The 118,439-nt window shown below is 41.5% G+C and overlaps 5 protein-coding genes across 7 annotated transcripts; all 5 read right to left on the minus strand.

The window, feature by feature from the left end:
* Nucleotides 1-4,141: 4,141 nt before the first annotated feature.
* FMR1NB (FMR1 neighbor) lies at nucleotides 4,142-13,679 on the minus strand. Its single transcript, XM_088527626.1, has 6 exons — nucleotides 13,604-13,679; nucleotides 10,280-10,393; nucleotides 9,682-9,819; nucleotides 7,486-7,582; nucleotides 4,512-4,651; nucleotides 4,142-4,200 (listed from the first exon to the last, which is right to left on the minus strand). Exons 1-6 carry the CDS (start codon nucleotides 13,677-13,679, stop codon nucleotides 4,142-4,144), a joined length of 624 nt encoding a protein of 207 aa, XP_088383752.1.
* A 3,869-nt stretch (nucleotides 13,680-17,548) lies between these two features.
* On the minus strand, nucleotides 17,549-44,902 carry FMR1 (fragile X messenger ribonucleoprotein 1). 3 transcript variants are annotated; one of them, XM_088527460.1, is made up of 15 exons: nucleotides 44,717-44,902; nucleotides 36,757-36,809; nucleotides 35,851-35,944; nucleotides 34,885-34,956; nucleotides 34,459-34,607; nucleotides 33,278-33,371; nucleotides 33,071-33,187; nucleotides 29,920-30,090; nucleotides 29,743-29,821; nucleotides 28,987-29,096; nucleotides 26,319-26,405; nucleotides 24,788-24,983; nucleotides 23,307-23,486; nucleotides 21,434-21,516; nucleotides 17,549-19,452 (listed from the first exon to the last, which is right to left on the minus strand). In XM_088527460.1, exons 1-15 carry the CDS (start codon nucleotides 44,765-44,767, stop codon nucleotides 19,342-19,344), a joined length of 1,647 nt encoding a protein of 548 aa, XP_088383586.1. In that variant the 5' UTR covers nucleotides 44,768-44,902; the 3' UTR covers nucleotides 17,549-19,341. The 3 variants fall into 3 exon arrangements, with proteins under 3 accessions (XP_088383586.1, XP_088383585.1, XP_088383587.1); XM_088527459.1 differs by having other exon boundaries at nucleotides 17,549-19,503; nucleotides 44,717-44,901; XM_088527461.1 differs by having other exon boundaries at nucleotides 19,295-19,498; nucleotides 44,717-44,901.
* An 8,920-nt stretch (nucleotides 44,903-53,822) lies between these two features.
* On the minus strand, nucleotides 53,823-68,878 carry ARHGAP36 (Rho GTPase activating protein 36). Its single transcript, XM_088527455.1, has 11 exons — nucleotides 68,787-68,878; nucleotides 66,091-66,247; nucleotides 63,288-63,350; nucleotides 62,465-62,721; nucleotides 61,392-61,584; nucleotides 60,818-60,873; nucleotides 60,186-60,336; nucleotides 57,701-57,849; nucleotides 56,398-56,568; nucleotides 54,813-54,910; nucleotides 53,823-54,338 (listed from the first exon to the last, which is right to left on the minus strand). Exons 2-11 carry the CDS (start codon nucleotides 66,203-66,205, stop codon nucleotides 54,326-54,328), a joined length of 1,266 nt encoding a protein of 421 aa, XP_088383581.1. The 5' UTR covers nucleotides 66,206-66,247; nucleotides 68,787-68,878; the 3' UTR covers nucleotides 53,823-54,325.
* A 2,595-nt stretch (nucleotides 68,879-71,473) lies between these two features.
* On the minus strand, nucleotides 71,474-103,210 carry ENOX2 (ecto-NOX disulfide-thiol exchanger 2). Its single transcript, XM_010225669.2, has 14 exons — nucleotides 103,060-103,210; nucleotides 99,418-99,549; nucleotides 94,728-94,883; nucleotides 88,787-88,993; nucleotides 87,618-87,851; nucleotides 87,160-87,372; nucleotides 85,566-85,672; nucleotides 80,449-80,563; nucleotides 78,243-78,424; nucleotides 77,203-77,310; nucleotides 76,612-76,668; nucleotides 75,339-75,447; nucleotides 74,552-74,637; nucleotides 71,474-72,546 (listed from the first exon to the last, which is right to left on the minus strand). Exons 2-14 carry the CDS (start codon nucleotides 99,512-99,514, stop codon nucleotides 72,415-72,417), a joined length of 1,803 nt encoding a protein of 600 aa, XP_010223971.1. The 5' UTR covers nucleotides 99,515-99,549; nucleotides 103,060-103,210; the 3' UTR covers nucleotides 71,474-72,414.
* A 10,997-nt stretch (nucleotides 103,211-114,207) lies between these two features.
* Nucleotides 114,208-115,236, minus strand: GPR119 (G protein-coupled receptor 119). Its single transcript, XM_010225678.2, has one exon. The coding sequence runs from the start codon at nucleotides 115,234-115,236 to the stop codon at nucleotides 114,208-114,210; it is 1,029 nt and encodes a 342-aa protein (XP_010223980.1).
* Between the last annotated feature and the right edge of the window lie 3,203 nt (nucleotides 115,237-118,439).

Below are 118,439 nucleotides of genomic sequence, written 5' to 3' on the forward strand. Positions count from 1 at the left end.
TTCTGCCTTTTTTTTTTTTTTAAAGCAGCCCATTGATGATAAAAAAAAAAAAAAAACAAGATTAATGTTTATAGCAGTTGATGTGACAGCCTTTTATATACGACCATACTAACAAAAATAAATTGCAAAAGCCAAATGGGAATGAGATTCTGCCTCATTCTGGTAAAACGTTCAAGGTCATTTTTCTTAAGATCATTTTCCCCATGATCTTTTTCATCCTTTCCTGCTCCACAGTCCAGACTTTAGCTAGTATGACCCCACCCAAAAGCTTCATAGTTCAATGGTAGTCATTTTCTAGCATTCTAGGAGTGTGCTGGATGAGGGAGACCATAACAGGAATTTGCCATATTCATTGGTCAAGAGTTAGATCTCAGTCAATCACTGAATTATCAAAATCTTGTCCACACCAATCCAGCAGCTGCTTTTTTCACCAGACTCTGGTTTCTTTGCTTCTGATATTTTTTTTAAAAAAAATGTCTTTGATAAGAACTCCCTCTCCTCAAACTGATGCCTGACTTACTGAGGCCTAGTAGATCCTCCACCCCTGGTTTGAATCTTTTATTTTAGTGCTGGATCAAGCACCTTAGATAAGTAAATGGTAAAAGCTCAGAGTCAATAAAAATTGTAACAGAAGCCTAGGCAAGGATGCAGTGCTAAATGGCATGCCAAGCAAATGCATCAGAAAAAAATTCCTTTTCTAAAGGAAAATTGTTTTATTCATTGCACTTTATCTCAGCTAATGATCAACAGTAGGTAGAATATTGAACAGCTCTAGACTTATAGACTGAAAATCAGATACTTGGAATTCAGGGAGAGAGGATGCAGCAGGGCTCTGTAAAAGACACAGCCAATCTCTTTTTTAGGGGGCAGCTTTTTGTAGAATTGCTGTCATGTTCCCCACATTGCCTGATTGTCAGCTGACACTGCCAAAACATACAGTGCTGCAACAAGGTCAGCAAAGCTACCAGGACAGTGCTGATGGCTGATAATACAGGGAGGGGGAAGAAAAAAAAACCCACACTATTGAAAAATGAAGTTCTATTCCTCTTACCTACACACAGGTGAACAAACTTACACAATTTGTCAAGATTTTGTCAAGGTTGGATGGTAGAAATACACAGGACTTTTTTTCTGAGGAATCAGTGCAATGAGAAATGTTCCTTTATGAAATGAGTTGGAAATAGTGCAATGAACCGCATAACTGTGGACAGTTTTTTTTTTCCTTTCATCTAGATTAACTTTTTTATTATTATTGTTATTATAATGCTTTGTGAGAACAAAAACAGTCTTGGGGCAGAAAGACCAGGAGCAAAGCAGGCTTGGACAGAGTGACACACACTACTGGCATTGTGCAGAAGAACACGAAACACTTTCCAGGGGACCTTCGCACTTATGCTGTATTATGTTGTCTTATTTTACCTGTGCATCCACGCCTAGTGGGTGATAAAGGATCAAAACCCCCATAACACTTGAAATTTGCATTCCTTATGCAAAGATAACCTAGAAAAAAACATTTATTGAGCAAGGAAGTACATTCTCCTGCTTTATCTACCCTACTTGACCTTGCATGAAGCTCAGCTAGATCAAAATTATTTCTGAACATCAAGACTTCAAAAATGAGATTTGTCCCCCAAACAAAAGGATTTTTGCTTAAATACGAATTTGTATTTGACATTGAATTTTTGATCTTTAGGGTTCAAATCTGGTCTCTTACCATAACTCTGAGAAGCCTGGGTTTAATTCCATTGTATTTACTTTTAGGTGCAATATTGCTGATTTTGAAAGCTTTCTGAAAGACAAGTGGAAAAAGTAGTACCAGATATTGCTGCAGTTGCCTGTGGTGTCATGTAGCCATTTCATGTTACTTTAATGCTTTAAAAAATATCTTCTCAATGCTCTCTCATTACAGAATGCAGTTACAGGTGTGGATTTCAGAGGGAACAGGAGGTGAGACCCACCCTCTGCCATCAGATATAGTGCAAGCTCTGGGTGAGATGAGATGAAAGTGTCCTCATGCTCAAGCTCTCTCAGATGACTGAATCCAGGCTTGGACACAGCTACAACGAGGCAGACTGCTTAGTTTTGTATTTGTTTAACCTTTGTGAAGATAAGAGGTTCTACTGAGAGTTCTTTTGTTTCATTCTGTATCAGTTCAATAGAAGGAGCAGACAGAAGGAGCAATGGTTTGTATATCTTGTAAGTCTTCTAAAGCCTTGTCATCATATGCTGTATTATGTCATCTTTTTTTAGAGTGACCACTGCTCTGCTGTACAGTATCTGCCTTCTTGTGCCTTGATGAACCACATTGTAAAAGGTAAAAATCAATGAAGTTCTCCAGAAACCAAAACCACTTAGGGAAAAATGTTTTCCTGCAGCACCATCTTGTGGTCCCTGATGTTAGTACTGAAGGTCTCTGGGACTGGGAGGTTCAAGTTCTCTTCTGCTGGCCTGCCCCACAAACAGAGGTGAGAAACAGCACACACTACAAGACAGCTTCACTCGCTAGCACAGAGGCTCTGGGGACCTTGTAAGGGATGCTCTTAGGGAACCTGGTCCCTAATCCAGTTCTCTGAGGGGACAGAATTAACAAAGGGAAACTGAGTTTAGCTCAGAAACATGCAGGTTGATACACAACAAATACACGAGCAGTTTAGACGCTTTGGAAAGCGTATGTTCCAGGTGGGTCTGAAATAATCCCACATTGAAATTGTGCAATCAAAACCAATAAAATCATTTGCTCAGTGGGGTACAATTAGCCTTGGTGTGTCTTTTTTTTTTTACCTTCCCCTCTCCTCTTGCAGTGCTTGTATTTTGCTTATGCTCATTTTTGTCTGATGCTGCCACTCTTACTGCAGATGCATTGATTTCTTACTGTTAAATACAGTAGTTGTTTCATCAGCATGTCTCCCTTTGTCAGAATGTTAAGCAATACTGAAAACAGTTGTGCTGTCAGTGACATGTGAAGAAAAGGAATTTACTACCTTTCAATCAAAATCATGAAGTACCATATGAACGCCTAACTTTCCCCAGAACAAAACTCTCTCTCTATAATCGCCATCAGCCATGAGGATCTATGTGGTTTGTCACATGCACATTTCAGCTGTGACAGGGCCCCCAAATTCATGTAGCAGGAAATTGTTTTCATCTTTGTCAAAATGGCTACAGACACACTTCACAAATCATAAAAATAACATCAAGCACCAGCAAACACACGTCAGACTTGGACGGCAAACAGCCTTATTCAGTCTCCATCATTCTGCTCATCCGCATCAAAAACGTCACAGATTCCTTTGCTTTTACAATTAACACCTAAATCATCTCTTAAATGATGGTATTGGCAATGTTTGCAGTGTTGCGCTCTAAGCTTCTACACATAGTTATATTTGACCACCAGTAACAATTTTCTGAGACATACTCCACCCCTATCACACTTGGGTTTTTAGGGATACCTATTTTAAGACTAATGCAATTAGGACAAAACTATATTAAATGGGAAATCCTGTAAGTACAAAGTTTCCAGGAATCACTCATAATATTTATCCTCTAGGTTAGCAGCAAAGCTCCATTTCTCCCAGTTCTAATCTTTGAAAATTTTGCTACTTGGATTTCACAGACCCAGAGAAACAGTGACTGCATCATCATGTGTGATACTGATTTCTACTGACATTCTCTAAGTACAACTCTAAAACAACTGCCCAACAGATTGTCTAAACCCTCTGCAGCTGGCAAAGGATTAGCCATTCACCTCATTAGCAATTATAACACTCTGCTATGGTGGCATCCAACACTGAAGCCAAACTAAGCTTGCCACTCGCTACTGATTTAATGAACGTCAACTACCTTTTCTTATGCCAAACAATAGTCTAAGACTGGCCTATTAATTGGGACAGTGACTTAACGGGTATCTTTATTTGCCCTCTGCTGGGATGCTATATTAATAATAGAAGGCAGACTTCAGTATTCAGGAATTGCCAAAAGCAATTTCTGCCTTTAAGTATTACCAGTCTTCCACAGAAGATATGGTGCGAGTATAAAGACCTGAGAATGAAGATCTTAGTACCAAAATCAATAGCATTATCAGAGGATGACAATGTTATATTCATTTGACACTAGAGAAAACACCTCATTTTCTAGAGCATACTCAAGCAAGCCTGGTGTCCTTGTCCTGCTTGAGGTCTTCAAGATCAGCTGGATGATCCTCTACACCAAAAAGAAGAAAAGAAATCTAAATATGAGTCTAATTAGTTTTGAGGACCTGTTTACACTTTCACCAAATTGATACTGGCCATAGCTTGTTCTGATGCCATTCAGCATCTCAGTACAAGAATCAAGTTCTTGCAGACTCACTGTTTCCCATAACTGAAACTGAGTGCGATCCCTGATGAATAGTACCTTTTGTCAGAAGGTCTAGGGCCAGATACTAGGTGTATACAGTACTAAGTATGTCATGTAGGATTGCCAGTAAAACAATAACACTGAAAGGACAAAAGAATACTTCAAAAACAGCTTACCTTTTTTCATGCTCTCATGGTCCTTGGCATTTTTCTTAAGTAAACTCAATATAAAGCCATGGTTTTTACTATGCTCTTTCTTCTTCTGCACAATTTGTTCTACTTCTTTCCTTTTACTTCGTAAAGGATTGAAACACTGACTGCAAAATATTAAAACAACAATTGAAATTGATTTCCAAGGGAAGAATTTTCACCTACACTTTAGCTATGAAATCCTAGCTTCAGTGAAAAGGGCAAAGCTACATCACAAGATTTCATCACTAGAATATAGATTGAGGCTACAAAAAGTATTTGCATACGCATTTCCCATCTCTTATATATTTTTTTTGAGTTTTAGCAGACCCAGTGATTCAGAGCAATACAGCTGTGACCACAAAATTCCCTAGGATGTGGCCTGCTTCTCACAGCTGTACTTGAAATTCAACAGGCTGAAAAGAAGGCTTTTCTGGTTTATATTTTATCTAAAATCTACAAAATGCTTTTTAAACAGCACTAGTTATGTGTACCCTCTCTGTTTTTCTAGCCATTTGTGTTTTGTTCTACTCATCCTGGCATGGGGTGATTAATCGAGAAAAGACATGGCAAAATTGCGCAAGAAAAAGTAAGATAAGATAGTGATGCATATAAAAATCAAAGGACAAGAATGCTCAAGAGAGATGTTATAGTGACAGCACACCAAAAAAGCTGATGATTTGCAGGAATAGGTACAATTAAGGCATACAGATTCTGATTCCTGCATGAAAAATTCCATGGAGAGAAACAAAACACGGAGTTCCTCAGTGAGGAGGCAAAGTAACACAAAGCCTCACTAACTTTAATCAGTACTAGTAACAGTCAAGTGTGGCAGAAGGAAGAGTACTCACACTAAGGTTAAGCTGCTGTAACTCAACCTGTGGAGAGGAAGTAAACAGCTCCCTCATCAATTTTGCAGGATTTCCAGGCTCATACATATATTAACTGCAGCCAGCTAAGTGCTGAAAGTAGCCAATAACGAAGGACAGCAGCAATCCTTACAGTTTGGCCATACTATGGAATTACTTTTTCTATTTCAGTCATGGCATCTTGAAGAGATAGTCACTCAGCTCTAGCTACATGGTACAAATGTCTGCAAAGCCCTTCCATGGCTAATAGTCTGGCTTTGAGCTGGTTCTTTATAGACCGTTACGGAACATCTTGGAATTTGCACAGCACACATGAGTTGTCCCAAATTCCATCAGCAGAAACTGTCATCCTGATAGGTCTACAAAATGATTCTTACTTTAGGGCGTGTTCTGTGCAGTAAAGTTTTGACATCACATATAAGTTTACCACACCATATTACAATATATAAATACAATCCATATAATGCTACTACACACGTACAATATTACTAATTAAAGCAACAGAATTTCCTCCTAGACAGAGGATCTCAGGCTCATTAAACGGAATGCTTTTCAAAGCCATATCCTCTATCAACAGTCTCTAAATAAAACTGGTAAAACTCAATTGAAGTTACTATGTTATAGCATTGCTTTTTTCCTAGAACACAAATATACGATGGTGGAAGTTAAAACCATTTAGCATCTGGTTAATCACTGCACTAAACAAAAAAAAACAAAACAAAAAAGTCATAGCAGAACAGCAATATTCCTGGTTTCCCAAGCTAGGAAAAGAAAAAATCATTTAAACATTAATATGTACTTATTTGGAGAGAATTTGCATTGATTCATTTTTTATAAAATTTATGATAACTCCATGCTAATTCTTTGCCTCCTGTTTTTGGAGTCACTGATGACTCGGTGAGGCTATCTGTATGCTGAACATCAGCTGCTGAGCACAGTGTAAGATGCAATGTGGAGATCTGCACAGCAGGTTTTGTCTAAGTGTGGAACTCCATAGCAAGTGGCCATCTGCTAAGCAGCCACATCAGTAAAACGCACGGGTGTGTGCATGCACATGTACATGATCCCACACAGCTAGTACCTTAGTACAGCAAAAGCTTAACACTTGGAGAAATGCAAAACCGTTAGGAAAAAAAAGAGTATCATATTAACCAAGTTATAGCATTAGCTGGTAATTCCTTAAAAATGAAGTACAATTACGCCAATATGTTTTATCTTAGTTTAATTATTTTGATATTGCGGACCTCACATTTTTCTCCATTATCATATAAGAGTATATACATATGCTGAAACTTAGTAATGTCAAACACTACACTGCTTTCATTGTATTCACAACTCACTGCACATTAGCAGCACTACAGATAATTCATTTACTTTTCTCCGTATACTCCTAGGCTGTCTCTCACTCTTCTCAGGCCTACTACTTTTCTGGCCAGTGCTTTATCTTTCTGCATAATTTCATGTATGTCCCACAGAGAAACACATTTTACTTGCTCTCTTTAAACACATTTTCCTCATTCATTTGTTCCTTGTTGTATTTCAGGTAATTCCTGGTTCATATCATTTCTCGTGCAGCAGTGAGGACTGTTTACCCTAAGTAATGGCTTCCAAGCCATTGGAAGTCTCAAAGAACAGACTTTGCCTCTTCTCTCTGTGATTTTGAGAGATAAGGCAAATGGCAGAAAGTTTTTCTCATTTGTTTCTGTTTAGCCTTACGTTACAAAGTAAAATGAACTTTTCCCCAAATTGCTTCTTTACTACTTTACTGATATTCTGGATTTTCTTTGAACTCAAGTTAGTGTCCTAAAACTCTACTCCAGAAACCTTTTCTAAAAACCTATTCAAGTTCCTTACAGCTGAATGAATACTGCGGTATTGAATATACATATATTTTTAAACTCAAATCATATTGGCTCTACATTTTTGCAGCTTCAAAATGAAAAGACTCATTTTTAACCTTTGCATAATATTTTTTTTTCTATTTTTTCCATCTTTTTCCCCCCTCACTAATTTTAAACATGTCAATTATCTAAATTTTCTATGTTTAGAAAGAGTGCATCATGAATTTGATCTGATCATATACTAATTCTTACCTCCTCTGCAAACAGGCACAGCAACAAAATGGGAGACCCGCCAAAATAAAAAGTACTCCTGCTCCAAGCACAAACAATCGAAAGGTCAGCTGCAGATCTGTAGAATCAGTAGAAGCTTGTGTTAGATATGAAAGATCCTCAGGTATACACTGAGATACAGATATCAGAGACCTGTCTTAAGTTTGACCTGAGTTCAAGCAGCCCATGTATTTGATTAGTTTCAGAAGTAACTGATGTTCAGTTAAGCCCAGGGCAGGAAAAATCAGCCCCTTTTAAAAGCCTCTTTAAAAATGGAGACAAAAATCATGCAAGTGAAAACTACTCATTTATTTCAGTTTGCAACTTCAGCAGGATTCTCTTAAAATCTCATCTTATTCCTACTAAAGTCAAAGACAAAACTCCCAGATCAAAGACCAGCATGCAGCCTAGGACCATTTTATGGAAATCCAAGTGCCATGAGTCTCATATGTTTAAGTGCTTCTATTTTGTCAACAGATTGCTACAAGGCAAACAGCATGTGCTTTCAGGGCAATAAGTGTGTTTATTTTCTTTGGACATATGTTATACATCCTGGACCATTAAAGCAGGTAATTAATCCATGAACAGATAATTTGGTAAAATAGTTGGCCTTGATGTTTATTCCAAACAATAAAGGCTTAACTGAAATGAGAAATCAAACAATTTCAGCTGAATAAGCATATTTAACATTTTCTTGAGTATATGTCCTCAAATGAGTGAAACAGCTGCAATCTTCACTGCAAAGCTTTTCTTACACATAATGAAAGTCCAGTCGTGGGGTAAATATTACTAAAACACTTTATTCTATGGTATCCCTAACTAATGGATAGATTCTGATAGCCTCATACTGAATGAAGCTTCCTTCTATCAAAACTAATCTAAAAATAATCCCTGCCCTAGAATTAAAATGTAGTTTGGAAATAAGGAAAAAAGAGAAAATTTAAAAGATTGGTCTTGACTAGACCTTGCTTGATAGCAAGTGCAAATAAGTGGAAAGTGAATAATAGATGTTAGGTTACAAATATTCCCTTTGGATTTCATGTTAGTATTAAGTCAGTTTTTCCTGAAAATTGGATATAATCTCTGAAGCCCACAGAGGTACACTGAATTGTACCAGGTGAAAATGCCAACCACCAGGTTACATTTATGGTTTCTTTTTTGTAAACGTCCATATTAGACAAAATGACCTTTTTCTGGGAAAACTCAACTGCTGGTGAAAACTATGTAATAAGAATTGCTATACTGGAAAGAAAAAAAAGAATATATTCAGTGCTACAACAAATCTCCCAGAATCATTCTGATATTTTGACACTGAAGACGATAGAGAACCATGAGATGCATCTAATAAAAGCCTCTAACTTTCTGCATTTTTCAGTATGTTGGAAGACCTTCTCAGTGAAAAACAAAGTTGTAAAAACATAAAAAGATCACAACAACAAAAAAATCATCCCTTTTAGGAAAGCAGAATTTAGGACAATGTTTAGAAAGGTGGGTGTATCAATGTTTGCATTGTTCCATATGTGAAATAGAAAATTAAACCACAATAAGAATGCTCAAAGAGGAAAGAAAAATATAATGCTAAGACTAGAATTTAAGGACATAATCGTACAGATTTTAGTTGTAAGGGACACCTGCAGGTCAGGTGGTCCAACTTCCTGCCTGAGGCAGAACTACCACCAACACTAGGTCAAGTGAACAAATGTCTTTTCCTAGCCAAGCCCTGAATATCTCCAAGAATGGAGTCTCCATCGCCCCTCTGATGACTTGGTCTGGAGTTGTACCACCCGCTAAAGCCCTGCCCTCCCCAAGCACCTGCGATCAGCCATTCCCCTTTACACTATCTGTCACTACCGAGAAAAGCTTATTTTCTTAATCTTTAAACAACTTTAAGTATTTATTAGATGATCATTTAGCTGCTTCTTCAGCCACTGAGTTGAACTTCTCTTCACCGCACTCAGACTTACTACTTCCTTCGATTAAAACCCCCATCCCACAGATCAAGCCTTTACTACTTTCTTTGTACTCACATACGCAGCTATAGTTAGTTCTGTGGCTTATACTGTGGTTCACAAGCTAAACGCATTTTGCATTAATTAACTGTTTTCATTTTTAATGTTAAAAATCATTCTGACCAGAAGCATTTCGCTAGGAGGCATCAATTTACAGAGTTATACTTACTGTCTTTAAATGGGGCATAGCATTTCAGTTCATGGCTGGTTTTTGAAGGACAACATTTATTTTCCAAGCATTTGGTTTTATTAATGCTCCCTCCTATACGACAAGGAATTAAGACTTCATTGTCTTTGTGGCGACACGCTTTAAGAAAAGAAATAAAATGTAAAACTTCCATTCTAAAGACCAATGTTCAAACAAAGAAGTTATTAAATCCTTCTTCCATTTAAGATGTGCTCAATTGCTCTTCCTTTCTTGTGCTTATAGAGGTAAACTAAAAAACTATTTCAGAACAGACACGGCAAAAGCAAACAAGGTTATTCCTACCCTAAAGTGTCCAGCATTTCTAGCCAAGCACCTCACTCAAGATAAAAGCTTTTGTAGGGCAGCAGTAATGCAAGGGAAAATTTGCAAACCTGATTTTTTCTAAATGGGTATTTAACAAAGCCACTTTTCCGAAATCCAGCAAGTTTTACAGCACTAGATGGAGGGTTTTCATGCACTAAGTATTGACAGGTATGAGCAGAAATATAGGCTAGAGGTGAAGCAGACGAAAGGAAGAGAGGAGGGGAAAGAATGCTGCAGTGATAAAAATGACACTTACTTACTGGACTGAAGAAGCTCACAAGAGCTTCTGATGCATCTTTCAGTCTCACTTGAACTTCGCTGGGCGCCACTTCTCTTTTTTCTAAAACATGCTGAGTTGGTGATGTAAAACCTGAAAGCTCATAATGATTAGCTCATTACCATCAAAATATCCATAATTAATTAAATGCAATGACATTTTCATGCTGATTATCTTTCATTATGAAGGCATTTATAGTCATTATGAATTGTGACTAGTGATGGCTAGCAAGGTTAAACATAAATGTCTTCCTGTTATATTCAATTATATTACTTCAAATTGCTTCATGAACCAAATGACTAAAGAACTAAAGCTGTGAAATTTAAATTATATTAAAGAAACCTTTCAGCTGGAAATTGTCAAGACAAAAAGCAAAATTGTTCACATGCCAGATACAGATTACATTTAAACTACTCTATAGACTTTTTCTCTCCCCTCTCTCCTTTATAGTGCATGAGAACAGAACTTTGTTAGTTCAGGATCAGACCAGAATGAAAAACACAAACAAAAAAAAGAGGAAATTTAAGAAATAGTTTTGTTAGATGCAACAAATAGTGCATCTAGCCCAGCACCCTGTTTCAGACAGCGCTCACTAACAAATGTCTAGTAAAGAGCAGAAAAAAGAGATACTGGGATATTTTCCTAAATTCTGAGTGTTTGTGGCCCTGGGACTTCTTGATCATCTTTCATTTTTTACTTCTTCCCCCCAAAATTAGCAACAAGTAGTTTTTGTTGCTTCACTCTCCATCTCTTTTCATCTTTGGGAGAGGTGCCTGAGGAAAGCAAGAGAACAAACATCAGTCCAGTCTTGAAAAACAGCAGGAAGAAGGAAACAGGAGACTACAGGCCAGTCAGCATCACCTTGACCCCTGGCAAGGTGGCACAGCAGCTCAGCCTGGGTATCATCTCTGTGATTGTGAAGGAGAAGGTGATCAGCAGTTGTCAGCACAGACGCACAAAGGGGAATTCATGTTTAATGAATCTATGACTAGAGCAGGGGATGTTGTCTACCTTGACTTTACTAAAGCTTTTGACAGTTTCCCGTAACGTCATTGCAGACAAGCTGAGTAAGCGTGGGCTAGACAAGCAGGCAGTGAGGTGGATTGAGAACTGGCCAAACAGCAGAGCACAGTCTAGTTGGAGGCCTGGAGCTAGCAGTGTCCCCATCTGAGTCAGTTCTGTGCCCAGCCTTGTTCAACATATTCATCACTGATGTGGATGAAGGGACAGGGTGCCCCTTCAGCAAGGTTGCTGATGATACAAAATTGGGAAGAGTGGCTGATACCCCAAATGGCTGTGCTGCCATTCAGAGGGACCTCAACAGGCTGGAGAGATGGATAGAGAGGAATTTCATGAAGTTCAACAAAGGCAAGTGCAGGGTCCTGCCCCTAAGCAAGAATAACCCCATGCACCAGTACAAGGTTGGGTGTTGACCTACTGGAAAGCAGCTCTGTAGCAAAAGATCTGGATGTCCTGGTGGACAAATATACCATGAGTTAACAACATGTCCTGGCAGCAAAGGAGGCCAAATGTATCCTGAGATGCATTAGGAAGAGTGTTGCCAGCAGGTCAAGAGAAGTGACCCTTTCCATCTCCTCAGTCCCGGTGAGGCCACATCTTACGGACTGGGCTCCCCGCTAGGAGGCATGAAGGTAATGCAGCAAATCCAGCAAAAGACTACTAAGATGACTGACTGGAACACCTGATGATGAAAGGCTGAGAGTTCTGGCCCTGTTCAGCCTGGAACAGGAAAGACAAGTGGGAAGAAAATCTTATCATGCATATAAGCATCTGAAATGTGAGAAGGCTGGGGCCAGCCTCTTCTCAGGGGTGCCCACTGATAGGTTGGGAGGCAAATGGAAACACAGCAGGTTCCTCCTGAACATGAGGAAAGGCTTCTTTACTGTGAGGGCAACAGTGCACTGGAACAGGTTGTCCAGAGAGGCTGTGGGTTCTTCATCCTTGGAGATATTCAAAAGCCATCTGGATGCAATCCTGGGCAATATGCTTTACGCAACCCTTATTGAGACGGGGCATTTGGACTGGATGGCCTCTAGAAGTCCCTTCCGACCTCAACCATTCTGTGACTGAAGCAAAGGTGCAAGTCACCATGGGACTCCCATTAGCCACAATCAACCACGCCACAATGAAGAAAAAAAGAAAAAAAAATAAAAATAAAAAAAACCACCTCACTGTGTGTTAAATTCCTACTTACTGTTTCTTGCCTTCCCACCCCCCATATCCTCCCCAGTGTAAGAAGCTTGACCCATCACAGCTTATTTAACAGCTTTCAGTGATGGAGTTTACTGAAAGCCTCTTCAGAGCTTTATAGTTCTTTGTGAATAGGACAGATCATGGCCTAACAAGAAACTAAGACATTGAACAACTTGATACTACTAGCTGAAGGATCACCTAAAAGACCATCAAGAGCCCGAGGCATATAAACCCACTATTCATCTTGGTGCACAACTTGTTTTTTTATGTGCCATATAGGTTTCCCTTAAGGAAAGGTAGTATCTGAGCAGGGAAAACTGAACGTACGTCAAAATACATAATGTGAAACCACACTAACAGAAATGCAGCCTCAACGGTTCACATTAACAGTTTTGCTACGGTCCCTGGTTGAAGGAGACACATACTGTATACACAGCTATAATAGCACACAAACATACCCTGAAAGCAGCATGACCTGTTCATCTAGATATTGCAGAAAATTTACAAATAACTGTTGAACCAACTGACAGCCTTTTGGCAGGATCTGAAAATGTTTCTTCTGAAATACTGCCTTCTCAAGGCATAGAGTAAATACAAGCAGAGTATGCAGGCGGATCCTTTATGCACAATTTCAGATGACCGAAATAAATTTCTGATAGGAATGCACTTATGAGCCTGACAAATCTCTGTCAACTACTTTAGTCTACCTGTCAAATCTCTACAGTTCTTAGGTACACTTTTAACTGCAGACTTGGGGGTTGGGGACAAGAATGAAGAGGAGAACAGAAAGTTTTCCAAAGAGGGAAGAAAAAAAAAAAAATCTATAACCAAATCAAAAAGGAGATACAATATCAAGGCTGGAATAAGCGGCATGCCTTTCTCACACAGATGTAGGTAAACAGGGCTATGCTTTTAGGAAAAATGTAACTTACCCATATCTTTCAGGACTACTACCAATCCCATTTGGTATACTTCTTTTTTAATAAGGTTTTTCATTTTTTTCAATCATTGCCAAGATAAAACTGCAACCTTAATTTCCTCCTAGTAAAATTATTTCCTTCCTCGGTATTTTCTTCTTGCAATACTCACTTGATCCGATGCTATGAAACATCATCACAATCACACAGTTCCATAACAGATGAGTGCCAGTTACTCCCTGCAGCATTACTGCAATAAAATCAGTAGCAACAATGAACAGGTAGTTAGGTATAAGTAATTTTACTTAGTATTTACTATTTGTAAAAAACAACACAAGAGGACTGCTGCACAGAGCAGGACTGCTTGCCTTCTTGCATTAAAAAGGAAGCCAAACGCAGTAAAAAAAAAATGGGGCAATAATTACTGACTTTGAAGAAATTAACCACTTAAGAGAACTTAGTGGGAGGCACCTTGAACAGTGACTACCCAAAATAAGGCTTTCTTTAAACCACCCCAGAGCTAGTTACTTGACATGATTAAGATTAACCACTTTCTGTTAAGTATTTTAAATCCAGGCTTAAGGGCAGAATCAGGATTTAAGCAGCAACAATCTTTGGAAAATTATGACCAATAACTAACTTAGCTTACCCAGTGATTCAGTGAGAGATGCTTTGGAAACATAAAATTTGTAAAAGAGGCCCAAAAGGATAATTTAGAAAAGAGTATTAAAATCCCAAGTCACTCACAGTAACTTATCGGCAGGTGTTGAGATAGGCTGTGCGAACACTGCTTTGTCAGTGGCTGTGTATTTGATTTTTCTTATCTGTTACTCATTATCTTCAAAAGGTCTTTTCCAATTACAATCATATACATATTGAGGAGTTAAGGCAACTTAACCATAGCAATTACTTATTATCAGTATTGGCAAGAAAACATAAACCCATTTTCCTAAGCACCATGTGGAAATGGGTAAGACACACACTGCCCTTTGAAGGGGCTGCTCTCTCGCACTCTCGCTAAATGTAGAGCATTTTCCTGAAGTTGAAGCTGACCTGTTCTGTAGAATTATTTCTTAACCAGACAGGTCAGAAGCAGCAAAGCTGAAACCTATTATAACGCAATGCCCTCCAGGAGAAAAGGGAAGGGTGGAAACACTCCCTGGGAGTAGAGAAACATGACGTATTTAAAGGTTTTGGCTTGCCCCTTACATACTCCTCCTTCGACCATCTTCTCTGCTACTGCTGGAAGTGGAAAATTAGAGCTATCCAGAGCGCAGCAAGTAGAGACTTCTGGGCAAGACAGAAACGGGAAAGCCTGTCACAATGGCTGCCTGTGACCCACATCTCCATGCACAGCGAGCCGATGTGTCACCAAAACCAACCCTGTAAGTGACATTAACTCCTGAGCAAAGACAAAGTTATACATCTTTTTTTTTTTTTTGGTACCAAACATCACCCAGCAAAAAATTGTGGAGATCAGATAATAAAAATTGCAGTCCATTAATATATTCCTCAAAGATTAAGCACATAGAACTTCCCATGACTCATATGGGAACTTGCATTTAATTCTATCGCATGTCAACTGACAGACAATGTTTCATTGAGGTCTCAAGAAAGTGGCTTATACATGCAAAGTGCAACGTTACTCTTGACTAAGGGTCACTTCAGCAGTTGCTGAGACAGGTCTCCTCACCAGAAGCAAAGGGGTAAGGGGTAGTCACATTAAGTCTTTCCGTTAAGAAACGGAATGAAAATGTTTAAGAATTAAAGTTCTATGGATGCATTAGCAACTGCTAGACATGCCAACCTCCCCCAAAACCCCTAAAATAAATTAATACCCACCACTTCCAGAAACCTAAAGCAAAGCAGGCACAAAAAAAGGTGGTTTGAAAAACAACCTAGCTCCCTAAAGCAGTCTACCATGTTCATAAAAAAAATAAGCATACAACAGCTGTCTGAACATAAAAGTCTTTTTGAAAAAGATCACATATACGCACATGTATTCCCCCCCACTTCCTTCTTAGTTGACTAAGAAATTTTGAGTTAAGATGGGTGTTCTCTTTTAAACTACATTGGGTAGGTAGCATTAGTTTGCTAGGATAGTCAGGTGGCCTCAATTTTAGTTGTTTCTCAGCAAACAATATGCCCTCAATAATACCAATGAGGAGGTAGGAGACACCTAAAGGTGAACATTCGTCATTTTACAAACATTAACTTCACATGCAATTAGAATTTTTTGTTCTCATATCTGTCATGGAACACTGCACATGATTTGATACATTCCTGGGACTTACAAGTATGGGATTTACCCAATATTAGAAAATTGCCCACACTTTTGGTTTATTACTTTGCTGTCTTTGTAGTTTAAGACTAATGACTATCCTCTTTTTAATCCATTCCTGAAGCCTAAGACTAATGTGCAAGGCTCAGACTCCCTAACAGAGCACTGCAGTAGTTGTGAACCTAACCCTTTCAATGGTGCTAACAGTTTAAGAGCTGCCCCAGGCTTAGCTGCGGTGTAACTCTAGCAAGGGGAATAACCTTGCAGATAAAATGGGATCTGTCCAGAATACTTGACTTACGTGTGATGAAAACTGCAGCCAGTCCTAAAGAAGTTGTCTTCCACTATTAACACGCCTACGTTCTCCCAATCATCTTGATTTTAATAGCTGCAAATGGAGCTGAAGACTGATGGTTCTGCTAAGTGAAAGCATTTGGCTGGGGAATCAACTTATTACACACTGCTACAAAAAACTATTACTAGAATGGGCTATCCTTGTTATTTCAAGTACCCAACAGAATAAATACCAACTTCTTTATTTTAAATATAGGTACTCCATAATAAACCACAGTGTTTCTGCATATGGACAAAATCTTTAACAAAAATATACAATAAAATGTTAAAGACCCACCTTTACTCTTGCAGACTAGTACAGAATACACTCATAGAGCAGGGTTCCTGAAGTGACTGAGGAATACCTATTCAGAAGCTAATTAATGTATTTCTTTGAATATTCAATTACTGAAGAAAGGTGCTGCAGTTCAGGAAAATCAGTTATCTTGCACAGTGAGCACTCTTATGAAGGATGTGGAGTCTATACTCAGTATCATAATTACAGTACTTAATTTTGTTTCTGACTTGTTCAAAGGAAAACCAAACAGCATGCAAAATTATGACTGAAATTAGGCAGAAACTCCAGAGAATGCTCATGTGCAACTAAGTCATTTAAGGAATTTCAGTACTCAAGAAACTGATTTGCTTCTTAAATTCATTCTCATGAACAGAAAAGATTTTCATCCATTCGAAACAAACTATTTAAAATTTTAACAGAATTTTATACCAGCTCTAAAAATCTTGACTTCCTACCATCATTAACTTCCCATAGTTAATAAAAACATGTTTACTAAAGAAAAGCAACACTTTCTCTCTAGTTCCATAAGCACTTGTTAATTTATAGGCTTTGTGCCTAACCTTATTGAATTAGAAGTTTGGCATTATTCACAAATACCTCTCGCTCTTTAAAAAGGACTTTATTTTTAAAATAAACTTAATTCATTAGACCATACTTGATAAATTACCAGGAAAATCAGGACCCAAGCATCAGACATTTGTTGCACTTTCAAGTTTTGTAACAACACATGATTTTTTCAAAATAAAATTGTACATTTAGATTTACAGTTTAATTTGTGGAAATATACTAACACTTAAAAACACTGGAATTTAGATTCAAAAGGATACATATTAAGCACACAGAAATACTGAAAAAGGTCATAGCCCCAAGATGCATTTGAAAATGGAATGAAATTAATATGGTAAATTGCAGTTTAGTAATTTCACATTTAACCTAGTTAGCACCTTAGTGAACTCTATTTCTGAATGACAAAAGTTTAATGAATATAATACCACAACTCAACTAAGGTTGTGCCTTTCATCAGAAGATTCATTTTTTGTGTGTATTATGTGCCTTAATTTTGAAAATTGGTAGCATCTCAGAAGTCGTTTAAAACTGAAAGTAAACAATGGCTTCAGTTAAAAGTTTAAATGGGAAATACTTTCTTTATACTTGTTATAAATTGATTTTAAAGCAATCATTTATAAGGATTGCATCAACATCAGTTAGCAGAGGAAGATCAAACTTTATTGAAACTGCTTGCATACAAAATATATTGCACTATAACCAAACAAATGTCAACATAAAATCCAATCTGTTGTAGCTAATATGTACAGAGAATATTGCCCAAGAGCAGTTACATTACAAGGTCAGTCTACCTTGGTTAATTATCTACAGTATTTTAAACCAAACAGCTTACAGATGATGTGTGCAAGGTACCAATTTCTGTTTTCAAATACTATACATTCCCAAAATAAATAACTAGAAATCAACATTAATGTTTGGCAATACTTTTTAAGACGTTTTCATATTTGTTAAATCATGTGCAGTTTGTTGCCATTTTTAATATGCTCACCTGTATGCAAGGAAAAAACAGAATGAAAAAGCAAAGAAACAAAACTCACAAAATACATCAGAGGCAAGGTCAAGTTTGTACAATACTGTACATAATCAGTGGCTCCTTTCTGGAATAATCTGAATAAAAATGGAATAAAATGAAGGTCCTTACACAGTTTTGCCCAGTAAATTTATTCCATGATCAGAAATAAAAGAAAGCAAAATTCCTCCCACCAGTTCCCACCCTTCCCTTGTGTATGATCATACTTTGCATGGAATCCTGCAATAGCTTCCAATTGGATGACAATTCACACCTTGTGCCTCAAAATACTGTGAATTTGTTCTGCCTTCAACATACCCAGCTGCTATACCTGAATTTCCAGGGCGTTACACATGGTGATTTTCTTTTTACCTCCCCTGAGATCATCCCCAAATTAAAATAAAAAATTCAAAAAAAAAATTAGGAGGATGAAAAGCGCTTTAAACTGGTCATCTGGCCAAATAGCAGGCACACACTACTGGCTTGTGAACAAGTTACATTTGTTCCCTCAGTAACAATGAGTTTTTAGTTTTCCACAATGGAAAGGTTTATTTTCTTTTTTTGTTTGTTTTTTAAAAAAAACTTCTGTACTGCCTACAAAGAAAAAAATTACACCCTTCTCTCAATAACACTATTTTTCCAAATCTTCAGTGCAAAATAAATTTCCTATTCTTATAACTGCCTAACCCAATGTTTATGTAAGGAAAAAATTATGGAAAGCATGCACTTGTCTATAAAGTACTAATGTCTGACAAGGATTGCTACATATATTTTACATTTAGTGTTACCAACTCATCTTCCCTGATTTCTGCATCCAAATATAATATTCCTACCTGCCAAGATATAAAAAAGGCACAGATCATACAACTTTTTTTTGCTAATGAAAATGACAATTGTTACATCACACATATTTCAGGGTCCACTAAAATACTGAAAAAGGTGGACCAGAATGTGAACTGACACAGGACATAAAACGACATAGCATTTCATGAAGAACTTGTAAGTTAGATTGAAAACAGAAGCCAATTTGATTACTGCAAACACTATTTATTCTGAAAATTGAAGTTGAGCAGTGATTTTGACCCGATGCGTTAAAATGGTACAACTGAACAGAAAGTTTACCAATGCACAGCTCAGTATTTTTAAAACAAACAAAAAAGAATCTTTCATTGTTTGAAGTGCAATATGTACTTGAAAGCGATTTTCGGAAATTCAGGTATTTTTATGCAAATATTTGAATAACTTCTTATTCTGAAAACAACTGCTTACTGTCGATGTTAAAAAAGGCTAACAGAGAACATATGTTCATTTCATGCCCTGCGCCATCTTGCCTACTATTTGTCTTTGGCCTAACAAGTTTCTCTAATGTGGAATAGGAATTACTGAAACAGTATAGGAAATATGACTTTAGAATTATGCAGTTTAGGGTACTCCATTCACCAATGGCTGTTGACCATCTGCGCTGTCCGCTTTCTCTTTCTTCTGATTACGTTCTTTACCCGTGCGCAGCCGACTACCTTCATTGGAGGTATTCTGTAATGTTTTAGTGTGGACACTCCTTTCATTATTGCAGTCAATTCTGATCTGGAACAAGTCAGAGTTATATAAAGCATTCTCTTTCTTATATCCACCCCTTCAGCATTCCCTACGTGAGCAGCCCAGGAGGGGCGATATTTATTAAGTGGTCAGGGGACAATTAAGTAGTCCTGCACTCTCATGGTTTTATTAAATAGACCTAGCTGAAGTGGAAAAGTGTGCAAATATATTTCTGATTGAAAATGCCACACACTTGTAACTTAAAAAAAAAAAAAATCCAGTGTAGCCTTGAAAGCTAAAATAAATTTTACAAGTTCTTGAGAAGCAAAAAATAGTAAGTATGTGCAAGAATTTACAATATATAGGACTTTGAAACATCTTTGACTTTTAGTAATTCACATTTCTACTTGTTACATAGAAATGCTTGGGACAAAAATGAACATAGGAAAAATTGTAATTAAGTGATACTAACACTCAAAAAAAACGCATTCAGCCTCCCCTTTGCCAAGACTGCATTTAATCTAACCAAGATGAATAAATGGCTTTTCTAAATGGTCATTAAGAATTTCACAAAAGCATTTTAAAAGTAAGATCTTCCCGCTCACAGGGTGAAAATTTAACCCCATTTCCAGCTTATTTCTTGAAACATTATAAAACTTTCTATACCCTGGCCAGACTCAAGCATACGCAAGATCTTAATTTAAAAAAAAAAAAAAAAAAAATCATGGTCTCACACAAATTGCAGAGTGACAGAAAAAAATCATGGCATTGATAAACCTCTTTTCTTCCTAAGGAAGATACTTCTCCAATACCTGCTTCACAAGGTCTTATACATAATCAAGGACGTACTCGCAAAAAAATATGGCTACGCAACTTATATGTAAATTCCATGTATTTGTAATGTACATTCAGGTATTACACTTCCAACTTCAGCAATTCCATGTAGGAAATTGAGCATCTGCTCATTTACTCCATATTTCTCCCCTCTCTATCCCCCCTTTCACAAACTAAATCAAGAATTATCCTCAGTCTTCCTGCAGTGTCATAACTCCCAGTAACACTATGCACAAGAAAGTATCTGTAGTTGCTCATTATTTTTCTCTCCCAACATAACTCACCTTTCAAGGTAAAAGGCTGTCTACATGTTATCATTTGAAGTAAGAGGAGGAAAAGGGGGAAACTTAACATACACATGTAAATTACCAGCCTGAAAAACTTCACTCAATAAAACATACTGGAAAAAAATGTACAAATGCTGTTGCTTTTATAAGAGTAAAATATTTGACTATCTAATTTGAAATGTTTCTTCATGGGATGTTGAATTTATTTTGTAATTGGCCACTACTTGACTAACAGCATTAAATTGTTCCATTTAATGCTGAAGGTACAGTTTAAAGGGCTGCTTCTCAAAAGATTCTGTCTACAACACACTCCCATTTTTCAATCATTATATATTCTCTTTCCTTTCTTTTAGGTTTCTTGTGTAAAAACATAAGAACAGACAACGTAACAAGAAAAAGGTGAGAACAAAAAAAAAACAAAAACAAAACAAAAAAATGAAAGAATGAAACGCAGCTATTTTAGCAGGATCTTAGGATTCATGATCAACACTAAGTAATGGGAAAGTCAAACACACAGTTAAGCTATGAACCACCATCACACTTTTGGGCCAATCTGAGTCATGTTGAAAAAACAGGTTTGACCTCTTAATTTTATAAATTAAATTTGGTGCAACTCAAGAGTTTTCAGAAACTGACAAAGATGTGTAGCTTCACAGCTTTACAAAACCTGACATATCAGGATTCCTGTGTATAAGATAAAAGATGGCACAGAACTCTGCTCATCTTGTAAATGTGGGTATGCAATAAAGAAAACACAAAGGTTACTGTATTGCTTGCAGTTTTGAAGAGTCTTATGTTAGTACCTCATACTTCTGCAATTTTCAACAGTGCAGAGTTTTAACAAGAGGAAAAATTACCTGAAGAGATCCATCTGCTGTTCTCCCTTTTGTATCTCTTGAGTTACGCTGACGGTTATCTGATCGTGACTGTTCATCATTTCCTGTAAGAAGAGTTAACCAAGTTGTTTAACAATGATGTGTAAGTTCCTTTTACTGAAAATGTATAAGCGTAAAAGGGAACAACACTTTCATATTAAAGAGCATTAAGAAAAATATTCTTAACAGCAGTTCCTGAACAACAATACTTTTTTCAGGAAAGAAAACACTCCACAAAATCCCAGATGGTAGTCACAGTGAATCAAGCTCACATTTAAAACCAAGAAAGGTTAAAAGAAATAGTCTCCTGAGAGCAACTGAAGAAACACCTCATTAAATTATCACAGGAAAGAAGTGCATATTAATTTTAAGAAGTTTTAATAAGTTTATATTACTTCTAATGGCCTATTAAGTTCTTAAGATGACTTTTTTGGCAAAAGTAACTTGAGCAATGCTCATATGTTGAAAAAAATCTTTCAATGGACAAGCAAAATTTTATGAAAAAATAATTTAGGATCATGAAATAACACATTATTAAAAAGTATATATTTAACTAAGTTCACTTTTTTTTCTCCCCTGATTCTTCCCTTATCCTTCTCACTGAATACATTAAATGAAAGAAAAGATGGGAATACAGACAGCTGAGTAAGACAAATTCTAGAAGACTGTTCTATGTCTACTAATAAATTAAATTGTTTTGTTTACCTTCCTGTTTGATAGGATAGCCTACGAACTGGAGTCAGAACCCTATGTTAGGAGAGCAATTGATATGAAATGCAATTTTAACTAATGGTCATAGGAAATAGAGGCCCTTTAGAATGTATGAAAAATGCCAGGATGGAAGGAATCCTCAACAAGTCTGCAACCAACACCAGGCTGCAGCTGACACACTGGAGCTCAGGGCTGTCACCTCCAAGAACCTTTATGAGCTGGAGGAAGTTGGCTGAAAGAAACCTCATTAACTGTACAGACAGATCCTAAGTCCCACCACTGCAGCACAGTAACACCATGAGACAGCACAAAGTGCCCCAAGGTAGCAGCTCCACAGAAAATGCTGAGGGGGACCGGTTACAAATTGACTGTAAGACACCAGGGCGCGCTTGCAACGATGAAAGTTAACTGAGTAACTGTTTGCATTAGTCAGCATGCAGCTAGAACATCCTAACAAGGGACTGTTCACCTCTACTCAATGCTGAAATAAAATGCTCAATTTAAGAGAGACTGACAGAGCAGAGAGAGTTCAGAGGAGGGCTACCCAATGGCCGGGAGGCTGGAGCATATGACATGCAAGATGATTTTACTGAGCCAGAATAAGACCCAGCTGTAGTCTCCAACTACTTAAAAGGGGATTATAGAGAAGATGAAGTTACTCTTGCCACAGATACATAGTACAAAGACAAGAGACAAGGGTCACCAGTGGCACAACGGAAAACTCCAAGCAGATGCAACACAAAAAAAGTTCGTAAGAAAGCTTTAAACACTGACACAGGTTGCCCAGAGACTGGGGAATCTCCCTCCTTTAACTTAACAAGATCCTGAATCACCTGATTTACTTTTAGCTTTAGCTTTGCTCTGAGAAGGAAGCAGAACTTCTAAACTTTCTAAACTTCAGAACTTTCTAAACTTTTAATAACTAAGGATGTAACAAAGTGCCAACAAATTGTCAAGATAGAAACTCCAAAATACGTAACTTGAATTACTAAAAAACACATTTAGAAGGCTAAACTTAAATGTTTTTGTGCAACGGAAAAAAACAAAACATACAAGATATTCCTTAATACGAAGCCAACATAAAAACATTTTTCATTAATAACTCCATCACTGACCTCTTTTTCAAGATCAAACCTGCACTTACCTTTGAATCCTCCGCGACCCCTCCCTCCTTGCCCTCTTGCACCACCTCCACGTCTTCGCCCATCTCCCCTACGAAGGTAGTTGTCTCGCTCTTCTTCAGCTGGGGCTAATGACCAATCGCTAAGTTCATCTCTGTGATCAGACTCTGTTTCGGAAGCATTTGATGCTTCAGAATTAGTTCCTATCAAAAGGATAAAAAATCCAAACATGCCACTATATTTCATCATGAAAATACTACAGTAGAACAAAAAACACTAAAAACATTACCCTTTAAAACAAGATAATTAAGGACTCTTACCTCCCATCCTCTAACACATTGGAAACACCGAAATATGTATAATACATATTTCTTCTTCAAAAGGTAAAACGATAAAAACTAAAAGTTAGGACTGTGTTTAAGATTCAAGTCAGACATCCGTACCACATTATATAGCATGTTCTAATTGGTGTTATCAACCTATGAATATATTGTCTAATCTACCTGAATTTTGGTACATTTGTGTAAAGTAGATTATTTTCTTAATTCTAGAACTAAAAGAATTAAACCTGTCCTATCTCCCTCATCATCACCACTCAGCCATCTATTAAAACAAACAAAACAAAAACAAAACAAACACACACACATACACAACAGAGAGAACAAATTTTCCTTATTTTTAAATATTGGAAGTGCAATTTCAAAATAACTGGCTATAAAGCTATGTTTTCCAATTAACACACCACCTCTGCCGAAGGCCTGATTTTTTTCCCCCGGTTTGTTTCTTTTGCTATCACCCATACTAACAAGATGAGCTCATATATTCTAATGACAGTATAAAAAAAGTCTGAGTGAAAATACTCTTTATTATGCTGTACATATACTAACCATGTTCATATTTCAGGTCTTCAGTCACAGCAAGCACCAGCTGAACTACAATTTGGGTATTGAAGTAAAAAAATTGGTCTCAAAGAACACGATTTTGAAAACTATTCAATTAATGAATGATGAAGGCTTTAAAAGAATAACACTTTTCAACAATTGCTCCTCCAATGAAAACACACAAGCTCACCTCAATATGAGGAAATGTTTTTTCTGCAGACTAATTTACACTATTTTCAGCTACAAACATTCACATTAAGACACCCTCTCACCCGCAAAAAATGAAGACTGAAGTGTTGTTATATTAAGAATTGTTAAAATATGAGTAAAATAATCCCAGCCTTCAAGAGTTTTTAAATTAAAAGCCATGCTGTAAGGGTCAGTATATGAAAGTTACATAAAAACGCTATATTTTACCTCTCTATAGTCTAAATTTATAAATAATCTTCAGATACTAGTATTTAACAATAATTGAACTTCTGTTAAACAGTTCCATTTTTAAATCCCTACAACAGCCAATATTCAAGAGTTAACTATTAATAGAAGGGAATTCAAGAAGTCAAGACCAAAGCAATATCCAATAGCCAAGTCTTAAAATTGCAAATATGGTTCTAGTTACCCACCCGAAGCGTAACCTGGGCCACGTCTGCTATGTCCTCTATTTCGATAGGGTCGACTGCCACGTCCAAGTCCTGGGCCATCATCAGTCATGTATCCCTTCTCTTTATCTGTACGGTTTGGTGGTGGCCGAGAAGTAGCTCCAATCTGTCGAAGCTGCTCATCAATTTGCAATCTTTCCAAACGCAGTTGGTCCACTTCCTACAAAAATGAAAGCAGAACAAGTCGCATGTAAAAACTGTTTCATCATCCACATGCAGAAACAGTTTAGACAAGCATAATTTTCAAAGAAAAGGGAACCTAAGTACAGCTGTTGATAATCTATTTAGTATTGTCCATGTCTTTCTTAAACTGGAGAGCCTAGACCCAAATCCTCTTCCTTGACCTTCCCGAAGACAGAAGTGACATTTGCCTTTTATTGAAGTCCTCAGGAAACTCCCACTCATCATGACCTTTCGAAAATGATTGAGAGCAGCCTCACAATATCCATGTTATTCAAGTGCTCCCTAACTTGATAGCCCCCCACTGAACCCCTGCCCTCATGGCTCTAGACTTTTGTACTCACTTGAGGGATATGTTATTTGCAAGGGCAAATCTTACCAGTACAAAGCAAGGTGAAGAATGTATTCAGTACCTCAGCCTTGTTTTTTTTTGTTACCAGGTCCCCTGTCCCACACAGGAATGGGCTTTCATTTGCCCTCACTTTCCTTTTGCTGCTGATAGACTTCCAGTCCAGCTCCAGACAGACTTTGGCTTCCTTACTCCTATTTGTGAGCTTTCCAGCACTGTCCTTGTATTTTCTTGGTCACCTGTCCTTGCCTCCACATCTTGTACACTTCCTTTTTATATAAGAGTTTTGTCAGAAGCAACTTGTTCTTCCATACACACCTCCTGCCACTTTTGCTTGTCTATGTACATATCATGACGGACTATTCTTGAGCTCAGAGGAGTTAATCCTTCAAGCGGGGGGAAGAGCCTGAGCGGGTGTACATTATCTCTTTCACTTGTCACTGGCCTTTTAAATGCTAGTAGAGTTAAGGTAGGAGTATCTTCTGAAATAACAGCCATTATGCAAAAGATATACTCTACCCTGTAACCCTCCTCTGCCTCAGATACCTGAAGGCTGCTGTCTCTGCACTAAACCACTAACAAATCCAGGAGCACTACAAGCAACTCTGAAGAGTATTGTTATTGGGTATGCAAGGGAACAGAAGTGACTTCCTCTCAATCACCTTAATACCTTCTTTTTACCTTTGTGTAGAAATGTTAGCATTCTAGAAAAAAGATCCAGTGATAGCCTCTGAACAGGCAAGACACCTGCCAAGTCACAAATGGTATGGAGATTATAAAGATGCTGCTATCTTCTTGCAAAAGAAGACTAAGTATTTAAGTCTTAAAATTAAACTGGATAAGCCTCTACTGTTAAACCCTGGTCCTACCACCCAGTGACTGAACATATAGCCAGATTAAGTGAAGAGGCATGGCCAAGCAAACTGTTGAAAAGCTTCAGTGGTAAAACAGCACAGTTTTCCTCACCTTTAAATAATTAAGATGATAATCCAGCAGAACAGTTGCATTAGTGATGCTATCCTTGGTTCCCACAAACACAAATGGTACCATTCCCTAAAACACAATGATATATTTTGAAAATCTCATAGTTATTAAATATCAGATACTATAGAGAATGAAGTGTATTACTATGATTAAAAAAAAAGTCTAGGCAGGAAATAATACACAAGATAAATTTATTTTTACACTGTATGTATTGCAATGGCACCATTCTCCTAACAGCAATAAAAACAAAAGTTTAAAATGCTTCAGATTTCCTCCCTTCCTTTAAAATTAACATCGCTTTGATGAACACAATTCATGAAGGTAAACTTAGTGGTCCAGACAACCACCAAAAAGTTATGTGCCTATTACCTTTCAAACATGTTTGTTATTTGATTAAATACCCTGAAAATGGACCACTAAGCAAGCTTAGCAGGTAAGGATAATTTCCACACCAAAACACTGAAACACAGAAGTCAAAAGTCTGGAAGTGCTCAAAAATGCTTTAGACATAGCCATGGCTGACAAATATTTTATCATCTGAGTTATTTTAAATTTTATATAAATTTAACTTAATCAGTGGTAATGAAATCTTTACTGACCTGACCTTAACTCGTACAGTATGAAGATCACAAGACAACTGACTTAAAATGACAGTTAAGGCAAAGGTGAGCACTACTTGCAGCTTTCATCAGGGGGTTGCACTACATAAGCTAAGTTCGCTAGGCAAAAAATTCCAACTCTTAAGTGACAAAATTAGAAAACAAGTAGTGATCAGATTAACCAGTGAATGCCAAACAAATTTAGTCTCAAACTTCAAAGTGCTTATTTACTGAACTTCATTTCTCTCTTAAAAGCAAAAGTATCTCCGTCTTCAACTTAGTTTCAGTGATGAATACTGAGCAGATTCATCCACGTAAGTAATTTAGAGCTAAAATTAAATACCACACATACTACTATATACATTGTATATACAACAACCCTAACATATCATTTTAAAAGATTAAAAGATATAATGTATAACAGGAGCTTTAGGCTCCTGTTACGAAACTGTGGGAGTCATGAAATAGTACCCAACAGTGACCTAAAATTTACAAGTGAACTATTGGTTTTTACAAATAGAAAGGATGCAATGCTCAAGTCCAGATGTGAAAAGATTAATGCACATTCACCTCAAATATGACAAAACCATAAAAAAAGCTTAAAAACTCACTCTAACCTGCCAAGGTTCAACTTCAGGTTTCTCAGTTTCTCCTGGTATAACAGATGACAAAACTAACATCTAAATCGGCATAAGTTGTTAGTGATGTCATTAATGGGAAAAACACAGAAGCAGCTAAAAAGGCTTTCAACTCACCCCTATTTTATTGTATTGAAGAACAAACTAAGAAGCTTTTCCAAGGAGAAAAAAAAAAAAAAAAAAAACACACACACACACCCCCTGCTAACCTACTTGCAGCAATGGCTACATGCTCTTCTACATTATCTCCGTTCTGTAGACTGACAAATTAAAAATATCAAAGTCTTTAGTCTGCAGCAAAGCAGCATCCTTTTGCCTATTAAGATGGTTGAGAATTTTAAGCTGTAAGCATTTATCACTAGAATTAAAATGTGACAGAAGTGAATCCTTTAACTCTAAGCACAAGGTCAACTATCTTACCTTTACAGACAGAAAACTAGTAATAAAGTGGAAAAAAACTTACATAATTGATTAGCCATCATTTACAGAGAGATGGAAATTGGACTGTGGGTCTTCTGTAATAAATTTACTGTGATGATACCAAAGATGCAATAACTATTCAAGGAAGAATATAGAAGTTCTAAAAAATATATTTCGTGCCTTATTTGACGTAATAAAAAGGTTCCCCACCTAGTACATATTTAGACTTCCAGATCAATAAGAGACAGGTTACTTTTAAAAAAGCATATTTCACATTTAAAAAAATTGAACAGAATCTCTTTTCACAGAGATGCTGGAATTCTTGTACTTCACCTTTTCTTTACAAACCTACAACCTCTCCTCCCCAACACAGGCCCACACAAAAGCACCTCAGATTCTCAAATTACACAGGTCAAGACTCAACTAAAACCATCTACGAGGTCAGCAGGCCAAAAAACGCATGATTTCGTGTATTGTACTTTAACAAACCTGGCACTTAACATCACATCTCTTTATGATAATTTTCTCTTTAAGTCTCAGTTTATACCCTAAAGCAAACTCAAATAATGTTTGAGAGGATTATATAAGAAGGCACGGGCTTTCATCATGATAACAAAAATAACTAGTAAATATCAAGAGACCAAACTGAAAGGAAGTTAACGAATGAAAACAGTTAAATTTTGCATATATCAATTTACATCTTAACCAGTGTCTAGAAATACTATTAACACTTCTAACTGGAATAAATATTGAAGCTTTCAGAAGCTGCATCACAGAAAAATTTCACATAGACTTTTTGAAAACAGCGATGACAAGCCAATTCTATATATAATGCCCTTAGTATTAACAGGGAAATACAATTTTATCAGAAAAATTGCACATTAGTCAAATTGCATTTAACTACTAGTAAGACACAAGAAAGTTTATTTTACTAGTGGGTAAAATTATAACCCCCATTTAGCACACAAAAAGTCACATTAACTGAAGACCTACCTCTTCTTGTGGAATATTTTTATCATTTTCAGCCTCAATTCTCACTCTTACAACACCCGATTTGTCCACTATTTCCTGAATCAGTTTTCCATTTTTTCCTATTACTTTTCCTATGTAAAGAACATACAAACATTCCATTGTTAGGGCTTTCCCCCAAATCTCAGTGTTACTTCACTAATTTAAAACGATTGTTTTTCAGTTCAAGAACTTGTCCAAATCGACTTAATAGTTCAAATACAAAGACTTAGTTATCTTTTTTTTAAAAAAAAAATAGTAAACGAGGTTCTCCAATATTACAGAGAGCATTGCTGAAGCAAGATGGGTAAAAATCTCAAGCATAACAATCAAAAAAAACCAAGTACTAGTCCAGAAGATGCGAGACAGCAGATTCCATTGTCGCACAGCTGAACATTTCTTATAGATCTTTGGAAGAAGCTACTTAGCTCTTTGGCTCAAGGAAGAAGCTATTCTACTTTGCTTTTAAATATAAAATTTAACAGTTCCAATCCAAGGCAACTCTGAGATGCAAATCAGGAGGCAATCTATCATTATGAATGTACTGTAGGTTACCACATCTACAAATATATCTGTAAAGAGCCATAAAAAGAGAGAAATCCAAAAAGTTGCACTGCCTAAAACTCATTCAGACAGATGTTTGAATATTTATACTACTCTCCCCTTCTAAAAGGGAAAAAAAAAAAGTCGCCAGCAGACATTCTTCTTTAATGTTTCAGTTATGTTCCAGAATTGACATACCTACTAAGTTTCTTGGGACCTGGATGACATCTTCAGCAAATTCAAGATAGCTTCTTGCCTTTTTCACCGCATCTTGGTCCTGAAACAGATAAATGTAGAAGAGAACCCTCTCAGTTTTACCAAGTTTTTTGTTTTGATTTTTTTAAATTAAATAAATTTGTGAAGGAAGGAACTTACCTCTCCATAAATATGGAATGTGCAGGTATCTTCATCAAGATCAATAGCAGTTACGCCAGGGACTTTTCTAGCTTGCTGAATATTAGCCCCGTGAGTGCCAATGGCCAAACCCATTAGATCTTCACGTACAACAAACTGTTCATGAAATCGTGATGCAAGTTGTCTAGAACTCTGAAGAAAAAAAAGATAATGCTAGTTTGTTTAGATTTTTAGTACATTCAGAGGCAGGAGAAATCGACATTTAATCAGATACTTGGCCTATTTTCATTTTAAACATCACTTTTAAGGCATTTATTTTCACTTTGATAAAACAAGACTATTGTAATACTCAAAAAGGTAGTATGTTAGGACTTCCTTTTAAAGGAAGTTAATTACTACTTGTCTTGACACCTCTGTTTTAAACTACAGAATACCTACAGCTATCACAAGTGTTAGTAGGCAAGATAGTGTCCATGTAAGACCACAAAATTAGAATACTAAAAAAAAGGGTTACTAAAGCAAACCCTGTGATCTCTGGGAAAAAGATACATCTATTTCAATAGCTATGGGAAAAAAGCAATAACTCAGTCACTGGTAACAAGGCTTGTAGAGAAAACAGAGTTACTATATAAAATAGAGTAACTACCTAGAGCACATTAATAAAATGAAGAATCTTTATAAAGGAATCAGATACTTCTACCAACACAGAAGGGTCAGTCAGACTCTGAAACAGTCATATGCTGTTAAAAGGCAAAATTCCCTGCTTCAACAGGGCAGCAATAATGCCCAGAGACTATACATGTACCCTCAAAATAAACACTGGCTTTGTGTCTCTGATCACCTTCGCATAAACACACTAACAGCTACCAAAAATACAACATGACTTGCAAGATTGCAATGATGAATAAGATACCAAGCAAAAAGCCTTTCTGATCTGATCTTCCACATCTATTTCTAAAATCCTCTGAGGAAAAAAAAAGAAAAAAAAAAAGCATGCATAAGGCAGAAGACAGCCAGGAATAGAAGGATGTTTTTGAGAAATATCTTACAAAAACATTCTGGAGCTGGACAGTGCAGAAAGGCAAGTAATAAACCTGCATTCATATGAAAAGCCTCTGAATTCTATATGGCTCAGATTACTAGTGTGAACAGACCTCATAAGCACAAGGAAAAATACAATATATTAATGCATAATAGGCAGAGGCCATGATTTAATTATTTTCAGACAGAATAAAAGAATACAAAATAAATATTTGTAAATGTGGGCACTTAATGTCAAGCTAACAACCAATTCACCTACTGGAAAAAGCAGGCAAACCAAATAACCGTTTATTTGGGTTGATGCTGTCAAAGCTACACTAAGATGGCTGTGCATGTCAAGAAGCCAGTACGTAGTAAAGAAAGAAGACACAAGATACATAAAAAACGGAACTTAAAAGAAGCTGGTGTAGTGATTATAGTTGCAAAAACAGGAAAGGAAAAACTAACAGAATAATGAAGTGTTACAGACATGCCTAGTTAGGAGTTTACTGATGGAAAAAATGAACTGTTAATAATAATATATTAAAACCCAATGCATTAACTAAATATATTGCTCAACAAATATACATTTGAAAGTGTCTATTAAACACATTCAACAGGAAGCACAAATATGAATTCTACTATATGAAATCTATTTTGTTACCAGTTTGGGTGAAATTAGCAGATTTAATTCAAAGACCAACAACAACAAAAAAAATCATTATCTGCCAACTTTCATCATTATAACCTTATTATATATATATATATATATATATAAAAAATATGAAAATTATAACCTTATACATTTATCTCACAATAACCTTATCTTTTAGCTACACCTGAAGTTCAATAATTTTTTTTCTAGGCAGAATCTGTAGCAAGAAGCTTCAGGCTTAGGATGGGAGCAAAAATCCAAGATGAGTTTGGGGTGGGGGGTGGAAATCAAACTGCTGGCGTATGCATTTGTGGGGGCAGGTAAAGTGAATTAGTTCTTAAAAAGTTGTTGTTGTTCTCACCTCCAAAATAATACATTGCACTTCAAGAGGTAAACTGCCCACACAACTGTCAGCTCTTGAGGAAGATAAAGAATAATGAATAACCCTAGAGCTACAATGGGGTGCTCAAGAAAGAGCACTAATTAAAGAAACTGGTCCTTTCTCCGTCTTGAAAAGAAAATATGACCTAAAGAAATTTGGATTGCACCTCAGAAATTCAAAAATCAAGATGCTAGAAAAAGAAACTTCTTGTAATCATTTGTGAGTGCACCTACTACTACTTTAAATAGCTACTACATTATATACCATTGGACAAAGGAGGAAGAGAAAAAAGAGCTGAAGCTGATATAGGTTAATATAAAATCTTGGATTACAGTACTTCTAGCAGTACCTCTAGTTCTTGTCACTGAATCCACAAAGACGACTGCAAGTATATTGATATTTTTCCTTATTTGTAGATAAAGAAATAATAATTCTACTGTATAAAGATAAGAGTTATTTCCTAGCCTACTCTTTTTTTCCATGTAGAAGCATGAGTCAAGCTTCTTCCTAGTCAACACCTACTCTTCAATCACAGGAATATCAGAAGAATTTCAGAACAGTTTATCTACAAATATACTACTCCCTCCATATTATCCTACCAATAATCTCACCCCTTCCTGTATTTCTACTGATAATGTACACTGTTTTTACATTATCTTATGCATTACTTTCATATTTTACTTTTTTTTTTTTTAATGGTTCCATGTGGGTACAGACTTCCATTTCTTTTTCAGAGCCAATTCTAGTCTACATCATGATATAGCCAATCCTAATTACATTCAAAACCAAGATTTTGAATGTATCAGATACATGTCACCGTCAGTACTATAGTTTTTCAAACTATGAAATAAGTATGAACTGAGAGTGTGTATACCTCTTCGGTATTTAATTGTCCACTAAATCCTTCTGACTAATACAAGGTTGAATAGAAGTGAATCTTTAAGAACAGGCCCTTCAATAGTGAAATCCTTTGTTAGAGCTATGGCTCCATCTGTCTTACTAACAGAAAAAATAGTATCATTACATAATGATTTTCCTCCCAATATAAGTCCTACTAACTAACAAATGCCCAAGAGTTTTTGCATTCTTTTTTTCAGGGAAAACAAACAACATACCTCCAGCTGTTTGCTAGCTTCTTCATTTCTCAAAATCAGGGATAACTTGGTACGAAGGCTTCGAAAGTGCATATCAATCAGCATATTTGCCCGCTTTGTTGTTACATCATTGATTGACTAAATTATTAATAAAGAAAACACAGTATTTTACAAATGAATGTTTTAAACAAACTAGTACAATTGGTATAGCTAAACATGTGTACTTACCAAAATAATAAGCTGGTGGTTTTCAGAATCAAATGTTACAGAAAATGCTCCCACTGCCTTTTTGAAGTCCTTATGTGCAGATTCTTTGGCACACCTGAGAATAAAAATTCTATGAAGTTAAAAATATTTGCTACATTAATGGATCACATCCAAAAAAAGATTACTTTAAGGGAAAAAAAGGAAAATTATTTTCAATTCTCTGTTATCACTGCTTAATTTATCTTGATTTTTTTCACACAGGATATTTTTAGAAATTTATCTACATGTGTATCTATGAATAATACTCCAGTGGAGCAAAATTTTAAATAAAAGGCTACAATCATAACATCCATCCAAACATCGAGCACACCAAGAACTAGTCCTACATATCTTCACTGTAACGCCTGCAGCATTCCAATGATTTTGTGTTCATCTCATGCACTCTGCTTCCACAGGCTTATCCCACATAGTGAATTTATGTACTACAGTATTAAATTCAGAAGTCCTTATCTTTATTCTACATTGGGTCAATAATATGCATCTCAAGAAGGCATTAGAAAACCAGAATTGTTATTTGGAACTGGCTGGAAATCATTATGGTTGGTCCAACCGTAAACCCATCAACAGCACACCTGTTAAATCAGGTCCCTAAGTGCTGCATCCACATGTATTGAATCATCATCTAAACCTAAATGATCTGAACCTAAAAAAGGATAGTACAGCCTGTGTGTAAAAGCTGTATTTAACACATCAGTGTTGTAGAAAAAATTCTTCAAGTAGTTGTTCCTTGATCATACTTTCACGTTTGGCTAATGTCACAACTATTTCCATAATTATCTTTAAAAGACCTCATAAACTACAATATATGGCAGTGTTTTCTTTTGCCTTTAAATAAACTTGGCAAAAAAATGGATGCAGGTAAACTTATTCTCAGTCATAAGAATAAAAACGTTCACCTAACCACACAGCAAGCTTTAATCTGTGGAACAAGTATTTTTTCCTGCAGGACTGTAAAGCATTTCAAGCATCATCGTGGCCATTTCTGAACTGTCATCATGTCAGCATTCGTATTTTACACATTCATATAAATTCTTAAAAATTCATTTCAAGTAGCAAAAAGCTTTTTATTCCTTATCGTCTCAAGTTTAAGTTGTTATCTATATTTTAGAAACAAATTATGAACAAGAAATGCTTGTACTTACATTTGCCTTAAATCTTCTGGAACTTCCAGTTTGATTTTATGAAAAGTATCTTTTGTTGCAGGTTTGTTGGGGTTCACAGATCTCAAACGCTCAATTGTGACAATTTCATTGTATGTAGCATCACAGGCTGCATATTCTATTACGTAAAACTGATATAAAAATAATAAAATCATCCAAGCTACATATTTTATGACAAGAGTATGAATTATGCAGCGAAGCAAAATGCATTTCTGTTAATTGTAAAAGCCAAATTTGATTTTTTTTTCAGTTGAGGTTAACACTAATTAAGGCAGTACTAATCAATAAACTATTTTAAAGTGAAGGGAGACAGCTTAAAGAGTCACTGCATAACACAGAAAACTATGTATAGAAGTTCTATATGTATAGAAATTATGTATATAGATATAGATATATGTATATTCCTACCTCACCCTTTATCATTCTCACTTTAGCCAACCACCAGCAGCAGGGTTCTTTTTCATTTGCCCTGGAATAAACCTAAACAAAACACATGTATTATGTATCAGTAGTATCTTGTAAGACACAAGGGCTGTAACAACTTCATACAATCACTAAGTCTGCCAAAAGGAACAGTATGCAGTACTTAAACTGGAGATTTTATGTACTAATAAGAGCCATGAAACAGCTGAAGTGTATATCCTATAGATAGGATATACAATTACATATGCAAGACTATATAAGTAATAATCCACCCAAGTGGAAGTCTACTTTATAGACAAAAAAGTTAATTTCAATTTTACAGCTGTTAATACTTAATTACCAACTCTTCTAATTGTGTGCAACCCTCAAGAGGTTTTGTCAGCAGAAGAAGATAACCAGTTATACCTCTATAACACGGACATAACATTGGGCATGCCTTAACTAAAATGATTTCTCATGGTTTCATTTGACAAAACAAAAACTCAAACAGTGTGCAACCTAAACATTTACAGGTCATTCCCTCCTTTCAGAGTACATCCACACTACTATTGTACAAACAAAAACAATGTGAACCTACTCATCCAACATGAAGTTTTGTTAACATATAAGCATTATTAAGTTACAGCTAAAGAGCTACAGTCCAGGCTAACTTTGCACCCATTTTCATATTAATTCAGTTTGTTGAAACTGTAATTAGGTTATCAGATGATTTGAAAACACAATTGTGACATTTTGGAGATCATATCCTAACTGGAACTTCAAAATAGCTCTATAGTTTGTAACTGTTGAAACCTCTTAGATGATATGTTCACATTATATTTTATGAAATGCTCGGAATCAAAAGGTGGCAGCATATAACATACAGGGAAACCTCCAGCTGATTTAGTTGACATTTTCCACCTTGAATTCTCTCATTTTCTAAAATAAACACTGTCAGTGTAACATACATACCTCTACCTCATCACTTTCATTTATATCTTTATTATAGCCTGCAGGTGGTGGAAACCTCACATCATGGAATGGTATTTGCCTCTCTGGTTGCCAGCTAAAAAAATAAATCAAAAAAAATACACTTAATGACCTAAACATTTTCACTTTCCATTAAAAAAATAGAAGTTAGAAGTGTTTTCAGTAAGTTAATTTTATATTTAAGTTTTGTAGAGCTTCTGTGTCTATTCATTAAAAGGTAAATCAACGCAATTCAATGTATATTTAATATTTTTAAAAAATCATTACGCATCTTAAATGAATCCCTGACATCACTTGCACTATCTTAAAGAACCCAGCTAAGATATTTTTAAAGAAATGAGCGATCAAATTCCAAAACAAAAGCGATGATGCTGCAACCATACAGATACATAGGAAAAAATATACATTTAATGGTGTATTGTTTCCTTCCTGAGGGAAACATAGCCATGAAACACAGTATAATGGAAAGTTAAATTTTATGCTGCTAAACAATGGTAAAAGATTAATAGTCCATTTCTACCTTAGAACTCTTCTATTTATACTTTCCTATACAACAAACTTTGTGAGACAGAAGGTTACTTCATCTTATCTTTAAACTCTTGACTTGTGGAAACAACTTATGTTCAATAACAACATCCTCATCTTCCCAGGAACAAATGAAATTGTTACTTTCAATTTCAAAAAACAAACAAACAACTCAAAAGCATTTATTCAGAAGTTTGACAACTTCACAAATATCTTCAGCGTAATTCTAAAACAAGGCCAGCAACAAGACTGGAGTATCTAAAAGACACTATTGCCCATGATCTCCAAGTCACATTTAGGCAAATCATACGCAACGTTGTATGGTTAAACCATTTTCAGATATAACATCAGCAATATACTTACTTGTTTTCAAAGGAAACGGTTATAGAATCTTCATGCACATCCTTTACAAACGCCTGTGTAAAAAGAAAAAAGTGTTATGGTCTACCTGCAGATATTTTGAAAAATAATTTTCAGCTAATACAACTCCTTTCACAGAGATGATGAAACAAAATTTAAGTATGGTTGCAAATCAGCCTTTTCAATTTTGCAGTAGTCTTATATAAAATGCGTACGAGAGAAAACTGATAACCTTCTTGAATACGGGACTGCCGGCATAGCAATACACATACAAAACACTGGAGCCACGCACGCCTTCTTTCTATTTTTAAGGTAATAAATAAGACATAAAGGACAAGTAACAAGTAACAAAATTATTCTGATGAATTCTACAACTTCAGTTCAAAATGTTGGAACATGTAGAGTTTATCCAGGATTTTGAAGGAAACATAGTATAGAAATTTAACCATCTCAGGATTTCCTTTTTTCTTCTTTTGAAAAAGAAAGATCTTTTATCTCAATAAAAGTTTGAATATCAGATCAGTAAAATTCATCTGTATCAATTTCAGCACAACTCTCCCACATTTTCTTCACACACTTCATTCCCTCTTCCTTCACACACTTCATTCCCTCTTCCTTAAATGAAATGCACTGCAGCCTTTCTTTAGTTTTCTCCTAGGGAATGGACGGCTGTTGTGCCAAGTCTCCCAAGCACACGTGAAACACAGCGTAGCACGAAGATTCAACAGCCCTGGGGAAGCTTTTCCCCCACTTATGCTACTCAAGTTCAAATACTTTCAATGAACCTTAAGCTTTATACCTTAACTTCTCCATATAAAAACAGCAACAAACTCAAACTCTTTTTAAACAACATAGTGATTTACTGAATTTTCATATTAATGAAAGTATTTTTCATGGCTCAGATGAGATCATGCGGCAATCAGGGAAGATTTTTTTTAAGCAGTTTTCTAAACTGCTAAAGCAGATATGAACATCAGAAGAAGTTCTGAAAAAACCTTTGTATTCCACTAACATTTGTGTGTGTATGTATCTCATATTCTTGCCATGTAGATATAGGTAAAAGCTCATGAATGACAGATTATAGAAGCTTGTTCTACCAAAGGAGATAACTCTTAGTAGACCAAGAAACTCAGTAAGTTGAAAATAATTTTGCTAACGCTTCTGAAGAATAGATACTGAACTGTGAAACATTTAATTCTACTCCCATTTCAAGACTCCTAGAAGACACACAAGAACTTAAGAATTTCTGCTATATAAGTCTAAACAGTAAAAACACAAATTCATCCTACATTTTTCCTTTAGTAAATACTTGGGAATACTTCCTGAGTTATAGCAGTATCTCAGTATCAATCAAGAGCACTACCTGATGACAGAGACTGAGCACAGTTGATTCTAATAAAATTAACCCATATAGACACATGTGTATTTATTACCTGGAGACATCCAATACCAGAAAGAAATTGAATGCTAGTTAATAATCTGAAGATAACTAGCACTACCTTGAAGAGAAGTCACAACTACAATGGCAAAGAATTATTTTACAGTTTGCTCATCTCTCACAGTACTGTATGAACAAGTAAAAAGTTACTAGATCTTATTAAGAAGTTTCTCTGCACAGCATGAATATGTTCAAAACATTCTCTGGTAGCACTTACACTCTTACATATTCTTAAATTCCAATATAGCCTTTCCAAGCAGATTACAAGCACAGGTGATATTTTTCACGACATGGCACAAAACAGATATAAAACTGCACCATATTATGCTGATATCAGTTCAGAAATGCTATTTTTTAAGTACTACTGGTATAAAAAGGCAGAGGATCATTCTGAATACTGAGGGATTTATCTAAGGTTTTATATTGTTCATTGTTCCACAGGAAAACTCCAGAATAGGATATGTGCTTGACAGATACTGTGGTAGTCCTGACTCATTTTGCAAAATTACACACATCACCTTCAAAGGCTCTTCCCACATTTCTTCCAATGTTTGTCATGTGCAGTTCTGAAGAACCTATTCTTATAGATGTAGCAGAAATGGATCCCTTTAAAACCTGAAAAATACTGTAATCACTATCAAATACTTGGCACGACTCCTTCACACTACAGAATGGAAAAGGATAGAATTTAGTATTATTAGTAACACTTAGGTAGGCAAAAGCTGAGGTTATTTTACAAAGCAAATCCAACAGAAATGACAAGGAGCACTGAACAGCCTTAAGGAAAAGAGGTACAAGTCAAAAAAAACTGTCCTCAAAAATTTGCCAACATTTAATTTTCTCACATTCACAGTTTAGCAACAATCTCTTCTTCCTCTATGAAAGATTCTTGGAGAAGAAGCCCCTGTATAATGAACATGACAAGGCACTAAATAGCATTCCTTAAAAATCATGAATTGACAGAAAAAATAGATTAGGAAGCAGCAAAGAGAAAGACTGTATCTCTTATCTAGATCTGATAGCTCCTAACATATCATGACTGTAAACTCCCTGAATCATTGTAAACCTATAATCACAGAAGTTTGCATCAGGGTTATTTTGAGCAGAGTCCTACTGACTACAACAATCTAAGCAGTGAGTACTATTAATGCCAACACCTTCCATTCACAAACTAGGAGGCATGACAAACCCACCCAAGTTATCAAGCTGAAGACTATCCCAAGACCCTTAAACGGCCTAGTGCTCATGTTATCTGGAAAAGTAAAACTTGGACACACAACTAACAAGGAATATTTGACTATGGACAATCTTATCTCCGACTTAAAAGAAATCTGAAGCAGAATTGTTGACCTCAACACAGATGGTACTACTGAAAATAATGAAACTGACACCATTTCTTTAGTTTGCACTGAGTTCTGAAGAGTCAAAGACGGAATTGGATACAAGAGGTGTTTTTTTTTTTTTTTACTCCAGTCTGACTAAAAAAATTATTTGTTCTTTATTTTCTAGTCTTGATGATCTTACAAAGAGAATGATGCCTTAAAAAATTAGAAGTTTATGCAAAATATAACACTTCTGCCTACCTCCATGATGAAATACATGTTTAAAAACAACTTATCAAAAAAACAGTAATTTAAATACTTGGTTGACTAATCACCGCTATACAGAGAAAGCTGTGGGGGGCTTGTTTATTTTGCCTTTTTCCCCCCCACTCTTTCTTTAGTGACGTAACACTGGAAATAAATGAAGTGCAAGACACCTAGATAATATCAGTTTTTACAATATATATTGTTATGGCAATTTCCCTCAACTGAGAGTATTTAAGTATGTAGTAGGTAGTGCTTTACAGTCCAAATACATTCAGCATACTATGCACTTGTAAAAAGATTTTTAATAATTATTAATGCCTTTGGAGAGGCAAAATTAAATCTAAACTCTTTCCTGATATTCCACAACACATGTGGAAGTATACACAATGCTAACAAGAAGACAGACCTTTAGCAGTGTAAACCAAATTCACTGAAATACAATCTCAGATGTCAGTAAGGGTAGAGAAGTGGTACTGATTTTGCACTGAGTGCTTAAGGGTATTGTAAGAATTCATCAGTCTTTTGGGAAACAAAGTGTACAAACTCGGTATGAAAATTAAAACATAAAGATGCACAGCTCTAGGTTTGAAATAGACACCCAAGAATGGACAGCACATAGGCAATCATGAACATGATCGCGCATGTGAAAAACAAAGATTTGACAAGAAGGAAAAATAACGTAAGAAACCTTTTCTTTTTAAATAGCAACAACACTGATAAATCAAAATAAAATAATGAAGAAAATTTTGCTTTTGCTTCTGTGAACATAAGAGCATTCTGTAATGACTAGAGTTGCTTGCCCTTTACTAATGTGAAACATTCAGGTGGTGATAAAATTCAACACAGATTTTGACTTTCCATCACACAAATCATTAGCATCTAACTCCATGCTTCAGACATAATTAGTTAAAAGAAGACATTAAAGACAAGTTAAAAGAAGGCACTTAAATATTTGTATTTTAAAAACAGTTTAGATTCTAAAGATATTTAGTCTAAACCTCATGAATTATTAGATAAAAAAGACTGGGAACAGTAATATACTCTTTATTTGTGTTTAATGAAACAGCAGACTCTTCAGAGGAACAAATAAAGACACCATGAGCCATGAATATTTTAAGTCTTAAATCAGATGTGAGCACTGTCAACCATTTTAATAACGGATAATGAACCATAAGAAGTGAAAATGGAGGAAAAATACTCTTTAAGATGGAAAATGCTAGATATATAAATGTGCATTTACCGACTACATAATATTTTATATTTGTTGAAAGGGCAGGGAATAAAATAAAAAAGGCACTTACTTAGCTAACTCAATCCATGAAAGGCAAACCAAACAAAAAAACAGAACAGGGCAAGAACAGTCACAGAAGGAACAACTGAATAAACAAAAAAGGTAGCAGCTATCATCCTCAGGACGGAGACAGGGTTGTGAATGCAGAGATGGGTGATATTTGCTGAGGTAACTCAGTGTGGAACAGTGGAAGCAAAGAAATAAATTGATATGGAATGCAACAAGAGGCCAAGGGAACAGCTGTTAGCAGGAAGACTTAAAGAACTAAAGAATTAAGAAAGAGAAATGACTGTTAATTAGAAATTCAATAAAAATATTTATCAAAAAAATCAAGGAAAAAATGGCAAAATACTGAATCTACTGGGATTAGGAAGAAAAAGTCATGATAGAGTTTAACAAGACTGTAGAGCAAGAAGCGACAATATTTGATTACAGACAACATAGAGATGTTTTATTATGTGCCTCTAACAAGATGCTTTCTATCTTTAGCAAAGCATAGATGGTAGGAATCACTCCCAAACCATGTCTACCATTAACAAGATAACATCTAAAGATAATGCTGTAGGCAGAGGACTGTCTACATAACTTCTGGTAATGAAATAAGAATTTCAAAATCCAACTTACTACATCTATACTTATCAACAAGAGAAAATGCAGAAAAATAGACAGTAATAGCTACAATTGAGCTACATGCCCGGATCTTCAAGATTTAGTTTTCTAACTGTGACCTCAAAAAAAGAGGTTTCTTCCCCTAAGGATTCACAGCTCTGCTTGCTGCACTCTTTTTCCTAAAAGAAAAGACAAAATGTGATTTCATCTTTTCGTTCAAAGGATTGTCAACCAAGCACATGCATTACCAAGGCCTGAGAGAGCATCCCGAGGCACTAGATTATTAACCACCTCAAGGTTACCATGAATCATGCTCATTGACTGTGCTACACTTTCCATGAAATGAATCATATTGACCAAGGAGAAAAACTTCATGAAAATAAAAAGCATTCATCAAGTAGTACTCCAAATCCATTAAGAAAGAACTAGTCTACTAGAGTGATCAAAGCAACAGACTCCAGAATTCTTTCAAACTCAGAGAATTCAAATTTAATGATGGCCAAGTGCACCTGAATGTTTGCTAAAGCTACTGAGATATTAAAATTACCTCTGATTTTTTGTGTAGAATATGATCCCTTAAGATGCTTCTCAAAAAAATGTACACATCAAAAAATGAGCTGTTCAGGGATCTGAACTTACAGAGGTCCTCAAAGACAGAGAAGGTATGACAACCTGAACTATGTACCTGCTTATACCACTTAGAACCTTCCTGAGTATAGCCTCATAGTTCTCCTTTCCATGTTTTAATAATCAAGATAAGGCTTTCAAAGCACATTTACACATCCTAATGAAGAACTCCAGAATTATTCAAAGCCAAAAAAGTTATCACTGTTACTATCAGTAAACCATGAGATATCATCTTGCAATTAAAATCTGTGCTTGGCACTGTAACACAGTTCACATTATGCTGGGTCAACCAAATCATTTTACAAATCAAATCTTCCTTCTGCAAGATGAGCACAAAACTCACAAGAAAACATAGATTTATTATGTAATAGCAGAGTAATACCCAAACATTACCATAAAAAGGAAAAAATGAAAAAGAAAAAAAAGCAGGTAATTCAGGGAAGATTATTGATTTTCATTAAATAATATTCTGTGACACTAACTTTTTTCTTTAAGTGTAAAAATTGTTTCTGCATTTATGTCAAGTGCGATACTCCATGTAGACAGGTAACAGCTGAATACCAGTAGTCCGTGTGCCATATTTGAGTCTCCTTGATTAAATTCTTAAGAGTTAAACCTTAAGAGAGATCCCAACAGAAGTCCTATGTTTGAATTTCTAAAAAGCTAAAAGGCAAATGTAAACAAAACAGATTTTTTTTTTGTTATTGTTGTTATAACTTGGATACACTAAGCTGTGCTTAATAAATAATCTCCCATCAATGTATATGCTCATCTGAAATCTACAACCAGAAAGAAAAAGGGCACCCTATGGAGGAAGGGGAACAGGACAGCATACCATGAAAAACTGAATGTGACCAAAAAAATAATAATTAAAAAAAACACATCAGCTTTCAGCTCTCCCAGGTGTCTAATGTCACTAGAGAATGTACAATATCATTTTCAACATCATCTATTTTTCATGATGTGTGTAAATACTAGCATTAATTTGATAAAAAAAGCTTCAGTAAGTTATTTCCTGTGCAACATATTTATGCCTTATATTCCTTTCAGAACAAACACAATACAGTTAAAAAATGATTTTTGGAAGCGCTAAATAAATTAATTCCAGGAAGCTGTATACAGATTCTGCTTGCAACACTGAACAGACACTGGATGATCTGTTTACCATATTTATAAACTTGTTTCATACACACTTCTCTTATTTTTAGAGAAAGACAAAGATATTATTACATATTTTAAAATAAGCCTTTAAGGAATCTTTAAGTTAAAAGCACGCAAAGCTGTCAGAACTGTATTACCTGGACACCAACCTGCCCTACCACACTAACATCAGACTGAAATTCTATCTGTTCCTTCATTGATAACATAAATATTGGATGTCGCATGATAGCTAGGCCCAATTTTTAAAGTACTAGGAGCATGCGATCAATAACAGACTTTCTGTATTTTGAAAATAGGTGTAAATGCCCATTGCTTTAATGACTGTGGGCCACAACCTGCTTTGTGTGCATTTTTCAGTAAATAGAGCAGAACCACAAAGCAAACCCTATTCGGACACTGATTAGTAAACCCCATCTCATGCAAAGCAATAGTGATACTACATGGTATTAATAAAGACATTAAATACTCAGATATGTGTTCAAGGCTCAATGATGGCTTTATTCAACACCAGCACGAGGGCTTGGAAACCAACACAGAACAGTATTAAGTAGTTTCAGTAAGAAGTATATTTTGTAATTATATGTATTTTAAAAATGCAGCACATGTGGTTTTGGTCAAGCGATGCCTTCTTTAATGTCAGCAGCCAGCACCCCAGACAGGGCATTAAGAGCAGCAATTCACAGCAGCATTTCATCGCCAAGGTGCATTAACGAGCGGCCCTTCTGCCCTCCCTCCCCCGACTTAAAGGTTCTCTGCTGGCAGGGCCGCTCTCCGGGAAGCCTGGAGAGCGAAGGAGACTTTCCTTAAGCGGCGACGAAAGCCGAGGATTTAACAATTAAAGCCCGTCGGCGGCTCTGATCCCCGCCGCGGCGCCGAGCAGAGCGAGGCCCGGGCCCTGCTCGCCGCCGCCAGCGCCGGGCCTCCCCTTCCCACAATAGGCGAAGGCCCGCGGCCTCCGCGGCGCCGGGGCCTCCGTCGCCTTTCCTCCTCCTCGCCCAGGCCCGGGTTCCCTGGGCCTGTCGGCCGCCGAGGGCCCCGCACCCCCTACCCCGAGGCCCGGGCCCGCTCCCCGGGCGCGGCGAAGGCGCCGCGGCCTCCGGGCCTACCCCCTCTCCCTCCTCCTCCTGCCCCGGGGCCCCCGCTTTCCCTCGGAGCGGGGAGGAGGAGCCGCCACCGCCTCCTCCTCCCGTCGCAGGCCCCACTCCCTCCCCCGAGGCCCGGCCCGACCCGGCCGCGAGCGCCCGGTACCTTGTAGAAGGCCCCGTTGGAGCCCCGCACCTCCACCACCAGCTCCTCCATGTTGTGCGGCGGCGGCGGCTCGGCGCGGGAGACCCAGGCCCGGCGCCTCCTCCCTTCCCTTTCTCTGGCTCCGGGCGCAGGAGGGGGAAGCGCGGGAGGTGGATGCGCGCCGGGAGGGGGCGGGGAGGGGGGGAACCTCAGTTCACTCCGTGCCCGCGGGGGGTGGGGCTGCGCGAGGGGCGGACGGCGGCGGCGGCGAAGGGAGGGAGGGAGCGGGGGGGGGGGGCGTCGCGCCGGGGCCGCCTGACGCCTCCGCTCCGCCCGGAAATGAAAGCGAAACGGTCACCGCGGGGCGGCGCGCGCGGGCGGGCGGCGGCGGCGGCGGGGGGGGCGAGGGCGCCGCTTCGAATGTAAACAGTGGCGGCGCGTCACGTGACAGGCCGCAACCGGCGCGCGCGCCCCCGCTCGCCTAACGGGCGGGCCGCGCGCCCCCGCCCGCCAGCGCCGCGCCCCTGCCGCGCGTGCGCGCAGCCGCAGCGACGTCACCCGACAGCTGCGCCGCACGGCCCGCCTGAGTGACTGCGCGCGCGGCCAATGAGACGGCGGGCTGGGCATCGCCCACCAGCCAATCAGAAGGCTTGGGGGCGGGCCAGCTTGGCCAGGGCCTTGTGACTCGGGGCGGCGAAGGGAGGGCGCGGGGTGTGAGGGGAGAGGCGGGAGTGTGGCCGGGAAGGGACAGGGCTTCCTGCATGAAATAAAGAACGAACGAAGCAGGGCTGAATGGTGGCTCTCTGGAGCTGGGCTGCTGTAGGGAGAATGGTGGGCTGAGGGCAGGACGAAGGGAGGAGGAGGCCTGTGGTGCCCGCCTCCATGGGTGGCCTGCGGGAGGAGCAGGGAGACGTGGGCGAAGCTGGCAACTGGCCTGGGGTCGCCTCATGTGGAGCCTCCGTTGTGCTGCTCCTGGCACTGCACTTGTGATTACGCACCCGGGAACAAAATCCGAAGCTCTGTGACACTCATCTAAGGTGGATTTTGTGCTTCGCGGTGGTGCGGCTGTTGAGGTGTCCTGCAACATAGCGGGATGGCCTCGTAGGCTGGGAAAGCTGCTGCCGTTCGCTTGACCTCCCTGGGAGAGCTGAGCTTTGCTTCAACAAACTCAGTTTGCAAAAAAACAAGTTGCTCTATGAGCTATTAGTTTATTTATAGGTAAAAATAAATAAATATTTTTTAAAAAGCTTACTCCATTTTGTCTCTTTTGTCCCAACTGTCTTGAAGAGCTGCTGTAACTGTGACGCTGCAGTCACAGCTGGAAGTACCTTGGAACCAAGGCCGCTTGTTCAGTCTGTCATTAGACCTGCACAAACATTAGCAATTCTTTTTTTTTTTTTTTGTATGTATTATAAATACCGAGAGACGCAAAAAAGGTTCTGTTGCGATCCATCCCATCAAAAATCACAATGTATTATCATAGCTGTACTTTCTCTGAAAGAAATGTGTGATGTAAATATGTAAGTAATGGGGCAAAATCGTGCACTTGATGAATTTTCAAATCCTTAAAATCAGTAAACCTGTGATTTCATACCCCCTATTGATTCTTAGTTTCAAACCCTGCTAATACAAGTTCCTGTTTGCTGCATGACAAGCTCTTATGTGCTCTTACACTATAAAAGGGTATGCAATATTTCTTGTAAATTACTAGAAAATTACTTTTTTTTTTAGTATGAAGGATTTAGAATTGCTTACTTCTATATTACATGTTCACCAGTTCAGTGTGGTGTTTACTGTATGCAGATATAGTACAGAAGTAAATTCAATAGTGTGATTGCTAGGCAATGTATCTTGAAGAGGAGGAGTTTGATTCTCTTTTCAGCAGATTTGGATTCTCTTTTCAGCAAATTCTTGAGGACAATGAGGGATCAATTCAATCGAATGACTTAGCTTGACAACCTGCTGTTCGCATTAAACAGGCTGTCCCAGGACTGACTTGCTTGCTCTTGGCACAGTGTCCAGCAGAACTGAAAGAGGACAAGGGAGCAATGACACCAAATCTGTGTATAAATTAAAGTACTTGAGAGATTAGAACATAGGGAGTCCTAAGTCATCATGAAGAAATTTAAGTAAATTAGACATCTCCTCCTTAAATTGTTCATTTTATGAGTACTTTTGCTAACCAGGAGTGCTTTGTTTTTATAAGGTTGTTTGGGAAAATAATTCCGCTAAGTTGGAAAACACTTTCTTTGGACTTCCCTGTCGGCTATTACTACCCAAAGTATTTCTATTTTTATTATGATTGGCACAAATAATGCTATTATTTTCTTTAAGTATCCTATACAGCCTACTATGATTACAGGAGAAAACATACATCTATGTCACTTTTTAAATAGCATTTTTTTCCCTGTAGCTTCATTGTCAGTGATGTTTGGCTTACACTTGTTTTTCATGTTTTTCTTCACCAATATGAAAAATAGAAGCCTTCTAAAGGACGAGAAAAGGAGATTTCGCTGGAACCATTTAAATGCTTCAAGTCAAAGTAATACATCAATCAGCCTAGGGAGATTGTGCCCAGCTCTAAAACAAAGCAGTCTGAAGTTTTTGGCATTCATTACAGGTCATAATTATTTTCTTGTTAATACATTAGGTTGCTGTCATGCAGGCAAACTACTGAGCAGACAGAACGGAAGGGTTTGCTCTGACTTCCAGTGATGATTTCAAATACCTAGACTAAGAACTGCCATACTGTATAATCTTCCATAATGCTTAACTTAAATTTTCCTTGTCATCGCTTAAATTCAGCATTTTTTACTTTATCCTGCCTAGGGAATGTTTTAATCCTTGTCTACTTAATGTGACATATTTACAAATTTTTAGAGATCTGCTTATTTTTTTTTCCTGCTGACCGATTCTTAACCTTTCCTCTTATTTTCCGGATTTCTTAGTTTTCACTATTTTACTTTGAAGTGCTTCCAAATAATAACCCTTCTGAAATGGGATGTTCACAAATTCAGTTAGTTTTTATGTAGACTTATTTCAAAAATAGTAACACGATGAAAACAGATCTCTAATTCTGTACCACTCTTTTATATGTAAAATATTATTTCTTCTTTGTTTCCTATATGTAACAGTGGTAATCATTTACACGACACAATGGTAATGGAAATATAATTCAACTAAAATGCCTTTTTAATTAACGGAATTGTCCAATACTCCTCAGCAATCTCAATTCCCTTGTTTCCAGGCTTGGCTTTGGCCCTACAGATGCTCAGTGCTTTTAATTCCTATTCAAATAGACACTACTTTGTGAAACAGGGCAATCTGCTGGCTGGAGGGTATTTCAGACACCCGGGATTGGGAATACCCGTTTCCATCCTCAGAATAATTTGAGAAAATCTTAACCTTCTATTCACTAAAACCTTCACTTGAAGTCTTTCTTAAATATTTGTTGAAAATATTTTAAAAATCTTTATTAGGAAGATTGAACTGTAATAAACTAAGGTAAATGGCACTTCTCAGAGCATATCGGAGCTGTGTAGACAACGGTGATTGGCATTCACAGCCTTACTCATCAGTCCTGCCTTATCTAATACTGTTTCTGTAGGATTTATTACCTTAAATGAACCCTTTTTTTGTCTATTTATCTTTACCATGAAATACTGGCTCTGCCTAAATACACTGAGAAGTTAAGCATTTAAAATCTAGTCATCAACACAGGCCTTTCAGAACAACAACAATCAAAGGCTTTTCGAGCATCAAGGGATTGCTCTAGATACATAAAAAACCCTTCATATAGTTCAAGGGGCAAGAATGACAGGAATGACAAACTTTTTTTTTTTTTTTTCCCCCAGCCAATGCTATTTATCTTAAGCCTTGGTGAAGGATTCCAAATAAGACTTAACTCATGAAACACTGTTTTTAAAATGGCCATTTGGGGACTAGCGAAGTCTCTTAATGGAGTTTTATACAATTCTCCTTCCTTACACTCTCATTTTGGGCTACAGTCCTTCTGAGGTTCATAGAGTTCAGCCTTTCAAACTCTTTTTTTCTGCTGGCTTTCCATGTGCTCCAGACAAGAGCCTCTCCTGGAGAACTCCTTTCCCGCTACAGAATGTGATCCAGATGACACTCAAGCTTCACCCAAAATTAATTCCTGCGTTACCATCTCAGCCAGATGGCCATAATACATGTTTCTTATTTCCCGTATTTATCACTGGGAAAAAAAATAATTTGCTTACATTTGTGACATACAGGACTGTGAGTTATTTCAAGTAGACCAAATGGGTTAGACTGCTGTCCTCTGAGTTTATAGCTGTAGCTAGATGTTTCAAAGGTTGATTAAAAATGTAGACTCAGTAAAGTGCCTTTCCAGTAGTCTAACAGTGAAATGGTAATGTTACAGTTAACTAGATCAGCAATTGGAAGAAGCAGTTACAATTAATAGCGATATAAATATGGAAAACTTCTTAGACATGTTTGCTTTATGATTAATCCAGAGTAGCTGGAGGTTGAGTGTTACCAAAGCATGGCAGTTTTATTAGCCTATCCTTAACCAATACCCAGAAATTACATATATCCAACTAGGGGTGTAGAAATGTAGGTATTCCCAGAACTTGTAAAGAGAAGCTGAACTAAAACAGAGAATATTTGCATGTATTTGCATGTACACATGCATTTGTGTACAAGGAATGAGATTGTGCTGAGTTCATTTAGTTCTTTACACAAATAATGAGAATTTTGTTTGGAAGATCTGATAAAGTTCTGTAAGAGGTAGTGTTCATTGGAGAACTAGTAATATCATAATCATTACAAAAAGAGAAAGCAAATGTGAAAATTAACAAATGAATAACAAATAACCAAAAGAATGAAAAATCCTTCCTTACATTTCTTTGTTTATCAGTCATTATTTCATCCCTTTATATAAATTAGTTTTTTGTGTAGTACATAAGCAATAAATATGCATCCAAGGTTCGTTTTGTCATGGATTCTTCTATAGTTTAGGTATATCTCCAGGCGTGGTTTTCAGCTTCTACAGCCCAGACTTGAACACATAAGGACACCTGAGGGATTCAAGACTACTTTGCACCTGCAACTCAAAAGATTGCCAGTTTCAGGAAGAAGAGTCTAAGAAGTAAATATTAGAAATTAAGCTTAAGAAGATTATTAAATTCAGTTATTTATAAAGGTATAATCTTATAAAAATGCATATTTTGAAAATGCTACTATCAAGTTCTAGCTAATTGTCATCCAAAAAACCAACTGTCATGCTATTCAATTCACATGTGAAGAAATTTTCTAGGTGGGTGATCTCCTGATTTGCTGCATATTCTGTTTTCCAGTAGAATAATGGGTCTTACTTAAAAATTTTAGTAATTTCTGTATTCTTAGAGAACAATCTCTACATATCCTGGTTCACAACCGTCAGTAACATTTTCATTATTCTTTTTTAAAATTAATGGTGAACATGAAAGCATGTGTATAGAGTTTTGATGTTTAGTGATGTGATTTCATCTCCCACTCACGGGGAGCGCTCTGTTCATTCTTCTTGTAACTCTACAAATTTATTAGTACATTAAGCCCACATGTTATGTCTTCTGCAGAAGTATATTGGGGCTATAGACAGTGCATGTTGATAGGTGATGCTCACATTCATATGTGAAACTGCAGATGTAAATTCTTCAGCTATTTTTTATTATTTATATATATACACACACACACACACACATTTAGAAATCATTAACCAAAAGGCATTTGAAATGAAAGTAAAAGACCTGTGTAGTAAGCAGGCCTTGAAACTGAATGAATGAATACAGAAAAAAATGTTAGTAAACATGGAGTACAACTGATGTTGTAGTGGCAGGGAGGTGTATCCTGCGTGGGACAGCATCTGTGATCATAAACATGGATCTGCAACACGTGCGATGGATAGGTTGGTAATAATAGATAGGCTAATCTGTGCACAAATCTCATTTCAGTAAAGTGAGACCTAGTAAGAAAGTGCAACCCTTACACAGAATCATAATGGTTGGAAAACACTTTCAGGATCATCAAGTCCAACCCTACATAATAGTTTATGTCTCTGGAAACGCTGCAGACCTTAATGAATCTCTGATCCCTGACAATTAAGCATTGTTTTTGCCATGTAAAAAAAGAGATGATCAAAGCATTAAAACTTAACACAGCTAGGATGACTTTGGTTGATAATTAAGGATCATATCCAGAAGTTCTGGAGTCAAAATACCTGTGATTTATTTGATTTAGAGTGACATGAATGCTGCCTTACATTTCAGTATCAATCAAGGGAATCTTAGCTAACAATTCAGAGGAAGATGCTTATATATTCTAGACATTTACATTTAATTAGATGAATTCCATATTACAAGACTTTTTGAAGCTTTTAGCCAAGATTTACCAAGATTTATGAAGATTCCTTGTTGCTGCTCTTGAACACACTGCACTTTTGACAGACTAATCTGGATAAAGCACATGACTCTTCCTAATCCGTAGCAGAACTCCCAGTGATGACAGGCTGCTATAGGTCTATATTTCAAAGACTGTATATGGTAATATGCTTACATGACCTTAACTTTATTTGTATTGACTGTGGTGCCAAGTACAAAGCACTGTAGAAAATTCATAATCCTGGCAGATTGTAATATTTAGCGCCCCATTACAAGCACATATAACCTGAAAGTTTTGTGTTTTTCAACTAAATTGTTACATAAAAAAATACTATAATCTTGTCCTGTGGCAACCAGTGAATAGTATGTGAAAAAAGTAAAAAGCCAGGAAGTCATCAAACTGTAATCATGGTCTTTTAGTCTTGTTCTCTGTTTTATTTTCAGCAATAGATAACATACTATCTCAATGCTAAATTTTACCAGTATAATTTATATCCATATATCTTTATACCTTGCATGTTTGGTATAGCTATACATTTACCTAATTTTTCCCCCAATGATTTTCAAAGATCACCCAAGATCAACTTGCATTTTCCATAGTTTCACATACGGCAGAAAATTATGTTTGGAAATGGATCTATGTCAAGTTTTCCTAATTTCACAAGGAATATAAGTGTAGTAGTTAAATATTACCACAAGAGGACCCCCAAAGACAATTTGTCTTTTTATGCACATACTATATCAAAACAATAAAGTGAAAGATAAGGTAGAAAATGAGATATTACAAATTTGCCTTCTGAGTACTGAAGTGTTCTATATATTTAATTATGTTTCAAGGTATCTGATACATTTCACTGTAATTTAGAAAGAGATATGATCTTAATGGCAAAAATAGTGTCTGCAGACAAGGTTAGGACTCAGGACTTGCATCAACTCAGGAGCCATAATGGTGCTTTTAAGAACATAAAATGTTTTATTGATAGTGTATTTAAACATTTATCAAGTCTTATTTTTATAATTGTTCAGAATATTTGAGTTTTGAGAACTGTCCTGTAAACCCTGAGCTAGATTTCTTTTTCATTACTTTCATCCACCTGGGAAAAAAACTATGAAACACTTACACATAGTACATGCCTTGAATCCTGAGGTTCCCATATAAGCCCTTCTAGACTATACTTACTCTGCTTTCATGGTCCTACCCCTTCCAGCTCAGACTTCTTTTTCAGACCTTGACTTTCAAAGAAAATCATATGTATTGAAAGTGGAGAGTGAGGTAGTGCCCTCTTATACTATTATGAAAAGTCAACCAAATGTTCTGATTCTACAGGAAGGACTTCAGTGCTGTACTCTCTGCTCTTTAAAAAATTCCCCTTGAATAATGACTTTCTGAACTGCCATCAAATCAGATTTTCAACAAAACCAACTGACACATAATATTAAATGAGAGGCTACTGAAGGACCATCCTCTCTGATCTCAAAAAAAAAAAAAAAAAAGAAAAAAAGAAAAAAGTGACAGCAGAGTGTAAAGGAGTGGAAGCTGATTCAAAACTTTTAGGGTACTTTATGGTAAGTAAAAGAAAGTATATCTTTACAAAATGAAAGAAAAATAAGCCATAGCTTTAGAAGGATAGTCTGCTTAGTGTACAGAAAAATGAAATCAAGACACTTAGGTGATTAAATATATGTGTAAAGACTAACTTCAATAACTCATTAAAACAATATAATATCAAACACAAAAGAGCTAAATCTAGCAGCATGTAAAAAACAAAGCCATTTCTTTAAACAAAGTAGTAACATTTTCCTATTACTTTTTAGGAAAAGCAAAGATTGCATATACTTTATGTTATTCAAAATAATGGTTTGACCGACTAGAGTTCCACAAAAAAGTAAAACTTATTTGATTCTATATAAGAAGGCAATATTCTACTTATAATGATAGTCAAGCTCACAACAGTCGTATCAAAGCAAAGCTGTAGGTCTGTGTTCAACACAAGAAACACTTTGGTATTAAAATCAGTATGAATTATTTTTACTACAGTATGATAGAAAACATTTTCCTCAAGTTTCTTAATCTGAATAATAAAATATTAATGACATCTTTGCGCTTAGACTGTTATTATTCAGTATTAATCATGCTTCTTCAACAGCAAAGTACCTAAAAGACTAACAGAAATCTTGCTGTCATCCAGATGTATTAACATATTAGCAGGAAGCCACATTATTTTATATGTAGATATGAAGTATTTGATTCAATTGACTGATCACTTCTCTGTCACTATAGGAAATACTGTAGAGAGGGCAAGAGGAAGCACTGCTGGACCCAGTACAATTTCTTTAGGACAATTTCCTCAGGACAATTTCCTCATGAATGATAATATCATGCTTGAATTCAAAAAAATTACCCAGTATTTGCTTGTGTATTTGATACCTCTTCTTTTTGCTTGTCTCTTTCATAAAAAATAACTTGCACTGACAATAATGTTTAATAAATAAATTGTTTCTAAAATAGTGTCGACCATCCAAAGGTAAAAAAACAGAACTGATCTTTAAACACACAAGATTTTTTTTATGTAATGAGAAATTATTCCTTCCTCTACCCCCAAAAGGAGCATGAGATTAAATAGATGAGTTTGTGGTCTTTTAGGTTGAGATTGCTCTGTTAACAGCAAAAGTCACTTGTCTCTGTACTTTAAACACATCTCATGCTTTTGTTAAAATCATTGTCAAAACATCTTGTCCTGTAGTACATTAGATTAGCTAGTCACGCCTTTATAAGACGTAGAACTCCAGTGTTTTCATATCAGATATGATTACTGATTTGCATTTTAAAGAGGTGTAATTCACTCAGTGCCTCATTTTTCCTTATGTACTTGTAACATTTTTCAGAAGAGGTGGGAAAAAAGTGGTTCTCTAGGCTGAGACATGCAGCCTGCATCTGGCTGGAGCACCAAGCTCAGGAAAGCACAGTGCCAAAAGGATGGAAGGGGACTTTCCTCTTCAAGCACTGTCCTGCCACAGGGAGCAATAGCAGAGATATCACTCATACAGTCCGTGGTCCCAGAAATCATTTCCCACCGGATGCTCTACACTATAAGACCGTGAAAGAGTCACTTTGAAGAGTATGAGCACATGGCACTACAGGTTACAGGGATCAAAATGTCTCCTCTGTCGCGTGCTTTGAGTGGTAGCTCTCCACACCAGGCTGTGGGTTGCAAGTCCCTCTGACTCACCTTCTGGACCTGCAGGGAAAGGCATGAGCTCAAATTCTGGGCCTCCATGGGACTATCTTGTCTTGCAGCCAAAAAGCACATGTACAGGGCATAGCTGGCAGTTGCACACTCCCACACCTATTCAGATGCACACAAAAAGGAGCAGAAAGTGCCCAAGAGTGCAGAGAGAAGAAAATTTGGAGGCTGGTATTGGAACTGAAAGTAGAGCAGGCAATGGTGTATGACTGAGAAGCTGGGGCACTGGAGAGGACTGGGAGGACAGCAGGACAAGGGTTGTTTAGATACACACACAGAAAGAGGTGTGCAAATGAGGAATTCTTGTGCAAGGCAGATGTGAAGGAAGGAGAGAGTGTGACAGGCTGGTCAGAACCACAGAGAATGAGGAGCTCCAAGGAGCAGAGAGGATCTGGGGTATTTCAGCTTTAGCACAGAAAATGAAGATTTTTAGGTGGGAAGTTCATGATTGTCTCGAGGAGGACTTACAGCACGGTAGTGAACTTCCTGCGCAAGAGGTAATCGATGACATCAGGGTCTGTCTCAAAGAGTCTCCTTACAATGTCCTGTTGCATTTCTGGAGAGACCTAGGAAAGATACACAGCTACACATGGCATCTCCCGAGAGGAAACAAGCAAGGAGAACAAAGGCAAATAAGCTGGGCCAAAAGGCCTCCAAATCAATACTAAGAAACATTTTATATTGGTGTCAAGTGCCCCACATCTCCCAGGGAGTCTGTACAGGATCCCATCCATGCTTTTCCTACACTAAGCCTCAGCTCTTTGCCTCCCTGTTGAAATGGAGGAACTGTTACAAGGCTTTTCAGGGGCTTTCCCATAGATCTACAAGTTGCCAGGTTCCCTCCCAAAACCAGGGCCACAAGTGTTCCATGAATACTCTGCATATCCAGAATGTTTCTTCTGGGGTTTGGAAAAAACTACATGGTTTCAGTTAGGTTGCTACCAAGGAGAACAGCCTCTGCAGAAGCACTACAGCACGGCACCCAACTGCATCACATCCTTTGGGGACTGCTTCAGAGTGCCTGAGCCCACACAAAGCACCTCTCTCAGGTTGCAGGCCTCAGGGCACACTCAGTGTGCAGGGCCACTGGTGTTTGTCTGCTGCCCTCACCTCATAATCTACACCAAGATCCATCCAGTGCAAATGTCCACCATTGCACGGGTCCTGAACTCCATCACTATCACCAGAGAGATGGGGAGAGGCACTGAGTCCCTGTGGGCTCCCAGTCTATCACACCTACCTTCTCTGGATAAGAGCAGAGGACAAAGTGCTACAGTGAAGGCTTAAAGTCCACCTGAACAACCTGCCTGAGCTGGAGTTCCCTGGGCCAAGACCAGCAGCCATGGCTGTCCCACACCTGCTCCATGATTGCTTCTGGAAGCTCTTCTTCAGAGCAACATGCCTATGTGGCCTTAAAAGACCCCCACTCACCAGCCCTGGAGCACAACAAAGACTTGAGCAAACTGTGGGAAAGTGGGTGGATTAAGAGAGAAGAGCTGTTGTCCTCTGCTCCAAACCAGACACGTTGTTCAGTCAGGTTTGGCTGTTGGAGGCCCATCAAGGCTACAACAGTGCCATAGTGCTGGGAGTCCTGTCCCCATTCCCTGAAGTAACCCCAGCCTCTGCTACACTCTCACCCAGGGCCTCTCCCTGCTATTACTTCTTCTTCCTCACCAGTTGAGGCCTGCACTGCCTGCTCCCCACACCATCACCTGGTGTAGAAATGGGACTGAGGTCAGCTGCTCCTGTAGTTGCTGTTGTCCAGCTGTTTCCATCCCAAAGTAGCTTGATCAGATGCCAGAAGGACGGAAAAATATGAGAGGAGGAGAGGGGACATGTTTATGGCGTGACCCAGCATTTATGGGCCAAAAACAAGCTGTCCCAATTAATATTGCCACTTGACATAAGGGACGGATCACATTTTTGCAAGGCAGCTCCAGTTGCCTGCTACTAAGTGGGGCTATGAATCCATTCCTCTTCATGCTGCCTTTAGAAAAGGCTTCAGAGAGGAAGAAGAGGCTGGAAAAGCCTGTTCTGAGTAAACCTCACCTACCATGAACAAGGCCTGGTAGTGCTCAATCAGCCTCTGTAGCACCAATATGACAGCACTGCTGTCTTCAATGTTCATGATGCCACAGTCCTTCTCCCCAGGCTTCTCCTTCTGCAGGATGTTGGGGCCAAAGATTGTGGCCAAGTTTGAGATTGTCATTTTATTCCCAGGAATCTATCAAGTAAGCACAAACAGAAATTGCATATTACAGATGAGGTAATATGAAAAAAATCCCTGGATCCTCCAGCCTGAACAGAGCTACTAAGTAAGGGATGTTGATCTGGATCCAGTCTGGCCACAGGGCCAGCATGAAAGGTTTGTGGTGCTGGAGCACACTCACTCCCTTTCCTTGCATCAGGGCCTCCCTTGCTGTCTAACTCACTTTCATAGCCCCTATCAAAAGGTAACAACCAGAATTTCTACATCATCTTATAAAATGGGACAAAGCCTTTGAGTCATGCAGAAGCTCAGAGCTCTAACTGTCCAGATAAATCAAAATCAACCTCAGTATACGATAAGGAATTCTTTATGAAAGTCAGAAGCGGAAAAACAAAATTAGGCCCCAAAAAGGCCCTTTGTGCTGCCTCTCTGGGAATATTGTGACCCACAAAATCACTTAGCCGGACTGAGAACAACAGAAAGGACTTAGCATAGAGGAGGGGATTTAGTAACAAATTTGCTTTTTGTTTTATTCCTATTTTTCTCCTTTTTCTTCTTCAATATTTTAAAATGTTGCCTGCCCAGGTTACTGTAAAAACACAGTCTAAGCCCTGAATAACTTTGGCTCCTTTGGAAGCCGCCACTGCTAGGACAAGGCCTAGCACCCAAGCGCTCTGGTCTATGCAGAAGACCTCTGGTTTAAGGAAGAGTCTTTCTTATTCCAGACTGCATTTTCTGCAGTTGCTTGGTCCAGGTCCAGAAAATATAAGTGAAAATAATGTCTCAGGCAGCCTTCAGTGGAGGCTAGTCTGGACCCTCTAATTTCAATTTTGCGGTACCACAAGTGCCGTATTTTCAATCCCTGCTCTTCTTTCATCTTGAGTTTGGGGGCATTTGCCTTGTTGGTTTATTAGGGAAATGGAACTGCATCTCACAGATGAAATTGCTGGAAGTAGCTCCAAGCTGTGCAAGTACTTTTGAAGAACATAGTAAAAGTGCTAAAAAAAAAAAAAATGACTTTTCTTAGATTTTTTTTTTTCATTCCATTGAGATTTGCCCTAGAACATTTCTTTTTTCTCCTGTTTGCTTTTGACCAAAGTGAAACAACTCCTTGTTTATGCAGTTGACGTTTTCAGGCCAGCCTTACCTCTTGGCCATCAGGGCCCCGGGAGCTCTCAGCGTGCCGGGCCACCTTGCTGAGGAACTGCAGCAGCCGGTGCAGCGTGTCGCTGTGGCACGGGGGCAGCAGGAAGAGCAGCAGCTGGAGCGTGGCAAGCTGCGCTGGGCCTTCCATGTCTAGGCAGAAAGCAGCCTGTTATTCAGTGCCATTCCCGTCCTGCTCATTGGACATTTCCAGCTGGACAGCCTTGGATACATCTTGCCTGTATTTTAAATTCATGAGATCTGGAGGGAGCTGGACTGTGTCCTACTGTTTGGCTGAAAGCATGTGATTCTGGCCAGTATGTCAACCCATGCATCTGGGAGAGTCCAGAAAGGGCCAGGCCATTATTGTGTTTGCTGCTCTGCCACCCTGTAACCCACATGTTTCCAGAGAACTCACAAACCATGATATTTTTGAGAATCATTCATCTATCATAGCCTAGGACATAACTTGCCTAAGATAGACATGAACTGAGCTTCAAATCCATCTGCACACTCCACTTTCAGCTCTGTCATTGACTCTTTATCTGCTCCTGGCGGATTGACCAAGGAGTTTGGAGCGAGGCCATTCACATAGTTCTTACCTAGGACTTTAGGGTTGTTTCAAGCAGAGCTCTGAGTCCATCCTCAAGCTCTCTGGCATTGCCTATTTCCTCAACTCAGACAACAGACACTGGGGCCGTCAGAAGCAACTGCCTTCACCATGGTTAAGAGGAGAGGCTGAGCAGGGCAAACATGCATGCAAAGCTGCAGCCCCAGGGCTGCTGGACTGGGAACCTTGGAGGGGTCACCCCAGCTCAGTTGTTTTCTGATCTCTTACTCATTTCATCAAGTGTGCGTACGTCTTGTACTGTGGAGTTGGATGAATAAGCCTTCTGCATTCATCTCTGATGCAGACCTTTGTGATTCTGCAAATCCCGAGTGCATCCTTCTCAACCTCCTCCTGTCCAGACTGAAGAGTATCACCTTCTCTTGCAGGGCAATTTTTCCACCTCTCAGTCATTTCAGTTGCTTTCATTTCCTACTCTCCCTAGAGATGGGGCATCCAAAACCATACACAACTCTCAAGGTGTGTGTGCTCCAAGATTTGATGACCACAAAATGAACTCTCCCCCTCCACCCCCATCCTGTATTAGTTTGGGTTTATTTTTTTAATAACCTGTCATGGGACAATTGTCAAATGCTTTTTGAAAATACGCTGACCACTGGACCCCTTTTATCCCCACATAACTGCCCTCACAGAGTCCGGCAGGGCCGGATGGGAGGATTTCACTTCATAGAAACCATGCGGACTCTTTTCCAGCAGACTATGTTTATTCCTGTGCTCCATGAACTCATTCTTCATCGCAGACTCTCCCCTTTGTCAGGGATGGGCAAGACTTGTCCATAGCTTCCCAGTTCTGCTCTACAGCTTCTTTCAAATCCCTGAAGGAGCTTGCAGCTCATATTATTGAAGATTTGTGAAACAGTAAATCAGCAAGTTCACATCAAATAGGAGTACATATACAAAATTCTACATCTAAGACTTTAAATAAAAGTAGAGGTATAAAATAGGAACAGCACAGCCACCTCCAGCTAGGATGCTGTACTAGCCTGCTTTTTATTTGGTAGTCTATTTGCTGTTTTTTCCCTTGGATCCAGGTCTTTCCCTATCACCTGCTGAGACAAAGACCATTACTGCTCGTTGTGCAAAGTACAGCACTGCAAAATAGAAAAGATGGACACTGCAGCCAGCCTTTCTTCTTTGGCACTCCTCAGGCTTTTCCGATCTCACTGAGAAGACCCCATGCTAAGACATGCCCCAGTCTCAGGATACATTCACCCTGAAGGAAGTCAGTGGTACATGCCCATGACAACAAGCAGATATGCCTGTAGCCCCACACCTTTGTTCTGGAGGTGATTTCAACAAGGATGGACTTGATTGTACACTGCAGTATAGGAGTGCTCTGCTTAGTACTTGGGCTGGTGAACAGAAAATTCCTCATATATTCTCCCAAGCCACATCTGTCCCCTCCACCACATGCCCTGTCTTGCTCCCTGATGTTGCACAGCGCCTGACGCAAGGCCATTGGTATTCAGTTGCTCAGTTTCATGTGGAAGCAGGGATTTAAGGATCTGAGGAATCAAATCTGAGGCAATAAAGATGGAAAAAGGGAATCAAAGGGATGATGAAGGGAACCAAGAAAGATCGAGGATGGGAGTTGTGGAGCCTAAAAACTCAGTCACCTGAACCGAGAAGGGTAGGCAGACCTGAGCAGAGCATTTCCAAGGATGTCCTTACAGATAGTGCCAACAGGCAGGGGACAATGCAGGTGGGCTGAGTTGTCACGTAGCATAGTCTGATTTATGCTGGGGAATGAACGAGGCGATTGCACAAGAATTAAATTTCTTCACAGACCTTTTTCTTCTTACAAAACCAAGAACAGTGAGTAGGCCATGCAGAGGGGGAATAGCACATCTAGAGTACTTACATGCTGTGCTGAGAAAGGCTTCATAGAGCTCTCTGGGAATCAGGGAATCCGGCATGTCACGAAGAAACTCTTTGAGCAGAGCAGCCACGTCATGAACACTTTGGTGCTCATCCAAGAAGACATCTAATCCTTGGTCAAACTCTTCCCTCAGCTTGAAGATGGAGAAAATGGGAAGAATAAAAGCAACAAGCAGTTATTCCTCTTTAAATGAGCTGTGATCAGTCCCTGAACCGGCTGGCTACTTCTCTGGCTGGCTGGACCGATCCAATGGAGGGATGTCCAGGGAAAGCAAACCTGCCAGAGCCTGACAGCCTGCAGGAGCTCCTGCCTGCTGCATGGTGCCCACAGGAAGCTCCGAAAGGGCCACCAGGGGACGTAGGCTTATCTGCTAAAGGCAGCCTGAAGACAGAAAGCAGAATGAAGCCTTCTCTATGGCTGGGAGAAGGCTCCAGTGGCTGTCAGCTGGACCACTGTGTCTCCTTGTACTCTCTGAGCAGCAGTTTACAGACTGCCAGTACTTTAGGACGTGCCTGTAGTATTTTAGACCCCTGCATGTCAATGCCTGCTTTACTTCTTCCCTGCCCTCTGAATGCAGTACCACTGCAGAAGGTGCTGTAAGTGTCTCACTTTACCTGCTGAACTCTTTTCTTGGAACTCCCAACCCGGAAGATGCCAACTGTCTGGAGACCTGGAAAACAGAGATTAATGCTCCACATGCACACAACTTTCCTCAGCCCCAGCTGGTCCTCACCAAGCAGGCTGGCATCATGGAAACAGTTCTGTTTTACTGCACATGGGACAGTCTGTCCTTCTCTGCTTTGTGCAGAAATGATGAAAATTAAAGTTCAGGAGCCATGAGATTTACCTTGGATTAATAATCTGCATCTTAGCGAGGATAACTCACCTTTATAGTCACTTTGAGCTATAAACTGAACTCATGGAAGAATGGACAGAGACAATTCATGGACAGAGCACACTGGGAGCAGGTCACTGATATACATGATTGACATTTACCCCTCTGTCCAGATGTTGCATCTAGCTCAGGGGGCTCTCTTTGGTGGACAGGAGATGGCAGCACAATCTGCCCCAAAAAAACAGCTGCCTTCTCTGGTCTCTAGAAATTGAGGCCAAATTGCCCCAGTTGAGCACTTACAGCATCTCTATTCTGGGACTCTCTGTCTGTCTAGAGATAAAAGGTTTTTTTACCATGCGTTTCAATGTGCTGGCAACATCTGTCCACAATCCTGGGGACCTGCCAAGTGATAGGATTGAGGCTCAACATCTTCTTGCCCTGTCTTCTCCGCAGATCCAGCTCGTGGGGATGGGACAACTGCAGCGCCTCCAGCAGCTTGGAAGTGTTGTCACTCAGGTCGCTGATGGAGTCCACGGACATTGCCCCCTGAAATAAAGCACAGAAGCAGTTTGCCAGGTGGCTCTAACTACCCTGTGAGATCTTCAAACACCATTCATTGCTGTGACCACACAAGTCAAGCATCACCCCTGAATGGGCAAACACAGAGGTCTACAAAGAGCAGGTCTGGCTCCCAAGAGATGAGGCTGCAGCAGTCTCTGCTCCAAAGCGATGAGACAAACCAAACCTGAGCTACTGCCCACTTCCCCTCACAGAACACAAGATTAAGAACAAGAAGGTGGCCAAGGCCAGCCAGCTGCGCTGTCTTCCTTTGATGCAAAAGCAGTCAGTAGAGGAAGCACAGCCATTCAGAGACATGGCTGTTGTCGCCTCAGTAATGAGAGTCTCAGCCTGCTGGGATGCCAGGCAGATGACACGAGCCACCATCAGTGGTCACAGCTTCTGATGGAAATTTAGCCAAATGGGCGACTGTTCCATGGAGAATTCACATCTGCCCACAGTGCTGCTTGCCAAGCCCTGATGCAATGGAAGAGCAGAAAAAGCCACACGTACGATGATGAAACGTACACCCAACTCCAATGACTTCTGGCACCAAAGCTAGGTCTTTTTGGCAACCGTGGCTTTCCTTAGCTCTCAGCCTTGATAAGAGCTGAGCTAGCAAACAGTGCTGCACCCTTTATAGTCCATCTTTTGGGTCAAGTGGCCCCTGATTGCATGAACTCTGTCCATCCCCAAAGAGCAGACAGGGACTAACCCAGCACTCAGCATGAATAATTCACATTCAGAGAGACAAGACCCTGAGAAAAAAATAAAGGCATGCTAATTGCTGAAGTCAGGGTCTTCCCCAACTTCAGTGCCATCATAGCATGTGGTTGCCACACAGTTTGATTCATTTTTCTAATTTTACCCTTCGGTGGTTCCAGGAGCTGTGGTCAGGAAAAGTGGGGGAAAGCTGCTCCTCAGAGAACATCCTGCAGGGTCCCAGCTCACAGCCTTTGCCCAGCGGAGACTTCTTCTGGATCTGAGCCCTGAATCTTATCACTGTGTGTTCCACCTCCAAGCAGAGCCGGCGACTGCTCTTCACTTCTTCCTGCAGTTGCTTGTACACACGGTCATTGTCAATGACTTGGAAGAGGGGGATCCCAAAAGTCTGAGGAGAGCCATCTAGGGAGAAGCACAGGACAAATGGAAGAGTATTGCTAGCAGCCAAACCAAGAGGAAGCTGCAATAGTGTAGGGCAGCTGCCAAAAATGCATGCGCTAAAGCTGTATTAGCTGTGTCTGTTCAAAGGTGACAGTTTTGATAATCATGGCATCGATAACCATGGCATGAAGAAAGACAGTGACTGTTAATTCTCACCGGACTGTGCTCTACACTTTTCTCTTCCCCAGGTTTGTGGCTGACACCTTCAAGGGACAATAAAACCAGAGCTCAAAGCAGCAGGATTGGGGGTGGAAAACACAGGTAGAAATCAATATTTATACCTAGGTATGTGCCCATCCATATGAATGTATCAGTGCGTTCAGTTACACATATGCTCCCTCTCCATGCACTCTCTAATGCCCGTGTGCATAGCACTACAGTGCACACACACTAAAAGTAAAACAGCATGGGAGGATGTATCGTTGAAGTTTGGCAGGCTTCACCTGCAGCTGATGGTTCAGCTCCACCAAATATCGCCAGTTCTGCCATCAAGAGCCCAAAGTCTTGGTAAAAGGAAATCTGCTCACCTTTCTTCTCCTTGGAAAAGCTCTCCAGTTTCTGGCGGATAGACTTATTACCTTTAGGGCTAACTATAAAGAGAAAAGAAAGCAAAGGTTATGTGACACATCTGCTTTAGTACAAAATTTGACCTGCATCCTCAGCAGTCACGGGCATCTCACTTGGGCAAAGGGATGCCGTGTGCCTGGAGCAGGACCTCAGTCATCGTCCAGAGGTCCTCAGGAGGACAGGGGACCTCTCTATTCCGGCACTCAGACAACAGGATCAGAAGAGTGGCCATCAAATGGGTTCTCATATACAAAAAGCCAGTGGGAAAATCATAGATGGTCAAGATTGTAGCTTAAAATTGTTCTGGTCACCTTTATATTTTGTCTCCATATTTGTTATACATGACTCTATGTTAATGGTGATGTCCTGGGCACTACTTAATGACTTGGAAAGATAACTCAGCTCAGGTTCAACAATCTGCTCTCACCACTGAAAAAACAAAAATACTGCCCTGGAAGAAATTTTGTGAATGATTTAGAGAGGATAGGCAAATAAAGCTAGACAGAATACAAACCATCCCAAAATCCCACACTGGTCCTAGAGAGTCACATCCCACTTCTAAGTATTCCCTTGTCTGTACAGCCAAGGACTGCAGTCAGCACTTCTTGCCACAGCAATGAACTGAAAATCCATCGTTACATACTCTAAATCCTTTCTAAGATGCATTGTCCCATTCCAGCTTGTGTGCCTTATTCTAAGGAATTCTCTTAGACACAGCATATATAAATGTTTGGGTTATTTAGTAAGACTTGGAAGAGAACTATTACATTTGATAAGAACAGTATGTCCATAAAAGAACAACACAGGTTAATTATTACCCAGCATCATATGTGTTGTTTCATTCAAGTGGCCAGAGAGTAAGAAGACAGAATATAGCCTGGAGCCATAAAATACCCAGATCAGGAAGCCAAAGGCCAGCAAAACTCAGCAGTTTCACCACAGACCCAGGGGGGGTGACACAAGGCACTGAGGCAGAACATCACAGTGACTCTTTTCTCCTAAGTGGTGTAAAAGGCCTGTCCAAAAAAAAAAAAAAAAAGAGGCTGGATGCCTTTTGTTCCACGTTGCCCAGGCCTTCCCTGGAGAATCAAGGGCTAAAAGAGGTGCTGAAAACCTTGTCTTTTAGGTACTGGCTGTGCAATCGGTGTTTATTAAAGAAGGCAAGAATTTCACATGGGCAGCTGTTGGGGAACAAGTCCAGGTGGGTACATGGACCAAGCAAAGACCACACAGCCCAAATTCAGGCATTTCCTAATTTTGTAAACTTCTCATAAAACACTGAGCTGGGAATGCAATGTTTCAGGTGAAGTATTTTAATAATCCTCAGCTGGAATCTTACCCCAGCCAATTGTAAAAAAAAGCAATTGCAGGTAGAGATTTAAAGGGTACAAAGATGGATGAAAAGACAGAGAAATTCACCAAACAGCAATTGCTTCCTTCAGACATCTGGAGAAAGTGGTGCACAAACGCACACAAGGATGAAGACCCAGATTCTTCAGTACCCTGTGCTTGTCCTGTAGGAAGAGAGAAGCCTAATACAAAGCAAAATGTAGCACAGGAAAAAGGAAAGGAAAAAAAGGAAAGAAAAAAGATAAAAAGAGAAAGAGGAAAGAGAATGTGGCCAGAGCCCACAGGGACTTTGATATGGCCTGTGGTGGGGTGGTGCTGTAGACTCAAGTTGATGGGATGTTCTCGGAACAGGCTAAAGGAAAGTGTTCTCTTTCTCTTAAAGCTATTTCATTGTGCAAAATCTCTGCAATATTAATTAAAACAGGAAAAAATCATCTCTCACCCCTACTAAGTAAGTGTAGTTCCCTTTTGGTATCTACTCACTGTCCAGCATGGGGTTGAGGTTGGGCTTAGGAAAAGCACCTTCCCCTCCAGGAGAGGGACATGGTGCTGGGACAGGTCCCTGTAGAGGCTGGGAAGCTCCATCCTTGGCGGACTCGGCCCCAGCCACCCTGGGCAGCTGCTGGTGACACCTTGCTGTGGGCATGCAGTGGGGCTGGTGACCCTTGAGGTTCCTTTGACCCAGTACTGCCGAGACCCGTGAGGCATCTTCTGCTCTGCCATGGTATCAAAACATGGCCCAGGGAGGAGGCATTTGAAGCTGGTCTCCTGTCAACTCTTGGGTAACAACCATAATTTGGAAGGAGTGAGTCAGTCCCTCGCTAGCTGTACTTGCTGGCTTAGATGCATAGACATCTGAGCCCATATCCCAGTCATCACAGGGGACAGAGGTAGCTATGGGAACACAGAAAATGACTGTATTTCTATATAGGTCAAGACAGAAGATCACAGTCCCTGTGGAGCTTCTATTTTTGTCTGACCATTAATTTCAGCTGAGCATCTTCTAGCTTTGCATAAGACCTATCTCAGCATCAGGGCTTTGTGCATGTGCTGAACATCAATCCACAAAACAAAGCCCATCCCAAGAGCATTAAGATGGCTGCGTTGGAAGACCTCACTGAGCCCCGTTGCATCTGTTTTGGATTAGGAGACTTCAAAGAAGGCAACTGGCAAGGTCAAACTCTCACACTCCTACTCTCACACAAAGCCTCCTCAGGAGGCTGATGAGACCTTAGAGGCTCAGACCAAAGTAAGAAAGAAAACATTAGAATGAACCCAAAGTCATAAATAGGTGTCACAAACATTATCCCATAAACATCAACTCATTTTATGAAGCAGGGGAGCGGGGATGAGCTGCAGAATGGCTTCAATGCCAAGCTCCCTCCGCAGGAGCTATTTTCTCCCATCACCTACCTTTTGCCAGGCTGAGATCTCCAACAAGCAGCTTTTCCTGCAGCTGGTAGAGGGCAAGCTCTTGCAGACTGGCTCTTTCCAACTCCGAGAGGTTGTGCAGGGGCACGGGTTGCATTTTGGTGCTGTGTCCTGGCAGAAGAGCTGAGCTACAGTTCCTCTGAAAAGCAAGCACGTCAAAATAAACTTAAAGAAAAAACAGTCAGAGCACAGAAGCACATCACTGACACATTTATTTTGGGATGAAAGCTGCTGAAAATGCCATGCAGCATCCTGGCATTGTGCAGGTGGCACTTGCTCCCTCTTTTACCTCTCTAAAGGGCCTGCTGGTCTCCAGGTGTCCCCAGCCACACTGTCTCACCTTGAGCATCCAAGTGAAGGGCTTAGGGACATTGGAGAAAGCACAAGGGATCTTGGCCCAGGCTCCTAAGACCCCATGGGCTCCTTGAAGCATTTCATTGCTTGCCAGAGTATTTCCTGACCAATTCTGTCCATGTTTGCTTCCACAAGAAGCTCAAGACCACCAGGCCTTCAACTAGCTCATGGACATAAAATGGGGCTCATCCTGGAATACAGTTCCTGGCTCACATCAGTCCCTGGACCTACTTCATGTGAGCAAAGTCAGGACGGAGGCAAAGAGAACTCTCTGCTTTCTGAACCTGAATGGATAATGTAGTTCCAAAGTGCAACAAAAACTCACACAAGAGAAACCGATAAGCGGCACAGCCTCCAGTTTGCATCTAACACACTTTGCTTTCCCTCTCTCACACATCTGAGCTAACAGACACCACCAGGGACTGTCCCTCTGTCCAGGTGCATCCCCACACTGCACCTGCAGACTGAACCCTGAGCTGCAGAGGCTTGTGGCAACCAAGTGAGGGGGTCTTAAGCTTGCAGGGACCTTCTCTCGCTTGAACTTACATTAACAAAAATAGGCAACAGGAATCAATCTTCATATAGAATCATCCAAACGCTACTCCTGGCCTCCTGACTGCAGTTCAGCACAAGCAGAACCAGCAGCTCTGGCCAGAAGGGATTGGGATGAGCTACCAGGTTCGGCTCAATCTTTGCAGAATGCTTGGCAGGCACATACTGCTGCTCTCTTTCATTCAGTCTTCAGCTCTAGATCTTAAAGGACAAAGAGCAACTGAGAACTGCCAAATTCCCAAGAGCAGCTGCAGAACGGCTCTGACTCGGGCTCATTCCTGGTGACTATTTAGCCTGGCATCACGCACACCACCACTCACAGAACCGCAGAGTGGTTGCAGACCTGGAGAGATCTAGCCCAGCCTCCTGCTCAAGCACTCCCTTCTCAGCTTCCCAAACAGCCCTGGGCAGGCTGGGGTTGAACACTTAGCTCCCCTATCTCCACCAAGGAGGAGTTTATCAGCCCGGAGGCAGTAATTGCCACCGGAGTGCCCTCTCCTGTGCCTTTTCTTCTCCCTGCTGTTTCCAATGACCCAGAAAGGCCAAGGACAGATTCACACCAGCTCCCCCAACCCAACACTAACCTCGGAGCCTGCTCTGGGACAGGTCAGGGCAGCCGCCTGCTCCTGCTGCTGTGAGAGCCCAGGAACCTGCCCACGAGCCCGTCCCCACCAGCGAGCCCTGCGATGCCTCTGGCAGCGCCCGGCCAACCACAGGCACAGTCCAAAGAGCAAAAACAGGAGGAAACAGAAGATAGGAAGTTATCAGCACATACCCAGCAAAGACATGTGGTCCAGGACACAGACGGAGGCTTCCCAAAGAGGGCTTCAAAGCACTAGCAAAAAAATATTAGAGCTGGCAATATCCTCGAGCCAGTATTCAGGGTGAACGCGCACCCGGAGAGCGCTGTGGAAGTCTGCACGAGGTGCTGCACCAGCCTCTGCGGGGTAGGAGCTGAGCACCTCTGCCCCTTTGCCTGGGGAAGGAATTTTGCTTGCAGCAGTGTTTGATTTGACCCAGCTTGCAGTTTTTTAAAGGAGATTTAGAAAGTTATGTAAATTAAAAATAAATAGATAAAGATAATAAATAAAGAGTTACGAGGCTATCACAAAAGGGCAGATCATAAAAGGAATTCAGCCAAAGCCAAGCTACAAGCCCCTGCCTGGATATAGCAACCAAAAAGAGCTGCAACAGAGCCAGGCTTTTTGACTGCAACTCAACGCTTCAAATTTGCCTTGTGGGCAACTGCCTAACAGAACTGAGCTCATGGGCTTCACACAGGGTGTCCAGGCAGCCTGTGAACTGCTCCATCACCAGCAGATAGAGCAGATAATGGGGCAGAAAAGCCCTCGACCTGGGTGGCCCAGAAGACATCACCTGTCTGCAGCCAAGAGGGTCACGGCTCCAACTGAGGCTGCCGGAGGCCACAGTTGCAGCCACCGCCAGAGCTGCAGGATTGCTCTGAGCGCGGAGTCACCAAGGATGCCTTAGAGTGAGCAGGAGGAAACCCGATTAGAGAAGGGAGAAGAGAGGGACAGCAGGAAAAAGTGAGGACCCAGCTGCTTATCTGGTCCCTACCATAAACCCTGTGAGAGCAGCCAGCTCGCCACTCAGCTTTCACTGAGCACGTTGACACAGCAGTTGCTCTGCACTAACTTACTGTGCTTATTTTTTAAGACCAGGAGGGTTTTTTTTTTTTTTTTTTTTTTTTTTTAAAAGTTCACCAGTCTCCCAGGAAGAACTTGGCACAGGAGCAAAGGAATTATATTTACCTTCCTTGCTTTCTTGGTGATAGCCGAGGCGCCTTTCTCCTCCTTCACGATGATGGTTTTGAGAGCAGCATCTTGGCCATGTCCTGCCACGAACCGAGGGTGAAGGAGCCTTGCTGCAGGCTGGGAGGACAAAGAACTGAGACGCGGAGCAGAGAGGCTGCGGCTGACTGGGGGACAAGCAGGGTGATGAGAAAATGAATTTCCTGCCAAGAGAAATGAGAGCCAGAAACGCAGCGTGGAGATGGAGGGCAGGGTTAGATGGAAAGGAACAGCACTTCCCACGCCCGACAATGTTTGTTCCCTAATGGAAAAGCCTGTTGCTCAATTGCCGGTGTCCCTCCACTTTCCCTGCCCCACAGCTATCTACCAAAGCTTGAGACGCTCCGGCAGGCAAAATCTGGAAGGGAAAGTTGTTGCTCGGGTGCAAGGGCTTCCACCACGGTGTTCTGCACGGGACCTCAGGACTGCTCCATCTCAGCATCTTTGAAACACCCAAATCTCCAATGCGGTTCAGACTGAGCAGGCGCAGTGCCCAGGGGAGGCACTGCCAGGCACCATTCCTGTTTTTTTATTCCTTCCTCCCCACCCTTTCTTCTTTTCCCTTTCTTGGTAAAACGCCACTACTTGCAAAACCCAGCCAGAGCCCCTACACACCTCTTGGCTTCCCTTAAACACACAACGCATTTTTTCTTGACAAAGATACCAAATACTGCCAAAATTAGCAAATGCCTTTTGCTTTGAAGAAGAGGGAAGGAAGGTCATAGACCCTGAATTCAGAATCTGTTTAATAAAACATCAGCTGCAATATGTGAAGGGAGCAACTTTGTATCTGTTTGTCCTTACCCACTAGCTGGGCAAATATTTGAGAATACTGCTGAAATGTGCTTACTTCCAGATTTTTACATAAATTTCACACATTTGCTCCACAAGGTAGAATCACTGAGCACGGCTCCAGGGCAGCTCTCTACTCCCTCCTCTTCTTCCTCTTGTCCCTATATCATCCCCACGCAGCCAAGCATTGTGTCACCAGCATGGAGAGAGCCCTCATACACCCAAAGGGAGAATGTCATTCTGCCATGGCAAAAATCCACCCTCTCCCCCCATCTCAACTGCCACACGCAGGTCCTGGTCTCATCTTAGAGGTATATTCTAGACCTGAAGAAGGTCAGAGGAGGGTTTCTGAAGTCCAGCTCCCATGGGCAGCCTAAACATTGGGCACTGGTGGCACAGTGGTCATCTCAGCTGGCAACAAGGTCTGATTCAGGACTCTCCCCAAGCATAAGATGGTTCAAACCTGCTTCTTCTGAGTAACAGGGATTTTAACATCAGGTGGGATTTTAAGATTAAATAACAGGAGGTAGTTAAGTACCCTCTTTCCATGAAAAGAGTTGAAGACTTGAAGGGCAGGAGTACAGAAGCTGCCTAAACCATTGCCCCAGGAGAAACAAGTTGGCACTTGTTGATGGCTGAGGTCATAAGTGCTTCGATATAGGGAGGAGTCTCTTCTAGGATTACACAAATCCTGAAAGACCACCCAGGAAAGAGCTACACACCTTCCATCTGGTTCAAATCCTCTGTCTCAACCACTAAGACCTGAGCAGTGCAACGACTTTGCTCTCTCATCCTTATGGCAGAGCTGCACCAGCATGGCTTTCTCTGGGGCTCCTCAGGTCTGTGCCAGGAGCAACTGCAGGTACATGAACAGTCAGGCCAACTTGCTTTCTAGCTTCGCAGGGACTTATACTTGCTCAAACATTATTTCCTAAGCTCATTTTAATCCTATCTTTTCTCTAGACCACATCAGTCCTGTGCGTGTGTCTGTGTTGTGATCTGTTCTAAACCTTCCTATAGCTTTCACCAATTCAAGTGCTGAGAGCCTGGCTGCCTTTTGGTATCTCAGCACTTGCTCTTTCCAGCTAACAGAGAGCTCTAAGCCTTTCTTCTCCTACATTAGTTTGCTGCCAGCAGATCTTTGTTCTTCTTCCAAGCAGCTGTAGTTGCCTCCTTGCCTGAAAGGAGCTGGATTTTTTGAGGAATCAGGCTCAAAGCCTCACAGAGAAGAAAGATGAACCCCAAACACCTCTCTGAGTCAATACTTGCAGCTTTCCAGAGTGGAGAGCCTTGCACCTAAAACTGAGCAGGATTGAAAGGTGACAAAGGTGACTCTGGTCTTCTCGAGGAGCAGCAGAGTAGGACATACAGAGCAGGATATCTGGCATCTAGACATGCCATGGGGTAGAGAAAAGTAGAGGCCTGCCACAAGGACCGTGAGGCTCCTGGCTCTTGCAGAACTTGGTTTCACCTTGTGATAGAGTCACCCTCCTTCCCAACAGCAGGCAACACAGGTTGGATGAGAAAAAGAAAGCAACAAGGACAAGACTTGAACATTAAAGGAAAAAAAAAAAAAAAAAAGAAAGTTTATTCCTTAAAAATACAATGTCCAGCTGCAGTGACACAAATATTCAGAGAGGATTTCTTTACAGCTGCTTCCAGTGTAGCAATCCTTCCCTGTCAGGAGTAGGCAGGCCACTGGCAGGCAGGTCCCACACCAAAAGGTTTGGTTGGGTTCCCCCATTCCTGCTGCCTGCACTGGAACACCCTGTGCCCAGCTCCCTTGTTAGCTGCTCCAGCTCCAGGAGGCATCTATGCCCAGAGTCCTCTGAAGACAGAGGTGTTTTTTGGGTTGTTTTTAATCTGTTTTTAAAAAGCATTTTAGCCTAGATCTTACTAACCTTCTGCACAGGATTGGAGAACCTGGAGTTTACCAAGGACACGAAGAAAAGCCTTTGGGAGCTTCAGGAGGCAAAAAGCCCGTGCTGCCTCTGACACTTCTAGAAAGTAAAGTGGGTGTAAAAATTTGACAGTAAGCCAGAAGAAGCCATTAGCAAAATACAGGTCTCAAGCAGGCCCTCCACCCCACGCAGCTCAGTAGAAAATTAAATACCCTTCCCGTGTAAAAGATTATTTACAGACTGCTTCTGCAATGAGCAGACCCCAAGAGGCACTGCCATAATCCCATGCTGCTTGCAGTGACACTGCCTTCCCATTAGCTTAACTGTTAAAACATTAGTAGAGAAAAATAGTGTGAAAAGGACTGGTCGTTAGGCTCAGAGAGACTGAGTCACCTAAATCTCTTTTCCTGTTTAAACAGAGCTCAGTTTTTAATCATATAAATGTCTAAAAGAAAGAAAAAATGCAGTTTTTCTACTTTTGGTAGTTCTGGAAATCAGTAAACATCTCTCTGCTGTTGCTTCAGAAAACAGTCTATTGTCTTACTAGTAAAAACGAGGTACATGAGGAGGAGTTTGGGCACACAAAACACATACACGTTGGCAAAACATATAGCTCAATACGCTATGTTTAAAAATAGCAGACATTAACTTTGTCCACAAAATATATCAGACCGCACTTGATCGTTAACAAAATAACTGATCAGAGAAGCTGCAGCACTCGAAGGTTCTTCCAGGTGCTGCTCTGCCCTTGCAAGTTCACTTGCAGATTATTCCACCCGAATCTGTGACGCGTGCAAGGTAATTGCCGTGAACAGAGAGGTAAGAGGCATCCCAGGTTCTCTTGATGCACATGTTCTGCTGTTGTTTTTCAGCATTAAGATCAGTCAGGCTGATGCTCAGGTCATTTTCAATTCATCAAAGCCACAAAATTTCCATCTTTTTTCAAGGCTTGCCCCAACCCCACTCAGCTCCTGTTTAAAGGTGTGTTGGAGACGGGTCATGAGAACTTCCACTTCTGTGGTGCAGATCTGTGAAAAAGAAGGGAAATTTTTGTTGAACATCAACAGATTCTTGTCCAGAGAAGCCTTGCAATGATCCAGAGAAGCCTTGCAATGACTGCTTCTATTCAAGCTCAAGAGGCATTTAATCACTAAAGCATATGGAGGCTTTCCCTAGACATTATCCAAATACTAATAGGGATATTGTTGGGTGCAGCACGTGCTGTGTTGTTGCCTTTGGTGTGAGCTGGCTGCAGACACAAACAGGACTTGGCAAGACTGCAGAGGCTGTGCAAACCTGCAGCTCAGCTGCCTGCGACTGTTTTACTGCACCAGGAAAACTGGTTATTTACTTCACCGCAAGGAGTGAAGATCATCTCTGCTGTGGATTTCAGACTGCTTTGATACAGTCAGAGCTATCTCTGCATAACAGCCTCATACAGCTCAAACAAAGCACTAAGATATATTTCAGGGAAAGAAGTAAGCATGTTTTCCAAGATTGCGGGGCAGTTTCACATCATTTGTCCATGTTCTGTTGATCTACCACAGCTACAGGTTCCAGGTTTTGTTCTCTTTACAATTTGTGGAGTTTGTGGCTCTGTGATTGCACTACCATGATTTTCCAGGTGCTGTGGAGCTGGGGTTTGCATCACCCGTGTGCCTCAGCAGTGCTCCCTCTTGCTGCCATTCTTATTTCTCTGCCACAGTGGATTCAGTTTGACCACTCTGGAACTTCAAGTCTGATTCCACTGAATGCTCCCTAATGCAAAGCATAACTGGGTTTTCAAGGAGATGATCTTGGGTCATTTCTCCTGCCATCTTTCCAAACTCATATTTGACTCCAGCCTTCTCAAAGAAGCAATACTCTTTCCAGGACATGTGCAAAAACATGCGATGAAGATCACCACCAACTTTGCAGAATGACTTTGGGTTTGGCAGGTGCAAATTTGTAATCACCTCTTTTGTCAACACAGACCACACATTAACAGAAACAGAGAAACAGCACGAGCTCAGTGTGGTAATGGGTTTTTAAGTCCAGGCTTGCCTAAGACACCAACCAGAGGGTGGTTTTTTTTCAGAGGTGGTTTGCTGCCAAGCATGATGTAGAAGTGCCTTCGTACACTGCAGATGCCAACAATGAGGTGTGAGAAGTCAGATGAAAGATAAGAAAGCTCCAAAGAAAAACAAAGGCAGCTCTTTGCCTCTTAAACAAATTCAAAGCTAATATGAAAAGTATTATATCCATCTTTAATTTAAAGACCTAGAGGGAGTTTGGAAAAATGCAGGCCAGCAAGTCTTACTTTCTTAGAACGGGGAAAATAAAGCAGGAAGCTATAAACAAAACTGGCTGAAAAAAAATCCAGTCCTAACAGATGATTCCTATAAATAAAAATCTCCTTCCTGGAACCAAAGAATAGTAGAGTAGATGTAATTAGCCTTTGAAACTTTCCCAAACCTTTGCAAGTTCCCTATCTACTCTCATAAGCAGTCAAAAGCCATCAGTACACAGATGCACTGCAGAAAGCAAGTCCTTACTATTAAATAAAAACCACAAGGGCTCTTTTTACTATTGCCCTCCTGACCCTGCCCAGCAAGTGCTTGATTCCTCCACTTGGTCTGCTCTGGAGCCCAAGCCCAGACCTCAGTGGCAGGGATTGCAATCCAATGCTTAGGCCATAGGCTAAAGCAGTATTAATGCCTTTGCACGGCATCTTCCTAAAAACAGCTTCACACTATCAAAGCAGAAAAAGAAAAGGCTACATAAAGAGAAAATATGAAAAAAATGCTGTGCATAGAGGCAAAAATAACCATGGTGACTGTTCAGTTTAGAAATAAAATACACAAACAGTGGCAGAGCAAATGCTATGAAATAATAAACAGCACAAACAAGGCTAAAATTAAACTGTGTAAGGGCCAAGCCAGAAGCTGGAAGGAAAGTTCAGCCTCCTTCTTGCTCCCTTCCAGTAAATTCTTTCACAGTTAAGAACATATCCTGACCCATTTTGCTCTTAAAAATGGAAGTATCAGCCTCTACCTTACTGTCCAGCCGCTGCAGGTAGGAACAGATATACTCTATGCTGGCTCCAAATGGGTGTACGTGAAGAAATGTTGAAATTATTCCTGGGGAAAGAACAACACAAGCATAATTTTGTATTTCTCCCCATCACCTGCAGGATCCCATGATCTTGCCCCAAAGCCTCCTCTCTGTCCATGCAGACACCAGCCTATGATCCCACACAAACAGATCCGCTGGACAGCGGGAAAAGATTTCTGGGTACTCTCAAACCAAAGGAAGAGGGATATCTAAGGGGAACTGTGCTGAGCAACAAGGAACCAAAGAAACTGTCTCTTTCCCACAATACAAGAATTTTTGCCACCCCTTTTCATCCTTCCAGAAGACCTGTCCAGGGCCAAAGCCTTGGACTAAAGGCTTAACTTTAGACCCAGTGTATATAGTTCTGGGGACAGGATGTGCTCTAGAATGACCAGGCGAATGGCTGGTCGACAGCATTCGCTCCTTGATTTAGGCTGCTTGTTTTGACACTTTGTGTGAAGTTCGTAGCACACAGTGTTGGGCTATTTTTCATCATTACTAGAAATAACGAGTGGGAAAAGATAGGAGAGGTGATACTGGTGGTGGTACAGAGCTACAAAGGATTGGTGCCCTAAGCATTCCTTGAAATGTTTCACATTTCACTGAGCCAGGCCAGGCCCCCTTCTCTCTGCCACCTTTCTCAATGCTTTCTTCTTATGGCTACAGCTTCTAAATCTGAGACAGCTTATCCACTGGGTGCTGGGGCCCTCATATAATATGGTCTTACCAACTAATAGAGCTTCGCGCTCAGATTTCACAGGAGTATTGCTCAATATCTTCTCAGCTGGACATTCCTTTTCCTGACTGCACGCACAAATCCTGGATGTACTGCTCTCCTACAAAAAAAAAAAAAAAAGGGTCCAAAGAGGGTCCAGAGTCTATGTTTTTGTTTCTGAGCTCCTATGAGTCACTGCATTCACTGCACCCTATTATTTATTTTGCAAAAGGCCCCTGCCAAAACACAATGGATGTTCGTGTTGCCGTTGGAGCATCGCTGAATACCAAACTCCACGAAAGCCTGCGAAGTTCAGTAAGATGCCACCACATACACTCCATCTTTCCTGGCTCACTGCTATGGTGTCTGCTCTACAAGGCTCTCTCCATTTTACCAGCTTTATAAAGACAGCTTAGCAGTGACCAGCTGAGAGATGTTTATTTTCCAGGAGTCTAGAGTGTAGCTATATGATTAATCCAGTGCCCACTGACTGCAAACAGTTTGGGATCTGACTGTCCTTTACTTTAGCATGTGGTACAGTATTAAAACAAAATGTTAGCTAATTTACTAATCCCCAAATAAATGCATGACTACCAGTGAATCAAAGACATGATCCTTGCAATAAAAGCATGATTTATTTTTTTCCTAATTCCTAAGCCATATCCTGATTTCCAGTAGTCTGAGAGCTACTGACATCTATAATTGGAAACAGCCTCCAGACACTAATGAAATGGACTGGAGCTGGGCCAATTACAAAGATAGAATGAAATGGTCCTCTGAGCTTGTTTTGCTTCTATGTCAGTACGATTTTGAATTACACAGCACTGAAACTGTATAGTCCTGGATTAAGTAGAGTACAGCTTGTTTCTGTAGGAAGAACAAGGTTCTGCACTCTGAGAAAGCAGAGTTAGCTTCAAACAGACACAAGGACAGCAATTCAGTCAGCAGTGTTTTATTGGAAAGGCACTTCCCACTTCTTTTCTTGGAGATTCAACAGTTATACTTGAAGGCTGGCTGAAATAACAGCACAAGTTATCTGTCCCACCAAAGGCCATTTCTATACCATCAGAGTTGCACGTATTTGCTGTTCTTCAAGCCAGAAGTTGATAGCAATGGATAACTGAATGCTTTGAGCTTGTACAATTACATACAGTCTGTACGTACCATGCTTTTATCCTTCACAACAAATTAGACTAAGGAATAACTCACATTACCATGAGGTGTCACTACTTCCTTCAGCAAAATGTTTCAAATGAAGTAGCAGAAAAAAAACTTTTTGACTTACATTCCCTTGACCATCAGTCGCATCTCTCTCCTTGTCCTCTTCATCTGCTAGGCTTTGCTGTGTACAGAGGAAGAAAAGGAAAAGATTACCAATGAAATATATATAAAAAAATTCTACATGTTTTTGTCAGTTCCCTGACATATCCAACATTAAAGCAAAGAAGTATTATACTACTAAAAAAACTTTAAATTCATTAAAGCTTTACGGATGACAGATCAAAACATGTCTTTAAAATGCAAATGTGAAAGCAATGTTTGATAACCAAGACTTTTTCCATCCTTTAAATGAAGGATGGAAGCATAATGTAATGAGGCATACAGGGGAAAGAAAAAAAAAAAAAAAAAGAACACACACAAAACATTTTACCAGCAGTACCATCTCACTGTAACAATAAAGCAATTGGCAAGTTCACTATTCATGTAAATCCTTCAATTAAGCATGTAATTTTTTCTCTCTTTCCAAGGACCACTGCTTCTTAGTCAAGGCTGGGTATCTTCTATTCTTCTGTCTTTCACTGCTCTAACGATGAGCTACGAAATTCAAGGACTGCATTTACTGGTGAGAATAAGGATGCCCTGAGATTGCACATACCTGCTCCTTAAGGTTTTCTAATAATGTTTCTATTTTTAGTTTGTCTTCTCGCACTTTTTCTAGCTCAGCTTCTCTCTTTTTATATTCATCTTGCACTTTCAAAAGATGCTGTAAGAGAAGAGTTAAACACAGTTCACATCCCATCTTTCACATTTCACTGTTTAAAGAAAACAAACTGAGTTACTGCTCTGCCATGAAGACCAGTCAGATCACATTCAAAACAATTAAATCGTTATGTATGTAAAAGGAAGAAATCTTTTCTGCAAACCACCTTGGGATATTTTTTGCCTTACTTTATGTAAAACAAACAAACAAAAAACCAAACCAAACAACAACACAATCACACAGTTTTGGTTGGGAGAAAAAAGAGATACGGGACAGTAATTCCATGATCACCAAACCACGGCTACCCCTGAAATAAAACACGAGTTGGGCACTCATCCTTGTTAAGCAAGATGTTCCTCTTCTGCAGTCTGGTTCCCTCTATGGCTGTACAGAACAGTCAGCAAATGGCATGAAGTAGCACAGACACAAACAAGGGACCTGGAAAAGCTGCCATAAGGTCTTCTGCAAACTCTTGTGCCGTGTTAGGACCAAATTGCCTTACAATTTAAGAAAATATTCCAAAACAGCTAGTAGATGGGAAAATCTGTGCTGTAATTTGCACATTACCACATAGCAGAGCTGTGATGACTGCTCCCACACCCTGAGCATCAGCTTAGTGATGCAGGATGCTCACAACAAACACCCACAAGCTGTGCACGACTTTGGCTAGCAAACCTACGGAGGACTAGGTGGTGAATCAGAAATGTCACTTTAGAGATGAGCTGAAGAAATTTCTCAAGCCCAACCTACTGTCCATGAAGACTCCAAAGTGTAGTTATGCATGTCGACAGCCTGCTTTGGGAGCGAACTTGTACTTTGGGATGGTTACAGTGGGATAAAAGTAAATCTTACCCAGCTGACACCTACCAAAAGGAAAATCTTATGTCCTGCAATTCTGCCAGTTCCTTCCTCCCAGGAAGCAGGCCATGACCTACCTGCTGCATTCCCTGCAAAGCCTGCTGCAGGAGCTTCAGCTGCTGCTCTTTAGTTGTGTCTTCATCTCTGCTTGCTTTGCCCTGCTCTTGCTTTAGCAGTTCTACTTCATTCCGGTAGGCATCCAGCTGCCAGCGCAGACTGTCATTTTCTTCTTTCAGGGCTTCCACCTGTGATACCAGTGCTGGAGAACAAGGCAGGTAGGGATGAAAGGTCAGAGAGCTGTGATTAAGATCTCCCTCTGCACTCCACCCCAAGGAACAATGGGCCAACTACTCCATGGCTCCCAAATCCCAGCTGCAAACCCAAGGCACTCATAGGAATTTCTCCCAACCACTGTTTGTGGCACCTCTTTAGTGCACAAGCTCTTCTGAGCAAAGACCATATCTCAGCAATAAAAGCAGCCAGGACCAAGCAGGTTCCCAAACCAGCAAAGCTGATGGACTTCAGGACAGGTTTTTACTGCCCTCCTCAGCCAGAAGAGCATCTCCAATAGATCAAATCAGATGAACATGTATCCACTTGTTTGGTGGTCACACAGGGCTTAAATTTATGAATGGGATTCTATCACATTATTGCTGGAAAGGCAGCTTCAGCGGGTTCAAAATGTCCCCGTTACATGCTAAAAATACACTCAGACAACTAAAATTATGCAGGAAGAAGTAAAAATACACCGAGGCTTTTGAATTATAATAAGTGAAGGCTTTTCTAGTGGAATGGTCACTAACCCAACTAGGTACGTGCTAGACAGACTTCATGTAACAATACAGCTGCTATGCAAGATAGGAGAGAAAACTTCATTAAAATAACTGGTCAGGATGTTTCCCCTGTAATAAACATGTGCGAGGAAGCCAGTGGTGATTTTGATGCTAGAGAATCAAGGAGGGAGGGGGAAAAAGCAGCAGTTATATGTTGGTATGGGTTATTTGAGTCTCAATCCACTAAACAAAACACGCAGAGGAAGGAAGAACATTGGGACAGCAGAGTTCTTGCTTTAGCACATCTAGCACACAGCATTGGAACCTGTATAACACAGAAGTGCTCAGAGCACCGCGGAGCCCTGTGCTGCCCTCCTGGCAACCACAACCATCCCAGCACACTCAAGAGTCAATATTAGGAATGGAAAATTAGTACTCTGATGGAAAAGTATTCGGTCTAAATATAAACCTTCGCTTCCTCAAAACCTGACTATCTCACTGAAACACTTTCTAAAGGAAGAAAGTAAGATCGGAGCGGGGGAGGAAGATATACTGGCTACTGTTTTGCTGTGTTTCTCTGCAAACTTTGCAGTAAATAAATGCATTAAAAGCATTATTTCATGTGCAATATGGACACAAAAGAGGAATCAAAGCATCTTTATAACGCAAGTTACCTTGATTAGGAGAAAACATTTTGCATGTTCTAAAATAACTTCTCAAAGATACTGGGGTGGAAGGCTTGAAGGGTTTAGCGTTAGCTTGGAAAAGTCTCAAAACATTGGAATTTTCTATGGAGAAACCCCGCTTATCTCTAGTAGCAAGTTTCCTTCAGGGAACAAGAGGGAACAAATCTAGGATATTGGAAAGCAAAATCCACAGCTGTTTCCATCACAGGCAGCAGAGAACAACATAAAGGGAGGAGAGCAAGCGGTGGCTGCGGCACATTAAGGCCAGAATTTTTTGGCCCAGGCTCCACAAACTCAGAGTGATTTAAAATAACAGTATTAAGGCAGGAGAAGAAAAATGGCAAGCTTAAGCTGCAAGAAGAACAAGAATGTGAAAGTTAGAGATATTTGGCAAGGGGAGATGGATAACATAGGAGATATTCTAATATCAAAAACATCCCTGGAAGTAACTTTAGGAGTTTCAGCAGACAAAACTTTTGTTAGACAAAAAACAATGAGAAAATGACAGGAATTTCAAGCTTTATAACCACACATAAAAACAGTGAAAGGAATAAGTGAGAAGGCAGGAGTTAAATGGGGCCAAGACAAATATATGTAAAATAACAAATGTTTAGGAGAAACGTCCTCTGCTTCCTAACATGCAATGAAGTAGAAAGTCAAAAACTGAAAAACAACAACAAATTCAAATAAATAAAAACAAACAAATAACAATAAAAGGAGAGATTAGATGGTAAGATTTGCTGCTGTAGAATACCTTAGCAAATTCAGAAAGGACCAGGGAACTGGAAGAACAGAATGACAGGCAGCAAAGGCAGGAATTTTACCTGATTCTTCTGTTTCTTTCATCTCTGCTGGATTTTCGATTTCCTCATCAGACATTTCCATTTCCTCCTCTCTTCGAATACCCATTAGTTCATCATTATGAATGTTACGAATTTCCTGCAGTTCAGAAAGCAGAAGCTTTTTAAACACAGACTGCAAGGAGCTATTGGTTGGATAAAGAAATGCTGAAATCTAACTCCACAAACAAAATACAACTCCATAATATAAGAAAGGAGAAATAGGAGATTTTTTTTGGCATGAACCATGAAATCAAGACTGTGTCTACCATGAATTCATCTGCCAGTACTGCTGGCGTTACTGACTCTTCCATGATCTCCTACCATGATCTCTTCCATGATCCTACATGCTCTCCTGCTCATTACTTCTTCCTACCAGTGCTCTATTCCCAAACACACAGCACCTGCCTTTATCAAAACATGCATCTTCTCGGCATTTCTTTCTTTTGCCCTCCTGCAGCATTGCTGTTCCTCAGTGCTGCCCCACTCCTCACTGCTCCATGCCTCCACCGTGCAGCTGCATGGCTACTACAACCCACAACCCACCTGAGACCCAGGCCGCGCCAGTTAGGAAAGGGAATTGCAAGTAAACACGTAGAGGCCAGAGACTGTCCCGTCGTCTCCAGGCTCACACCAAACCTGGTACGCGCTGAAGCTTCTCTCCCTTCTGCCCCTGTGCCTGTCACTAGTGCTGAGATTGCATTGCTGACTCTCCCCCACGCTGCTGGGGTCTTCCCCACTGCCTCTCATGGCCTTGGTCCCCATGAGGGAGAGGAAGAGAACAAAACAGTGGTTTGGCTGCCAAACCACATTAGGTCCTGCTACATGTGTCTGGGCTCTTCCCAGTCCTTTCACCTTGCACAAAAGCAGCCAGGCAACCTCCCCTGCTCCTCTCAAGATTCCCTATCCATCCTCTGCTCAGGTGAGTTCATGTTGGGCCCGGGGACATTGCTCCACACATCATTCCTTGTTTTCAAAGCAAGGAACTCTAACCCCCATCTCCTTCTCTCTGCAGACCAGGACTAGAAGTACTCAGAAAGTGATGAGCAAATATTCCTGCAGAGGGAGAGACCAAAAATACTTACTGAAGGCTAGTGCAGGCTGCCAAGTGTCCCCACCCCACATCCAGAACTTCTAGGTTATACAACCCAGAAACAACCACAGGAGAAGAGACTGCTTATCACTACCCTGACCAAGCAGGCCAGGCCTGCTCAGCATCCGCAGGGGAACCCAGAATGAGAGATAAGAAAGCATCAAAAATGCTGAATGCTCAAGCAAGAGTTTTCCTAAGCAAGGAAACAAGCCAGCTGGTAGCTCCCATCACACAATGCTTCACCAGGTCTCAAACTGCTGCAGCTCTTTGACAAATCACACCCATAGACAGCACATACCTGCACTGCTTGGCAAAGCTGCATTAAACCATCACTGACAAGAGGGCTACTAATAAACCCTGGCCCAGCCCAACAACTTTGCAACACAGAGCCATTCTCTGAGGTGCCCTTACGCTTTCTTCTGACGCCATGACCATGGAATAGTTAAATTCTGCCAATTTCTGAATCAGTATAATGCATATTCTGGGTCTCTTTCATTTAAGGAAAAATAAAATAACAAAAAAAAAATCCTAATCTGGCAGCAAAGAGCATATTGAGCCAGATAGCAAGTTCTCCTGAAACACACCACTCCACTGGTCTCACAGCCTCTTTATGCTGGAAGAACTTACCTTGGAACAAAAGACAGTCCCAAATGGAGAGAGAGAGCTCCCACCCCAGTGCTGGTAAGCAATCTCAGGTAAGCAGAAAAAAAAATGCTAGTGCTCAAAGTAAAAAAAGGAAAAAAGAAAAAAAATCAGGCTCTCCAACAACTGGTTTATTGGATATCAAACAAACATGATCTCCTCCTTTAGCTCCAAAGGAAGTTTTGACTAAGTGGACTTCTGAAAGGAAGACCCAGAAGCACAAGCTCACGGGGAGATTCACAGTTGCAAGCTTCCTAGGAGGAAAAGGTCATTTAGGGCTTTTCAAAGTTGTGCAAGCTCCATCATCTGCTTTTTACCAGACTGCCAGTGGTTGGCTATTAACCAGCTTTAATGATACCTAATTTTTTCATGTTGTAGCTATGCTGAAGGCGACATCCACCTCACCTTTCATTTCTCCAGGAGTCATTTGTGTGTCACCACACACACTTGTGTATTACTGTCTTAATTCAAATTTACTTTTGATGCTAATTTATCTTAAAAGGGAAAAATAGTTCTTGCCTTTGCCAGAATAGACTTGTTTCCTGTAAGTAACTCTGTCTTTCTGGCAAATCCTTTCAGACAGTGGAAAGCTGTTGTTAGATGCTCCTTCAGTTTTCTCTTCCCAAAGTGAAACAACTCCAGTTCTCTGGAATACAGCCTTCCATGGGACACTCTCCAGTTCACTGACATCTTTTTGGGGGTAAAACTGAACACAGCACTCTAGATGGGATCTCATCCACACCACACAAAGGTGAGAACCACTTCCCTTGACCTCTGCTCTGACCAGTGCAGCCCAGGATGAGGTTGGCCACCTTTGCTGTATATCAGCTATGTTCTTCTCCAGGACCTTCATGAAGCTTTTTGCAGACCTTCTACCTAGGCAGCTAATGTCTGGTCTGTACTGCTGCACAGGATTACTTTGTACTAGGAATTTATGTTTATCTTGGCTCATTTTGCCACTCAATGCAAACATGTGAGTGTATACAATACCTTCCCCTCCCTAAAGCACAGACTTTGCATATTCCTGTCAGTTTGAATGCCTTCCTGCAAGCCAAAACATTTTTTAAACCATCAGAACAATTTAAGTCATATATCAAGAAAGGATTCACTTTCAATACTCACTTTCAACTCAGTTTTCAATTTACCCTTACAGAGGCCATGCACAACCTGGTACAGATGCATTTAAAAACTTTTAAAAAGTCATATCTAAAGCACCTGCCTCTCCTCACCACTCCTACTCTTTACTGCTTGCAGGAACCACTCAATTGCTAACTCAATTCTTTAACTGAGCTAACTTAGGTTCTTTCACTCTCCCTGTCAGCACCCAGTCATTCAACTGAGGTCACTAGAAGACCAATATGCCTAAGCTACGTGCTACAACACTCCCTGCATCTAAGTTATATTATTCTTTGTGAATCATTTGCAACTTTGTCTCTCAAAGCACAGCCTGGATAAATGCTAGCAGTCTACTTTAAAGAGCTTCTCTCCAAAAAGTCAACCTATGAATAAGTGGTCAGTGAGTTACGCTATTTTCATACATTCTTTCTAAATAATGCACCTTAAATAAAAGGTGCAGGTTCCAAGCATTTTCTGGGGATTTGGGCAGACACTGCAGAAGAGGAATTTGAGAAGCAGAAGCTGGGAATCATATTGGAAGATTAATGGAACAAGCTAATGGAACACTGCTCTTCATTTGAAATTCTACTGCTTATATATTTGAGTCCTTTCTGCTAGAAATTAATCACTTCAGAAGACAGGGCTCTCTTGCCACTGTCTTCACTTGCGGGCAGGAGTCAAACTGTTTCCAAACCTTGCGGTCCTACCTGATCCACAAGACACCCACATTCTCCCATAGGATGGTCACATGCAGGAAACATGGAGTGTGATCTAAAACAAGTAGTCACAAAAATGGCAATCTTTGCTTTCCAACTCAGAAAACCAAGATAAAGAATAAACAAAGGTCCAAAGCTCTCAGACTAGGTTTTCTCATCCAAACCTGACTTCTACCAGTTAATCCATCTGTGAGAGGAGTACTTGAGATAACAGAGCCAAAAGCCCAACTCTCTTCAAATCCCTCAGCCAAGACCACAGTTTTATACTTCCAAATTTGTATTCCCAGTATGGGATGGCTGAATGCTGGCCACTCACTGGGCTGGAAAGTTGGTTAAGGTGATGCTGAAACAGGAAAGCATCTGCTTTAATTTATTGTTGATACATGAAAGACAACCTCATCTCCACACTGCCAGCACTGCCCCAGTGAACAAAGAACATCTCCAAACACAGAAGTATCTCCTTGCATTAGTACATTTTTCACAGCAGTTCTTTTTTACACTTCAGTCATTGGTTCCACTCTGTAAAAGAAGTCTTTATGGCCAGAGAAAATAACCGATTCAAGGCCCACCCTACTTTAATAAGTAGAAAAAACAGTTTCCTGACTTTTCCTTTGTAACTATTCATATCCCTGGGGGTGACAGCACTTTTGCTGTCACTGTGGGCATTAACCTTTTTAGGGATTAAACACATTAGTGACACTCCATAAGAGACACCAAGATTCCCTAGGGCTCTTCTGCTGCTCTCGCTAGACTTTCATGTTCCCAAAAAGCACAGAAATCTCCTCCAGTCTAGCTCAGGGCAGCCAGAAGACATCTAGATGGGCCCACTGCAGATGCAGCCAAGCAAAGGCAACAGAAGGGGCAAGTAATTCATCCTGGACTCTACTTAAACAACCTCTGGCAGACCATCACGATGCCCCAAACAGGCTTTCTCCATCTTAGCTTTTTATTTTCCTCTGACACTGTGCCTGAATCAAATAGGATTTGATAATATCAGGTAGAGAACTGTAAACATTCTTTGCCTTGTGGTAAACAGCAGTTTGAATAATATTCCTTCCCTCCAGATTTACATGCTAGATTTAATTTGAAACGTTTCAGCATCAGGTAAGTACATAAACATGAGGACATTCTCCCTCGAGCTTTCTAGACTGTCCAGGTGCAATTGTTTCAATCCCTCGAGTCTGTCAAAAGTGTGACAAAAATGGATTTTCTCAGTGTTGCTGTTCTGTTTTTGTTCTCCACATTTCTCTCTCACTTTAGTAGAAATCTCTCTCACTTTAATATTAAAAACCGCAGAAAGACAGATCAAGAATTGTTGTGTACAACTTAAAACCGCATACAGAACTCAATATATCAGTCACATAAACACTAAGAGCAAATTTATTACCTGAGGCACAAGAGAGGAGCGAGTAATTCCCATCTTACACTGTTGAATTAAGACGTTACTATCCACGTGAGCATTGTGCAAAGTTAAAAGCAATATCCTGACATGAAAGCGACTGTGCCGGAGGATCTAACAATAAAAAATTACCAACCTCTGCTTGTTTGCACCACACGCTGATGTTCTTACGCTGAGCTTTCGTGAAATGGTCCCAAGCCTTTTGTTTGGAGGCAGAATGGTACACGGCCACTATCTGCTCGACTGTAGTATCAAATCAGCAGTCAAATCAGGGCAGAATATCATCCAGAGAGGGCGAACAAGAGGAGTAAAGGAGTAAAAGAGTGGAATCAGGCAGGTGGTTTGGCTAACCTTTGTTATAACACTGTACTGTGCTGAAGCCATGCTCAGGAAAGGGACTCTGCCTGGAAAGAAAAGTGTGGACTTCACCAGGCCAGTGCCCAACGTGCAGAGTAATGACCAACTGGAAAAAATGCATCTGCTCTCTAATAGGAAAAAAAGGCACGTTGCAGTGAAAAATGTTCAAATACTGTGCGCAACATTGTCAAGGAGTGCAAGAGGGAACATCTGCTCTTTAATTTGGGATGATGAGGTAAAACTCTGGAAGTTGGCACTTAGGATGTTCTTCTGCCCAATGGATCCAGTCCTAAAGAACAGTGCCACAGCTTGAAAATTACAGTAGCCTATCAACACATACTCAAGAAAAGGGCTGCTGGTATCAGCTATCAAAACCATTCTTTTCCCTTAGGTGTATTCTAACTTTTTTTTTTTTTTTTCCCCTTTAAGAGATATGCAGAGATTTTCAGGAATATGAAATGCCTCTCCTGGGACTGGAATTCACCCAGCGGCAGAAAGCACACCTAGATGTTTTATCCCCCTTGGGATGTTGTAGTAGGCATAACTCTTATGAAATAATATTGGGTCTCTGCTGCTTAAGATTAATAAAAGTACAAAAGGGTGAGATACCAGCACGTGTTTTACAGAGATGAGTTACATGCTGTCTATCACCACTTACTCTGCAGTGCTTAGTGTATTTCCTTCTGGACCGTTTACCCATGTATTTTATCATGAACACAGAGAATCAAAAGCAAGTATCAAACAAGTAACAGGCCAAATAACCAAGTGTAAAACTTGAAAATAAACAGATTTATAGGCTTAACATGTAAGAGACAATGAATGATTTGAGGGAATTGTTACAAACCGGATGCTGAAACTAATACAGCCATGCCTCTTACTTGACTTCATGGTTAAATAAGGTGCTCTGGGATCTGAAATACCCAGGTTCAAAAGCTCATTCTGCGCATTGCTTTCAATGTAACTTAAGTTGTGACTGAGGTTGCTCAGAATAGGGCATTGGGAAAACTCTACTGCATCCTACCTTTGACGAATAAATGCTGCATACTTCGCTGAGGCACCAGATTACCAGGAACTTACCTTGATTGTGCACAAAGGTGCAGAGTGTTGAAAAGATGACAGAATTACTAACAGACTATAATTAAAAGAGAAAATAATTAAAAATTCATTCTCTTCTTCCCCCAGATATGGGCTCTCACTTCAATAAAAATATACCATAGGAAACTTCTGCTAAGTTAATGACATAAATTAGCTATAGTGGCACAAAAGCAGTTGCTTTTCCAGGACCCTTTTTGTATGGCCTCTCCACGCTTCAAAAATTAAAGCGCACTCCCTTATAATAGACAACCCACATTCAGTGCGGAAATATTACTCACACTGAACTAGAATCCCTGAAAGAGCAAGTTTGAATTTCTCCTTCGCTTCTTCCATCTCTTTCTCATGAGTTGCTTTTTCATTCACCAGTCTGCGAATGTGGCTGTTGGCCGACTGAATCATGGAGTAGAAGTTGTTTGCGGTTCTTCTGTTCACTTCTCCGCGCTCTATCCATGTCAGCAGAGTCTGTACAGCTTCTGAGAACTTTGTGTCATCTGCAGCAAGACAGAACATCTTTTCATTGGGGAAGTACAAGGTTACCTGAGCAGCTTCCAGATGCTTCCCCTGGCACCACCAAACTGCTTGCTCAGGGTGGCTAAGCTGGATTCCTAGGAAGCACCAAGGAAGCTGCAAGGTCTGGATAGCACCGCTGTTTCAGCTTAGCAAGACGACCATGGGAAAATACAGCCTCCCTCAGCATCTGCTCAGAAGGGCAAGAACATCCTACAAAACTACTGACCTTTAAGTTTCTCAGCAACGATGCTGCATTCGTGATCGGAGTAATGGACGACGGGAGGTGGGGACGGAGGGCGGAACCTCTCCTCCTCCAGCCGGCGGCGATGGCGTTCCTCCCGCGCCAGCATCCGCTGCTTGCATTCCCACTCGTAGAGATCGTCGCGAGCCTGAGCAAAATCCACGTGCAGGCGCCCAGTATCCTTTTTGTCCGTGCTGGAGCCTAGCCTGATCCGATAACCTGAGGGACACGAAAACCATGTTCAAGGAGGAAAAGCAATTTACACAAGGCAATGCCTTAGGCTCCAACTACATGACGGTGCTGGTCAAAAACTAGGAAACTAGGAAATCCCTGAACACAAGAGGGCATTGCAAGTCTACCCAGTTCAACGGTAACCAAACAAGAGTTGATCCTTCCAGTCCTCCAAAACCAACAACATGTGGATAAATTTTCCATTGTTTTAACTTATAAAGCGCATTTCCCTTGCTTACCTTCACAACCTCATCTCTTTGGAGAGAGAACAGGTCTTAACAACAATAGGCTCCTTTGTTAATGTACTGGAAGATTTAATTCAGTAGGAACTCTGGCATGGAAGAAAATATTACTATATTTTCCTAGAATGGTAGAGAGTTGGGTAGACAGTTTGGGCTGTTCTGCGCAAATGTAAGAGTGTGACACACAGGCAGGCTAGGCAGAGTCTGCCAAGCACTCAGTTTGCAAGCCATGAGGTTTTCCCCATCAGGCACGACGCAAACCTCTTAAAACCTCACAGGCATAGGACAAACCATCCCAGTAAGTCCAGATGTTTGTACTCTGCTTGCCAACAGAGAAAAGATACCAATGAAAGTCAGGCACATCATCCAATGAACAAGCACTGGAGTGCAACCATATAAACGTAAAACATAGGACATTTATCCAAGGAAGAGCGTAAAAGACCCCGACTGCACCTCATCCCAGTATTCTGCAAAGGTGACACATCATTGCAGTCTTCTCTATCAAGAGCTGTTCTCGGATATTTAAACGGAAATGGATTAATAGCTGAGAAAGAGGCAACACTGCTGCAACAGGAGATAAATTTCCCAGCAGCAGCAAAGTCTATGATTGCAACTGTAAAGAAATCATTATATCTTTACCCCAGAACTTTAACCTGTCATCCGAAGCAGAGATATACCTACCAGAGAGATAAAGCGCCTTATCCACCATGAACTCCTCAGCAAAGCGTATGTGACAGAAATTCTTTTTACTCTTCCGAATAGCTATAACTTCCCCACATTGTTCAAAAACCTCCATGATGATCTGTTCAGTTCCATTTTCTGGCAGTCCTCCCACAAACACGGTCTTACACCCAGGAGGCCTCTCTCTTGTTGCTGGAGGAGGAAGATCTAAAAAGAGTAGGAGAGAAAACAGCTTGGGTTTTGGAATCTGTCAGCCTACATTTACCTACCTATCTGCCCCAGAGACACCTGCTTCCTTGCTTCCTTCAAATACAAACTCAGCTACAACGTGTTTCACTAATGAATATCATTAGGAAGAGAGTTGCTTGGGTGCCATGCACGGAAGCAAGGCCCAAAGCCTCCCAGGCGTTTTCTTTAGTGCAAGAAAGTGCTCACCAAGTTCCTATTGTATAATTTGAGAAGTACCTAAGATCTCAAAACCCTCTATTTTGCTACACAAACACAGCTTAAAGGACTACTCCTAACAAAGAATAAACAGAAAATGTATCCAGAGAATTCTGAAGAGCAAAAGGGTACAAAAATATGAAGATAAGGAAAGGCTGCTAACCTAACACTAGATGTTAACAAAGAGAGATATCATGGAAAGAAGTGCAAAACGGAGTTGGCAAGTGCAGCAAGACCCTTGCAACACAACATATGAAGGCCAAGAAAGGTTACTGTCTTGTTCTTAATTGTTTCTTAACACCTGAAAAATCTTAAATCAACTTCAGTGCTAGGCTTAGGGTTCCCCAAACCTGAACTTTTACCTCTATTCCAGCGTTCTTTCCTAACCTTAACAAGTATTCCCTCTCCCTACTTTGCTGTCAATATATCTTCTCAGTTCTCCTTGGAAACATGGACCTGAGGGGAACAGGAGATGGAGTTGCCTGTAGCCTCAGGATAAAAGCAATGGAATTGGAGAAGAAAAAAAATCCTCCAGCTGTAACACAGGAAGGAGAAGCTGTAGGAAGGGACAGGGAAAGCAGATAAACTGCCCCAGCCCACAGAAGAGAAAGAGGCAGGGGACAGACAGGAGAGGCTGAGTGACTGGGTGATGATAGAGGGGCAGAGCCCAGCAGCAAAGAGATCTGAGAGCAAGGACAGCAAAGTGAAGACAACACGCAACAACAGCCACTCGGGTACGTTGGACCAGGGCTGCAGATCAGACACAAGTCGAAAGGAGCCCACAGGGGAAGTCAGTCATTAAAACAGAGGTAGAAGGAGAACAGGAAGTAAAATCTCTTCTTGAACTCAGCTTTCTCATGACCTGCAACAGCTGTATGAGAGGAAGTGATCTAGGATCAGGAATTTCCATCAGGAAGTGCTAGGAATCTCAAAAGATGAGAAGAGGGCAAAACCAAGAGTAAAAACACAGGAGAGGGAGAGCAAGAATAGAAAGGGACTCAGCTGAAGGGTACAGGAAAGGAGGTGGGAATCTACTCAACCTCACATACATAAACCTTCGGCCAAGAAAAGCAATATCGGACTGTAATTTCCAGGCCAAGTCAATGGTACTTGAGACATGTTTTTTTTCTGGGAACATTTACTTAGAGATGAATTGGCAGATCGTGAATTGCAAGAATTTTATTTTCAAGGCTAAGTAGGAAGCATCATGGTTTCTCAATCCCAGGTAGTCATGAGACTCAAGTGCCATCTACTGGAACCTCACAAACCTCTTACAGATAATTTGTTTGGGGAGGTCACACATCCGTTCCACAGAGGAAGCAGAGCTGAGCACTAGTACAATTAATTCAGCAATAGGGTTAAGGCATAGATTAAGGACCCTGGTCTAACAGGCCCTTCTGCATCCTTCAAAAATACAGCCTTGTGATACCAGCTTCTCAGATGCTTCTTAGATTTACACAGAAAGTACAAGTTGCCTCAAGTATAACAGGATATTGAAGATCCCTCCCTAAATTTGTCCAAGTATAAAGAGCCAGAGAAGGGTGGCAAACCTTGAAGTATTGGCTAGATGTGAAATGGACCCAACACCCAGTACGTAGCACGCTGTGCGTTATCCAGTCTGAGTGCAGCTCACAATTCCTACTTATTATCATATATACAAGACTTGAGGACAGGCTCCTTCTAAAGTAGGGTTTATCTTGAAGGTGGATGTCTAGAATAGGTCAGATGAATTGTACCGAAACGCTACCACAAGGGAGTTGCTCTGCAATTTCCTTAGATAGCAGTGATTCATCTTCCTCAAAAGCAGCCTCAAACATTTGGTCAGATGAGTTGCCCCCATATATCACTGCAGAGCCTGCCATCCCTTTAGCATCACTGACGAGGGGTCAGAGAGAAGTTCATGGTGAGGAGACCTAGAAAATAGACAAGCAAATCTGTCTGGTCTAACTCAGGTTCCTTCTGAGTGCCCCTTCCTGGCAGTATATTAACTTGTCAGGATTACACTGACAAGTATAATGACCAAGTTCAATGTGCCAAACCATCTCTGCCTTGCAAACATGTCACTTGGAAAAGCTCAGGCAGTAAATGTCAACACAGGATGCTTAAAGAGTCAAAAGGATGAAGAACCAGCAATGAGCTGAGAAACTGAACTGACATGAAGGGATAAAACTTCTTGTCCAAAGGGCTTGAACATTTAAAATACTTAACAGCAGAGCTGCTCCCTTCCTGATGATGCTCCAATATTGCAGCAGCAACAACAGAAAAGAGGTAGGTCAAAAAAAAAAAAATTAAACCAAGAATGCCATGTTAGCAGCAGGACTCTAGTGATTTCTAATTCCCATCCCAGAATAGGGACCCCAGGATGAAGTTTTGTAAGAAAGTCTACGGCTGCTTCCAGGGGAGCACGACCGGCAGGAGGATGGATACAGCATTATCACTCCACAACATGCCAGCACGCTGCTCTCCATCCGGCCAAGAAATGGCGAAAGCTGACATGACACGTTCAGTGAAGTCTAAGAATGATTTCAACCAACCCAGATGGAATCCACAAAGAGGCTCGGTGATGACAGCCAATTATCCTTAAAATAAATCTCCAAAGACAAAAGGGAATTCTGTTCCTCAAAGTTGTTCTGGCGAGGAAGGCTGTCAATGGAGTCCAGACGGAAAGCACAATGAAGACTTAAGATTTCTCATCTACTGTCCATTAGAAAACAGATTTGTGTAGAACATCAGCTGCAGCTCACTACCCCAAGCTCACACTACCTTACCAACACACTAACACGACCAACATGGAACACAGTAACCTGCTCTTGAGTTCTGTACCCCAGCATGCTGGTAACACCGAATCTCTTTGCTCAAAGATGCTTTGCTTTCTGAACCAGCCACTAGTCATCCTGGAAAGCAAAACTGGCTAGAGCATTAGGATTTATACTTCATTTTTTTTCCTCCTAGTACCTGGAGAGGGAAGCAGAAAATACATGTACCTACATAAAATATTTAACAGAAATATTTTTATAAATATATATATAAAACATTTCTGTTAATATTCCCTGAAACAAAGCCACTGAGGCCTGAAGCCACCTCTTCCCTGGAAGCATAGAGTGGAGAGACAGATGTATTAAGGTCTCCACACTGCCACATGCACACTAAGACTTGTCAGAACAATAAAACTCCCCCTGGGAATAGGGTACTGCGAGCATAGTATGAGCCAGGTCCCAAGCTTTGCCAAGCACGTAACAGAAGTTACCATTGCAACTGGCACTGATGTCCCACCACTACTCGTTTCTGCAGCTGCCACCCTGGACCAAAGGTATTGGTGGATGGAGAGAAGATAAAGGCTGAAGCCTTTTTGTCACACTTGCTGTCCCAGGCATTATTTAATGCTGATTTTTCTCTTCTGTCCCTTCAGAGAAGCAGTAATGATGAAAGGTTCCTAAGAGGGGTCCAGCAGGAGAGCTGACTACCAGGGGCTTCAGGTGGAACAGGGAAATGAGTCAGAAAGCAAAGCAACACATTCCAAAACAGAGAGGTGTTAGCAGCTTGTCAGCAAGAAACGCAGAGACCAGAGTGATAATTTTTGGAAAGTAACTGACCAAATTTAAAATGTTTTTCACAGGAACAACAAAAAGGCAGCCTTGAGCTAGAGAGATTGTGTAGGTGCAGTGCTGAATTTATGGGCCAAACAGGCTTAGAGTCAAGAAATTCAGAGAACTCCAAGCTGCGCAGGAGGAGAAAAAAGGAGAAAAAAAAAAAAAAAAAAGAAAAGAAACAACTGTACTTGCTTCAGTGCTTCAGCTAGGAATTTAGATGAGAGCATTTAAAACTGCTAAAGGGAAGTGTGGAGCTATGTTTCACATGGTAACAGAATAGTTGTTGGACGAAAAACAGGCAAGCTCCAAATAGACTTAAGTGCATGCACAGGGAGGACGAGAATTAGTCAAGTAGTTTTGTAGTTCAGCTGTGACATGCAGTGAAGAACAAACACCCCAGGTAAAAACAGAATTGATTTGGATGACATACTGCTTCAGGGAAGGATTTGGATAAGACCTTTTTTTTTTTTAATATTGTGAAAGGATATCAAACTCTGAAGAAACATATTAATGTGAGAGACTTTTCAAACTTCTCAGAAAAAGGCTGATAAATTATCAGTAATGGCATCACAAATGACAAGTGGATACATTTCACCAGACAGTTCTGAGCCAACAAGCAGTGCTGCTTTAGATAAGAGGGGTAAGGGATGATTTGTGGATATTAAGATGTTAAGGACATTACAGAACAGCTGGTAGAACAGCCATGGAATAATCTGGTTTAAATACAGTGAAAAGCTTTAAAAAAATAAAATAAAATAAAAAGCACAAGGTTTTCACTGGGGATTTTGTAAATAAAGAGATTTATTTCCAAGGAATAATTCTGAAAAAATTAAAGGAGCTCATCTTAAATGTTCTCAGGACTTCGATGCGATAGAAGCTTGAATTTATTTTGAACCTGCATCTCAAAGCAGAAAGAAAAAAGCGTCTCTGTTCAAGTTCATCATCACTCCGAAATACCTGAAAAGTACACAAAGCTTGCAAGAATCAGGAAAAGGAATTGGTTAGCACAAAAATATATATGTTAGAGGCAGAAAGGGTAGGGATAAAGCAAGATCTGACAGAGAGCACGAGAAAGTTGATTTAGAATGCTTTCAATGGAAGCTGATACAAGTAGCAAAAAGTATCAGCCTGAAAAATCACAAAGTACAAAAGAAACAAAGGATATTAAGCATATAATTTGTGCATGCTTCAGCATAACAGCAATGGCTAAAGACACAAAAACCAAAGGACACTTCAGCAATGATTTCCTACTTACCTCTATCACATCTGCAGCTTATTGTTCATTTTATCTCCTTCATCTTTCCCTGATACCTTTTCCATCTGACTTTAGTAACCAAAGTCAGCTAAAAGGGTGAGTCAGGTAGTTTGAAGGCAATTCTTCTTTCTTGATTTAGCCAGATGCCGAGTCTTGACTGTTACCTTAATTTTTTCTGTCTCCTTTCATGTTGCCGCTGCTCTCCCTCCCTCACTTTCAGGAAGACCCAAGGGTTCCCATCTCTCAACATTGATCACATGGGCCAATCCTGTAATCCCTTCTTTAAAAAACTTGCCATCCTTGAAGCCTTAAATTACACAGGCAAGTATCACCCCAAGAAAACTAGAATCCAAATATCTAGGGTCAAGAATATTATCTTCACTAGTCCATATCTTACAGCTGAAAAAGACTATTTGTTGCAATGAGAAACATTCAATGGCAAGAACGGACCTTCCCATTGCTGTCACCTAATCCATAGTGTCTCACCCCAGAGTTGCACAGCCCAGGAGACATAACAGCTCTTCTCTAACATATAGATTTTTATGTATATTTATAGATTATATATATTTAGGCACACACACAGGGAGGAAGAGATCCCTTATCACTCCTGAGTGCAAAGAAGAAACAGGACAACACATAAGTAGGCCCTTACGTGGGTTAGGTGGAAAGAGAGTGCAGCTTTTGCAGTGAATGATCTCCTTCACAGCAGGCATGTCCGGGGGGATGGGAGGTGGGACGATCCCAAGGCCTGGCATCATGGGGTTGATTGGAGGGATTCCAGTCATCATGCCAAGGGCAGGATCAAAATCTAGGTGGGGAAGACAATGAGCAAGTCAGTTATTTTGGACTCATACAAAAAAAATAGTTCATCAAGACTATACTCACCCCTGTGTTAGGAAAAAACAGCTGAGCCGCTATAGCAAGGGAGCATCAAGATTCAACTTACTCAAACTTGAAATCTGTCCCCTTGAAACCACCTTTTTTTTGGCAACTATTTCCTTGTTGATCATCTCAGCAAAAGAAGTTTCCTCGTCAAACACTTCCCCACTTCACAGATACCTCTATCCTGCACCTAGCGAGAACATCTTTCACAATAAATGCTCTGTCGTGGTGGCGTAAGTTAACAGTGTGAAACCAAACTCAGTGCAGTATCAAAATAAATAGTACACACTTTGCTTCTTAACACAGGATTAAGAGCATCACCTTGCAACCTAGACAGGTATGAATTTTAACTCCCCAGCTCAGGCACCAGAGAAATCCTAGGTGAGATATACAGAAGTATTTAAGGAAAACCTTTATTATTAAATATCACCTAGAGTGGCAATAGGCTTTACCCTATTTAATTTGTTTCTAGGCTTTCAGTTAGCTATATTCAGATTATACCTGAAAAAGTAGCATTTTAGTCTAGTTTTACATTTATTTTCTGTAAGGACAACTGCTACCACCAGGGCTACCTATTTAAGATGTAGAAAGACAAAAATGAACTTTGCAAGGCACAGGGGAAAATTACATGTAGATGGAACCAAGGAAAATGTGCAGAGGTAGCATTTTCCTTTGTTGCTAAGCTGGCATTGGTCCCAGCTGATCAGAGTGCACATTTTTACTATGAAACCTTTAGGACAAATTACTACACTAGGCAAGACTCAAGATCCCTTTAGATTATGAGAAATCCATATGAAATGAATGCCTTACCAAGTATGTTAGTTTTTAACTACTGCTTATCCATGGACAGCTTACACTGGTGGACCTAGCTTGTGACACCCAACTTGCAAAGCTGTAGAATTTCAAGCTTTCATTAGCAGGTTTCAGAGATGACACTGCTGAAAACAGCAAACAACAATGCTTGCAGCTATTCAAAATAGTATTTTCACCTCTCTCAAAAGAAACCTGCACACCTTCAGTTCATAGCTTCCTACAAAAAACAATCTCATCAGTCTTTCTGTCTATAGACAGGGCCGTGCTCAGCAGCCTGCACAGGCAGCCCTACTACTTCACACAGCAATGGTGTATGATGCCACTGAACTTTACACTGGATACAGGCTCCCAGGGGAAAGAAGGGCTGTAAGGCTCAACTTTTAGGTTAAGGGTTACACTCGGGCAGAACGATCAATGCTATCCCTGTATTACTACTGTCCTGGAGCACTACAATCTCTTCTGTGGCAATTTGCTCTGAAATTAAAAATACTTAGGAGTTTTTTGAGCAGAGTCTCAACTTACAGTTTCTACCTAGGAAAGACCAAGTTAGGAGAGAATACCCCATCCTAGATCTCTGCAGGCTGAACTCACATCTTCTGAAGTTGAAGTCCAAGATGGAGGTTACCTTGTGGGTAGCTGTGATAGGGGAGAACTCGGGGAGATACGAGGAGCTGGTGAAGCTCCACGACCACAAGACCAAGTCCTGACAGAGAAACATCTTGATACAAGGTGAAACAAAGGTTGCTGAAGGCAAGCTAAAGTTCAACGAGCAAAGTTAGCCCCTTTCCTGCAGGGCTGCAAGAGCACTTGCGAAAGGTCACATCCTAAGCTTCCACTTACTAATACAGCTTTTAGATCCCAAATGCTTAGACAGGGGTGCTTGTTACCTCTCTCTCTCTTTTCACGGATGCTTCTGGCTTCTGCCAAACAGCCCTGTCATGCTGCAGGCAATGGAAGCAGCCCTGATGTACTTCCTGTAGGGAGTGAAAATGAAGCCATGACACTTGGAAACGTGGCCTGAGGACACTGTCTTTCTCTGTAATCCAGCCTTGTCACTCCTACAAAAGTCATGGTTGAGATGGCCTACAGTTGCCTGATAAGAGGAGCTGCAAGAAAGAGGGAGGAAGGGCCAAAGCCCTTGCTGCTGAGACAGTGTGGAAGACGGAGGTGGGGAGCTGGAGCTGCAAAGTGCAAAGGAAGGTCAAGTTGATGATGATCCTCTGTAAGAGCCAGTTGTCATCTCAGCATCTTTTGACAGAAGTCAAGACCAAGAGCTGGTCTCAGTGGTGCCTGGGAGAAGGCAGGGAGAAAAGGAAGTTAAAAAAAAAAAAAAATAGGAACAGAGGATAGGACCATCAAATATCAGAGGTGAACAGAGATAAATTTTGTCTTTGGGAAGGAGGATGCATCATGCTTCTGCAGAGACGTGACACTAGCGGGCATCAAGACTGCTGAAACGTACCTTGCTGTGTCCTCTTTCCACCATCTTTGGCAGGATGGTCACTGTTCGGCCTGGCCCTACAGAGAGGGGCCATGGGTCAGCCTATGCCACCCTCTAAATTCAGTCTCATGACATTTTATACATCTTCATGCCCATGAACGCAAGCAATCATCTTGCCCTTGTAACTTGTTACTCAAAGATTCAAGGTTAGCTGATAGCAGTGAATATGGACACCAACCCAGGAAAGTTCTCAGGCAGGAATGAAAAGGGCAAGTTTTGCCAAATAACTGAGCCGCTTAAGAAATCTGAGGGAGGAGGAAGTGAGGCCAGTTGCTTCCCTGACTGAGGTAGGCCAACAACCTTCAGAAAAGGTGAATGGATACAATAACCAGAAGCAAGAGAACCAGCAAGATTATAAATAAAGGTACAAAGTGTGCATACAAGGGGAAACAGGACCCAAAGCCTTTGGATTTGCGGCTGCTTGACAAGTGAGACCTACTGTTCATTGCTCAACCGGCACTATGCAAATGCCAGCAAGCTGCCAGCTTGCTTAGAGATCTGCTTTTTCAGTCAAGCAGCAGAGCCAGTGGCTAAAGGCCAGCCCTGGAGAGGATTAAGAAGCAAATGCAGAAGAGACCATCTTCATTTGCGAAAGCAAACAAAAAATAAAGAAGAAAACAAGAAGTTCTTGGGATTTAAGGAGTTTGAAAATCTCAGGCCTGTAAGGTACTTGCTCGGTGAAAGTTGTGATAGCCTTCAAAGTTGGTAGCACTTGCATGGAGTGAAAGATGTAGCACATCAACACCTTAAGATGAGTCAGAGTTTTAAGATAACATAATAAAAGCAGATGGTCTGCTTGGTCTGATGGCAAAGTCCTACCAAAGCACTTCCATAACTACACATTATACTCCATCCACAGAAAAAAAAAAAAAACAACCAACCAACCAAAAAAACCACAGGCTAGTACACTCTTAAGCACTTTTAGACATTCTTTACTGAGACTTGAAATTTTAATCCCACATGCCTTTCAGCAAAGACAGCCCAAGGCACATCAAGCTCCCATTACCTCTTATCTTTTAGAGTAATCATGTTTAGAGTGTTTAAGAACTTAAGAAACATTTTGCAGTCAGATCAGGAAAAGCCATTTGGCTCCTAAAATGGTATCTGTGTCTGCGCTGTTTGCTGAACACCAGATCCTAAAGCATCCAAGTCAGTGTTGGTCAATGCCAAAAGCCTTCTTTATTTTTATAGCTGGGAATCAGAGACTGCCTTCAAACTTGTGTACTGTCCCAGCACAGAGCAGATGATTTCTATGATTTTACTCAGCAGAAGCCTGAGAATGGGAGAAAGACATGAAAAGAAAATCTCATACAGCAAAGACAAATGTGAAACAAGGCTTCAGGGACAGAAGAGTACAGACAGCATAGAAAATATGCCAAGTGATGCTGTTAGATAAATATAGTATCCACTGTACAGCAAACCACCTGCTCTGTGCTGTAAGAGGAGAACAGGATTGCAGAGTACTGCCAACACAGACATTCTCTCCCCAGGTGAGTAGCTGCTTACTCAGGCATCTTCTGAGAGTTTATTATTCAAGTGGCACTGAAACAGTGTTTTTTTTTCCCCCCTCAAGATTTTGATGCACCAGGCCACCGCACTGGGAAACCAGGCACAGCACAGCTCAGTTACCATGGGAGCTCCTTCACAGACCCTGGATAGGCTGCTGCACCCATGCACATATACTCTGTATTGCAAGATGGTTCTTTCTGAAGCAGAATCCTTCAATAACTTCCACTATATCCATTTTACTGCCTCTTTGCTCTTTCTTTATCCCCCACATCCTACAGTTTAAGGAGTTCCAAGAGAGTTCAGCTTAGAAAACCAATCATATCAAATAACATATCTATTCTTAGCTCTGCAGATGCCTCTCAGTGCCTACTCTGGCTGGCCCACTGCAGAGAATCTAGTGGGTAATCCACAAAAATACATTTTGGATGAATAAATAAGTATTCTCATTTCTTCTGAAATCGGTTTTAAGCCACTGACTTCTAAATAAATCACTTGTAGACCTTAATGCATTTCAAATAGAGTCAATAAATGCCTAAGGCATTAAAAAAAATAACCATAACCTTATACAGTTGAGAGACGCTTCCTGAAGACATATTTGAAAGGAAAATGAGGGCATAGTCTGGACATATTCACATACCAGGCAGAAGCGGCTGTCCTGTCATTCCCATAGGAGCCATCCCAAGGTTGTTCATCGCAGTGGCCCAGGCAGTCGGGTCCGACATCGGCAAGCCCATCGGAATGGAGTCCAGGCTTAGATTTCTGCTACCATCTGCAAAGAGGGGGGGAAAAAGCGAGTTAGATCTCAGAGCATCATCTTCTGCAGGGCATATGTCGCCCAGCAAGGTGCTGCTGTATCAGCAACCAAAAACAGATTTGATCCTGGCACATAGGTCAGTGTATTTAAAAAACAAAAAAGCAGTCATTCCTGCTGCATAGAGGACATTTCACAGAAGCAAGGTCTATGAAAACACTGCCTTCCAAGCACATCTAAATGACAATTCCCTCATTACGATAAACAGCTCTAAGAAGCCTTGAAGGAACGCTACTTGAACGTCAGAAATGTCCCTCATTTGCCTCCAAGAGATTTATGGACTTGGACAAAAATTCAGCAGATATGAATCATCAGATTACACTGAATTCAGAGGTGACCAACATGCTCTAGACAGTAGAAACATTCTCTGCATTTGAAGATATTTCTTCTATGCCAAAAAGAGAAAGGAAGCAAATAATAACTTTATGCTTCCAACAACAGCAGTATCACTTTTACTTACTCAAAGACTAGCAGTTACCTGCCAGTCCAAGTAAAACTACGAATGTTATACAAACATGTAGCTTAATACATCATTGAAGAAGTTTTGAGTTTAGGTAGCTGGATCCACCAGACTTTTAGTCGGTACTTCAACATTCCACCACCAAGCCTCTTGTTCTTTCTGTTTGTAAGCCTTGGGAATTAGAGGTAGGTGCCCAAACACACACACACACACACACAAATCTAGCTCCCTTTTCTACTCTTGGCCTCAGAGAAGAGGAAAGATAAGTTCAATTTGCTCAAATATCCCCTCTACCCTGGCGGCAAGCCCGAACCACAGCTCCCTTAGGCCACTTCTGAGAGGGGAGGGAAAAAAAAAAAAAAAAAAACTTTCTTGCCTAAATCACGAGCTCAGCTTAATGTAAGCAAAGCCGAGGTCAAGCCCTAGCTCTGCTTCACCCTCCTTCCAGCCTTTGCAATAAAAGATATTGAATAAATGACTTGCTGCACGTTATACAATGGCCAAGCTTTATACCATTAGCCAAATGTCCACATCACATTCAGGCTTAACCTACTTTTAAAAACCTATTTTTTTTTCCTTATCTGACAAATCCCACCAACTGGGGAAAAGCACGATATTCTTTAACTCCAATGCGACATGCAAAACACTTCAAATACACAACTCAGTCAAGTCAAGGAAGCAGGAACAGAAGAAAAACACACAACATCACAAAAAAGAAAGAAAAGGCAGCTCTCTAATTTTTGGTGATGTGATCTCACCTCAAGCACAACATGTTTTTGTAATATAATCAATCGCTATCCCTCATTTCACAAGGGTTGTGTTACAACACAATTAGATGGGTGGTTACAGAATGAGCATGATCTATAGCACATCCCAGTCTTTGTGTGAAGGAAACACATACTTAATTATAGTATCCCTTCACCAATTAGAGGAAATAACACCACCAGGGACTAAACAGATCACACTGCAACATGGGTTTCATATGGATGACATACATGCAGGGTGATTTTTCAGCAAGTCCAAGAAACACACTGAAGAGCAATCATTTTGTCTCAACATAAGAACACATACAAATTTGGATCCTGTTGGACGTTTTCCATCCCCACTTTTGAGCTTCTGAGCACTAGAACAGATTGCCCAGAGAGGTTGTGGAGTCTCCATTCTTGAAGATCATTCTTGAAAAGTCATCTGGACACAAGCTTGGGCAACACACCATAGGTGGCCCTGTTTGAGCAAGGGAGTTAGACTGATGATCTCTAGAGACCCCTTCAAACTTCAACCCTTCTATGATTGCATAAATTCTCCAATCCGCAACATTCCCTACCTGTGTACACCATCTCCCTCAGTCATGTTTCAAGCACTCAGCTGCCCACTTTGCCTGAAAAATTGCTGAACTGTCTCAGCTTAAATCAATGTGTTTTGGAAGAACTGGACCATCACTGGACTTTAGCTATCAACATTCATCTGCAAACAAGAGAGTGCACAGGCTACTGTGTCACACAAGATGAGAGAAACAGGGAACCCAGAGGAACATAAGGGAGATTACGGAGTTAGCGGTTGCCAATTAAAACAAAAAAATAGAGGGAGAAGAAAAGGCATCAGCATGAAAGAGAAAATCCCTAAGAGGGGTGGCAATGCACTAACGCCAAGGATCATCCCACTGCAAAAGGACAAATGGTGCACTCAGCATAAGAGTGATTAACTTACCTATCTCAAGCATACCTGCCCCCGTCCATTATCATATGTCCAACAAATAAGGCAGTTATAGGATATTCAAGATGGGCAAGGTCCTTCTCTCACATCTCTGCATCCAGTAAAAGATGTCCCAATGAAAATGAGATTTCAGGATGACAGGCTGGGCAGATCATGGTTGTGTTAACACAACCTATAAGACTGCCAGTGTGATTTCAGGTCCGTGCAGTTACAGCTGCGTGGCTCAGCTCAAGGAATTTAGGTCAGCATTTCAGACAGATTTTGATCTGATTTTTGTTCTATCAGATTTTGATGCTTAAAAAAACAGATCCACGCTGAGACAATTCAGTGCAAGAGAAACAGGCTGCCTGTTGCACGTGTGCTGGGCATGTGCAAGCAGCACTTCAAACATTTATGGACCTCCAGGCATGTAAGGGAATTGCAAGTTATAAAGAACAAAATGGATTCCTGTCCTAGTGTAAACAGTCCTGGATGCCAACTTCAGGGCAAGTGACACTTCAAGTGACTACACGATCACACTATCTCTACATCCAAGAAGACTGAAGGTGCTCTCAGACTAAAATACCTGTGATAGCACAGAAATGGAAGATACCTCATCTTCCCCAGAGAGAAAGAGGAGGCTCCCTTCAGAGTCTCTTTCCTGCCACCAAGAGAAAGCAGAGGAAACCAGAAACATCTGGTTGGATATCATTTAGTATATAATATACCATCTCCTTGCCAAAAGCAGATACCATTTTTCCCCAGTCATATTAATAAGACTGCAGTTTTCAAATCTAATATAAATCACAGGATTGAGGCTGCTTTTTCCCCATCACTCTGAGAAAAATATGGAAACTTTCTTAGATAGCAACTTCTGTCAGACTCCTAGTCCCATCAACATTATAACATCAAAGGTTACTATCATCTATTTATTACATTATCTTAAACTCTAATGTCTCCAGTTACTCGGGCTGTGCTGCCTTATAGCAACTATCTTTCATCATGGGTATGCTTTTAGTATTGAGGTATCATCCAATTACAGAAAAGAACAAATCCTCTGGGATAAGTGCAACATTTTGCAAAAATAAACAAGGCAGAGTTGCTTTTCTTTTTTTGAAAAAACAGCAACAAGCACTCATCTGAGGCCATGCAAGCTTGGAACCAAGAACACTGTAAACAGGAGTTAGCACCTCCCTTAGGGATGTGCCTAACAAGAACTTTATTTCTGCTTTAATGTCTTAGGACAGCAGCCATTCTCAGTCTATGCTTAAAGTTCCCTTCTCTATTGCTAACCACTGAGTTCCTGCATGGCTCACCTGGAGGAATGTTTGCTCTCTTTCTCTTCTTGCTTGGGTCACCTCCATTCTCAGCTGGGCTTTCTGACACCCGAGGGCCAGCTGCATTACTGAACTGCAGAGGTTTGTTGTTATTGGCAGGATCAAAGGGCAGCTGATTTAAGCCTAAAAGAGAGAACACATTCAGAGACCTTCTTTAAATGAGTTTGTGATGCTTCAGGATAACAGTAATAAAAAAATAAATAATCATAAAAAAATAAAATGCCCAATATCAGATACAATAAGCCCTTCAGGCTGCTGGGACAAGCTTATTTTCCCCAGCTACATCTGATCTTAATATCACATTGAGGTATGTCTAAAACACTACTCACAGACATTACAGAATCACAGAACAGTTGATGTTGCAAGGGACATTCAGAGATCCTCAAGTCCAAATACCCCGCACAATGTTACCTAGACCACATTCTGGAAGGCTTCTGAACATCTCCCAAGGCCAAGGACTCCACAACACCTCTGGACAACCTATTCTAAGGCTCAGACAGCCTCACAGCAAAGAACTATTTCCTCATGTTCAGAAACAAATTCCTCTGTTTCAGTCTGTGTCCACTGGCTCTCTTTCTGTCACTGGGGTCCACTGAAGAGTCTGATCCTCTTAACATCCTCCCTTCATATGTTAATATGCACTAAGATCCCCCCCTCAGTCTTCTCTTCTCCAGCCTGAACAGGTTCAGCTCTATCAGCCTTTCTTCATAGGAGAGATATTCCAGGCCCTCAGTCATCTCAGCAGTCCCTTCACTGAACTTGCTCCCGTAGCTCCCTACTCTTCTTGTCCCGGGGAACCCAGAACTGGACCTACTCCTCCAGACATGGCCTCACCAGGGCTGAATAACTAAGTCCCATGCCAGGGACTTAGTGTGCTGCTGGACTCTGTACTCTAGGCAAGACAAGGGTGACAGAAGTTCTGCTGAAAATCCCACAGAGCAGGCTCAAGTTAAGCCATCAAAACGAATGCACTTCTAACTGTTTCGACACTGTCAGAAGAAATAAAAAGACAACTTGAAAAATCAACTTATTTTTAGCGCTACACCTAAACCTTGAAAGGGCAGATACTACAAGAAAGAATAATGTAAAACCAAAAAAAAGATTCTTACTCACAAGCCAGAGTAGGATTCAGCCAAGTAGTATCAACTGGTCTGCAGGAGAAGATCTGGCCACACTGGGCTGTCTTTACAACCAACCACCAAGCTATATGCACAGTCTCAGCTTAAGAGCCCAATCCTTCTCTCCTCAAGGAGCACCTACATTGACCCACGTCTGGTTAAGGGAACTATGCCACAGGCAGCAGTAACAACTCACTGCAGGGCAAAACTAGAACTACCAGCTCCAACTTACTACCATGGTGGAAGCAAGTCACAAACCTAGAGTCAGGCACCTCAAATGAGTCAAGTTAAACATACCAAATGTAAGACATGATTTATATTAGAACAGCTACACATTTCTTGCTTAGTATGAATGAAAAGAGCACATGACATTACCAATAGTATTTGAACAGTCTACCAGGAAAAGTAAACTACAGTCTACAAGGCCAAAAAGCATATATAACAAAATCAAAGTACTCTTGGTTTCCCCATTCTTTGATAAAGAGGTAAAACTGAATAGATTCAGATCACATTTCAATGTTGTGCATCAGTTAACTTCTGTCTTTTAAAACATGACTCAAAAGTACTGGGAAGTACCACTAGCATGCTTGAACCTATCTCCAATGAATTAAAGAGCTGCTGAAAAATTCAGATATGAATCAAGTGCAGTGTGGACACCAACAAGGACTGGGAAAGCCAGTCATTCTCTTCTTTAGCAGCACATTCCAGAATCACACAACACTTGGGGTTGGAAGGGATCTCCACAGATCCAGTCCACCATTCTGCTCAAAGTAAGGCTAACCTGAGCAGGTTGCCATCTCCAAGGATGAAGATTCCACTGTGTCTCCGGACAACCTGTTTCTGTGTTTGCCCATCTTCACAGTTAACAAAATAAAATAAAATCAAAGGAATTTTCTGTGTTTCAGTTTGTGCCCTCTCTTGACCTGCTGGGAACACTCTTCCCAACACAGCCCAGGATGCCAGTGGCCTTCATTGCCACAAGGGCACATTGCTGGCTCAGGGTCAACATGCCATCCACCAGAACTCCCTAAACCTTTTCTGCAATCTTGCTTTTCAGGACGTCAGCTCCTGATGTGTCCTTATGCATCAGGTTACCTCTCCCCAGCTGCAGGACTTGACATTTCCCTTTGCTGTACTTTCCGAGATTCCTGTTCATCCCATTTTATTTTGTCTATAGGGGTGCTATGAGAGCATGTTATGGATCTGCTGCTATGTGTCATCTTACAGTTGTGAAAGTTCCCCTGAAAGGGGAGTTCTGCATTAACGGCAAATGCACTCCTGAGTCAGGAAAACTAACCAAAGGGAAGGTTATTCCAGAAGCACGTCAGCATTACAGTTGTGGTAACAGTCTTTACAATAATGTTATGGATTGGGGCACCTCTTCTCCTAACAGGTCTTCTCCAGAGATAGATTTCGGTCAACTCCCAGCATGAAAGAGCAATCACAAGTTGTCCTCTCTACAATACACTTAACCCCTCATGTTGCCTAAAAACATAAAATAAATAAGGTTATAAACATCTTTGTTATTGATCTTTGTCTCTACAGTCATTTCAATGTACAACAGCCTGGTTCATGAATACGATACCTCTTTTGGGTCCAAGTACTAATTTTAGGTAAACTACGTGCAGAAATGTCAGGTGTTCAGCAAAGATCACAGCAAAACGCTCTAGGGCTTAAGCACAATCGCACCGCATCCTACAAACACTCAGGAGGATGAACAAGAGATGATGTTCACATATAATCACCTTCTAGTTTTCCCAATCTTACAAACAGAAGGTTTCAAATTGGTTACTAAAATGAGGGACCCTCCTTCCCAGTAAAGGGAAGCAGTAGCTGGAACCAGAAACCGAAGACCAGCAAATAACCAGAGCAGGAGGAAAGGAGGTGCCTGGGGCAGTAAGAGATGTTTTGCAAGTGGCAGTGGGCTGGAAACATCTCTGGGCACTGAAAGCATTCAGGAACATGGTCACGGGGTGCAGTACCTATTTATCCCAGGCAAAACATGATAAAAATCCCCTCACAAATTACCATAAGCTTAGAGTACCCCTCTATGAAGGGTGAATGGGTAGTCATATGAAGTACCCTCGGGTAGCTGTAACAAGCTATGGTTCTGGAGTTGCTTTGGAGTTAGGTGAAGTCCAGTGACATCGACAACCACCTAAAGTACAAGAATACGTCCAGCTCAGCATCCCTTCATCAAATCCATTTCTGACCACCAAGAGCTGACCATCTGCACAAAGAGCTGCGAGAGATGTGGGTACAACACAGCAAAAGCACTGTAAAGATAACTAGACCCTGCAGTCCCGGGACAACAGGCCACAGGCTTACTCCAGCCACTTCACAGATATTCCACTTTCAAAAAAAAAAAAAATTATTTATGGACACTCCATTAAGCATAATCTGATACGCTCTCTAACAGATGCAACATTTGATCCCTAGACGTGAATGTAGCAGCATTTTTGTGCTGGTATAAATTCACGGTGTCAGATTAATGCTCAGCTATGAACACAGTGCATGATTACGGTACCAGGTCTGGAAAGCCAGACCTAGATTCACTGTGTCATCAAGCCACATAAGCTATACTGCTGCAATTTTTTTTTTTTTTAGTTGAGCCACATCAAATCAGAGATAAAATCCTTATTTGGATCCTGCTGGAGGGCTTTGGGAATTTGTTTGGTTTGGATTTGTTGTTTTTCTCCCAACTCAAACCACGTAACTGTCCTGTTCTACAGAACAATCTCAAAACAGCTACATCATGCAATGACGGAAATGGGGAAAAAAAAAAAAAAGCCGAAATTAGTACAGTGCTCACAGGTTTCCAGAAAAAGATTCACTTTCCTATAGCCTTTACCCCAACCACTACATGGAAGACAAATGATGTACTTTCCATGATAATGTTGAGGTGGCCAATATGATATACCTCCAAGTGCAAGGACTCACAGGAAGGAAAGGTTTAAGGAGCTAAAATGCTATTGTTTCAGTACAAGGCTACAAACACACCAAGTGAAGACAGAAGGAATGTTAGCACCCTGATTGTAAAAATTATTTCCAATTCATTGTGTTTTTCTTCCAAAACTATCATTTCCCAACACAGGAATAGCTTTAGAGCTACCCTTCTCATTGCACATACTCTTTTATTATGCCTAGACATCATCAGAAAGGTAAAAATTGGACTTGCTTGCTTTTAAAGCTAATCTTTTACATCTACAACTTAGCGACTACATACACTACACATGCTGTGAGTGCTCTGAAAGAGAAGCATGCTATCATATTTGAGTAGATTCAGACTAAATTTCTGCAAGGTAGCCAGAAGAATCAACCAACACAGCTATGCAGATATTCCACAGCATAAGCATTTTTCCTTTGCTCTGACCTAAACAAAGCATCCTTGGCTACTTTGCGGTGGCCAACTAGGGAAGAAAGGGAACAGCACAGGAGTGGATGTCAGAGTTGTACTGAAGCTCTCTGGAGAGTCAGCTTAGAAAAGCAGAAATAACCAAAGCCAATAAATTGCAGTGAAGTGCCACCTAGAAGACAAGAGCAAAGAAAATAGGATTTTGGTGAACATCAGACTAGTGTCAGCCACTCGAGAGAACCACCAGTTTTAGCCAGTCTCTCCTAGGATTTGAAGAATAACATTCTTCTATCAGAAATTGCCACAATACAGGGAGAGAACCCATTAACTGGGCTAGATGATGTCTTAATTTCTTTAAAAAAAAAAAAAAAAAAAAAGTGTTTAAAGATAAGTAGGAAATAACTATCAGTAAGGTTTCCTGTTCCTGGGAACAGCAGGTTTCTGTGGATCTTTATGAGTTGCACCTATTCGCATTTTAAGACTTACAGCAGTCACCTGCCAGTACTTACTAGCATTAATATTGCATAGACTTGCCTAGCACTTCAGGCAGTCATCGATTTGGGTCTGAACTGATGCTATATATGGCTCTAGCTTTCACTGCACAGGTTTAGAAAGGGCCTGAACAGAGACAGAGAAGATCTGAATGTTCCAGGCATAAATCAAGGCAAGTATCTATCCTTACCACGCCCTGTGCCAGGGCCTTGAGAGTACTTCATTTTCCAACTACAAGTTCTCACGGACAGAACTTTGCCATTCAATTTTAAACTACATTAAAAATCTGGGGGGGGGGGGGGGGAATCTAATTTTTAATTGAAAAGCATTTTTTTTTTTACATAATTCATACTACCACAAGCTGAACATGCGGGCAACATTTCTATGTGGAAGTTGAGTTTGTGCAGCGTATCGTCCGCAGGTTCTTCTGCCAGGACCACCTAAAACACTGCCTCAACAGGGTTTACACTTCGAGATTTTTGCAAGACCAACTTTCCCGATGGGTTTACAAACATTCAATTAAGTGACAACACAAGCTCTGTCTGCAGGTATGTGCTCTAACCGGCACTGCACAACAATTTCGTACTGCTGTAATTTGGATTCTCGAGCATTCCCTGATGTCCATCTAGTTAATAAAAACACACACAGATGTACACAGATTCCCATCTCCAAAACTCAAAGAAATTTAAAATAAAATGTGAGTGATATCCTGCCTTCTAATAGCATTTTTAATCTCACATTTGAATAGTGTATATGCTTACACCACAGTTTCTGTTACACTCACATCAGGGGGAACTCAGCTGAGCTGACATAGGTTTTACTATAAATACAGTTTCACCTTTTGCAGACATCAGCAAATACCTGAAATAAGGATTGTTCAACCTGAATAGTACTCCATTTTTCGCATGATTAGAAAAGTTAGTTAGAAAACCTGGATGCTAAACTGCTGTCTATTTCTTTTAAGATCTAAAGAAATGCACTTCAGAAAAAAACTGAACTACCTATGAGACCTCAAAATGTAACAATCATACAAAGCAAAAAGAAAAGATGACAACATGGAAAGGAGAGAAGAAAAACAGGCTCAAGTTGAATTCTGATGCAAAACATTTGCTTTCCGAGCTGATCTCCCGAGTTAGAAGCCTCAGTAAGTATTGTGCATTCTTTTTCACTCTACTCCCAGCTTAAATGTCATGGTTAGAGCTTTATAATCACCAGTTTAGCAGATAAGCACTTTGTATAGATTCCCAAGCACGCTGAAGCAGCAGTCATGCTTTCACAGTTATCTCGCCAACCCCATATAATCCTATATTTCTACAACGATCACCTCAAAAGCATCAGAGACAAGCACGCTTTCAAGAAAGCTGGACAAAACATATACTTTACCTGCGTATTGTAACAGAAACATGGCAAGATGCTGATAATATTTAAGTATTTCAGCAGCCAGTTTTCCTGCTGCTCCCAGATTTAATTTTAACAGTCCAAGTCCCACGCAGAGCTTCTGTTAGAGCTCGGCTCCCTCCAAGCTGCTGAGCTCCAGCACAGAGCACAAAAGGAAGGCGGATCGCAAGGACAGTTTAAACTAGCACCCTGCTTCCCATCCCCAGAACTGGGCAGGAAAAGCCCAGGCATCAAGAGCACACACAGGTTGAGACTTGAGCTTGCAAAGCGCTGCGACATGTGTCACCATCAGTCTCCAGTGAGTGACACTTATGGGCTGATTCTTGAACCGTGGGGAAGGAGGAAAAAGAGCAGGTGGAGGAGTGATTAGCAGTATGTACATCTGAATTTACAGGGGATTTCATACATCGGTGATTTAAGCACTGGCATGCAGTTAAATAAACCTATTTGCATGCCTGAGATTAGTTGTCTTTGCACAGAAAGATCAAGTTTCAGTAATCCCTAAAGATAAGGGATACACAGGTCGCTTCCCTTCATTCTGAAAGCTCACCCTCAAAAGAAACATTAAATTCAGACAAGCTAATTACTCTAGAAGGGCAGCATAAGAAAAACAAAGGGTCATGTACTCCAAATCTGATGACATGACATGCAGTAATACTGAAACAATACTGAGGCAATATTGCCATATTTCCAACAAACAGGGTCTACTGGCCAACCACAGCCAAATCAGAGGCAAAAGCACAGAGATTTGAGCAAGTCACATGAGTTGTGTTGAAGCAAAGATCTTGGAGCATTTTGATTTAGTGTTGTACAAAGCACACCACGACCTTCACAAAATAAAAAAAAAAGAGAAAAAAAAAAAGAGAGAAAAAGAAAAAATATTTACCAGGGTGCATCTACATGTTTACAGATACAAAAGAAGATAACAGTCTTTGCTTTCATGTGGTGTACCAGCCCTCACAAAGCCTGTATGCCCTGCTCACCAGGCCAGCTCGCTACATATTCCTCAGCAGACTATCCCTCAGATACTCAAATCACTCAACCAAACCACCTTCCTCTTCAACACAACATCCCAAAATTGCTTGACACTGACCCATGCGTTTAGGGAATGTACCCAGCTGTACTTTGGAAGCTAAGATACACAGCAGCAAGTCTCAGGGCTCAAAAAGGAATCTGCTTAATCACGGGCAGTTTCTAATTCAAGCACCGAGATCCCTCCCGTACAGAGATAAAAGGGCTCTCCCCAGAGGCCATCCTGCCAGTAGCACTCACACTGTGCTCTGAGATGTGCTCAGATGCTCCTCTTTTGAGGACAGGACAAGAAGTGCTCCCCAAACAAGGGCCTTTCAGAAGGGCAGATGTAGCCTTCGGGCTGGGAGACGGCCACACAACCACAGGGAGCACTGGAACACCGAGGCCTTGGCTGCCAGAAGAGCAGCTGGATGTTGTGGGGAAGTGTCACTTTGGGCCGGCCACGCTGGCATTACAGGAATGTCAGTAGAAAAGTTGGGGATTAGGGGAGAAATCTCACACCATCTTTGGAAGGTTACGGGATGCCTCTTTAGCAACACCTTATCTTTGCGATTACTTGGAGCTTCATCCCCTCCATGAGCTAAAGTCACTGACACCAAGACCATGACCTTAAACTAAGAAACCTGACCTTACAGTGGCTCAGACAGAGCTTTCAACAGCTTAGCACAGAAGCTTTTTAATTAGAAGTTGCTAAATCCTCAAGTATAACATTAAGAAATAGAAAAAGATAACTAGTCACTTCCATAGAGGGAGGGACATGAAAGGCTGAAGCAATAAGAGACCAACACCTGCAGGGCAAACGCCTACCTCAGAACACAGCAAAGGAATAGCACATTACACACTCGGGCAATGTTCGGCAGGGTCAAAAACCACCATGCCCAATTCCTGGAGCTGAGCAATAAAATGCTGGGGAGCTGGAAAGCAGCACATGTGCGGATCTGTTGCAGCCAGAGCATTTTCATGGATTTGGGCTGCTGGAGGACAATCCCTTCCCCTTTTGTCTGGATCCCAGCAGGGAAGTGCTCACATTAACAGCATTTGCTATGCACGGCTTTACCTTAAAAGCACAGGCCAGGCGCGTGCACGCACGCGCAGGCTGTGGAACATGGCTAGGCCGGCGGAGTTCGCCAGGTCTCCGGAGGAGCTGGGAACGCAACTAGTTAAGAGTCAGAAGCTGCTGGGAGAGCTGGGAACCGGAAGAGCAGGGAGCTGCTAGTTCCCATTCCCCCAGAGATGGCTCTTAGGGAACCGGGCTTGCACACGGGGCAGCCGGCCAAGCAGCTTCCTCACCTTTCCAGCACCCTCTCTCTCCGGCCACGTTTCGAGCTCAACTTCCCCTCCTCCCCTTCCCCGCCCCGAAGCAAAAAGGCACCTGGAGACCTCAAATAAAACACGATATCTCCGCCCAAAACAGCTCTCCCTCTCCCCGCCCCCACAAAACCACCCCGGACGCGGCTGCAGGGGCCGCCGGCAACCGGGGCCCAGCCGAGGCCCTGCGGGCGCCGGGCACTCGCTGTGCGCAGCGCCATGGCCCCGCCGCGGCCTGACGCAAGCGCGCGACGAGGCGCCGCGGTCCCGCCAGGCGCCCTCCCCGCCCCCGGGACACCGCCGCCCCCCGCAGGGCGCCCCCGGCGCGGGCTCCTCGCGCTGCCGCCGCCGCCGCCCGCACTCACCGCCCGGGCCGGGACCAGGGCCGCCGCCGCGGCCGCCCTCCGCGAACATGGGCGCCCAACGGCCCCTCCGCCGCGCCCGCCCCCGCCCGCGCCGCCCATTGGCTGCCGGGCGGCGGGGGGGCGGGGCGCGGTGCGCACGGCACGCCGGGACGGCGCGGCCTCCCCGCCGGGGCGGGGCGGAGGGACCCGGGGCCGCCCCCCCGCCCCGGCTCCCGCCACCGCCCTGGTCCCGCCGGGCCCCCGTCGACCGTCGCTGCCGGGGCAGCCTCGGCGGGAAGAGCAGGCTGGGGAGCCGCCGGGAGGAGCCGCGCACACCACGGCGGCAGGGGGCGATGCGCGCGAGGGGGGGGGGGGCCACGGGAGCCCGGGGACCCGGGCGTCCCCACGAACACCGAGCCAGGCTGGCAGGAACGGGATTTATTGAGCTGATGCGGCAGCAAGCAGCAGAAGCTCCCCATCATCGTCTCCCCCTCCTCACGGCTTCCAGCCGGGAACTTTCATTCCTGCTCCTTCCCCCGCCATCCCTCCACCTCTCGAAGCTCTCGGGCACCAGGGTGATGCTCCGCATGGGGTACCATGGAGTCCCTGCACGGCCACCGTGCTGCAGCCGTGGCACAGAAGCACTCAGGGTCAAGCAAGGAGAGGGACGCGATGTCACATGGCGGGCAGGAACGGCTGCTGGCCTGGGCCATCCCCGTGGGATCCCGAGGAACCTCTCATAGACCAAGTTCTGACTCCCGCTGTGTGCGAGCACCAGCTCCCGCTGTGTATGGACAGAGGAGGCGGCAGCGCAGGATGCTCAGTGAGATTCTTCACTGCAGCACGGAGGAGGAGCGTGTTCTCTCCATCCCGCTCCCTGCCGTGATGAGGAAGGGCTGAGCCGTGATGGGGAAACCACGCTGGCCACAGGCCCACGCAGCCAACAGTGCTGCTCGTTCATGCTGCTGCTGTGGAGCCCTTATCTCGGGCTTGGCTCCATGAGGTTGAGTCAGGAACAAGACTTGCCACGTAGCATCTGGTCTCAGGCCCTTCCCAGGCAAAGTGGCAAGTGCTGTGAGGCACCTTGTTCTTGGAGGGCATTTTCTGTTTGCTGCTTTTCCTGGGATGAGGAAAGCCTTGGGACCAAGGCAGATTCTGGCTGCAGACTGGATATGGCCCAGAACCTTCATATCTGCCATCGGGGCAATTGACAGAAATGGAAAACTGTCGTTTTGGCCATGGCACCCTCATTTTCAGATTAAGGCAAGTTAGTCTTATCTAAGAAACCTCTTTTAAGGGAACTTTTCTTCCCTTCACACGAGTTAAATGGACATGATCTCACCAAAAGCAATTAAAAGTCATGACACCCTTTGGCAGGGTCAGTGTCCTGAACATCATCACCACAGTGGGATGGGACGTGTGCTAAGTGGCCTGCACTCCCGTCAGATGTGTCTGTGCATAGCGTCCCTTGCGGGCCCAGAATCCAGCCCTGCAGCCGCGTGGGACATGGCAGCTGTTCTGCACCAGGCTTTGAGGCAGCCCTTCCCCTTGGTGCTGTGGTTCAGCTCTGCTCGCAGGCAGTTCACCCATTAACTCGCTTTACGACCCAAGCCAAACAGCAACAGCTCAGCCTGTGTTGTCCTGCAGCTCGCCCAGGCGTGCAGCAGGCTGCAGGAGTGGCAGTTTGCTTTTGGGAGGGCTCATGGTCCGGGGCAGATTTAGGATGGGTCCCTGCCTGCCTGGGTGCTGCAGCTGGCAAAGGGGGTGAAGACAATGGAGTGGATGATGCCAGAGGAAAGGCACGTAGTAGGGCAAAGGAGGCATCCACCTCTGGTTGGGAAGATGGACAGGGAGGTTCAAGGGATCACCGTCCTTGGAGCCAAGTACCGAGGGTTTGGTCCCAGCAGATGCCATAGTCAATGTGCGCCCCAGGCACCTGCAATTTGGGGTGCCTTGGAGCTGGTGCCATTCTGGGGCCACACGGGGTTTCAGGCAAGCTTGAGTTTGGTCCTGCCAATGGCTGGGAATTGGCACCCTACATCTGGCCCACCCTGTCTGAGAGCCCCTCTCCATCCGGGCTTCACAACTGTGGTGGTGGAGATGGGCAGGACTCCTTACCGTGCGAGTCCTGGAGCTGCACGCAGGACACGGCGGGGAGGGGCTTGGTGCTTCTGCAGTGGAAATGAGGGCCTTTCCCCAGGTGAAGGAGGACTCTCCTCTTCACACTGGCAGCCAGCTGGACAAACTGCAGCCGCACGTCCTTCTGCCAGTAAGAGTAGAGCAGGGGGTTCAGGAGGGAGTTGCACAGTCCCAGCAACCACAGGTAGTTCTCAATGACTTGGTAGGGGAAGCACTCGGGGCACATGGCCTGCACGATGCTGGCGATGAAGAACGGCAACCAGGACAGCGCGAAGCAGCCGGTGAGCACGGCTACAGTGCGCATGGCCTTCATGTCACTGGTAGTGCGCGTCGGGCGGCAGCGACCCGCCAGCCCTGCATGCTCCACCTCCCGGATGTGCTGCACATGTATGGCTGCGATTTTCAGCATGTCACAGTAGAGGTATATGAAAATAAAGAGCGCTGGGAAGAAGCCGACACAGAAGACGATGAACAAGTAGCCTGGCTGGAAGACTCCAAAGAAGGAGCACCTGGCCTTGGTAGAGAAGGACAAGTGCTGAAAGCCTGGGGCAGCAACCGGGATGAAACCAATGATGGCAGCAAGCAGCCAGAGCCCCACCAAGCGCGCCCCGACCCGCAGGCCTGTCATCACCTGGAAATAGTGGAAAGGCTTCCTGATTGCCAAGTGCCTGTCACAGGCAACCAGTGTTAGGGAAAGGATGGAGGCAGCAGAGGAGAAGATCACGAAAGCCATTCTCAGGATGCAGAAGGTCTGGGAGGGATAAAAGGGCTGGGAAAGTTCATCTATGGCCAGACTGATGACCGTGAAGCCAACCATGGCATCTGAGATGGCCAGGTTAAGAACAAAGTAGAGCCCGTTGTATCCGCTCTTCTGGATGAGGCGAAAGAGGGCGACGGCCACCAGTGCATTGGCAGAGATGATGAGCGAGGCCAGCACAGCAAGGATGACTCCGAAGGCTGAAGTGGCCATGGCTGTCCCCCACAGGGCCCGGCGGCGTGAGCCTGGTGTGCTTCTAGCGCGTCCCTCCCATCCGGGGTCTTCCAGCTCACGCAGCTCAGCTCCCAGGTGACAAGCAGCAGCAAACACGGCTCCTCGCTCTCCGGGCAGCGCTGCGAAAGTCCCGGGCGCAGCGGCGTCTCTGCTCTGCTGCTGCCTGCCAGAAGGCAGCGGGGCTCTCCCAGCGCCTGCCGTGCCCACAGAGGTCCCTCCCCTCACGCCGCGTTTCCAGACAACCCTGGAGCAGGGTGGCGAGCAGCGAGCACCTGGACAGGAAGCCTGCACAAGGTGGTGCCGAGGCTGCTCCCCTGTCAAACCTGCTGCTCACGCTCCCTCCTGACAGCCCCTGCACACACAGCTTCAACAGCTCCCTCCGCAGGACCTCCACCACGAGCCTCTCCGGCATCACCTTCACTCCTGAAACTGGCTCAAAGCCTCATGTGGGCATTGGGATCATGCCCTGCTCCCTGCTTGTTCAGGGGAACTGCTGCAGTGGCCCACAGGGAGCTGGGCATCCCAGCCAAGCACTGCGGACTCGCGCAGGATTAATGCTCTGCTTTTCACTCAGGTCTTCCCCTATCAAGAAAAGAGGAACAAGCAAATAGAGAACCAACTGGGCAGCCCCACTGGGATGTGTAGGTGGCTCACAGGGCTCTGCAGGGTCACTGTCAGACCCTGTGTGCTCTTCTTCTGTAGCGACCAAGAAAACCACCCTGAGTCCTTGGAACAGAGTGCCACAAGCCACCAGTGCTGCCTCATGAGCTGGAAAGATCAGAGCTGCCAGGAAACGGGAAAGGTTCAGGCCTCGCTCTGTCAAACAGTAACCTGGAAGGAGCAGGCTGCCAGGGAGAGGTGGAGAGCAGGGCCGAGTGCAGGATGTGGCCCAGAGCATGGAGGTGGCCGAGGGGAACAACGGGTCGAGGACAGCACACGGCCAAAAGGAAGAGTGTGACTCCACAGCAGGGAGCAAAGGCACAGCAGAAATACCAAGTGCGGCCACGTAAGCAGAGCCGCACGCCAGGGAAGGCCCTTGAGAATCAGCCTAGTTGCTTTCATAGCTTTCGTACAGGGTTTGATCAAAAGCCTTCTGGAAATCCAAGTAAAACAGATCAACTCCACCTTCCTGGTTTTAAAACCTCCCAGAAGGTTTGAAGCCTGGATTCTGCTCCTGTTCAGTTAACAGCTTGTCCCTTAACCTTCCGCCAGTGTTTTAGCTGGAGATCGATTTCCTCACTGCCCTAGCTGAAATCTCCAGTCGGGGAATCACTCTGAGCTCTTCAAAGTCAAAACTGACAACATTCAGCTTTAATACTCCGGTCTTCACTTTTTTTTCCCCCAAGCACTTCTTTTATTCCTTGCTTATCTACCAGTCCCCAAGTCCTGGCAGGCTTCCCCATTCTATTAAAAAATGAATAAATATAAATCACATAATCGTATATTTAATGTACCAAGAACCAAGCAAATTTAAAAGCCTTTGCATGTGTGTGTGTGGTGAGGATGTGATGAGACTTACATTTATCCTGAGACTCCAACCCTCTGATTTTGGTTTATCCTTTAAATTTCTTAAGTAGAATGAAGCGGTTAAATTCAATTGTCTGCAATTAAATAGAAACACAGGAGAATTTTTAGCAAAATAGTTTCAGTTTGGTACAAAACTTTGTCCCCCCCGCCCAGGTAGATAGCTCAGCCCTTAGCTTAAAAATATGACTCCATTTGCCTTTTAACCCCAATGAAAGCCACACTGATGCACCTTGATGGACAAAATGCCACAGTGCCCAAGCATGGAGCACTCGCGTGAACAGGTAACTCAGCCACGTTTAGGGAGTGCTTCTAGGCAGGACATCCTGAACTGAAGAACCTCCTTAGAAAATACAAGACCTCTAACAGTCCTAGCTCCCCACACAAGCAGTTACAACTGAGGTTTACAGGCTGTTTCTTTTTTTAGACACCTATCAAAGCACTAATCTTTCACCATTTGAGAAACCCAAAGTGACTCAGTTTTTCCTCCTCAGTTAGGGCTGCAAAGGTGAGATGCTTTCTGCATGAAGGGCTTTATAAGCCTCTCCAGAAGACATCTGGCGCAGTGGCAGAAGTTCGTAACGCACGGCAGCACTCACAGCCACTCTGCTCGGCGTCACATCCGCGGGCATCGCTGGCGCCAGCAGAGGTACATTTACTGTTACTGTTGACAGAACACGGCAGAAGGACATGGGGCAACGTTTATGACAGGCAGATCAACAGCTCAGATAAGCAATGTCTCCAGGGGCTGGGGACAGCTCTGAAATGTTGAAGGAGCATCTCCAAAGCCATCGGTGTGGGGCTGATCCAACAGTAGGGAGAACAGTCCCCACGGCTTTCCAGCTGAGAAATGCAAACAGTGACATGGTCACAGGCATATTCTTTACATATTTCTGAGGAGCTCATTACACCCATCTGAAGAACAGCAACAGGACAACTGCAAATACCGAGTCGCTGTTGGAGGACCACTCCAAAACATTACAACAGCAGCTACCCCATGGAGCTTCGCAGAAGATATTGTTTCAAAGCTGCACTTATGAAAACATTGAAGCCCAAAGAATTTACTAAGACGCAGTTAAAATAGAGACTTATATAAAATATACTCTGACTCAGACTGGTATTCATCAATACAGAAGTACTTACTTGAATTTTGTTCAAGAGTAAAACTGGGGAGCATGTGAACCTTTTCCATGTTTTAAATCACTGCTTCCAGTTCTGGCAGCTTTTAAGTATAGTTCAACTCTGAAAATGTCCCTCGCGGATGATGAGTGCCAGTCCTATATTAATACTTCTGCTTACCACAAGATCTACAAACACTTTTTCCCCCCTCCCTTCTATTACTTCTGGCCCCAAATAGTTTATTGGAGTCATCTGTTTTCTGCACTTTTGCCTTACATTCAGTTAATACAATACAAAGATGCCTTTGCAAAACCATAGAAAGTCATTATCTTATTTGTCAGAGCTGAATTTGGTTGAATGCTTCTTGCTCAACTTGCATGGATGGAATCTCCATTTACAGCACTCCTGGATGGAAAGCACAACTCTGTGGCACATGGGACCCTCGACCAAACTCAACCTGCCCCATAAAGTGGAAAGAGACTAGGAACGATAAAGCATGTTTGCTTGCACATCCGTATGTACTTAAAAAGAGCAGAAAA

The sequence above is a fragment of the Tinamus guttatus genome, unplaced genomic scaffold (genome assembly GCF_059628265.1).
Source record: "Tinamus guttatus ecotype Peru unplaced genomic scaffold, ASM5962826v1 Tinamus_guttatus_pri_ptg000287l, whole genome shotgun sequence".
Taxonomy (NCBI): domain Eukaryota; kingdom Metazoa; phylum Chordata; class Aves; order Tinamiformes; family Tinamidae; genus Tinamus; species Tinamus guttatus.

What these genes read in the sequence shown, in the direction of transcription:
- ARHGAP36 (XM_088527455.1), bottom strand. Translation starts at nt 66,205, where the DNA reads ATGCAACCCGTGCCCCTGCACAACCTCTCGGAGTTGGAAAGAGCCAGT. An exon ending in GCTCCTGGAACCACCGAAGG is followed by an intron (nt 61,585 to 62,464) that starts GTAAAATTAGAA and finishes GCTTTATTTCAG; the next exon opens with GGGGCAATGTCCGTGGACTC. An exon ending in ACTACCAGGCCTTGTTCATG is followed by an intron (nt 54,911 to 56,397) that starts GTAGGTGAGGTT and finishes TATCTTTCCTAG; the next exon opens with GTCTCTCCAGAAATGCAACA.
- ENOX2 (XM_010225669.2), bottom strand. Translation starts at nt 99,514, where the DNA reads ATGGGCTTGCCGATGTCGGACCCGACTGCCTGGGCCACTGCGATGAAC. An exon ending in AGGACAGCCGCTTCTGCCTG is followed by an intron (nt 94,884 to 99,417) that starts GTATGTGAATAT and finishes TTCCCCACCTAG; the next exon opens with ATTTTGATCCTGCCCTTGGC. An exon ending in TGCAGCGGCTGGACAGTAAG is followed by an intron (nt 72,547 to 74,551) that starts GTAGAGGCTGAT and finishes TCTTTTTCACAG; the next exon opens with ATCTGCACCACAGAAGTGGA.
- FMR1 (XM_088527459.1), bottom strand. Translation starts at nt 44,767, where the DNA reads ATGGAGGAGCTGGTGGTGGAGGTGCGGGGCTCCAACGGGGCCTTCTAC. An exon ending in CCAGAAGATTTAAGGCAAAT is followed by an intron (nt 33,372 to 34,458) that starts GTAAGTACAAGC and finishes TTTTATTCTCAG; the next exon opens with GTGTGCCAAAGAATCTGCAC. An exon ending in AAAATATTCCACAAGAAGAG is followed by an intron (nt 26,406 to 28,986) that starts GTAGGTCTTCAG and finishes ATTGTGTTTTAG; the next exon opens with GGAATGGTACCATTTGTGTT.
- GPR119 (XM_010225678.2), bottom strand. Translation starts at nt 115,236, where the DNA reads ATGGCCACTTCAGCCTTCGGAGTCATCCTTGCTGTGCTGGCCTCGCTC.
- FMR1NB (XM_088527626.1), bottom strand. Translation starts at nt 13,679, where the DNA reads ATGCTGCAGGGAGTAACTGGCACTCATCTGTTATGGAACTGTGTGATT. An exon ending in GAGCTTCTTCAGTCCAGTAA is followed by an intron (nt 9,820 to 10,279) that starts GTAAGTGTCATT and finishes CTTTTCTTAAAG; the next exon opens with CGTGTCGCCACAAAGACAAT. An exon ending in CTATGCCCCATTTAAAGACA is followed by an intron (nt 7,583 to 9,681) that starts GTAAGTATAACT and finishes CTGATTCTACAG; the next exon opens with ATCTGCAGCTGACCTTTCGA.